The sequence below is a fragment of the Rhamphochromis longiceps genome, linkage group LG11, assembly GCF_057381845.1.
Source record: "Rhamphochromis longiceps isolate RC_006_pf linkage group LG11, R_longiceps_female_GT1.1, whole genome shotgun sequence".
Classification (NCBI taxonomy): Eukaryota; Metazoa; Chordata; class Actinopteri; order Cichliformes; family Cichlidae; genus Rhamphochromis; species Rhamphochromis longiceps.
In genome coordinates this window covers 2,571,030-2,714,878 of record NC_140567.1, presented here as the reverse complement: position 1 = coordinate 2,714,878, position 143,849 = coordinate 2,571,030, and the positions used below count along the sequence as shown (strand labels likewise).

The window sequence follows — 143,849 nt, the reverse complement described above, 5'->3', positions numbered from 1 at the left end:
ACGAGCAAACAGCAGCTACTAGAGCCTGGAAAGGGCAGATTATAAATACATGGATCGCTGTGCGTATATGCAGAGCTCGGCTGAGGATAAAACTACTCTGTGTCTTTCAATCACAGGATAACCAAGTGACATTTACCTCGTTACAATTCGGTAGCAAAAGCTGTTACAAACATACAATCATGTAAAAAAGTCGCACACCCTCTGTCAGCGCTCAGATTGTTCTTATCAGGACGGAGTAAAACAATGACCTGGTCCCTTTTAGGTTTGACCCTCTTCATGTATGTTGGTACACGTCGTTCTGCACAACACGGCAAAAATGTGACCAAGTGTAGAACCTGTTTTATCAGCAATAACTTAAAGTGATACAGAAAATTATGATTTCATCAGTATCTCATATCACTGGACTTTTCTTCAGTCAAGTCTTGAAATTTTTTTAGATGCAACTTTTTAAACGTAAGCCACGTTGCCATGGTAACCCTTCCAAACAGGTGATACTTGCTCCTTCATCTCTTAATCATGCTGTCACTAACTTAGCGTTTCACATGCCCACTGAGGCATTCATTTCATGCCACACTGTATGTACACAGAGGTCACGGGTGACTCTGCAGCCTTCACTCTGCAGGTGTAAAGAGAATATGTGAAGCATCTTTCTACTTCCTTACCGGTATGATCTGTCCACAGACTCCAATGGGTTCATGTCTAGTGTAGCAGAAATAATCTCCATCGATGGGGATGGTCTTTCCCTCCCATTTGTCGGCCCAGCCTGCATAATATCTACACAACAGAAGTGGATTTACACACTGCGGGGTTGGATAAGGAGGCAGCTGAATGCTTCAGCAAGAAATAACAAGGAAATGATTGGACTTTGTAACATCATTTCAGATACACTTTGAAAGGCTCTAAAACTTTGTTGTGTGTTTGTTACCTGAAAACTTTCACTACTGTGGGCAGATCCACTGCATAGGCAACAGCATAGGGCTTCCCATTGTCAAGGGTCTCAAGCTCCTGTGGAAACAACACAACAGTTTCACATGGTATAGAAAACATTGACATAACAAAAGTGCAACATCATGAGGCTCCATGTACTGCAAATGTCATATAAAGGAACAATGCTGTGTTGGTGTCATCTTTACAGGCTGCAGAGAGACGCTGTAGATGACAGCAATGCTACCCGAGCTCCACAGTCGATCATCAAACCCTGATGAATGTGAACAAAACAGGTCACAGTAAACGATAAAACAGTCCTGTGAAAAAGTCCGATGTCCCACGGGAACACGGGCTTCTTAAGGAAGTATTTCAGAAATGAGAGCGCACAGAAAAGATGACACTTGTGCTTTGTACTTTTTCATAATTGAAGTGAAAAATAAAGAACCTTTGCTCTCGTGGCCAGATGGTTGTAGACAAACTGTTGTCACATTGGCTTGTAGAATATTTTCCCAGTAATCCGATCGTTTATTTCAGTTGGTTTGGACAGGGTTGAGTCACAGGCATTCACAAACTTCACTCTGAACCACAGCTCTTTAAATCCTGTCGTTACGATGCTCGACACTAACACAGCATAGGTGGATGTAACCGACGCCAGTGCGCTACATTCTCAGTGACAGAAAAAGCAGTCGCAACATCTGGAAGACGTCTAAAAGTTATTTCTACCAACTCTTCTCACAAGAACACTGAAAGTTTTATGATTGCAAATAGAGGTAATGCATCAACGAGGATTAAATGTCTGCTCGTGCGGTCGCCGGTTTAGCTCAGCGCGCTGAGCGGGCGGCCACATGCCATACGGCTGAGGGCGGCCAGCCCGCGGCCCCTCCTCGCTCTGCCCCACGCTTTCCTGTCATTTCTTCACTGTGTCTATCAAATAAAGCTGAAAAATGCCAAAAGATATATTTACAAAAGTTTGCTCATGCATGACTATCTCAGAAAGAGCCAAATATTTCCATCAGATACTTTTGCACATGACTGTGGTCACGATGAACAGAGAAGTACAAGAAAAGCTGCTGTCAGAGTTTTAGCCTTTAAGGATCACTCACAGCGAGGTAGGCAGCATCTCTCTCTATAGCATCAGCCAATCTGTTCAGCAGCACGCCACGATGAGAGGCATCCGTCCGTCGCCATGGTGATCCCAACCTGAAGGCATTACTTGCTGCTTTCACTGCCTTCTCCACATCTGCCTGGAAAGACAGCAGTGCAGGATTAGCCGAGCAGTTAGTTAGGAGGTGTTTATAAAGTAATACAGCATCAAACACTGGTTAGGGCCAAGGAAAGCCAAATGAAGGAATTCGTGTGCATTCAAATTGTGGTCAGTAGACAAAGTATAATTCACCAGTCCTCTTTTGATCGATCCGTCAATATTCATATGATACTGTAAATATCCATAACGAAAGAAAAAACATTTACAATCAAATAGAAAAGACAAAATTGAGACTAATACAGATTTATATAGTGCCAAATCACAGCAACAAAAGTCTCAGGACACTTTATGTTGTAAAGTAAAGACACACAGAAGCAACAACCATCAAACGACCGCCTTTGAGCAAACACCCGGCAGAACCAGGCTCAGGGAGGGGCAGCTGTGGACGGGAGTGTGGGGAGTAAGGACCAAGACCCACATCAGCTGATTCAGATTGCGTGGCAGAGGACAAAAATAGCGACGCAGTTCAGAGCAGGGATGTGGACATGTGCTTCTGCACACAAGAGGACGAGATAAACAGGTTCCAGGACAGAAACAACCGCACCGTGCTGCTAACACAACTTCAGTTCTTTGCAAGCGTCTGCTAAGACAGCATGCTAACACTAAGCTAGCCAAGAAGCCAGAGTGAATGGCGACCCCAGCACCCTGACCCTCGACCTCAGCAGTAACAGGCAGATGAGCAGTTGGGCTGCAGCCGCCCATTTCTACAGCAGAATCACCGTGGTGATCACTTTCTTGTGCTGGTCTTCATTTTTGCTTTATGCAATCAGTAACGGTTTCATTAAATGAAGGCATGTTGTACAAACCCCATTCATAGAGATATTTAAGCAACATTAATTAACAGTAGCTTCTTTGAAGAAATGGGATCTAATAGACACATTTGGAGGAAGTGATTATTGACGCTATTTAAATATCAATAGTACTGAAAGTAGCTGTGAGTAATGACATGTCTGTGAGATGCTTATGAATATTTTTTTCTCCAACTGTTAAAATTGTATTTGTGAAGAAATCTGTGAAGTTGTTACTAATTAAGATTGAATGAATACTCAGCTGACCACAGCCCGACTCTTACTCTGCCTGGATACAGCGCTGAAGAGAAACCTGGGGTTACTAGTGGGGCGACCGTGGCTCAGGGTTGGGAAGCACATCTGTAACCAGAAGGTCGCCGGTTCGATCCCTGCTCTCTCTGTCCTGGTCGTTGTGTCCTTGGGCAAGACACTTTACCTAACGCCTACTGGTGTTGGCCAGAGGGGCCGGTGGCGCGATATGGCAGCCTCGCTTCTGTCAGTCTGCCCCAGGGCAGCTGTGGCTACAGCTGTAGCTGCCTCCACCAGTGTGTGAATGAATAGTGGCATTGTAAAGCGCTATAAATGCAATCCATTATTATTAGTAAGATGTCCTATATTTACAGAGGGCTTCTTTTTACAACAATAGACTGCTTTCCAGGCTCACTGAGAATCTAAATGAGTGAGATCCCATTTCCTCTCCACCTTACAGGAAAGTTGCTTTAAGGAGTGTGTTTGAGCATTACACCAGGGAGTCAAGTACGTCTGATTTTAGGCTCTCTTTGCTGCGAGGAAGTAACACTGTTAACCAGATAATCAACTTATTTGGAAGTAGATGATCAGACATAAGTTTTCATGTCAAATGTACACATAAATGTAAAGTCATAAGCACTCCCCATGACTCAGCAGCTTGTTTGTTCAGATGCAACTTTGCAAACCTCATCCATGCTGCCACGTTCTTTTTGTTTTATTAGAGAAGAGGGTTTCTGCTGGAAAACCTTCCAGACAAGCCCTTGTTCACTGTCATGAACTTTAATATTTAACATGCTCACTGACATCTGTCGAGTCTGACATGTATTCTTGGGTTTCTTACAATTGGATCTGAGCAGTGGAGCTCTGATAGAGATGTGACCACCTTCAGGGATTTTTATAAAGCTGCTGGGACAAAATATGGACCACAAGCCCCCAAAATTCCTAGTTTCTCTTCATATCTTAATGTTTCCTTCATGAATAGATGATCCACGTCGTACTGGCTGTCATAATGGAGTAATGTTTTATCCACCAGGGTAGCAACTAGGTCACATGACTGAAAACTATGAACACTGTATGATAAAATAAGTTTCCATGGATGGAATGTGTTATTTCATAGGAACAAGAGTAGAATTTTATTTTAAGTCCACCCTGAGTGGCGTCCCAGTCCCCATGCATGTTGAAGAGGCAAATGTGTCAGGGCATCCACGCTGCCACGGACTACAAGGCCCCACCGTGTAAGCGTGTTACCGACACCTCTCTCCCAAATGTACTTAACACATTCCATGCCAGGTTTGAGACCCAAAACAACGAGCCAGCACGGAAAACCATCCCCTCGCCAGACAACCAAGTGCTGTCCCTGACTGCAGCCAGTGTGAGAAGGACTCTCGCTGGGGTCGACCCACACAAAGCTGCTGGACCAGAGGATATACCTGGACGTGTGCTCAGTCTGTGCTGACCAGCTGACTGATGTCCTAGCAGACGTCTTTAACAAGATGTTAGCATTCAGGCCAAAGAGTTCAATCTTTGTTTCATCACAGATTTTTGTTTCTGTTATGTGACTTTTACTGAGGAGCGGCTTCCATGTGGAGTGCTGTAGAAATGGCTCTTTCTAGATGATTCACCTCTCTCCAGTCCAACACTGGCGCTCTGTCAGAGTGACCTTCACCTCACTGACTAAGACCTTTCTATTGTTCAGATTGGCTGGACGGTCAGTGTCCTGTGAACTCCCATCAAGTCACTGTAGAAACATCTGACAGATGCTTGAGTCTCAGGTAAAGGCTGTGAATACTTCTATTATATTTCTGTTTTTCATTTGAAATAGATGTGCAAGTATATTAAGCAGACTTTTTTCACTCAGTGGAACAAGTGAAGCGCTGTGAATACTTCCTGGATTTCTGCCTATCTGTAAGCATGTACTGATTTTAATCACAGAAAGTTTAAAAATACAGACAAGTCAGCAGCTACAAGTCACACAGCCTTCTGACACGAAGCCATACTTGAGTCCTAAAAAATCCTCCACACTATTATAATGTATGTTTTTTACATGGATCTGAGCGTTTGCTCTTCATCTGGTTCATCAGCAATCACTGCTGCTCCCAGTTACAGATAACACTGTGGTTTTTACAAAGCTCCAATACGAACTAAATATGAACACACATAAACATGTACCTACAGTCAGCATATGGTAAATTCATTATGGTCAGTCCATCTGAGCCTGCCTTTCACCAGCACAGCCAGCACTAAGCAGCTGCTCAGTGTCACAGTTAAAGTGCTGAGAACTGGTGATGGCGCAGCCTGAGCCTGTAAGTCTGAGCTCAGGGTTGATGATCCCTGAAAGACACTGTAAGGTTCATCACTTACAAGGTGTAAAAACAGCTGGGCAAAAACTTGTCTGTACTTTTAGTGTCCACTCACATCTGGTTACACACAGACACTTTGCTACAGTAACAGTCCCACAGGTTATGGGTTAGTGGAAGAACGTAGACTTTAGATTAGTGATGCGCGAATCATGAACGAATCGTTCATTACTCGAGAATCACTTTACTGACTCATGAATCATGATTCACAAGCCCAACTGACTCACTGACTCATCCCTGTTGCTGTTAGCAGCAATGTATCTAGCTTATAATTAAAATTGTGGAGAAAAACACAACATCCAGTATCTTAACAAAAAGATTTCTGCTCTGAACTGGAAGAAAAAACCCTGAGTAGAAGCTCACATCAAGAAAATAGCTCCTCGGTTCACAGTAGCATCGCTCTGCTAACATGCTAACAGCACATTTGAGCTACTCACCCCCTCCCTCCTGTGCTGAATCATAGAGCGAGCGAACGAATCACTCACTCACCCCCTCCCTCCTGGCTCACAGCTTCTTCTTCTTCTTGGTTGGCAACCAATGTTAAGGCACATTACCGCCCCCTGGCTCACAGCTCAGTGGACATTTAGATGAGAAAATATATATTTAACACATTTAAGGAAAATACTAATAAAATAAAAAATAAAAATATAATAAAATAAAATAAATGTTTATTAAGCAATTTTGATAGGAAATTGCTTAATTTTAGAAATGTTTTTGCTCTTTTTTGCTCTATAAAATAGTTGTTTTCTTTTAGAATCATTCATCTTAGCAGTAGGATTTACATGAAAAGAGAAACAAATTAAGTTTGAGTGAAAATGTACATTTTTTGCACACTCTGGTCGACTGACTCAGTGAATCAAATGACTGAAAAATCGATTCACTTTGGTGAGTGACTCATTAAAACTCGATTCAGTAAAAAGAATCAAATTTACCATCACTACTTTAGATGGTTAACAACCGACTGCAGGATATCTTTGTGTTTTTACCTTTACAGACTCTTACCTCATCAGCTTCTGCAACCTGACAGATGACTTCACCAGTTGCCGGATTTATCGTAGGAAACGTTTTCCCACTCACTGCATCATGCCACTCATTGTTGATAAAGAGCTGAAACATTAAAAAGGTCAGTACATCATTACGAGTACAGCGACTCTGATAAAGTAAAACACTCAATACTGTTTCCTGTAATGACTGTAAAACACTGATTTCAAGACAGCCAATTGAATGTTTTAATGAAATAAAGACAAAGGTCTCGCAGACTTCTGTCAGACATTTTCCTTTTGTATCTTTAAATGTAGCAGGATAAAGAGGAACTTCCACTTCTGTGATTTTTAAAAATGAATTTTGTTTTCATGCTTGACTTTTTATTGTGTTCTTAAAGAGCTTACACAAAGTCACAACTGTCATTTACTGGTGTCTAATAGAAACAATGACACTGCATGTGATATTGTTACCAATTTACCAACTAGCTTCCTAATATTAAGTGTCTCTGGGCAACTGTTGTTGTAATTTGTTGCTCACTAAATAACGAACTGAACTCTTAGCCACAAAGTCCAAACTTTAACACCAGCTAAATGCAGACAGACGTATACTACAGCCCGCTGCTACACTGGCAGGTAAATGTTTATACCAAGGCTGCAACGATTCATCAAGAAACTCATCGAAGCCAATTCTTTGTGTTGATGCTTCGTTTAACGCACAGCTCTGACGCGCTCAGTGGTGACGATGGAAACATAACCATAGTTGGGTTTATGACTGAACGATCTCAGGAAATGATCTAATTACGATTTTTCTGGCAGATATTGTGATTTCAATTCAATTCACGATTTTCTTCAAATTAACCTTCAGCACAAAATTCACAGGGTACAGTAACACTAACAAACGTGACAGAAAATGACGTCATATCATCAAAAAATAATGCCGTTACTCTAATGTAGCATGAAAAGTAAAGGTAAGAAGTGATTTCAAATGTATTTCTTAATAAGAAACATGCATGTAACTCTCTAAAGTTTTTGACCAATGGCAGTTATTACAAATGAGGAACTGAAAGAGCCATTTTTGACTGTCTTAACTTAAAAAATCCTTAATTGTGTGAAGTTAAACAAGCTTGAGAATCAAGTTAATAATTACTAATTAGAAAAACAAAATTCAACAATTCCAACAAAGGAAAAAGCCTCTGCTTTGACCACATATCAGTAACACTCTGCTTGTTCTTTACACTCTCACAGCTGTGGGATGGTCAGCTGGACAGTAGGTGTGGGGGGGTATCGCATATCTGCTGTCCAGCGTGGGGAGGTTTGTATTTAGTGACCGTGTTAACACACACCACGTCCCTGGCTATATGGGCTCAAAATGTGGTCATAAATATTGTGTACTTGTAAATCAGTTTCGTATGTGTAAAAAGATTTGTGCGTGGACTTTGCCAAAAAACCCTGCAAGTTACAAGTACGAAGTTTGACCCTATTTTTCTTCCTTTCATCTGATTGGTCAATGCCATGTCAATCACAAATGTAACAATCCAATCAGAGAACAGATGGCTTTTATGAAACTGCAGGTAACAGGGACCATGCTGATACAAGAAACACGCGTGACCCGTGGATCTTTAGAGAGTCTCCATGAGCACAAGGACAACATTTAAAGAGGAGTTCTTTTGACTTTCTCAGTCTTGGCCATCTCCTCCTCTGCCCGTGAGCTCAGTCACTGCACACCACGCAGCAGAAGGTCTCCGTTACTGCAGAGCACTGCGTGCAGGATCTGAGGGAGCACAGCTCAGCTGAGTGAGTTTTCACAACAAATACCGGAGAAACAAGAATCATCCCATACTGGCCGTTTCTGTCGTGCATAGATTAAATCTTCATGATCATGTTGTGAAATCCCACGAGCTCAGCGTGGCGCAGCGCTCAGAGTTATATAAGCTCCAAGTGAAAGCTGAGCGTGACCTGTTGCTGCTTCACTGTTAGCTCTGTGAGCAGCTCGTCCCTCCTATCATAGCTCTGCATGCAGAGTGCTGGAAGCACAGCACCGCGCAGTTTATACACTTTATAGCGCTTTAATAGCGCTCCTGTCACGCTGCGCGCACTTGTTGATTACGCAGTTGGCTAACATCCAACATCTCGTCAGCGCAGTAACAACCGCTGGAGCGACTCTACCTTGTTGTAGTGGACCTCCGGCTGGGTGCTGGGTGCTGGGATGGCGGCTGCAGAGTAGTGACAGACCGGCAGTCGTCTTAGTGTTGGAAGGCTCCGAAAAAGCACAGCGCGAAGCATGATTCCTGCTGCTGAACACCGAGACAGCGAGCTGCAAACACGGGAGATGTGGGTGAAGGTCGCGGCGGGGGGGCTGAGCAGCACCATCAGGGCCGCCCACTTTCGTGACGCCTTGTCACGTGGAAACGGATTAAGACAGACGAGGGTGGGAAAAGTGAAGGAATTTGGATCAACAAAGGAGACCCCTGTTTGTCAAACTGGTCTAAAAAGGAATGTGAAATTAAAGAAGAAGTTGCTAAGTGGGAAAATAAAAATACTAACTATAAAGCACGAGTAAATATAGTTAAAACCCATATAGTATCTAAACTTCTCTTCCTTGCCACAGTTTTTCCTCCTCCTCACAAATCACTTTTACTTTTAAACAAACTGTGTGTTAAATTAATATGGGGAACAAACCGTGAGGTTACGAAACGAACTTTAATGTATAAAGGCAAAGAGTGTGGTGGATTGGGTGCGCCAGATCTCCGTATCACTTTGAGGATTCCTTTTATTAAAAATGTGTTTAGCGCTCTTAATAGGAGAACCCCATGGATTAGAGGTAACGAAGCACAATGGGGAAAACTAAAAGGTAGGGTTAGATCCAATATGCCGTATTATAAACTCCTCTTTGGCGACACTACGGAACAGTGGAAAGACCTTAATATTAACTGGACACAAGTATCCACTAAACAAGTATACAATATAATTAACAGTAAAAATAATGAAGGACAGATAAAATATAAGGGCGTGGGCGTAGAAGAATGCCCGCTAGTAGTTAAAAATATCTACGACAAATTAATCTCTGAAAATATGAGAGACACTGTGTGGTTGATATCTGTTGGACGCCTCCCTGTTAGAGCGGTGGTGCAGTGGAGCTGTTATGTTACCACCAAAGAATGTCCAATGCCACGGTGTGTCGAAGATGAAACCCTTGAACATTTACTGTTATCCTGTTATAGAACAGTAGAAATCAGGCAACAGATGACTAAAATGGGTTTTGAAATTGACAACAATATACAAGCTATAAAATATGGTCTGTTTAAAGAAAAAATGTATGACAGTAAAAGACGCCTCTTTTGGCTTATTATGTGTGTCATTAACACCCACATTTGGAAAACCAGAGCCAAGGTGGTCATTGAGCAAAAAATGATAGATAGCGTTGCTGTGTGCAAAAATATCCTTACAGACCTGAGAAGGAGGAAGACTTTAGAACAAAAAAAGAATAGCCCTTTACCTTGGGACCTTTTGAAGATATAATTAATGTTAATATGTTTGATTAATTTAACTTTTGTATTATTTAACTTTTGTATTAATGTATCTATTGTAAATTATTAAGAGATAGCAAGGGTGGTTAGGAAAAGACCTGCCGTGGGAGCTTTTATTATTGTAATATGTAAAATAAGATGTGAATAATTTGTGCATGGTGCTTGTATTATGTGTATTTGTAAAAAAAAAAAAAAGAAAAAAAAGAAAAGTGAAGGTAAAGCAAAAGTGCCTTCAACCTGCGCTCTACCAAAAGAAGACCGCAAAGAGACTTCCGGTCCTGTAGAAGTCTGTGAAAACTGCTTTTTGTATTGAGCCCTACGAACACTTTCCACACTGATCACGTTGAATCAAAAGCCCAGTCTGTTTGTGGATCTCACTCATGCTGGAGGATCACCCGTGGAACCTTTCATACCCACCAGATCTCTGATGGGCTCACGCCATTACACTGGTCTGTGTACTTTCAAACTTACAGTGACTCCTAACGGACCTTCACTTCAGCGAGGTCAAGGTTACAGCCATTTTTGTAGTTTTCAGCGGGTTTTCAGTCATTGTCAACCAGTGACAAGAAGCCCAATCAAGGTCTTTCTGTACTTTTCACACTACAACAGGGTGTGAAGTGCGCTGATGTTTCATTTAAATACCAGTTTAATGCTAATGATATAACTGTCAGTTTAAACGAATTTATTGTATTGATATCCATATAAGCTGCACAGAATCTTGAGGCTACTACAATATACCTCTGCTGTCTGGACAAAAAGTGCATGCATTTCCAAAGCTTGGCTTTAATCACACCAGTACTCAGTCACACTAGTTTTTGGAAAACCTGACTTTGTTCCTTCTGTTTACTCTGCTGCTGCCACAATGTTAACCTGAGATTCAACCGTATGCAGGACTGAGGTCACAAGAGGGTTTTTTTTTATCAAACTTTTATTGTTTTTAGACAAACACAAACATATAATCACTATTAGTTCAGTTCAGTTCAGTTCAGTTCATTTTTATTTCAAACATTTCAAACATGTGCCTTCACAATCATTACAAAATATCATTCCATTATTTGTTTGAAAAGGAGTAGGCTGAAGTATTTACTTATTTGTCCCTACCCCCTCAAGTTTTACCTCTCATTCATTTAATTTTTTTTTTTGTCTTAAATTAAACAAACAACATATGAAACATATAAACATATGAAGTAAAACAAAACATAACATACATAAATCAAAAACAAGAAATTAGCAAGCCCCACCACAGTATAGTTTCTTTCATATGAAAAATACAGAATGTGTATATTTGCAGATACACAAGTTATGGAAAAACAACAAACCAAAACAAAACAAAAAAACAAAAAAACAACCAAAAAAGAACCGCAACACCATTACCAGCAACATTACCATCCTGGGTTAACCCCGTTTTCTTCATTCTTATACTTATTTAATTTAACTTATTTAATTATCAAAAATAAAATAAAAGGTAAGCAATCAACAACAGAAAGAAAGAAAGACAACTTCAAAGACCAGAGAGAAAAGGAAAAAGCTGCTCTGAAAGGAAGCATGAGAAAAAGAAAGAAGGGGGAGGTAAACAGCCCAGAGCAAAAGATGTGGGAGCACTGTTGTCCCCGGCTCGGGCCCAAAGTTTCACTGCGTCTGTTTTAGCTCCATGGGTTTGAGCTGCAGGCAGTTCAAGATAAGCAAAATCAATAAACGCTGCCCACTGCTGCCAGTGAGCAACTGAAGTTTCCAGTGACAGTCAACTTTTTTTTTACAGCTATCAAACCCAGCTTAAAAACAAAAGACAAACATCTCTGAGCCTTATTTTGTTTGACTTGATATAAGTCGTTTATAGTAGAACAGACATGTGTAATAAAGTAGACAGTAGATGCTCCAATACATTAGAATTTTCTAATGTTTTTTTCCAATGGATGGTTCAGCAGTTATTAGATTCAATTCAGTTCAGTTTTATTTATATATCCCATAATTTCTTCACCTGCTTGCATTTAAATCCAGATCTAGGGTTCGTTCCAATAGATTGAAGAAGGTTCCTCACTGACAGACCTGACCCCAAAACAATGAAATGGTGGCAAAAATAACAGTTCTTCCAATTCTCTAAATATTAAGGAAAGGAACTTAAATGCACAACTGAACTCTGCCAGGTGCTCCTAGCACACCCTCACTATACGTTAAGGTGCACCAGGTCTGTCCAGTGTCCTCTCTTGCCATCAACCCACTACCCATCGGATCAGTGATCAGTCCCCACCCAAGGCACTCATCCCTATGAGAACCCATCAGATAACATAGACCCTGGGATCACTGGAACACACACACCCTCCCACCACAGAAAGTTGGGGATTTGTGGAGGGTAGTCTAAGCAACTTAGTTATTTTATTATTGTGCTGTATTAAAAAAATCAAAAGTCTAATTTCGACTTAATTTAACTGGAACAGCTTTGAGAGTAAACTAAAAAAAATGTAATTATATCTCACACAAGATTTCTGTCTGACCTTTGTTTAAAAACTACAGGTTCATATAATAGGATATTATTTTATAGGAAACATGAGACGTAGAAAGGAGAGGACACCAGATTTCCAAATGCCAAAGGAAAACTGGAGAATGAGAAGCACAGGAAGGAACAGGAGAGAGGAGACAGTCATATCACAATTTATATCACACAGTTTTAAACATTATTCATAGCAGCCAAACGTGATTCAGACAAATGTGAGTGCTGTACCGGACAGGAAACCATAGAGCAAGCTGCACTACACTATGAAGCTGAGAGCAGGGTTAGAAGAACGAAAGCTGACCTAAAGTTATTTAAGACTCGTTTGTTTCGGTTTTTGGAGCGACGTCATTCACACGCCCTACCAGTTGGTGGCGCTAATGCACCGTTTTGTTTGTCAATCGCTAACAAACATCAAGAAGACGAAGAAGAAGGTAAAGCAGAAGAACGTTAGGACGGTGGCTCAGTAGCCCGTGAATGTGTATTTGTTAGTGCATAATCCCATTCCTCTTTAGTTAGTTAGTACTGTTAGCGTGGAAGTGGGTTGGTGGGTTAGTGAGTGGGCTGAGAACAGCAGCAGAAACGGGCTCGTTGCTGGTTTAGCTCGAGCCTAACGAGCTAAACATTACTTGTTAGCTTGTAGCCCAGTCGGTGAACGTAGGCAGCGTACAAACTCCAGCTGAAGGTAAGGCTTTCAGCGGCCAGCCGTGTGCAGACGGAGGCGCTTTTCTGAATGCAGCTGTTGTAGCGTTGAGCTCATGTTGGCTGTTTTTCCCACAGCATGGCGCTCAAGTCCGGCGAGGAGCGTCTGAAGGAGATGGAGGCTGAGATGGCGCTGTGAGTACGAAGCATCCTCACTGCACACACCGCAGAGCTGTACCAGCACCTCTCCGATTACGTCGCAGGTTTTTCATGTGACTGTTTGCATGTCGACGCGAGGATGCACGAGTGTGTTCCTCTGGCCTTTCTGTGTTAGCAAGGTGCTTCACTGAGACAGTATTCAGTCAAAACACTTCACTTTAAATGTCACAATAACAACATTAAACTAGTGCTGTGGTGCCCATTTGCCTAACAAGCAACAGATCCCAGTTTGAAGAGACACAGATGCGTGCAGCGTGCAGGTAACCGCTCAGGCAGCTGTGCAGGAAAATCCCAGCTGACATCAGCATCCAGCCACATTCAAACTCGGTGAAATCTTCAGTTTTCCTCATTCCGGTGTTTGCTTTGAACATCAGCAGTCATCTTGATAGTCTCGACAAAACTAAATGTATTGAGTAGATAATTGTATTAAAAAGCAGGTGAACACTTGTACCTAACAAAACGGTACTTGCACTTAGAGCTGCTGCCCTTTCTCTTTACTAGTTTATCTGTGAGCCACAGATTACTCCCTTTGCTCTTCACTGTCACGCAGGATGTTTCCTGACTTCTATTCCAGTTTATTTCCACAGCTTTGTGTAGATGCAGTCAGGGAAACATTATTTGAACCCCAGCTGATTTTGTAAGTTTGCTCACTAACAAAGAAATGATCAGAGTATAATTTTAGTGTCGGTTTATTTGAACAGTGAGAGACAACAATAATCTAAACAATGCATTTCAAAAAAGTTACAAATAAATTAGTATTTTGATGAATAAAATAAATATTTGATCCCCTGTCAATCAGCAAGATTTCTGCCTCCCAGGTGTATTTTATGCAGGTAACGAGCTGACATTAGGAGCCTTCTCGGCTCGTTACCTGCATAAAAGAGAGCCGTCCAGAGACGCAATCAATCTGTCCAGATTCCAAACTCTGCACCATGGCTAAGACCAAAACGTTTCCAAAGATGTCAGGGTGAAGATTGTGGACACTCAAGGAATAGGAGTAGGCTACAGGACCATCACCGAGCAGCTGCGAGCATAGCATCCTGCTCGCAGGGTCTCTCTGCTCAGGAAAGCCGCCGTACAGGCCTGTTTGAAGTTTGGCACTGAGCGTCTCAATCTCAGAGGACGATTGGGCGAAAGTGTTGTGGTCAGATGAGACCGAAATTGAGTGTTTGGAGGAGGAAAAAATGTCAAAAATGAAATCTAATACAAACATCACTCTGCTTCTCTAGCTTTGAGCAGGAGGTTCTCGGTGGGCCAGTACCAGTATCAGGAAGTCCACCTGTCATGGAGGCAGTACCTGTAGCTCTGGCTGTCCCAACAGTTCCAGTGGTGCGACCCATTATAGGAACCAACACCTACAGACAGGTTTGTGTGTTATAAAAGGATTGGTCTCGATGTGATTAATAACAACAGCACCCTCTCTCGCTCACACACTCCGTGGTCTTTCTCAGGTCCAGCAGACATTAGAAGCCAGAGCTGCAACTTTTGTTGGACCTCCACCACAAGCCTTTGTGGGACCAGGTAAAGACAAATGCTCACATGGCAAGAGTGTCACCATCCAGTAAAACTCTTCCTCACCTGGAAGCACGCTGACAGTTAGATCTGCTGCTCGTGGTTCGGTCCGGCTGCTTGCGTTTGTGTTTCAAAATATTTGGATGGAAACCAAAGCTGATGAAAGCTGTAACTGGAATGGATAACGATATCAGCTGTTTCCTCAAAAAAAGTACTGGAGCACTGTAACCAAAATAATTTCCCCGAGGGATCAATAAAGTATTCTGATTGTTTTTGATGCATGTTGTGGTGCTAAGATTCATTTATGACTGACCAAAGTTTAGAGGCTTAAGCAGTATTTCAGATGCCGCCACGCTGCGCTCTCTCTGCGCTCACTCCTGCTCTCTCTGTGTCAGTTCCTCCAGTACGACCTCCTCCTCCCATGATGAGACCGGCTTTTGTTCCACATATTCTGCAAAGACCAGGTAATTTTTGAAGACTTGGTGTTTTTGCCTTGTGGGTGTGTCTGAACATTACATGTAGCATATAGTGTATGAAATCTGCCTTATTTGGAGCAAACAACATGCAGACTTGATGGTCCGTGTTTCAGGACAGGGTGTTGATACAGCACAGGCTGATCACTCAAACTCCAGCTGAAGACGGAGTTTAAAGGAATCTGCTGAAAACACTCTAAGACACAAACCAGTCAGATGGGTTTGCAGAGTGTTGCGAAGCATTGAAATGGTTTCATAAACCAGTGTAGATGAAGTTTGTCCCAGCTGAACATGGATTGTGGGTTGGACTCTGTGTTGTCAGGTGGTCCGAGGCTACAGATGATGCGTGGTCCTCCAGTAGCACCTCCTTTGCCACGACCTCCTCCACCTCCACCCATGATGCTCCCTCCTTCCCTGCAGGGCCCAATGCCTCAGGGACCATCTCAGCCCATGGCTGCTCCACCTCAGGTTCACAAACACGAGTCTGTGTGCAGACTGCTTCATGTCTTACTGAGATCATGTAAAATGGACGAGCGCCACCTCGAACCCTCTCGTCCAAATTTGTCTCTTTCAGGTTGGTGATATGGTTTCGATGGTGTCAGGCCCACCTACGCGACAAGTAGCCCCACTTCCTGTCAAACCAACACCGTCAATCATCCAGGCAGCACCAACTGTGTACGTTGCTCCTCCTGCCCATGTTGGACTAAAAAGAAATGAAGTTCACGCTCAGAGACAGGCCCGAATGGTATTTTGATCCGTGCATGACGCACACATTTGTTTTACGCTGGATTCTTTCAGATGTACAGAACTTGTAGTTTCTGAGGCCTTGTGATCTGGGTGTTGCAGGAAGAACTGGCAGCGCGGGTGGCCGAGCAGCAGGCTGCAGTGATGGCTGCAGGTCTGCTCAGCAAGAAGGAGAGCGAGGACAGCGGCACGGTGATTGGACCTAGTATGCCGGAGCCTGAACCCCCCCAAACTGAGGTGGATTTCTGCAAAACACTTTGCTCTTTACTTTGTAACGAGGAGCGAGAGCCCGTAAATATTTAGACTGTGAAGCCATGTAGCAGGCGACGTGCTGGCAGTAACACTGCACGTGCCGCCGTTTCAGGGGTTATATGCATTTTTAAAATACTGGTGAATGGAAAACTTCTACGTTTAGTGCTGTGGGCGTAGAATTATAAATATTATTCTACAGCTAATTTCCTTCAACATCTAACATCGTGACCCAACCAATATGTGGGGACATTTATGAGTTTGCACATTTACAAATGAGATATTTATTTATATGAAATAATGTGTAAATCAGTATCTGTCACAGATTTGGGAATTTCTTTTGTTTAAGTTTACATTTTAGTGTTTTAGGTGCTGTTACAAATGATAAACAATTAACATAGAATGGTAAACAATATAAAACAATGTTTATAAGGTAAGTATTTAAAATCAAAATGCATACAATCAGAGTACATTTCAATGAAAATATTTTGAATATTACAGAAGTAGAAGTCAAATATTTGCTAATTATCAAAGCAAAACAAATGTTCAAAACACCTGGATACAAGCTGTTCTTTAACAGGACCATGCTTTGCTTTGCTGTTAGCGATAACGCTAGCTACCCACATAGCACAGCATTAGTTTGTTGTTATGGCCCTCTGGAGCTGCCGCTGCATTAACAGTGATGACTGAGTGCTCGTCTCAGACTGGATAGTGTGGAAAAGTAAATGTCTTCTTTTTAATAATTGTATTCAAAATGTAAAGTAAAATATTTAACGATTTTTTTTTATTTTTGTTGACTGTGGTTCATCAGCAGCATATCAGATTATTAGAATATATCATCTTTAATGCTGCTGACTGTCCTGGTTGTCCAGATGATGCTTGACAACAGCAGTTTCTACCCAAAGTTAAACTTTGTGTGTGTGTGTGTGTGTGTCAGCATGTGGAAACTACTACTGAAGACAAAAAAAGGGCAAAATCGGAGAAGGTGAAGAAGTGTATCCGCACAGCTGCAGGGACGACCTGGGAGGACCAGAGTCTGCTGGAATGGGAATCAGGTGCAGCTCCACCAACTTCACTAACAGTAATAACAGAACAGAGACAGCTCAGTGTCATTGTTGGTTTTTTCAGTTGAGTGATGTTCTTCCATCAGTTGAATGCAGCTAAAGTAAATGCATTTAAAAAAAGGTGTGTTTCAGTAGCCATGGTGATTTTAGTTTTTCATGTGTAACATCAGCAGAATTGTCTCCATGTTGCAGATGACTTCCGTATTTTCTGTGGTGATCTTGGTAACGAGGTTAATGATGACATACTGGCCAGAGCCTTCAGCAGATACCCATCTTTCCTCAAAGCTAAGGTCGGGTCATTTGTCTGTTCGTCTTTCTTTTTTCTTCTTCTCCTAACAAAAAGACGATAACTGAGTTAAAAACGAATGACACGCTTTTAAAATAAGATTAAAATGTTATGGATAGATGAGATCAAATTAGAACAATTTAAGTTGTGTAGAACATGACGAATATGGAAATGATTCAGTCAGAAGTAATCCTGTGTGGGCGGTGACCTCTGACATTTAGTTGTATTTTCATGAGAAATAAGCAGCAAAGTGCTTGGAAGGAAGAGACGAGCGGAGACGCCTCAGGTGAAGGAAAACGAGAAGCTCTGTAAACTGTGGAGCTACTCTGACCAGTAAAAACACAAACACCTGAGTAAGCTTCAGATTTCATCAACTACATTTAGTCGACTAAAACTACATAAATGTACGTTTCTAAATTATGATTGAAGCTAAATTAGATTTTAGTCAAGACACTCAAATGAAATCATATGCTGTCAAATTCAGTTGGATAGGATATCAATTCCCTGAACATTTAACACATACGCTGTAGGTAAACAATGTCTTCCATCTGGATTTATTAATATCTGGTAACAGATGAAAGCAGAGTTGGAGACTCCTCAGCTTCAAGCTGTAAACGGTTCATGTCGTCCTCCATGAAAGAGCCTTTATGGCAGCTTATATTAAAGGAACGCTGTTCAAGAGGCAGTAAAAACCTTCATGTTTGTTGTTTGTGCCTCAAATGTAACAAAAACCTGAACTCAAGGTTTTCTCAGGGGAAACCACTGATCTGGCAACCAGTGGATTTTCAGGGCAGGTGCACTGGTTTGACCTCTGACTGGGATTCTGCGAGGAGTTTGCAGAACCCCAAAATATTTTACTGTCATCTGCAACAAACTCCTGCTGTTGGTGCAAGGAGTGGCTGCACCTGCTCGCTCGGAGTATGCTGTTTCCTCCCACAGCCCAAAGGCATGTTATTTAATTAGCAAATATTAGGGTGCGTTGGGTATAAAGTACTGTTAAAAATACAACTTCTCTGTGGAAGTGTCTCGTGTCACCAGTTGGTGGGTAACATGAAGTCATTACTAGGGCTGGGCCATATCATACCGTTCACGGTAACACCGGTATAATGTTGGGCAACGATAAGAACAGGAAATATGGCGATAGAATATGGGTAAAACGCGCATGCGCAGTGCCTTTGTTTTCATACGCACATGGCGGAAAAAGCATGGCGGCGAATGAGAAGGTCGAAAGCGGATCGTTGAGTGAAACCATGAACCAGAACTGGTTTGTAAAAATGCTGCAGCTTCACTGGTGTGGAACTGGTTTAGCTTTCGTCCGTCAGACACACAACAAAGCACTATTTTTGGTAGCGCATGCTAGCGGGCCGTCGTTATTACCGCGTTGTTTGGAAAATACTTAAAATCAATCCTTTGATTTGTCTGACAGTCGACAGAGCCCCTTATAATCCCGTGTGCCTTATGTATGAACTCTGGTTGTGTTTACTGACCTCGAAACCATTTTATGTGCACGGCGCTCGAACATCTGTCAGATGTTTCAGTACGACTTTGCTGAGCTACGAAGCCGCAGCGTTTGATGGATTGTTGGAGCCTTTTGGTTAAACTGTCAGACAGGAACTTGCATTTGCACTGTTACATTTTTATATAACTTTAATGCACATAAACAGCTGCTTGTTTCAGTGAAAATACATTGATGGGTTTTTTTGCACTAATAAAGTTGTGGAGTTGTAAAGTATTTTGTGTCAATTATATCGTCACTTATATCGTCATCACAAATTTTCAAATGTATATCGTGATAAGTATTTTGGGTCACATCGCCCTGCTCTAATCATTACTGTGTGTCAGCAGGTGGTCAGGGACAAACGGACTGGAAAAACCAAAGGCTACGGTTTTGTGAGCTTCAAGGATCCAAATGACTACGTGAGAGCCATGAGAGAGATGAACGGTGAGTCTCACACAGGCTCTCGCTACAGCTGTTGTTACAGGGCATTTGGTACCATCCTGGCACTCTTACACTTCTTTCCCTCTGTTTGTCCAGGGAAGTACGTTGGTAGCCGTCCCATCAAACTGAGGAAGAGCATGTGGAAGGACCGCAACATTGAAGTGGTTCGCAAGAAACACAAAGAGAAGAAGAAACTGGGCCTCAGATAGTTTCCAGTTTGTGTGTGGCCTCAAGGCCAGACTGTGAGATCATGACCCGGTCCATGGACTCATAACTTTTTGTTTTCCTTCTAAAATAAAACCAATATTTTTAAGATGTTTGTTTTACGTGATGTGCTTACATTGTATCTCTACTGACTGCCATTGTGATCAGTTTATTTTGGACGAGGCAGTGGTTCCGTCTCCCTTTGGCTTGGAAAATTATTGGAGGGACTTTACAATAATGATTTGGTGCAATATACAATTGAACTGGAAGCCATGAGAGAAGGCTCTGCAGACAACAACTCAAGAGCTAAAGAGGGAAAGATCCTCATGACAATTCAGGGCTGACGAAATAAAGAAAATCACTTTATAACCGCAGAAACACAGGCCTACGTCTGAATGTTTTTATTAATAACATTGGCTCAATGAAAAGGCCTCAGCATGTGACATGGTTAACTGTCAGCATCTACAGGGAGAAGTAAAAGCTGTTACTTACTGTCATGGCAGGAATTTAAAGGCTGGATGCACACGCTGATTTTTGAGGGAAGAGCTTTATGACGGCGCTGCAGTAACAACTCGACTGGTGTATGTGCAGGTTACATCAGCTTATCTTTATCAGCAATTACATTCAAAATAAATGCAATGAAACAAAAACAAAGATCTTAAACTGCAAATCATGTCAGGTGGCAAGTTGGCCATTTAAAGTGAAACGTTCTCATATCTGTGTCGCCACAGACCAGCCAATAAAAACAATGGGAACAAAGGCTGCACAACCTGAAGCAGCTGCGCGGTGACATTCAGCTGTGTTAACACAATCTTGAGTTACACAGGCAAAAATATAAAGTTTCAGATGCATCTTAGATTCAAACCGCTGCAGCTGACATCAGTGAGCGCACTTTTTCCAAACAACGTCAGATATGTCTGGATGATTCAAGGCATTACAGGTGGTAGAAGATTCAAGCCCACATGAATCCCATGATTCATAGCAACCAGCTTCATCATACTACAGTTCCCAACAACTCCTCCACAGCTGTCCGTCCACTGAAGATGACATCATTCACTGACACACCATCGTAACAGGAACCAGTCAAGGACAGGGCTAGGTTATTGTTCTTTATGAAGCCACGCATGGACTCTGGGAAGTAGACAAAATAGCATTAAACGATTTGTCATCACACTTTGTTGATGTTTAATATTTAAACGGATTCATACTCACCAACTCTCTGAAAGTGTCCTTCATAGTACTGAGGTATGCAGTCCTGTTGAAAAGATGATCAAATATAATTTATCTCTGTTAAAGTAACTCAAAGTGCAGTATTGGTATCTCTCAACCAGAGGCCTGGGAGGGTCCTGTGCAGGATCTCAGCAGTTCCTAAGACTGCGCTCTTATGCACACAGATCTGGGATGTTGTTCCCCGGATCTGCTGGAGCCACTCGCCTAGCTTGGGGGTCACCGCACCGAGTGCTCCGATTACCACTGGGACCACTATTACCTTCACCCTCCACATCTTCTCCAGCTCTTCTCTCAGTCCTTGGTACTTCTTGAGGTTTTTGTGTTCATTTTCCCTGATGTTGCTACCATTCGGTATAGCTACATCTACCACAGCTGACAGAACCTCTATGCTATGAACCCATACGCAAAGGTTCAAAGACTATCCAGCACATATTAGCAGGACATCCCAGTTATGCTGCAAACAGCTGATTGCAGTTCTTGCTGCCAATGGTGGCACAAACAGTCATTAGTTTTCAGGTGGAATGACTTCCTCCAGTCAAAGGCAGGAATGTTTGGATGGCCTTTTTCTATTAATAAATGAAATCGTTATTTCAAAACTGCAGTTTGTATCTGTTCGTCTGAAACATGTTTACATGACGATATGCAAAAAAGTTATTGTCCTTCAGAAATAGGAAGAGATCCCGCCATGATGACATCCGACTGAGAGATCATCTGACTCCTCGTGTGGCACAGAGCTATTTGTGTGTGTGTGTGTGTGTGTGTGTGTGTGTGTGTGTGTGTGTGTGTGTGTGTGTGTGTGTGTGTGTGTTATATAATATGTGGGGTCATACCCTGTGCAGAATCACTCGACTCCAGCTGGGTGCCGCAGTGACTCCGAGGTGGCAGCGCACCGCCTCAGTGGCTCTTGATAAGAGACGCTCCGCTGTTGCAGCTTCTGGAACCCCAAACTCCTCCTCAAACCAAGCCCCGCCCATCATTACCTAGGAAACATGATGAAAAGATATGACAGATAATCACATGTGAAATGAGTGGAAGTGTTGTTGTCATTATAAAAGCTGAGTTCTTCAAATACTATGAAGATATGCTTCAGTGCTTCCTGTAGTACCCCCCCCCCCCCCATTAGCACAGGATACTCCAAAGCAGTACATGAACAGCGACAGTTCATGTAAATTCATATTCTCATTCTAAGTTAACGAATCCAGTCAATCTTCCACGTTCCTTAGATCACCATGAGCTGGATGAGAACCTGCACAGTTATACTTGTAAACAGGTGATCAGGCATCCAGTCCAAGTGTTTCTGGGAAAGATACTGAACACCAGATTATCTCTGATGCATCCATCAGAGCAGTGTTTCCCAACCACTGTGCCATGGAAGACTATCTGGCTCCACCTGATTAGTACTGTAAGCAATCAGTGTGAGTAACAGTTACATTTTATTCCACTAGAGGGCAGCACAACCACCTGCTCTAAATGTGCTGCCAACTGCCAGTAAAACAGAAGAAGACGAAGAAGAAATGACATAATAGTCATGCTGTGAGACGTAATAGCAACAGATAAATGTCTGAAAAGAAAAAGTAGTGTAACAAGAAAAGACGACCATGATCACAAATCAGTATGAGCCACAGTGAAGATGCTGGCAGGCAACAAATCTTCCACAAGGCTGCATCGACCAACTGTTACACACAGAAACACACTGTGAGAGTGACGCAAGGTGTTGTTCGTCTGTACCGTCAGTCTAGTAGTCTGTCCATCTGGTCTGTTGTGCTGAGGGAAGGGAACAGAGTCATAGACCACCCCGAGCAACCCTCGGTCCTCCGATGACGGGACGAGGTGACCAAAACCCTGCCAACACACACACACGGACGCACACAGGTTTGAATAAGCTTGTGTGCAGTCTGTCTGATGCTCTTTTCTCCAGGAATCAGAAAACAAGTCAGTGTTTGCACTGGAGGCTTCAGTGGCTCACAGAATGAAAGCGATGCTTCAATATAGTTTGTTTTTACAACAGTGAAAATCTTCTTGTATCTGGTAATCTCAAAATTCAAAGAAGTGTTTTTTGTGCTCTCCTGTATTCTCACCATTACAGGCAAGATGGAGCCGTCATACTCCAGATTGACCACAGCTACTGTTACTGAGGAGATGTCCTGCAGCTGCTGGGTAAGAGGTTGGCAGGAGCGGGGCAGCACTGAAGAAAGAGCTGTGAACAGAGAAACAAGGGCTCGAAAAAGGAAACTTTTAATGTCATCCTTCAAATGATCCAGAACACTTGGTGTCACACAGGCAGGTTTTCGAAATGGGGTCGCCGTCGTCTTACTGGAGAACTTGAATGCTTACATGTTCATAAAATCGACCAGCAGTTGGAAACCATCCTGCCATTTAGTGCTAACTCAGCGGGTTCAGCCGCGACTGATGGCCTGAGAAACAGTGCGTCATTACCAACGTGTCATGATGTAAAACCAGCGAGCTCAACCATCAAAGCTGAGAGGAAGCATTCTTGTGCGTTTGAATTCAAAGGAGATGATGTTAAAATGGATGTGATGATAAATCTGAGTGAGACTAAGTGAAGTGTATCATATGTGACAGGATTTCTACACTAAGAATGAAACAAGAAGAAAATGTCATGAAGTTACTTTGAAGTTTAAAGCTTAGCTCTGACCCACGCGAACGGTGCGGCTGGATGTTGGGCAACAACAGTGATTGGGTGTCCAGAAAGAGACGCCAACGTTTATAACAAGCACCGCCCAGCACTGTGGACGTGTGAGTGGATTTGTGATTTTTCCATGTTAGCGTAGAAATTCAGGAGGATTTGGATTCCTTCTGTTTGTGTCTACAAAACTACTTCCAAGCGCTCGACTCCTCGCCGACAGACTACATCCACATAGATGTGGCGTGTCCTCTTCTTCTACCTCCCAGAGGTCAGAACAAAGTCCGCATTAGTTCACAGCAAGCTCGTTAAATAAGTATGATTTCAATCATGTCACTGGTTGCTTCTGTGATTCTTACCATTTGATTCAGCTTTTGATCTTTTTAAGATGCTTTAATAAGATATTTGCATTCAAAAGGTCTAAATTGTGGACATTCCCTTTTAACCCTTTGTAAAACAATAAAGCTAACAATGAGTATTGAACTACATTTGTATAAATAGCTCTTACAGGTCACTCCAGTCTCCAGTTAACAGACCCTAGTGGGTCAGCTTCCCGAGCCACTAAACTAAACCTAGTCGTACTGCAAGAGCAGCGATCTACAGCGGCGCTGTCGCTGACGTTTCTGCGAGGCTGCTCGGGACCCCGGTTGTGGTCAAAGCGAGCGGGGTAGACACCTGGAGGAGAGCGGCAGTCTGAACTGGTCGAGTTCCCTCACCCGTCGGCTGCACCTAAGTTTTGCAGCGGCTACTGAGGAAGAACCGAAGAGCAGAAATAGGACTTTTTAAGCTGACGGCCAATCTAGACTTCCTGTGTCGGAGTGCTGGTCCCACAGAGCAAGAATTTCAAGAGCACCTTTAGAAATACACGTAGGAAATGATTTTACCCACTGTACAGTCACAAGCTGTGGGTAGTGAGAGAAAGGATGATGTTACACAAAGCAGTGGAAATCCCTTACAGCTGTTCAGGGAAGCTCAGAGTGAAGCTGCTGTTGCACCATCAGTGCTTTACAATCATACTTGCCTTTAGCAGGCAGTGCAGAGATGATGTGGTCGGCTGATAGGACTCCATCCTCCAAACGGACCTGCAGACACACGCAGACAGACACACGCAGACAGACACACGCAGACAGACACACGCAGACAGACACACGCAGACAGACACACGCAGACAGACACACGCAGACAGACACACGCAGACAGACACACGCAGACAGACACACGCAGACAGACACACGCAGACAGACACACGCAGACAGACACGTAGACACAGTTAACTTGTGTAGACCAAATAACAACATTACTACCCTGATGTTCAACCTGCTGGTGATGCAGAGATAAGAAGAGATTGATCTGAGCTCCCTTACAAAACCTCATGGCAGCACAGTCCAAGTTCACATCCTTCTTTCTTACGGTCGTTACTTCCTCGTGCTAGCAGGCGAGGGAATCAGAACATTACACATTCAGGAAATGTGAAACCTTGCAAGAAGCAAACAAACTGCCATCCCCCGACACTACCATGTCTGATATGATGGTACCAACATAACACACCACTGCAAACCACCTAAGGTTTAGTTAAACGTCTTTAACCTCCGCACTAACCTGCCAACCAGAGGCTGAAGGATCAATCTGCTTAACAACAGCCTCTTTGTGAAGTTGCACTCTCCCACTCTGTTGTAGGTTCTCTGCAATGGCTTCTGGAAACGACTGCATGCCCCTCTTCAACGACCACTGTGCCCACGACTCCTTCTTAGATCTTTTAGCCAGAGGGCCGCGGGTAATCACCTGAGCCTCACCTGCAGGTTTCAAACATACAACCTTAGTCCTGCAATAAAGACAGCACACTTCACTGGTAGCACAGAGGAAAGTGAGACAGCCTGAAAACGCTGAATCCAAACAAATGATGACAGCACACAACAACCATCTGTTAGCATCAATGCAGGCAGAAAAATAGCCACGAAGAGCCAGCGTGTAGAACCAGAGCTCAAATCAATTATTTGATTTTATGAGGCTAAACACAGACGTTTAATCCTGACAAACACGTCAGAAAGTCCTGGGAGTGATTTTAAGATCAACTGGAAGTGCAGTGCAGGTAAATGGTTGCACGTACTGGGAAACTGTCAGAAATGGTCAGAGTGGAAGTGTTGGAGTGTACCTGAGCCCAGCAGCATTCCCAGGACGATGGAACCTCTGTGCTGCTCTGCGTTGTAGAGGACAGGAAAACAAGAGCGCACACTCAACTTCCTGCAGTCCCCAGCAAATACACCCCGACACAAGCTGTCCACAGCTATGTCTGCTAACTACACACACACACACACACACACACACACACACACACACACACACACACGTTACCTGTTTAGTTAAGTGAATCTTATGTAATTACTGTTAGAGACTAGCTTCACGTCTTCCTTACTAAATACACTCGTGTTTCCAAATGATAATCCTCGCTGCATCATGAGTGTGTCACCTCCCTCATAAAGAATGAGATGAACAGCTGTCAGGTATCTACACCTGCTCATTCAGACTTTGGTTCAGTCTGAGTTTTTGCCGGCCTCCTGGTCACGCGTCAGCTCTTTGCTTCAGAACCTTTAGATCTGCCTACAGGGGTCACTGGGTTGAATGTTCAAGCAGCTCTAATCTGAATAACGACTGGGGTGCATGATCAGGCAAGCACACGGGAGTTTCCACTTTAACTGAACGGCTGCTGCGGTTTTGTTTCTTTTAGTAAGGAGTTTTTTTGTGGGCCTTTGCAAAAGCAAAAGTGCAACTGAAAAACATTTGTCTGGGTTTGATAACATGTAAGTATATTGCTGATGAAAGGAGTCTTATTGAAGTTATTAAATCAGCGAAGTTTTTCCAGACTGAACATTTTGAGACTGACATCAGGTCACTTTTGTTTGGGTTTCTTGTTGCTATATTTAATAATAATAATAATAATAATAATAATGGATTGCATTTATATAGCGCTTTTCGAGAACCTCAAAGCGCTTTACAATACCACTATTCATTCACTCTCACATTCACACACTGGTGGAGGCAGCTACAGTTGTAGCCACAGCTGCCCTGGGGCAGACTGACAGAAGCCAGGCTGCCATATCGCGCCATCGGCCCCTCTGGCCAACACCAGTAGGCAAGTCGGGTAAAGTGTCTTGCCCAAGGACACAACGACCAGGACAGAGAGCCCAGGGATCGAACCGGCGACCTTCCGGTTACAGATGCACTTCCCAACCCCCTGAGCCACAGTCGCCCCGTTAGCTGGTGTTAGGTCAGTAACTTGCTTTCAATGATGCCATTTGATTTGTGGCTCCTGTTGCATCTCTGTTTTTGCCATGTTACCACAGGTTTATTGAAGCGACTGTGTGTGGGGCTTGTTTACTGACACAAAGTTCTGCTCACCTCCTTTCCTAGCCTCCTCGAAACGAACGAATGGACTGACTCGTCGTCGTTCTTGGTTTTATTCACCAGGATCTCAGCAGCGACGCTCAGCAGCAGCGGCTGAGAGAACGGTGGGACTGTCCGCACAATCCCACTGAAGGAAAAATGCACAAGGAGACGGAGAGGAAGACGGAAAGTTACAGGTTACGCTTCGTGATTTCATTTGAAATATATGTATATTTAAACAGCCGGTCGACATTCAGCAGCACATAATGCAAAATCAATGTTTGGTTGATTCAAATGTTTGTAAACACTCACCTGATTCCTGACGGCATCTTGTGCAGCTGACCATTAACATACAGGTATCTGTTTCTGGAGGCAACGTGGCTGTAGCTGACCGGCAGGATCTCCTCTCCAAGACCCAAATCATCCACCTGCACACACACACACACACACACACACACACACACACACACACACACACACACACACACACAGACACACACACACACACACACACACACACGCACACACACACACACAGACACACACACACAGACACACACACACACACAGACACACAGACACACACACACACACACACACACACAGACAGACACACACACACACACACACACACACACACACACACAGACACACACACACACACACAGACACACACACACACACGTCCAGGTTTCAGTCTGTCGTGGTCAGTTCAGCTCTTATCAACAGTTGCTGTGATTTGGTCTCAGTGTTGCTGTTATGATATGAACTCACCATATTGAGCGTGTTGGAGCCCACCGCCCCTGCAGGTCGAATCCCTCTGGGTCCATGTTCAAACACTGCTCCATCTGATCTCCGAGTGGACCACAGCCAACCTCCAAAACGACTGCTTGCCTCTAGAAGGATGACCTGTTTGGATATTTAGGTTTAAATCCTCTCAAGATGTGCGCAGCAAAGGCCAAGAAATGAAAGACAAGTGAAACGGAGGTAAGAGGCACAACATTTCATATAAACATCTTAGTGACCTTCCTGAATCTTCATTTGCATATCTCATGTTTTAGATGTTCCTGGAGGACATAAAGCCCTGCACCTGCACAGGAAGTCCTTTAATCACTACATCCTTTCACACTGGACGCAGCCCTGAAACCCACTCGTGTCTACAGGTTTCGCCGCACATTAAGTTTCCTGCTGCGCCGAGGAAAGAGCATCACAAGCACAGATGTGGAGCGTGATATACTCGTGCATCGACCACGGTGCGTGGCGATGCACTTTCCCGCGACCAATAGAAGCAAAGCCTGCAGAACATGAACGTTCTGCACACGTCCAAGTTTGGTCAACTTTTCCACATACAGGGACCTCCAGAGTCCTTTCAACGGCTCCGTGGACCTCGGGGGACTATTGTGGAAACGACACACTCTTCACTAGTCGGGACAGTTTCAGAGCTGTAGTGCTGATGAATGAGTGATACATGTTTTATTAAACATTTGGATATAAAACGACACAGACCCTCGTAGTGGATACAACGAGGGACACAATTTTTTGAAATGAAGGAGCATCTCGTACACGCAGAGCAGCCGCAGAGCAGCGCGCTCAGCGCAACACAAAGTTGGGTCATTCGCTCTAGCTAGCAGTGAGGTCAGCGCACTGATGTGAAACAGCCTTCTTATATAAAGTGTCCTGAGATAAGTGTTAAATAAAAGTGAACAGAACTGAGCACACAGGACTTCCTGCCCGTCTTAGCGGAGGACATTTTACCAATGGAATTCCTAACCACATCTCGAGGTTTCACTTCCTGGTTTGATGAGGGTTAGAAAAATGAGGGGTAGGGTTTCAAATCCAACTCTGGACTAAACAGGGAGCCAGTAAAAGAAGCTAGTGTGGGGGAAACACCACCTGCCTTTGTTCCTGTACTTACACTGCAGCACGTGGGATCCGCTGACTCCCTTTCAAGCGCGCTTTTCAAACAGCGCGACAATAATGAACTTCAACCAGTAACGAGCAGGTTTTCAGCTCACTGTCACAGGGTGTTTCTAACATCTGCCAGATGTAATAAGGGTGCTCGAGAAACTTGCTTCATACATGGAGGGTTTTTGTTCCCAGCTTTTTTCTCCTAATCAAACAAAGCATGTGTTACCTTGGTAACCTGGGGGCTCTTGCACAGGTAGTAGGATGCAGCCAAACCCCCAATCCCTCCTCCAAGGACAGCGACTGTTCTCATTGGCCAACTGCAAACACAAATGAAATCAAGAAGAGTGAATAGAGTGAATATGCTCGTCCGGTTTTTGGACACACGTTTGTTTTGGGGTTTTTACGCCACCATGGTGAACGTGAAATGAAGAACCGAACTTAAAGGTTTAACATTAGAATGACTGGATTAACCATCCATCTCCAGACCTCTTAACTCTGCTCTGTTGTGAGATTCTGAGGGGAAGTGAAACACCTGCTCATGTGAGCTAACAATCCTATATGTTTAATTCAATATTAGAGACTAAAGCTAACAGACTGTAGGATAGACAAGCTGTGAAACATACTGATGGACCTGAGCTGGGGTGGAAATTAGGACCCACCACTGGCCAAATGTGGGTAAATTTATGAAGTGGCGTGTAAATTTAAAACAACGCACAAGCCACCGTGTCAGGTTTAAATTAAGTTACGGTGTTCATACTGTGTTACATCAGTGTGTGCAGGTACACATGTATGATACACTGTAAGAAAAAATGTACTGTACAGAAATGTAACAGAGTTAATTAGTTAGTTGGGCGATCGTGGCTGAAGAGTTAGGAGTTCGCCTTGTAGTCGGAAGGTTGCCGGTTCGAGCCCCGGCTCTGACAGTCTCGGTCGTTGTGTCCTTGGGCGAGACACTTCACCTGTTGCCTGCTGGTGGTGGTCAGAGGGCCCGGTGGCGCCAGTGTCCGGCAGCCTCGCCTCTGTCAGTGCGCCCCAGGGTGGCTGTGGCTACAATGTAGCTCCATCACCAGTGTGTGAATGGGTGGATGTGTAAAGCGCTTTGGGGTCCTTAGGGCGCTATATAAATACAGGCCATTTAAGAATAAATGATACAATTCATAAGGTTTGGTTGTTCTGGCCAAATGTTACACACAGAAACTAGCGGCTGGTAAAATGTTTGGAAGATTTTTATTTCCAGCCCCGACCTGAGTGTAGCTGATAGCCGATAGCTGGTAAAGATATAGCCGACAGTTGGTTTATCAGGCCTCTCACTCTGTCACCCTCCACCCTGTCAGTCTGTCAGCAGTCTGTCCAACCGCCCACCTTCACACAAAGAGCCCTGCAGCCTGGCAGGAGGCTTTTTGTGTAGTTGATACTTAAAAGAGCAGAAATAAAGGAAAGAATTCCAATTTTCTGTCCTTGGTGTGTCGCCTTTATCCTCAGTGGATCAGTGAGCTGTCATTTGTGAGATGTGGTGAAGCCAGCCGCCTCTTATCTGACGCGTAAATGTAAGCTTCGGGCACGCGCCTCTCCTTCAGTGATGATCAGACTCACACACGCGTATGCGCGTGCACACGTTGCAGAGTCTGATTGCATCATATTCATATAAAATCATCCTTAACAGTTGACGTGAAACTTTCAGCACATTTTCTCTCATCAGTTTCATCTCAAACTGCTTTAAAAACTGTAAACAATGTGATGTCATGATGTGACGTCATGTTAACATTTTATTAAAACTCATCTGAATTTTTTTAATCATGTTTCAGCACAGATGTGAGCATAACTGCCCTTTGGTTTTTTTTAATATTGCAGCTGACAGACATGAACCCAGATGTTACCGGACCAGAGGAACGACGTGCAGAAAGTTCCACAGCAGGCGCGTTTCTACACCGTGTTGAGCAATCAAAGCGCTTCACGTAACTTGTGCAGTCACACCAGCACAGGTGGCTTAGCTAACTAACATCTGCACACATCCCGTGGATGCATCGGAGACGAACACGGGTCAGTATCTCGCATGCAGACTAGGCTCGAACCAGTTCTGCCACCTGAGCTACAGCCACCCACGCGCAATGTGTGCGTGCGCGAGTCTACAGACGCTGCCGCACAGCCTAGTGTAGACGCGCAAGAAGGTTTACGCGCCGCATAAACATGTCAGCAGAACTGTGGCACGCTGCTGACATTTCCAAACAACCCGACGACAGGTCACAGTGGAAAGTGTGAACGAGCGTACTTTGGCAGGTGGACGATGCCCAACACCATCCCCGTGAAACAAACACGCGGGCTGTTACAGAGTCTGCGCCAACAGCGGGCAGAGCCGCTTCACGGTCAGCGTCCTGCTGCTGAGCTCGGGCTTACCTGTAGACGAGGCACGGTAACGAGTCCGCGCTCCGCAGCCTCCACTCACGACCACAATAACGCTTCCGACTTGTTCTTGATTTTAGATTTTTATTGGCAGCTGGCAAACAGCTGAATGGTGCATTACCGCCACCAACTGGTGTGGAGTGTGGTCTGGGTCTCAAATCCAAACAGCTTCCCCTCTTTTTTAAACTGAAATAAGGCCTGATGACCTTTGATCACAAAGGTCCTATTTGATGTTTATGTTACTGAGCATGTTTCCTCCTCTCCACAGTAGTCACACTCCCCGTATTATGTTTCCCCATCATGAGTAGTGTAGTGGTCAATCCAGTATGTCCAAATCTCATTCTTGATACGACCACCTCCTCTCTCCTACTCCGTCCTGTGGCTCCCATCCTCCTTTGAATTCTACACAGCCATCGTCTCTTCCTTTCTTCCTCCCACTGTCTTTGCCATCTTTTCCTCACCTCTTGCCTGACCATACTCTTTATCTCTGCCTGGCCAAAGCTAACAGCCATGTCAACCACCCCATGTTTTGTGCCCTTACTTATTTCCTGAGTCCACAGTGCGCCGGAATCCATAAACACACCTGTAAGTTGCATCATGTGTGCTCTGAAACGTGTTTGCTGAATCTCTGCTCCACCGTCTGAGTGACTGTAGACGGACCAACGATGAGCTTGAATCTGAACGAATGACTGCATGTAATGGGCTCATGCCTGCTACCCACTGAAAGCTTACGGTATTGTGAGCTAGAGCAGGGCGATATGGCCAAAAATATTTATCACGATATATATTTGAAAATTTGCGATAACGATATAACCGACGATATAATTGATGCGAGACAAAATACAACTCCACAACATTACTAGCGCAAAAAGACAACCTTCCATTTATATTCACTTAAACAAGAAGCTGGTTTTTATGTACATTAAAGCTTTATAAAAATGTAACAGTGCAAATGCAAATTCCTTGCTGAAAGTTTAACCAAAAGGCATTTCCACTAGAAATGGGCTGACATGTCCTGAGCATAACCATGTATAATATCCACTGAAGTTAAAAAGAGGTGCTTTGCAACATTAAACTGCAGTGTGCAGTACGCATTTTTCGGACCATAAGGTGCACGGGATTATAAGGCACATTAAGCGAAACAAAGCAGTCAGATAAATCAAACTTTATTAAACTCATTCTTCTTGCTTCCTCCACTTCTGTACCATTCATTCATTAATGTTGAATTCTCTGGCAGCTGCTCTATTCCCATGTTGTTGCAGTATATTAATGACTAACCTCGTATAGTGGATGGATTATCTCAGTTGTTCTCCTGACTGAAGTTTGGTCCGTTTACAGCATCCTGCCATGCGATTGCATTTGTCTCTAACCATGAAGAACCTTCACGTTAACTTTTATAAGTGGAAAAGTGTTAGTGTTCGTCCTCCAGCTTCACTGTTTATGTTATGCTAACATAGCTGTGTCGCTAGCGATCACGTAGCACATCATTATATACCAGCTAGCCCAACTTCAGTAACCCTACAAACGTCACTGCTGTTTAGTTTCCTGTCTTCATTTATGTTGGAAGTGATAGCAGAGATGTACGTTAGATTTTTTTCAGAAATCTCTCAGTCAGAACATGCTATATCATGCTTAGGTAACTAGCGAAACTAGCGAGCTAACTTCCGCTAGCTTCCTGCTAACTTCTAACTCCGTTAAATGTAATAACTTTTGTTTTCATGGATGCCTGGAAGTTAAACTTTATAGTTACACCTCGTAAAGCAGCAATGCTGATCGTTTTATTAAAGATCAAAGAATTTAGACAGTTTTCAACTCTAAGTGATGCTGCAGTGTTGTTTGACCTGAAGCATACGGAGTTTAGGACCCAGATTACTCCCAGATTTAAGAGCATCTTAGTCCGACAAATACGACAATAACAACGGCCGCTTGCATGTTCTGCAAAAAAATGTGCTTTGTTGTGTATCTGACGGACAAACACCAAACCAGTTCCACATCACGGAAGTTGCACCATTTTTACAAACCAACAATCGGCCATGTGCGTATGAAAACAAAGGCACTGCGCATGCGCGTTTTACTCCCATTCTATCGCGATATTTCATTTTCCTATCGTTGCCTAACATTATACCGGTATTACCGTGAACGGTATAATATGGCCCAGCCCTATTGTGAGCATTTCTCCGGTGTATACTGAAAGTCCATCATTAATCCTTTTGCCTATTTCAACCGTAAACTCCGGGACCACAGCTACACCAGTTTGACCAGCTGTGTTTGTATATATTTGAACATAATTATAAACTGGTCAATGAAATTCTTCTTTTCCAATAATGTGAAATCTACTGTGGCATCAGGAAGTATCCATGGAGGTGTAGCTGGTAACGGCCCTCTTTGACTGATGTCTAACTAATCCAGTTTAAATTCTGTTGCTCGCCGTCCCACAATCCACCCAAAGCTCTTTGTTTCCCGCCTTTCTTTCTCCCAGCAAGGTTTGATTACTCCTTGTGTTGGAATGCTTCCAACTTTCAGACTCCTTCAGAATAAAAGTACATCCTGACAGGAAAGAGTTTCCCGTTTTGACTTTACTGCTGCCAACTGGTTCAGGTGCGACTCAAATAACAGCAGCGCAGTTTAACAGTGCAGGTGAAAAGGTCAGTATTTGCTTTATTTATGTGGCCCTACTTCTGCTGGGTTTCAGGTTTCATCAGAAATGCTCAGCGGGCACGAGGTGAAGTACTGACAGCTAGGACTCCTCGGTCTTTAAGGCTTTTAGGGTTAGAGCACAGTCAGTGTGCATGCTTCAGCTTTTTAGTGAGGTAGAATCCCCCCAACATGCCCCTACAGGACCACTAAAGTTTAAAAAGCAAAACAACAGCAATCGGACAGTCTGCGCAGTTTAAATTACAATTTAATTCCTGACAGATTTGTTTCTTTGTCGCAGCATCTTTTTCATTGTCATGCAGAAAAACAGTCGTTCTCCTTTTGCTTGTTTTCTTTTTTCCCAGCAGGTGATCCTGCAGATCGTCTTTTCTCACTGTCCTGCTTCCCCTGTTTTTCTTTCCCTCTCCTTTTCTCAAACTTCTCTTGTCTACGTCTTTCCCTTTCCTAACCCCAGTCACGTCTGTTCTGACTGTAATAACTTAAAAGTTAAAAATAAATAAATGAAATTATAAAGCTCAATCGAGTGGACCAGTATAGCAAAGCTGTAATGATCCACTTGGGAACATAAGTCTGTGGGACATTTTTCTTGGCCTTCAGTCAATAATTCTGATGCTACAGTGCTGAACGGGACGGCAACAAAAAACAACAAAATCAGAGTTTTACTTTTCAAAAACTACTAGACATCTGAAGGATCCTAAAGATGGAAAATAATGAAATCTTCCTATGGGGACATGATGAGATGCCAGTCTTTGAAAAATGAGAACTGTGACATATTGAACTGCATGTGAAGCAGCTTAATCAACAGGCGGCTGTGGTGCAGCCAACCAGACTGAATCTGTGGTCCAAGCCTCCACAGGGCTTTGAATCTGTTGGAGCTAAATCAATCTGCAGGACCAGATCAACTTGATCCTCTTCTTAAGTTGGCTGCAGATTTCATAGCTGAACCACCAACTTACATTTTTAATCTTAGCCTCTCAGACAGTAGAAATCTGCCTTTGTTGAAATAACTACAGGTCCATATCTAAATCCTCTGTTTTTGCAAAAGTTCTAGAAAAGCTTATTAATATTAAAAGACCTGTTTGGACAAAAATTCAGTTCTTTCCCAACATCAGTGGAGATTCAGACAACAACACAGCACAATAACCGCTGCATTAAAGTGGTTAATGACATCATTGATGTAATGGGCTGTTTTAGTCAACAGACTAAACAATGTTGGTCTATCTGTAAATGCTGTAAGCTGGTTATCAAATTACTTGTCAGCAAGAACACACTGTGTCCATGCTGGGTCTTCTTCCTCTTTCCCCCCACTATCCAAAGGAGTTCCTCAGGGCTCTGTACCAGGACCGTTGCTTTTTTCTCTTTACATAAACAACCTTTGAGATAACTTATCAAATGCTGCATTCCATCTTTATGCAGATGATAAATTATCTCTTGTTCATCTCCTTCAGTAGCACAAACCCTGCAATTTCTGCAGTCTGCCTCTGATGTCGTTCAGTCCTTGAACTCAACTTAAGTTGGTGTTAAATGCAGAGAAATCCCAGTTCATGTTATTCTCAAATGGCAAAGAGCTGCTAGCTACGTCTCCTAAGATTAAAACCATTCAAGGAACTGAAATTGAAATGTTCTTACGAGTATCCAGGGACCGTTATAGATCAGAATTTATCATGTTAAAACTCACATTCAAAGGCTTGTGTCCAAGTTTAAACTAAGCGACTTTTTTAGAAATCGATCCTGTTTCTCCCTCCAAGTGAGAAAACACTAGATTCATGCAAGTTTTTTCTTTCTTTTTACCTGTATTGGATTACGGTGACGTGCTTTTTATGAATGCACCTGCACCCTATCTAAAGAAATCTGATACCGTCCACCGTTGTGCTTCACGTGTCATTACTGGCTATAGGAATCGTGTACATCTTTGTATGCTGCTGCTAAATGTCCGTCTCTGTATATCCACAGACCTTCCCATTGGTTGGTCTTTATAAATCTCTCCTTGGGCTGGTTCCCTCTTATCTGTGTGTTTATATGTGGAAAACAACCAATACAGGCTTCGTTCTCATAATATCAGACAATTGATTGTCTCAAAACTCAGAACAGAATTAGGAAAAAGGGCTTTTAAATACGCTGCCCCTGCTTCCTGGAACATCTGCAGAAGGAACTGAAATAGTCAGAAATGGTTCCCTGAGGGGAGTTTAGGTCCATCTCAAAGGAACAAGAGAATAATTCTTTTAGTGTGATTGTTTTAATGTTGCTCTTAATGACCTGTTATTGTAAACCTTTCACGTTTGTGCAGGATATTGTATTTGTTTTCATTCTTATGTACTTGTGTGGTACATGTATTTGTGACTTTTGCTGCCATGATGCCAGGTCATTGAAAATGAGATTTTTACCTGGATAAATAAAGGACTAATAAAAAATATATAATAAAATCTTCAGGACCAAACCCGAATGTGCAGGGAAGTAACTCTCTTATCCACTTTGGAAAACCCCAACATACAGGATTCAAACCAGTGGCTATAGGGATGCTCACCACGGCACATATTCACTGAGAGGAACTCCCAAGTCCAGCAGAATTCATTCCCTCTCAGGGAGACTGGTTTCCAGAAACCTCTGCTTTGAGGTGCACATGGATATATCAAGCCAATATCTCTCAACCTCAGATAGCAGTTCAGATACCTTCCAACCAGAAAGCTGACAGTCTGTGTTCCCAAGAACGTTTCAGCAGTTGTTTGTTGGCTCACCAAGTAGCTTTGGACTTCCCTGATCCCGGCCCCACTCCTGTAGGACAGGGCGCTGGTGACTCCACACTAAGTAGCACATTAATAATCGCTTTTGATGTAGAGAGCTATAAAAAATAACCCAGTGAATAACATCAAAATGAAAGCAATCGTCTCCTTAAGCCATGCAGGCAGTTTAACTAGGCTGCTTTCTCAGAGACACTGTTGGATTTCAGCATTCGTCACGTTTTGTTTTTGTAAACAAGCTTTTAAAACTTTCACAAAAAGACAAAACTTACTGTAAACACCTGTTTTAAGATTTAAAACTGTTGTTAACCATAATCTTAAAAGCACAGGTTGACATGTGATTCTTTTAAACCAATCATCTGACAGTCGTAGTATATAAAGGGTACAACCTCCATTTTGTTTGTTTGAATGTTAGCTAAAAAGTGCTGGTATGAGTGTGCAGGTGAGCGCAGCGTGAAAGAAGAAAGCGCTCAAAGCACCACACAAGCATGATTCCCTGTAAAAGCCGACGGGTGAACCAGAGTGGTCATATACACGCTGAAGGCTGAGCTTTATCACTGTACGCCTGTCAATGTGATGATGAACCTCTGAATAAAGTCACATTTTTTAAAGAATATTGTCACTTCTTAAATAAATGAATATGCACGATATTATCAGCCTCCTGTTTGCCTCTTCAAACATCAGCAATCCAATCATGCTAAAGTTTAACTTCTCTTCCACTTAATGCCTTTTGGCCAGCTGTGTCTTTTAACTTCGAGATCTCAAATTTCAACAGCACAAAGTCCTGTCAGTACATCCTTCCATCTTTTCTGCTTATCTGGGGCCAGGTTGCAGGGGCAGCAGCCTAGGCAGAGAAGCCCAGACCCCCAGCCACATCCCCAGCTTCTCCAGGGGATCACCAAGAAGTTCCCAGGCCAGCTGAGATATATAATCCCTCCAGCGTGTCCTGGGTCTGCCCCGGGGCCTCCTCCCGGTGGGACATGCCCGGAACAATCTCGTTCTTTTGGTTACTACCCAAAGCTCGTGACAACAGGTGAGGGACGAATTAGATCCACAGGTAAATTGAGAGCTTTGCTTTTACACTCAGCTCTCTCGTCACCACAACAACAGCATCCGCAGCACCAATCCGACTGTCGATCTCTCGCTCCCTTCTCCCATCACTCATGAGCTAGACCCCGAGATACTTAACCTCCTGAGACCCGAACTCTTCCACAGCAGCATTTTTAATTCCTCTTTGATATTCGGGCACATTGGGGCCTGATGAATGTATTTTTTTTTACCTTACCTTTGTTTAAAGTTTTGATACAACAGTAGCAGCACGTCCTTGTAAGTGGATATCAGGCCCTTGTAGAGCAAAACTGAGTATTTTGCTCTTTAATCGACAGTACTCTTGAAGAACTGTCAATTTAAAAAAAGCTTCCAGCAGATTCCTAAATATCAGACTTGGAAAAGCGTCTGCTTTGATGATGAACCTTTTCTGCAGAGTGTTTGCTCTCTTTCACTCACAGCTGAAAATCTCCATTCAGGGAAGGAGGCACGTCTGTAAGATTTAAAGTCAGTTGAGGAAATCGCTCAGCCCAGCAGCGCGATCTACAGAATCTTTGTTCCCAAGTCCTAACCTACGAATGAGTCGGGCGAGCTTCTTACTCAGAAGTGCGGCTGCTTCTTTCCATCAGGTCATCACAACAGATCCATTACTTGCAGGGCCAACATACTGTACATCCAGTTTCTTTGGCAATGACCTTCATAAGTGCAGGGTGCTGCAGACATCAGAGCCAGCGCGTAGCTACAACTCAACAAGTTCAAAGAACAACACACAACTCACCTTTGTAAGGTCAGTGATCAGGCAGTGGTTGACATTCAGCAGGAAGTCTCCTGATGCCCAGTTCCTTTCTCCTATTTAGTTTGTGGTGGTATTAGCACCGAGCTAACAACTACAAGTGTACCACAGCTCATTTTCACGCCTTTAATTAAGACAAAAACCTTATTGTAGCCTGTTTCATGTGTAACAGCTGTTATGATGACATGTTTCATTAATTCAGTGGATATCCACACAGAAAGTGTGGTGGCTGTACGAGGAGCAAGGACGGAAAATGAGAAGTGCAGCATTCAACCTGACAGGGCGCGACGATCAGATCAGGAGGAAGAAAAGCAGAAAGCTGATGTTTGTTTGACTTTGGTGTGCAAAAGTATACTCTTTATTCTTATTATATATCCAACTTTATTTTGCCCCAACCCTTACCCTCCACCCAGCCCCACAACCAGTGGCATTCCCATGTCACCAGTTACTGTCACTGTTACAATAGCCAATCAGAGCTCACCTGCAGAAAGAAGGCAACCAAACAAAGAAGAGCAGAAAAAAGGGTTACTTTCAGTTTGTTTTTTTCTTGTTAAATAGTAATAAATACATTGAGATGCAGTGGTTCTTACTTTATCCTTTTCTCTTAAGCAGAAGGGTTAAAAAGTTTCTTTTAAATTTCTGTTTCTATTTCTTTTTATTTTTTTATTGATCTGTGTTGGATCTTTAGCAGCAATCCGGACCAGTTGTCATGGTGATTAGCAGCACAGAGAGGAGGAGCTGTCTGGAGGAGAAACACAACAGGAGAAGGAGAGGAAGAGGAAAGCAGGGAGAGCGTGAGGCGGAGAAGGAGGAGGAGGAGATCCCTGTGAGTGTCAGCAAGGCATCAGTGTCCCGTGACCACCTCCTCCCTCCGTCTCCCTCTCGCTGTCCGTGCTGCTGCGACCAAAGAACATCAGAGGAAGAACAAACGCAAAGAAAAACGAGAGAGAATCCGCCAGTCCTCAACCACAACCTTTCAAATCGCCCCGTCTTCTTCGTGTAGCAGTACATATATATACACATACATATGCATATTATATATATATGTATGTATGTATAGCCTCCTGCCTGCATTTACACCTACTTTCAAAATGGGTCCTTTTCACTTCAACTGTGACCTGACTTCGACGTGTCAGACTGATCAATAGACACCGTCCGTCCAGACCAGCGAGGGGGGGCCTGCTACAAATCTGATCTCATATCTTACAAACACACATGCACGTGTGCAAACATGAACAGACCAATGCGAGCACGAGCCCTCCTTCAGCTTACAGCTACTTTATGGAATAAAATGCAAAAACTTCTCTCTCTTTCCCCTTCATCCTCCTCCTCCTCCTCTCCAGACTCAAACAACAACCACACAGAACACACAACTCCTCAAACCCGAGAAAAATCAAATGATATTAATCAACACTAAAATTAATAAAAACAAACTGGTCACAATCATTCCTTTCCAGTTACAGGCGCGACAAAGACAAACTAAAACAGGAAAAAGGAGTTTCCCAGCATCCTCCTCCTTCTTCCTCCTCCTCTCATGCAGTACAAAGTCTCCTTCAGCACAAAGTTCACCTCTTTGTCTCTGAACTCTGGCTGTATGTGTGTAGTTGTAGTAGTTGTAGTTAAAATTGTATGGCTTTAGGGCATGGTTCAGGTTTTATCAAGAGTTGGCTGGCCCCTCGTCTGAGTCCGGCCTCCCTCTGCCTCCCCCAGTGGGGTTATTGTTGTTGGAGGCAGGGTAGTAGTCTTCAGGGGGCTGGGCTTGTGGCCCTGGGGCGGTGGGAGCCGTCCGAGTCCGGAAGGCAGACAGTCCGATTGGCAGAGCGAGGGGCAGAGATGCAGAGCCAAACTGAGAGGCCTCCATGGAAGACACCGCCCCCAGGTGGTGCAGCCCCAGGGATACACTCACATCCATGCTGTCACTCATCTGGGGCGAGGATCCCTGTGGGCCCCCCCCTCCGCCGATGCCTGTCTGTCCACCCTGCCTCAGGCCACGGCCACCATTCCCATGGTGGGAGTAAGTTGGGTGTGGGTGGTGGGGCGGGTCCAAGAAGTGGCGCTGGTGTTGTTGGGAGGCAGCTGGCTTATGGAGCAGCAACTGGGTGTATCCTGGATCCTGACCCCCACCTCCGCCATCACTGCCTGGCCACATTCTCATCTGCTGCTGTGAGGGAGCCTAGATGGAAAAGAAGAGAGACACGGTCAGTGGGTTGGGATTATAATGGGACCAGTGACAGCACCATCTCTTTTCCACAAGCACCGACTCAACTCAGACACTTGTTTAAGCTACTCGGCCAGGGTTCCCATCGGGCCGTGTAGAGATGACTAAATGCCACTGATTGGCCAGGAAGCGACCAATCAGTGGACTGGTCGGCTACATGCAACCACAAAGACGGCGCGCTCCGACGTTTTTGTGCCCGGCGGCTGACGACAGCATCCAGACAGAGCGAGTCGACTGTTTTACACACAGATGACATCACGGCACTTTCAGGCTGCTTTGCTATAACAACCCCACCCACACTCAGGTGGTGCTTAACAATTGAAACCAAGAGCAGAGTTGAGTCAGATGGTGCCCAGCAGGTGCTACTGGAAAAGAGGCTTATTTGATGAATATTATGGGAACTCCAGTAAGATTTGGATGGTTCAGTTCCAGGTTACAGAGAAGTCCTTTACAAACAGGCTGGAGGACGAGCGTTTAAGGACAAATATATCATGATGAATACTGGTTTTCATGGATGGAAGTGAAGAGTTTGCTATGCTTATACTGTTGTCTTTCACAATTTTTAAAGTCAATATGCAGATTTTCAAAATAAAACTACTCAAAAAGGATTAGGGTCAGAAAAAACTAGTGTGGCCAAAATATTTCATCACTGCCAACAGGAATGAAGCTGCTAAAGTAATCTGACCCGGGATAAACATTCCTGCAGCAGCGAGTGACTGATGCAAAGGTCCTCATACCGTCTCAATAATTCTCTGTTATTGTGTATGCAAACAGTGACAGTGGTACCTGAGGGCTGGTCATCTCATAGTCTGAATGTGTAACAGCAGAGTTGTAGTAACGATTACTGTAGCGGTAGTTGCGGTTGTCATTGGAAGAACCACTGGAGCCACCTGGAAATAATTGACACCAACATTAAATTCACACTTGAGCACAGCTTTACTTCATGGATATACTTTTAGCTAAAACAAGCCATAATGCATTCATTCTGTGTGAACTAAAAGAAAGACATTTACAAAAAAGAAGAAGAGGAGGGGCGTGGCTTCAGTAGGGTGGTTAGAAGGTCCCGCGCCTCTGTCGGGTATGTACCCCGCCACGAACGCTGGGCGTTCAGCTCTGACTCGTAGCGTGTTTGCGCGACGCTGAAGAAGACTAAAGAGTGGATCTGCTTTTCCTGTCACCGAGAACGAACTCGCCCGTCTCCTCACTTTCATGTTCATCAAGAAAACTATGAAAACCTGACTGAGAAATAAAGTAATGTGCTGACAGGGAGGGTGACCGTGCTGCAGTGTTTAAGTACATAGACCCTCCACTGAATATCACTGGGTCACATCAAATCTGTATTATGAAGCACTAATAAGCATCTCACACACGCCCAGCAAACAGCATCCTCTCAGCTGTTTCACTACACTCCTGCCCCGGTCTACTTGACCCTAACAAAATCCTGCTTGAGACATTTTAGGGATGAAATCTAAACTGCTACCATTTCTTTGGACCTGTGACAAGGATGACATATTCCTCATTCTAACAGATACGGGAAAAAGTTCAAGGAAAGCTGGTGCAGAAAGAGAAGAGTCTACATTACCAGAGCTAGAAACAGAGCTAGTAGTGGAGGCAGAATGAGAGTGGTCCATGGCAGGAGAGGTGGATGTAGATGAACTAGTATTGGTTCCTTCATCTGTTGTTTTCTTGAAGAAATTGTGCTGCAGGGCGTAGAATGGCGTGATGCGGCTTTTAGGGTCGTAGTCCAGCATGCGCAGGATCAGGTCTGGAAGAGGACAAACACTGACATAATGATGGTGGCCAGCTACAATTGTAGTGTCAACCCCGTGATGTTTCTTGTGTCCCTCGCCCTCACTTGATATCTGCTCCTCATGCTAACTCCACATAGAGGTTCAGCGCTTTAATCCACGACCACATCCTTTCAGTCAACTCCCACAGGCCAAAGACAAGGGTAGGAACATAAACCAAACACTAAACTGACAGCTTTGCTTTCACACTTAACAGAGAATGATAGCCAGGACCCACTCCATGAGCCAAAGGTGTGGGGAAGCAACCCTTTTGTCCACTGGGGAAACCCCAGTGCAGCGAACTGGGAGGACACAAGTATACCGACCCCTGACTCTTACCGATGAGCAGAATCCAGCCCCATCTCCGGGACAGTGCTTCCAGAATGCAGGCTGTGCCCTGAGGTGAGCCCAGCTATAGCTTTCTGGTACCTCACTCAACAGCTCAGGCTCCTTCCCCTCCACAAGGAGGCTTTTATATTTCCACAGCCATTTTGACCAACCAGGGACAAAGTGCCGAGTCCTCCACCTTTGACGGCTGCGCACTGGCCTACATGCTGCTACTATTTACGCTATGCTTACAAATGAATATGGATTTCATCTATACACATCACATTAGAAGAGACACCTCAGGAGGACATTTACTGCGAGAATAATTTACACAACTTTAATCACTCATTTATATTTCACCCTCTCTGTGTTTGTTGTTTCCACCTCCATGAACTTGTTTACATGAATATTAATGCTCAGTCCTGCAGTAATCATGCAAATGCCTACCTTTAAACTTTAGGTAGTCACAAGGGGCGTGTCCTGGCTCTCCTGCTCGCCGGCCCCCTGGACCCCCGGTCTCAACACCCAAAATCTCATGTAGACGCCGTGTGGCTGGGGGCTTATACTCCTGGAAAACACAAAAACACACACACGCTATGACTATTAAGGAAAGTCTGTGAAGTTCCAATAACAACATGAAGGCACGCTGTTCTTCAACACTTTGCTCAGGACACAATACTGAGGTTAACACTGAGACTCGTATTCTAATTAAAGAAAACTTCATTCATTTAGCTCCGTTTCCCAAACTCTGTCGTCTTGGAGACACAATAGTCCAGGCTTAAAGCTGAAACTGCAGGAAACAAAGGTCCTCCATGGTCGATAAAATCTATGAATCCTTCTTCACAGAAAGCCTGTGAGGAGTCCTCAGCTTGTTCGGTGCTTTGCACTTTGTACTGGGTTGGGCCTGTTTTTGTCTTAATTTTTAATGGCACAGATTCAACGAGGTGCTGGAAACATGCCTCAGTGATTCTGATCCATAGCAGTGTCTCATCGATGGCTGTGTATTCATGAAGCAATCCTCCAGTTACACCACCTCCCAGAAGTGCTGTATTAGTTTGTGATCTGGACCATGTGGAGGCCCTTTGAGTACCGTGAACTGACGGTGGCATTCAAGAACCCAGCCTGAGAGGCTGTGAGCTTTGTGACAGGCATCAGGCGATGGCTATAATGTGATGATAAAGGGATGGACATAGTCAGCACCAATCTCAGGTACCGTGTGGTGTCGTTGTGGTACTGAGTCGATACAAAGTGCACCAAGAAAATATTCTGCACCCATTAAACCACCACCAGCCTCAATTGTTGATACAAGGAAGGGTGATGTTATGTTTACACCCGACCATCCACGTGTCACAGCAAAAACCGAGGTGATGAAACATTTTCCATTTTCTCTTGTCAGTGTGGTTCTGCTGCTGCAGCTCGTCTGCTTCATGATTCCAAGTGTGAGCACTCAGAAACACTCTCCTGCCCCTGTTATAGCTTCGTCGTAACAGGTGTTGTGTTATTTATAGTCACTGTCGCCTTCCTCATTATCCTCTCATATCTGGCATTAAGAAAGCATTTTCAGAGCTGCTGCTCACTGCACATTTTCTCTTTTTCAGGTAAACCTGATGGTTAGAGAAGAACACCCCGTGGATCCTCAGGTAGAAACAGAACACACCAGAAGCCATGGCGTGTTTAGAGTCACATGTCTTCCCCAGTCTGATGCTCAGCTTGAACTTCAGCAGGTTATCTTCACCATAGCTCAGCAGGTAGAGCAGGTCATCTATGAATCATCTACCAACTGGAAGGTTGGTGGTTTGATTCCTGGCTGCTCCGCTCTGTATGCCAAATAACCTTGGGCTAGATACTAACCCACTGCAGTATGAACGTGTGTGTGACAGCAGGACGACAGAAAGGACTTGAACGGAAAAACGGGTGAATGAGGCAAGTTGCTTAAGTGCTTCGAGCGCTCAGGTAGAGTAGAAGGGTGAGTCCACCTGGATATCCTGTGTTAGTCAACACTTGGAAAGTGAACTGAACTAAACACACAAGTTAAAAATTTTCCACATGTGAAGTCAAAACAGAAGCAAACTCTACCTTCTTGACATCCTTGTTCTTCTTCACCGTCCACAGACCATCTGACAGCTTGTCAAAATACTTCCTGGCTTTAGGAGCTGCATCCAGCATGTGGCTGGGTGGAACTCCCAGAACCTCCACAATTTTATTCATCTGGTCAACCTACACACACACACACACACACACACACTCTTAATGTGGACCAAAGTAAGAGCATACCACAGACATGCTGTTGCAAACACATGCGGTCTTCAAATTCATGCTTCTCAGTACAATCTCAAAGGAACTAAGAGTAGACTGGAAGAGACAGACTTTCTGTCATCGTAACAACCGTGTCTACAACGTGGCCTCTCTACGCTAGCTTCTTAACACATCTAAATGGATGTAGCATAAAACACTGAGCACGGATGAAGGACATCCCCGATTCAAGCCCGACACTACCCGACACGTGTGTTCACGCTGGTGTTGCTGTTACCTCATTGGAGCCGCTGAAGAGAGGCTCCCCTGTGTGCATCTCCACTAGGATGCATCCCAGAGACCACATGTCGATAGCCAGGTCATACGGCATTCCCAACAGAACCTCGGGAGAGCGGTAAAACCTGCTCTGGATGTACTGATAGATCTAAGAAGGAAGTGGAGTTTAGCAATCTGACACCAAGACTTGACAGTGTAGCTATTTAACTGAACACATGCAATCACATTTGACCACACATTCATACCTTGCTTTATTCTATACACTTTAAGCACATTATCAAGGGTTGTGGTCAGAGCAGGCATGAATGTCATGGTAACTTTTTCCCACAACACAGAGAGAAGCTAACTGCTGTTCATGATTAGCAAGAAGACAGTGTAGAGTAGCACTTCTTAAAGATTTAAATGGATCTGTTTATTTTTGTCCCTGCATGTAAACTTTTGAGCCTTGTGTGGATCAAACGTGTGCGCTCAGTTTTGTTGTCCAAGCTGCAGTATTGTACAATTATTCCATCACGGAAAAAGGACAGTAAAATTTTTAAAAAGCCCAAAGTTCCCATGACATTCATGCCGATGAGATGATGACAGCTGTGTCTCTTCTCCATTCCCACTAAAGCTAACCTAACCTGTCTTTGGGCAGTGGGAGGAAACCCACACAAAAACTAGGAAACCTCTTATCATGAGCCAACAGTCCTAATTATTCTGCCATCGTGCAAGCCACGCTACTTGGTATATTTTCCAAATGTGAACGTTGTGAGTAACGGGGAGTGATCCTAGTAGGTGAGCAGCGTTTATAAAGAATCATATCTGGAGTAAGTGTGCTCACTCTCTGTCCAAGCTGGCAGGAGGATCCAAAATCAACTATTTTGATGGCTGATCTCTTGGGGTTACACAGCAGTATGTTCTCTGGTTTCAGGTCGCAGTGGATGATTGACAGCTCCGGAGTGGCCAGGAATAATAGTGCTGTAGACAAAACACCAACATGTGTCAACAATATTATGCAAACTGAAGACACGTATAGTCTAAATAAGTGCACATCATCAGCATTAAACCTGCATTTACTGCACATTTCTAGAATTATTACCAGTGTTTACATATCGATCAGTAAATGTATTCAGACACCTGCCTCACTACACATGAATAACTGAACTGTTTAACATCTTTTTATTCCCTGATAAACATGTAAACAGTAGCAGGGATTGCTGTTTCCATCCTTAAGAGCTGAAGGTGTGAACCTTGGATGAGAGAGGCTGCAGGGTTAGGCCACTAACCCAACCCCACTAACTGCTTTGGACTGTGGGGGGAAGCCGGAGCACCGGAGAGAACACGCCAGAACGGGAGAACGTGCAAACTCCACACAGTGGAATCGAACTGAGGACCGTCTCCTTGTGAGGCTAGTCACCGCCGTGCTGCCCAACCACACCACATTTACAACCATTTATTCAAATGTGTTATTGTTACTTTGTGGTGCCAGCTGTGTGCTCAGTTTTAAAACGCTCGCCGTGATTGGCTCAGTCGTTCACGGTCAGCGCTTTGTTTAAGCGTAACTACAGACCACGACTATCACACATGCTTCCAGCACCTTTTGTGGAATCACAAGTACAAACGCTCAGCCTCAGTGTTGCAGCTGCATGTCGTCTCTATGCACCCACCTGTACAGAGCTGCTGTGCAAATTTCCTGGTGAGGTTGAGGGAAACTCCTCTGAAATTGGTGTTCCTCAGCAGATCGTACAGGTTGTAGCTCAACAACTCAAACACCAAACAGAGATGGTTCCTAAACATAAAGTGACGCTTCAGGTGGACTGCACAGAGACAGATTGACAGACAGACACAAAGAGACAAATGGGAGACATGGGGAAAAGTTAATCCACTGAATCGTTTAAAAATACCACAGTTTTGAGACGTTTCAGTTTCAGGTGTCAAAGGTGAGGTGAAATATTTAATATGTTTTTTGATTATTCGTCATTCCCATCTATGTCAACATTAACGGGACAGATTTGTTATTTGTCATTTCAAATGCAGGTAGTAAGTGCTTGCATAGACAGATCTTTGTACTTAAACAGCCTCAGCATGATAGGAGAGCGCACACTCTAAATACCTCGCATGTTTGATTTCTGCTGTTCAGCAGCCAGTGTTAGCAACAGTGCGTGTGCACACTAACAGATGTGTGTGCACAGAGAATAAATGTAGTAAAGGGCCCCCTGTGCGTCTGTAATGAACCAAGAGAAGCTGTGTTGTACAGCAGTGTACAGAGTGTGTATCTTACCTATGTAATATTTCATCTCAGTGTCGTGCTTGTTCATGAGCTCCAGCAGGCGTAGTTCTATCTGTGCCTGGTTCAAAAAAGCCTTTTTGTTCTTAATGATCTTAATGGCAACCCACTCCTGCTCATGGTGGTCGTAGGCCTTCACCACCTGTGGACACATGAACACATGTTACATCACAGGTAGTGAATCACTCAGTTCAAGGACAGCCAAACACTTCCTGTCTGACTTTGTCCTGTCATGTACACAATACATGTAGCCTGTGTCATAACAACAATGGCTTTGCCTTTGATTTCTTAATGTAACGCAATCTACTGATTACAATTACTGAGTGCAGCTCCCTGTAAGAGCACGTTGGTTTGTTTGCTGTAATCAGTGACCTTCAGATGTGCTGCTGGCTGTCGCTGGGTTAGCCATACCGACGCTTTAGCTCTGTACATGACAGCTTTTACTAATCCTTCACACAGAGTTTACTTTCAACTTTTCACAGAGACACGGCCAAATTTCACTAACGGCAGAAGCCGTCAAATAACTTTAGTTCAGACATTTTGGACTTTGCGTCCGCAGTAGTAACAGAAGTGGAGAATGTTTCTTGTGGAGACCTCACCTGTCCGAAAGAGCCTTTCCCAATCAGTGAGTCTATCTCATAGCGGTCCAGCCACTTTTCTCCATTTTTCACAATGTAGTCATAATTGTCATCGTCATAGCCATCGTTATAGATTTTTCTCTCCTTCTTCGTGCTGCTGTCCTCAGGAGGGACCTGCTGGGCCCGCCGCTTCTTCTTAGTATAGTACACCTGTGGACACAAACACAGCTCAGGCTCTGCTTCACAGTACATCTGAAAGCAACAAACCCAAATAACCTGTGCACCAGCAACCAGCTGTTACTGCTCTGTTCTTCTCGGGGTGTAACAGCAGAACTGCCTAGATTAGCCGTCTCTTAAGTGGATGCTGGATTTTAGTGCAAAAAATGACGTTCACATCAATGACCTGTGGCGCACAAGTATAATAATAATAATAATGGATTGCATTGCTTTTCGAGACCCTCAAAGCGCTTTACAATGCCACTATTCATTCACTCTCACATTCACACACTGGTGGAGGCAGCTACAGGTGTAGCCACAGCTGCCCTGGGGCAGACTGACAGAAGTGAGGCTGCCATATCGCGCCATCGGCCCCTCTGGCCAGCACCAGTAGGCGGTAGGTGAAGTGTCTTGCCCAAGGACACCACGACCGAGACTGTCCAAGCTGGGGCTCGAACCGGCAACCTTCCGGTTACAAGACGAACACCCAACTCTTGAGCCACGATCGGCCCATTTCATGGATGAAAAACTATAGATCAGCGCTGCTGAGGGTTTCCTTGCTTCAGAGAATATTTTGTTTCCTTGCTATAAAAGCTTGTTCTGTTTCGAGGTCTGCACTCTTCTGGACAGAGATCTCAGATGTCGTTTCTTGGAATCTGGTGACGCCACTGGCCCAGTTTGGGGGTCAGTGGTCCAGTTACCACAGGCACCACTGTTGCCATCATCTTCCACGTCTTCCTGCGATCCTCACCCAGCTGTTGGCATTTCTCAACCTTCTTGTGATGCTGCTATCACTTGGTATAGCTGCATCTATCCCTCCGGTTGGTTAGCCAAGATAGCAATCTCTTTACAGTCAGTCTCCAGGAAATTTAAGGTGATGTCCTCTGAACTTTTGGACTGTGACTGTGTGTGTGGTCCAGCTTTTACAAATGCAGTGGGACCAGAGTCTGTTTAGACAGTTACATTTTCCATTTTTAGGTAAATCACATGTAAGGTTTACAGTAAGTCTCCAGGAAATCATGGCGACACAATTTAAAGTACAAAATAAAAGGGTGTGTGTGTAATGTTACTGTTTCATACCTCATTGATGTGCTTATAAGTTTTGATGAGGTCAACAGAGAGTTTTCTCAATGGAGCGCTGGCAGGGTCTCTGAAACTAGGGGGAATTCTCCGCTGGAGTATGGTCATATCAGACAGCACCTACAGAGAACAACAACGTTTCACAAACTCGTCTCAGGTTTGATGCAGGAGATGTTCCTCATGTGTGTATCAGGACAGCTTCACACTAAAAACAAATGTGTTCATTCTGTGTGAGTGCACATCAATAACCTTTGCAGTTTGTACCAACTGTATTAGTTTGCTATTACAACTAATACATGATAAGTTGTTCCACTGCACCAACTTTTAACAAAAAACAACTCAATACAAACTAAGTTGCTGGTAGTCTGAGGGGAGCACAGACCATCAGGCAAAGCACACACTCGTTTTTTATTCACATACAGGCCAGTTTCTTAAAAGGTCAGGTAACAGAATCTGACTGACTGAGGATTTTTAAATTAAGATTTTAATACTTGGTCCTTTTTTTGACAGATTCCTCACCTCAGAAACAGAAAGAGGAGGATTACTGACTGATGTTCTGCTTGGATCAAGTGTTGTTGCAGGGAAACTGCAAAGTGCCCTCTGGTGGACAAACTATGCAACAGCAACACTCATAACACAGTTGAAGGGAGTTAGTCTCATCTTTTCTTGCTTTTTAGTTTTTATCTGTCTTCTGCTGCTCGTCTGGGTTTGGGAAGCAATGACTGAATCACCTCACATAGGAGGCAGAGAGAAGGTCACACAGCTGAACCACCTAAACCTGCTCCTTTACTAATTAGAGGTGTAACAACTCATATTTTGAGCCCCTCTGAGGTGTCTGAGCTCTCTAAGCAAGTGTCCAGCCAGTACCTGTAGAAATGAGACTAGTTCTGGTTAGTGACCCAGAGGTCAGGACTATATCGAGGCTTGGAACACAGCTCAGCTGGTAAACCCAGCCTGTTGGTGTTCGTTAGTCAAAAAAGGAATCTATTACACATTATTTGTTACTTTTCTTAAATGTAATGCAAGTGATCGCCACAGAGCTTCTACTTTCGAAACATGCACAGGTAGCCTGACTGCTCATTTGTTTGTCACCTGTTGAAGATCAGAAGTTTGCAAACACTCAGCTTTAACGTCACTCTGGGTTCTTGCCTAGCCTAGCGTTAGCATGAGGTCTGTGCAGATGTTTGCAGAGAGCTGAAGTTGTGTTAGCAGCACAGTGCAGCTTGCACTTTACCATAGCGCTGGCGTCCTTTAGTGTAATAAAAGCAATCTGCTGTAGACTGCTCCACCATTTTCCTCCCACTGTACATGAACTGAAATCAGCTGACCTTTAACAGGAGCGTGCAGGAAGAAAAAAAGCATCTTTGATGTTTCTTCTATCCACCCGAGTGCAGATCACCCAAGAACCTTTGTTACTTTGTAACGCATTAGAACCAACACTGCTCATCCTAGCCTTAGTACCTGCTGAAAGTCACACTGAGGCCAGAAGAGCCACATTAGGGTAGCCACGTCGCTTGATTGCTTCTTTATAAATTCCAATGCTGGTACACTTACAAAAAGATAACGTCAGGCTCTAATATGTGGAAGAGCTTGGGACTGTGACATCACCATTTGAGTGGAATGGAAGTTCTTTACAGACTGGAGCACAATTTGTTGCTCTTTCCAGTTTGGAAGCAGCAGCAAAGAGCTAAGGTCGCAGACCAACAACAGCTTGGGCAACAGCTGGAAAAACATTACCTACAACAACATTTGGGAAAATCACAGTATTGTTACCTCTTGTAGTTTTCATGTGGTTACACAGCTGAGATGTGGCTGTTAGCTTGGTGGTTGCTACATGGCAGCATCAAAGAAACTCTATATGCTTTTGTTTTTAAAATACCGGGTACCATCAATACCTTGGACAAGTTGTTGTGGCAACCTCTGACCAGAGAACTACAAGCTGCTGCAGGTTTGTTGCACACATTACAGAGCTACGGCTCGGTCGACTGAGCCCCACACTCATGAATGTGTGCTGAAAGACATTTCTGCACTTTAACTTGTTTGATGCGTAGGTGCTCATCACAAACAGGTTCTGTGTTTGGGATCGTGAGCATCTGTAGCTGGTTCAGATGGATCTAGGGCTGTTCGATATAACCATATATATCGGATGACGATATAAAAACGTCTGTCGTTTCATTTTACGCTGTCGTTTGTTTCGTGGTGTCGCAAAATAAACCGTTTACGGCAATATTTGTTCATGGTTCGGATGGTCACTGTAGTTATTATTAATTTCTTAAAGTTCTCTCTTTCTCTTATATTTAATATAACCACACCACGGACGGACAAGCGCCTGTTTGTATGTGTTGTGGTTAGCAACAATGACGGTAACACCATTGCGTGTCCGCATGTTTATTTTCCACATACACTTTTCAGAATAAAGCTCAAGATCCTGCTGAGACTTTTCAAAATAAACCGAATCACGTGAAAGATGCAGATTATTTATGGATGAGAAGTAAAAAAGAGCCGCCAGGTGCTAAAAAATAAAGCTTAGACTCAGACGTTAGAACAGGCTTCTCCCCGCAGCACGCCGTGTAATAAATACTCACAAAGAAACGGCGCCGTTACAACTTATGTCTAAAAATGTATCGTTTCATGCATCGGTTAAAACTCGACTCAGCTACACGACGCACAGCTGGAAACACTTCACGCAGGTCGAGCTGCCCGAGATTCACAGAGTTTACAGAAAATGTTACATTTCTGTGATTTATATCGTTATCGGGCGATAGATGTCTCATATCGGGATATGAGATTTTGGACATATCGCACAGCCCTAGATGAACCCATCATTTTCTCCTAGATGAGGTATAACATTATTCGTTTCTGACCCATGGCATTAGCTTTCCTGAGGAATCCACGAGCAGTTAGTAACCACTATTGGATCAACTGCAGACTCCAACTTTGCTCATACTAGTTAGCGATATTTATTCATATCATTACCACTGTTCACTAATGTAAACTACAGTCTGTTCTATTTAGCTGTGTGAGGAGAGCAGCAGTGCCCTTTGGCATACAGGCCGGTAGGACCTGAGATCAGGATCAGAAGCAAATTGTGTATGAGACAGCCGGGAGATGATTATGATGTGCCCTGCTGCTGCTGTCGCTTCAGTTTACAGAAGACCCACAATGCCCGGTAGCTGTTTGCTATGAAAACACCTTAAGTGTTCACATTTTGAGGGATAAGATGTGGGTGGAGACCTGGCATACAAATGTCAGTATCGATTACAGTGACCGCGAAGCAAACGTCTATCTTCTAACTTTAGCTGTACTGGGTGAATCTGTAACACATAAAGTGGAGACATCTCAAAACTGAGACCCACTGAGCCAGGAAACATATTTTAATCATCAACTTCAAAATGCCTCTGAAATCGTTCTCGTCAGCTTAGAAAAATCCTGGTTACATTTAGAGATATTTAGAGTAGTCGTGTTATCTTAAAGGTTATCCTACTTTCAGTTTGAATGGTTCTGGTTCTTATATAGCAGTAGGGTAAGTGTTAGGCATGAATAGGTTTACGTGCTTTCCTCTTTACTTTGCTGAAACCTGGTTGGAGATGTATTTCTGAACATGTTAAAATAGTATAACGACAATAACAACTGAGACAAAGAAAACAAAATAAGAATCATTATAAATAATTTACATGTTAAAAAGGCGGAGGAAGCATAAGCTTATTTAATCCCACCCTCTTTCCACTATTAAGTAACTCATAGTCTACACGTTCTCTTCCTTTTATGCATCCATCAGAAATTCTTCATTACAATTTGCTACATGATTTTTTTAATAACCCCAGTAACACCCGCATATATACACATCCCCACTGTGAACATCGTGGGTGAGAACGCCCTGCCTCCTCCCTGCAGTTCGCAGTATGTGCAAAGAAGGAACAGATCCAGATGTTTAAAGTTACAGAATACAACGCTGACCCCAGAGTGACTGTAAATCTTCACAGAGTACCCGCATCACAGCTGATGGTAACAGTAGCTACCGCAGACTTTGGCTGTGGGGGCAGTGCCTCAGGAAGTGTCCAGCTTAGGGACGGATCCTTTTGAATAGCACGTGTCATTAAACCTTCATGACCTCGCAGACATTTCATGTTCAGTAGCTCTGCAAAGCAACAACGTTTGAACATCTAAAATGAATACAAAATGTTGATGCATCCCTCTGGCACTGGCCCACAGGCATGCGTGGTGGGACTGCTGCTGCGTGTGGTACCTGCTGCTGCTCGGCCATGGAGTGGATGGAGCTGAAGGAGGGGTGTGTATGTGAGTGCTGGCTGGTCATGGCTGGCTCAGCGAGGGAGAAGCCCTGGGCAGTGGAGGAGGAGGAGGAGGAGGAGGAGGAGGAGGAGGAGGTGGGCGGACATCCTGAGCTGCTTACACCTAAGAAGACAGAGAGAAATGATTAGACAGGGGAACCCCGACACCTTTGTTTGCATTATGGGAACATCAGAACTACTATTGTTTTGTTCCTGCACGCCCATGCACCACGCTCATCACCATCAACACTGCATCCTTCATCCCACACGTCTACTATGACGTGTGGACTTGATATTGTTTTCTTATCATATTAATATAACACAATGTTCAGTTACCTTTGCAGAAAAATAACTTTCAAGCAGCTAGTTTTTACTAAGCTAATATTTGTGTTCCCTTTTGGTTGAGTAAAGAAGACGAATCAGCAGTTTCACAGAGAACAGCTCACAACAGAGATTTTAAACTCTGAAGCTTCTAACTGGACCAAGTCCAAATATTATGTGTGAAACTTTTTACACCATCAGACAAGGACGTGTATCTGAACCAGTGGAAAAAACCTCACAAGACTATGTCTACAGTAGGCTGCTACGATTCGTCACCATAATCTATGATGTCATACTTAAAACCAGGTGAATGTGTTTTTGTGACTGCAGTTACACTACAGGAAGCCGTGGGGCAGTATCGCCTGTATCGTCTGCGAACCGCCAAACAGGAGGAAGAAAAAGGATTTCCCAAAAACTACGTGACTGTGCACGCTGCTGCAGCGCACGAGCATTTAAACACGGCACGCTGGAGCATCAGCTCTGAACGCTCACGCTGACACCTTCATGTTTGTGTACGGTCATTTCATCTGAGGTTTTGTTCTTCTCTGCTTGATTCTGAATAGCAAACCTCTTCCACCTCACGTTAGCTTGTTAATCTGTGGGTCGGCCTATATCATTAATTAATTATATATATAATCAGTTAAGCAATTTAATTGGTGTTGAACACTACACCTTCTGGAGGCGTACAGATGGGTTTGTCCTGTAAAGAGGCTCATGCACCAAGTCATCTCACACATGGTTACCAGCAGCTGGGAACGCTGCAGTTGTGAATTCACGACCGGAATCATCTGTGAACTTTGGAAACTGGACAAAAAATTATATTTAAATTTTTAAGTTGAAGTTTGAACTTAAGAACAGAACATCCATAGTTTCCTATCTGCACATTACTTTTGTTTAAGTACTACTCGCGCTTTGATTTGTATTACCTAATAATTAATTTGCTGTGGGATGAGACAACAGGGCGATATTTACAGGGGGGCAGCCTACAACAGGAGGTTACAGTTGACTAATCGACCGATCCAAGAACAATTAGGCAGATTAGCTGACTATCAACATAATCGTTAGTTGCAACCCTCGTTTACAGCTGCTGCATAGCTAAAGCAACCACCTAACTGGATAATCTGCCACACCCCTAGATTGGTCTTTTCCACACGTAATCAGCCTTTTCTCCTGATTGCATGTGTTACTTCATGGTCAGAGTCCATATTTGGCTGAGACTGTCATTTCTATATATCGACGTTCTTGTTGTTTTAAAGTAGCCTTGAGAAATAGTTCTCCAGCTTTTCTGAAGGTCTTTCTCTGGACACGGTCTCATCTTAGTCCAGTCCTTATACCTGACCATTCCCAGAGTGTTTTGTTTGATACTTAACAGACCTGCATGTAAAAAACCCGAAGCTGGACAGTGTGTGCACATAAAGACAGCTGAGGAAAGAACCATTTCAAATGGTCTCTTCAGCTGTGTGAGCAAAACCGTGATCCCAGGTAAAACACAGTTACAGTGCTGTTTTACATTTTTCAGCAACACAGTAATGTAATGTTTTACTGTATTAAATTTAGTAATCAGATTACAGTTACAATTATGTTGTTACTTGCATTACAGGGTTCTTTGATTATCTGCATGACAAACTCAACTCCAGCTCGTTGCAGGCGTCCACGACTAATGAAGTGCTCAGACTTCTTCCATGTAACAAAGCTGGAGCCCTCCGTGCTCACTGGGAGCTCCAGCGTTGCTGTCTCCACCCTCAGACCTGTGCCTCCACACCATCCTGTCTCGGAGGCCTACAGACGATTCCTCGGACTCGATGGCTTAGTTTGTTCTCTGGCATGCACCAAAAATATTTCTTACCCAATTACTCAGTTAAACATGGGAATACTCGATTGCTGAAACAGTCAATAGCTACAAGCCTAATGTTGTCACTTAAGCCATGTTCGAGGGAAGATCCTCCCTTGCGTGCACATCATGAAACGCTGCACACGTTCTAATGAGCTCTTGAAATGGAGCACAAACGAACATTATCTTCAACATCCTTTGTCCAGTATACCCACTGCACAAACCATCAGTCCATCCAGTCCATGACCACTGCAAACTAGAAGAGGCTTAGAGGAGATCTCTGATGTAATTCCACCCCCACCTCGAACCCATATGTCACTCGTTTTGCACACCTCACCACTGTCCTCATACATGTCCTGCACCACCCTCACAATCTTCTCTGCCACTCCTCATGCAGTACAACAGTTCCTCACACAGACACAGTGAAGCTCCTTCAGACCTCTTCTATAGCTCTGCATTAATATTCCCAATGCAAACATCACATCTGTAGTTCTCAGCATCAAGCCATGCTGCTGCTCACTGATCATCGCCTCTTTTCTTAAAAGCTCCGGACATCATGGTTGTTCATGAAGACTGCCACCTTTTATTTAAATATCTCGCTCTCCAGGATTGTGTTAAGCAATATTTATCCCAAACACCTCCACAGGTATGCAATTTGGACCAATCGCCTTTCCACATTTCATAGCTGCCCTGGCTTCCCCATTTTCTACATTCATCAGCTCCTCTGTCCACTCTGTCCATCTTCTCAGCCCACTTCTGAACTTTTTTGGACTTTTCCATTTCTGTCCTTGGTCACCTGCTACACATCTTTCCCCCTCAATCTCTCTCCCTAATAATAATAAATAATTTCTGCACACCTTTTGCATGTTGCATCAGTCCTTTTGAACAGTTATTGTAGGTGTTGCCAACAGTATGCAAAGTACGTCTGCTTCTCTGGCCAAGCAACAAACAGGTGTTTGGAAGTGCAAACCAAGTGCACTGGTGCCATTTTCATATTCATTTCATTTCTGTTCATCCTTCTAGTTATGCATTTAAGGCTCAGACCCAGAGCAACAATTCAATTCATACAAACACCCGATCAGAACAATAGATCTATCAGGACGTTGTGTCTTGTGTCTGACTCCGTGAGCCTCATAGAAAGGTCAGGTAAAAATACATTTGCTGAGCGACCCTTTTATTTAAATATCACAGTTTAAGTGTCTTCAGCTCGGCCATGAACCTACTCAACATAGCACAGTAAGTCAACTAGCTACCAAAACAGGACGTGTGACTTATAATACTCCCGGTCCTTTTACATAATTAATGACGGTTTTAGAATAAACAGGGAGTGGCCCAGCTGCTGACCATGTTTCTTCCTCCAGTTAAGTCACAAGAATGAGATGAGTGATAAAGGTTGCTCTTCTTACTATTCTCAGGATGAGAGACGCAATAAGAAGCGCTCCAACATGTCTCCCTTCTGCCAGCTGGCAAATACCAAAACCAAAATAGAAAAGTGTTATTTAGATATGTGGTTAAAAATAAGGCCGCTCACTACGCAGAGTCACTAAAAATGGGATCAAATTAGAAATTCTCGGGTCTTTGCCTCCTTCAGGTGACACGCAACTCCACACGGTGCTCTGTAGATAATCAGGTCGAAACCATTCAAGAATGTTCACATCAGGTCAACGAGAGGCCAAACCAACAGAGATGTAGCTGCTGCCATCCTCTTCAGCACAGGCACGTCTTTTAAATGATACACCTACACCTAAACTAAACTAGAAAAAATCCGTTACATACAGTAGGCATTTTGACCGCGTTGTCAAGCTCTGCCCTGCACTGTCTTCATTATTCAGACAGCACAGCTAACACTGGTCTACTGGCCAGAATCTGACGTAGAGTATAAAACATCTGATTTTTACTTAAGAGAATATAATAATACTGATGGTCAAAATCATCCTTTGCTGTGTTTATTTTATTTACTTAAATATAATAATTCGATATTGTTACTTAAGATACAAATGAAAAAAGTACTCGGTACACAAAATGGGATGAAACTAAAATGGAGCAGAAAACTTCAGTGATGTAATCACACCAGCGACAAAAACAGAGGAGCTACCATGAACTCAAACGTTTACAAGTAGGGATGGCACCGGTTCTGACATAAACGGTAGTAACCAGACGTTCTTCTCTGCGTGAGTAGCTTAATGTTGTTCGTGTGTAATTTACGTTGAGTAGGCTAACCACGTTATTACATTAATGCATGTAAGGTGAACTAGCAAACATCATCATAGCTACATGCGGCTGTCTTCTTGTTTGATGGCAGATACTCCCTTCACCCTGGTCAAAAAGGCTAAAATGACCAAAGAAAAAGTGGAAAACAGTTAAACATGAGAGGTTTTTGGACAAAGTTTGTGTTTTTTCCATTGTTTAAGCACTGCTTCCTCTAGTAAGCGTGCAGTGATAGGAAGCTACCGCAAGAAAGAAATGGAAATACTGTTTGGGAATGCAACTGGAATTACTTATCTCAATATGGAGCCTGGATCTGTATCCCTCTTTACAAAGTGTAAACTGTGATGCATTAGACACAGTAGGCAGTGCACCAGAAATGATGATAGGTGGCTAGCATATTAGAAGACGATTAAGACTCAACTGAACCTGGTGAAAGCAAAGTTTTAACTCCAAATCACAGGAAGTACTGAGAGCTGACTAGTTTAAGTTTAAGAAACAACATGTTGTTAGTGGAGGTGCCCAGTGTTGATTGGCCCATCCTCTGATGAGAATACAGGTCAGAAAAGCTAAAGCTGCTGATCGTGGGCCTCATGGAAAAGGCCAAACATCAGTTTAGATCATCATGGTAATGGCAAGTGGTTCTTATTTAGTGCTTTTCTACTCTATGTGAGCACTCAAAGCGCTTTACAACAACAATTTGGAAAGCAGCAGTCATGCTTAAAGTCCAGCGTTCACTACATCAAAGTAAAAGAGATTTCATGGCTTCATGGTTCAAGTATATCCACCATATCTATTTCTAATCAGGGCAAGCATGTCAACATGGAAAAACAACTTGCAATTCTAGGCTTGCCCCCACTATCACCTTCCATCCACAATATGAAGAGCTCTTCTGTTCATCGTTTTCTAAATGGCTCAATGAGAACGTAAACGGAGGTGTGCGGCTGGATGAAGGGCCTAGAAAGCTGTGAGTAGCTTCGAAGCTCTGTGCTGAACTGCGTGTGCTTGCTTGTGTGATGAGGTAGAAACAGTGATTCAGTGTGGGACTGTTGTGGTCCAGGTCCTGGCCTGCTTACAAACATGACACTCCTGGAGGGAGAGAGAGAGAATATCTGCCTAGTACTGAGAAACCTGCACAGTCTCTTTAAGAGACTGAGAGGCAGTCACAGCACTTCCTCACTCGGCCCCCCCCTCGCGCCTGTTCTGCCATTGGTTGAAGCGCGTTCTTTCTCTCTCAGCTGATTCGCTGTTGGTATCTAAGGGCTGGCTGGCCAGCACTCTATAAATAAACCCAGTGCTGTCTCAGCAGCCAGGCTACAATACTCATTAGCTACTTCTCTCTCCTCTTCTCCTTCTCCCCTGCTAAGCAAGTAGCTTCCAATAGCAGTCCTGGCTCTCAGCAACACTCTGACATACTCTCCCCTAGCAACTCAACCCACCCTACCAGCCGCTTTCTCCTCCCCCTCTTCTCCTCGTCATCTTTCCTACTTTCTCAAATCTCACTCCCTTCTGTCCTACTTATCCATCCATCATTCATTCATCCCTCACTTTCTCGCTTCACGACTTCAGTGCATCTCAAACAGCCATCTTTTCTATTCCTTTCCTGACTGCTGTTTCAATAATGAGAGAAACAAAGAGGAGTTACCTCAGGCAGCACAGCAACACACACCACAGTCAGAACAAGTTGGTCGTGTAAAGCAAACACTGTTCCCACTACAGCCCAGTGAAGAAAGGCCTCCTCATTATGGCAAACACAAAGACACCACCTTTCACCTTCTAAGGTTTGATACAATAATAGAAAATAACCTGGTCCTCAGCAGGGCTTGTGTTTGTGTGTCTGCACACCTGGCTGCAGTGAACAAAGGCGAGCACATGTGAATCCTGAGGTTTACTCTGAGCTTTGATGCTAAATTTTGTGCTGCTGAAAACAATAAGTTCTTAAGGTGTACATGTTAATAATTCATAATAATTAAATGTTCACCGCCCCAGGTCAGCGGCTCAGTTTCACTGGCCTTAAAAAAACTGTTATTTTTGTATTCAAAAAAAGTTGTATTCATATAATATTTTATTTTATTTCACTTTAAATCTGAAAAGATAACAACACAATGTTTTGAAAAAAGCATCGAAGCAAAACGTTTTGCCTCAAAGATTTTTATAATGAATGTGTTACTCGATGAATTGTGGCGCCTTAAGTCAACGCACAGTTTAACGGTCTAGGTGATGTTAAATGGGCTGGGATTGGCATCATCTGACCAGTTACACTGGTAACTGTATCAGCAGCTGAGTGATTTTACAGTAAACTTCACTCATAGAAACATAATACAGAACGCAGCTAACACAGCTGTGTATGAGGAATGGCACGTACAGGAGTGTAGTGTTCAAAGCGCTGTATGAATGTGTGTTTGAATCGCTTTGGTCAGTAAGACTGGAAAAATAAATAAATAAATAAAGTGTGGCCTATTTAAAGGCAGCAAGAAAGCCTGCAAAAAGGTCACTTGTGTGAATTAACAGACTTCTTAATATTATTACAACTTTATCATTAATCTATGGGAGAATCTGATGGTCCCATTAAATGCATGTTCTAACTTGCACAGCTTAGTTTTTACTCTCTCGGCTGCAGCCCGATGGTGCTGAATGGTTTAAAATGTTCAAATGTTTACAAAAAAACAAATAAAATCAAGGATCCCAGCCTATGATTCAGTAGGTTGTATGATTTCAGTCTCTCACATTATTGTGGAGGAGTTCTGGTCCACTCTTCATACAGCTTTGCTTCAGTTCATTGAAACTGGTGAGCTTTGAATGAGCCATTGCATCACCTTCAGACTGATGGGCAGCAACAGCCGCTTCTCTGAGATCACTGCTGATGTTGATCAGCAAGGACCAGATTATTTTTATGATGTCTTGATGTAAAACCTTTAACATTTTACCATTAATGTGTATACACACATGCCAGCGATCAGAGTAGAGTCAGATCTATTCAACTCTACTGTACGCTGACATGACATCCAACAATAAAACACTACATGTGTTGTACCTGTACACGGAGGACTGACATGCAACTCATGGAACTAGCAGCTCATGTTCTCTTGGTATCCATCATACCACACACAGCTTCATCCTACAGAAACTGGACTTCTGTTTCTCTCTCCACAGACAGGAAGGTGGGCGAGTTAGGGGAATGACATGGAGAAAAGTGACCAGGTGTACTCAAACCTGGGACCCCTTCTCTTGGTTCACACAACACTGGCTGTCAGAGAAGTAACATACCACATGTACTGTTGCTGTATTTAAAGTGTGTTGAGCAAACGGCTCCTTTTTTGTTTGCACTATGACAACCACAAATTTCTTGCTTGTGTAAAAATCTGGTAAATGAACTGCAAATAACGCTTTTCTACTCTGAGCATTTGCTTTAGTCAACTTGCCTCAGACATTCCCACAAAATCCTTTTTCTATGCGAGTGCCTTCCATCTACCATTCACAGACATTCATACTCTGATGGATGCATCAGACAGCAACTTGGATTTAGTATCCTTCCCAAGGATATTTGGGATGCAGACTGGAGCAGCCAGGGATCGAACCACCAACCTTCTGATTAGCAGATGATGTGCTTTACCTCCTGAGCTACAGCCCCCCCCCAAAAACCCCTCTAAAACGTGGCAATAATTATGATGAAAGCAAATGATAAATAAACCCAGGAAATGTCCTCTACCTGCCACACACATCTGAACAAAGATGATAAAGTCTGAGGTGGATGGCCATACATCAATATCGCTGGGCTTCTTTTCTAACCACCAATGTTCACTCTAATAATGCTAATGCATTACTCTGGTACAAGAGCCTCTCACCGTCTGTACAGACTTATTTTGCACTTGAAAATGGGGCTAATTCTTGAGTCTGTTATCCACTCTGTCCCAAGCTTTTAACACAGACATTAGAGTTTATTAGGAATGCCATATTTGTAGGTTGATGCTGTGTGACTGTAACTGTAACATGCCAGCAGATGGCAGACTGTTACACCTACTGTGTGTGCCACTAGCACAACAAGAGTTATGGATTTCAATTCTGTGAATGCTTTACATAAGTGACACAGCTGGTTCCTGAAGTAGTCCTACAGGCACTCCATACACAACAGATAATTACAAAGAAACACAGCTACTGCTCTGAGCAAACAGGTCCATGAAATCCTTGGAATGTTCCACACAGTCGCTCTGCACCTGTTGTTTGGGACAACAGCGCACTGTAGTCAAGAAGCACCAGCATGTAGTGAGTTTGAAAAGGTAGCTGATGACCCGAGATGCATCAGCTGGAACATGAGTGTGTTTGTGAACATTAGACAGAAAAGTGCATGTATGAATGTGACTGGGTCAGTGAGGCTTTCATGAAAGCACCAGTCCAATGATCATTTTTCAATCAAAAGATATTGACAAGAAACTATTTTTCAACAATTTCAAACAAGGAATTTTACACAGAAACCAAAACTATGACGACATCAGTTACCGTATTTTCACGACCATAAGGCGCACTTAAAAGTCTTAGATTTTCTTCAAAAAGTGCGGCGCGCCCTATAGCGCAGTGCGCCCTATGTGTTGTAAGGAGGACGTAGTAGAGAACACCATGAGAACGTTAAAGGGTGAAGTGTGGGCGTTGATCGTATATACCGGGACAATCGCACATACCTGTATAAAAGAACAGGTATGTGCATTATGCAGGACATTGTTGTTTTAACAACCATGAAAATGGCAAAGAGACACGCTTACGAAGCACAGTTTAAACTGAAGGCCATCAGCTACGCGGAGGAACATGGAAATCGAGCAGCGGCGAGAGAATTTAAGATTAACGAATCGATGGTTCGCAAATGGAGGAAGCTGGAAAACAAGCTCCGGCAGGTCAAGAAGACGCAGCTGAGTTTCCGCGGACATAAGGCGAGGTGGCTCGAGTTGGAGGAAAGACTCGAGCGGTGGATCATCGAGCAAAGAACGAGCGGGAGAAGCGTTTCGACGGTCACCATTCGGCTAAAAGCAGTTTCACTTTCACTTTTTATGAAACTGTGCCATTTTTCCATCCGGACCAGGACTACGGTAGCGCAGCAACTTCCAGCGGATTATAAGGAAAAGCTGGCCATCTTCCGCTCCTACTGCAGCAAACACATCGGCGACAAAAACATCCAGCCCAGCCACATCACTAACATGGACGAGGTCCCGCTCACTTTTGACATCCCGGTGAGTCACACTGTGGAGAAGAAGGGGACCAGCACGGTAGCGATACGCACAACGGGGTATGAAAAGTCTTCTTTTACTGTTGTGCTTGGCTGCCATGCTAATGGACAGAAACTGCCGCCTATGGTGATTTTTAAGAGAAAGACTTTGCCTAAAGAGAAGTTTCCAGCAGAAATCATCATTAAGGCAAATGAAAAGGGCTGGATGGATGAGGAAATGATGAAAGAGTGGCTGAGGGAGGTGTATGTAAGGAGACCAGGTGGTTTTTTCCACGCAGTTTCACTAAGAGTGGAAGGCAGCGCCGGGCGAGTTACACCACAATTTGCCAATGGATTGTAGATGCTTGGGCTAACATGTCTGCTGGCACTGTTGTTCGAGCTTTCGCAAAAGCCGGCATCATTTCCGAGGAGCCGCACGGCACGGAAAGTGACTCTGACGGTGAAGACAGTGAACCTGGCATGTTTGATGGAGATTTAGCACAGCTGTTCAATTCAGACACAGAGGATGAGGACTTCGATGGGTTTGATTGATGATAAAAATGTGAGTACCAAACTTTGTTTTGCTCCTGCTTTATTTTTAAATACGCACACTTGTATGCTTGTGTGTTGTTGATGATGACGATTACCGGCAATAGAAATGTGAGTAAGGTACCGAACTCAGGTTTGCTCCCGCTTTATTTTTAAATACTCATACGGTACTTGTATGCGCCCTATGATCCAGTGCGCCTTATGTGTGTGTTAAATACAGTAATGGCACACATAACTGAGACTGCGCCTTTTAGTACAGTGCGCCTTATGGTCGTGAAAATACGGTAAATGAGGATTCAATCTAAAAGGCAGAGCACCCTAGTCTTTCATTTTGGATCCATGTGTTGGATGATGCTTTTTAGCTCCATCTGCAAAAAACATGCAAAACAAAGGAAAACAAATGAAAGAGTATGTTTAGAAAGGATAGTGTTGCACTCCTCTGGTAGTTTTCAGAGACTCTATGAATCAATGTGAACATTAACTGCTGACGGCCCAGCAGTTTAGTAAAGGCACCTGCATGGTTGTCAGTCCTGTGGAGAAAGGACAGACAGCAGGTTGTTTTCTGTCACAAACACACTCTGTGGGCTCCTCTTGCTTTTGCTCTTGTTGGTCCTTCAGCTGGCTGGAGAAGACTGAAGTTCTAACACGCACACAAAGCTGCGTCTACTGCAGCCACACTCTGTCCTTTCCCCACGTCAACTATGCTGTCAATCCCCTGGAATGGCACACTGCACACTCAGAATCTTTCACTCTGTGCAGCCGAATAGCAACACAAAGACACTAACGAGCAACCTTGAACCCTGATTAAGACACTGGACATTAGGTGTGAGCCATATGGCCTCAAAATAAAACCACGAGTTTTCAGGAAAAGTTTGCAACAACTTGTTTTATTGATGCGTGCAGCTTGCATTTACAAGTGCACATTAATATAACTCATTTTGTAATGAGTTACTGTCACTGATGACACACTGCCAGGTTTGAATCGTGAACCTACTGAAATAAGCAGCAGCAGCATGATAGTGATACAGTCTTAGCTGAATGTAAGCACAAAAGCAGGTTAGATGGATTTCGCCCTGGAAATTTCCAGCAAACGTATTAAATTACTAATTAAGACTTTAATTTAACAATAAAGTAACTTCATCCTTGTAATGCTTCAGTATTGTTACAAAATACACAATCATACATGATACAATAAAAGTGAAAAATCATTTCTAGCTAGGATGTTGTCGTTTTTTTGCTCATGGATTTCCATTTCAGACATGGACATGTTTTAATGGTTTAATGCACATCTGTCAAAAACCCACCAAACCCTTTGATGATAGCATTGTATCTTCTAGATGAGGTAGGTTTCATGTGTGTGTCTGCACCTTGAAGTGTATTAGTGAATGAGTAATTTTAAAAGAGTACGTTAGGCTACAACAAAGAAAAGTGAGCGTATTAGCTAGAGCTTACACTGTGATGCTAAATGTTGTGCTGCTGCAAACAAGATGTTAGATGCTCAGGATGAATGGGAATTGTAATTCAGTGTCCAACATAAGAGCACCAGGTGCTCCAGAGTTCTACTGACCTGCCAAAAGACTTTTCTATTTATATTGGAAAACACAGTTTTATTAATATTTGATTTCATTTAGCTTTAAAACTGAAAAACAATGTTACAAATGCTTTGAAATGTGGTCTAGTACACCCCCATCAGACTCCCCTCTACTACTGCTCTCTTAGCAACGTAGAACTTTAGGTTTTTTGATTTGACCTATTCAGAATACGTTTGGTTAGTTTCTGGTGTGACTTTGCTTGTTGCACTGTCATTTTAATTTGTTTCAATATGGGCTGAATTTCTTTTATTGTTGTAAAGTGGGTGATATTTGCACAGGAAGATTTCAGAGAACTTCCAACACAAACAACAGTTGAGCAGACATCCCAGCCTCAGTAAACATCATGGCCGTGCTGATCGGTTTGACACAGACTAAAGGAAGACGCTTCCACTCCAAGTTTTTAGCTCATTTTGGCTGTTTTACGTTGTGCCAGTTTTGTAAGCACACATTGTTATTTCATTTATGTCCGTTTGTAGTCTGACCATTCAAACTAACTGCATGCCACATTTAGCTCATTACTCATGTTAATAATCTCACGCACATCAGTGCTTTATGCACGTTGCATTCACGAGTACAGTTGATTAGAATCACCAATGAAGCTAACAGATGTCTGCACTGTGGGAGGAAGCTAAAACACTGTCCTAAACACTAATCACATCTTTTCCAAAAGTCTGCTTATTATTTTGACTTGAGTTCAATTTGTTAACTTTGATCCTCGTCTATGGGCAGTCGTGCCCTCACTTCCAAATGGCCTCTCCAAGTGTTGAGCTTTTCTCTGTAGGACACTGGCCTGTTTGTACCTCTGTATTGTGTGTCAGATATCGCCTGTCATAATACCAGGACACATTTTAGGTGATATAAACATGTCAAAACACAATATAATAGCAAGCAACGGCATCCAGTTACATTTCGTAGCGCACACAACGGCACAAGCTAAGATATTACTGAGAGACAGAAACGTGTCCGTCTCCAGTGAGCATTTAGTCAATCAAAACTGAGCTTCTTGAACAATCTCACAATACTTGGAAAAATATGCAAAAAAGTAACAAACCATGTGACTCAAACACACACTATCGAGTACAGCCTGGCTATGACAGCGTGCAAGGAAGAGATCCTGGCAGCTGCTGATGTGCAAACACAACTCCACCAAGCATCGCTGCAACATTTCAGCTAGCTGCCCTCCATATGACAGGAGGAGCAAACAGCGTGATGATGTAGTTACATGGTGCAAAAGCAGCTCGTTAAATAACTTGACCCAAAATACAGAATCAAAGCCTGAAGATATGTTTTAATTGTAATCTTATTGTGCAGATTCTTGAAGAGTTACAGAGTGAAGTTAGTTATTGTTAAACTAAAATGGCGGGATATACTTTTCCTTTAAAATTTCCTTTGTTGTCAATGTCAGTAGCTGCTGGAAAAGAAGGATGGAAAATGCAGTTTTGTTTGCACTTAAAAATACAGCTGCGCCAAGCTGCAGTTAATAACAAAACATCAGTATTTGTTTTCTATACTGTCAAACATATCACAGCTTTCCTTTAAATGCTGTAATATATATATATATATATATATATATATATATATATATATATATATATGTCAGAGATCTCTGTCCAGAAGAGCGCAGACCTAGGAACAGCTAAGATACTGTGCAGGACCCTCAAGCTCCCAGGCTGTGGTAGAGGACCCGAGCTTGAAGGATTGACTGCCCGCAGGGGCGAGTGGGGAATTTTATATATATGTATATAACAACTAAAAGCAGAAATCCAACTACAGGCCAACGTCAGGCAGCTAGCATACATATAACTGCTAGCAGTAGACAGAGATACTTGTGTAGGCTACATTAAAGGCTATACATAGGTTCACTGCACCAGCATAGATCAAGTAGAAGCATTTGCTTTTGTGTGTGTGTGTGTGTGTGTGTGTGTGTGTGTGTGTGTGTGTGTGTGTGTGTGTGTGTGTGTGTGTGTGTGTAATTACACAGTCGCATTTGAACCAGGTAACCTTTCATTGTCATTTGGTTTAACAAAGTCCTAAAGGCACACTAGGTCCAGACTGTCTCACGTGGTGTTGCTCATTACTATTAAAGGTCTGACTAACCAATCTTTGCTAAACATCAGGTATACATGGACTACTGAGCCTAAGAACATCAAGGCCAAACTTTGGTATGTTTAATCTCAACCCAGAGGTAATCCACTGCAAGGACTCTAGATTTACCATCAAACACGTGTGATATAGATGTTGTTCTTACAACAACAACAACAACAACCCACTGAGAGAAACACTGACCTGTGTGAACACATAACTCAAGTCCACTCAGGTGCAGAGTATTTGGCAGGAGTGGAACGGTGGATCAAACACAGGAAACAACAACATGAAACAACTTGAACTTTCTGGTGAATAAAATGTTATAAACTCACTAACTGGAGAAACAGCAATGAGAAGTATTAAGATGCTTTAGCGCTGACCCATCTGAAATCTTCATGCAAGTAGAAGTATTCACTACATCAGCCGGCCCTCTGGTCTAGTCCTCACAGTTGTGTTGCAAGAAGCACAGACAGACCTCAGAGCAATTATAATTCATGCTGACCATGTGCTAGAAAACAAAAGCCATTTGTTGCACTTTCTGAACACTACTAAATAAAAACTGAAAAGTTACGGCCCATCAAAACCATTCTTTTTGTTTATTTGCTTTTTTAAGCCCATCGAAACGCTAACGGTCCGACTGTAGACAGACATGTGGCCACTTTTAGAACGCCGGGGTCACACGCCAGGACCCTGACACAGTCAACGCACAATTTAAAGTCAACACATGCTCCTAACATTGTGTATATATAAATGATCACAAATGACCACACACACAGGTTACTATACTGTGAGTAAAGAAGAGTTTCCACTGTTTTGAAATCAGTGGGATTGTGTATATTCTGGTGTGTACTAACTCTTGTTCTTGCGGAGCAGGGCTGAGGCGATCCAAGGTTCTGACTGGACCATCCTGCAAGTGGGCACAGTCTGGTCTTCCACAGATGATGACGTGACAACCATGGAAATGCTTGAAAATGTCCAACGCAGCAGGGAAACAGTGTCAATCAAAACGCTGTGACAGACGAGCAGAACTCGTGCGGGTCAGGTAACTGTCATCAATCCCAGAGTTTGCTTCAAAAGTTTACATCCAACTAAAAAAGGAATCTTGACGTGGTGGGAAACCAACCAACCAACCAATCAAAAGGCACCGTCTTCTCTGGCTTGTTTTAAAAAAAATGTTTTTTTAAATCTTTTGTGACTGTGGTTTCTAAGGCAACCAAATGGTGTACAGGCAGCTTGTCTCTCGGAAGTAAAAATATAAAGGATGTAATTTCTGTCTTTTGTGGTGTTACACTATATATAGATCTCTCATGGTACATATAGATATATATTCTGTCTCTCTGCAGACATGGGAGTGGAAGGGAAAGAATATTTGGTTAGTCAGGTCAGTTTTTCGTTAGGTTGGTTTTGGCAGTTTCATGCATTCTTTCTGTGCGCTGGAGGCGTATATCACTCCAGGTCGCTGGTGACTGATCTTTCAGGTAGTCAAAAGCAAGTGTTTTATCGAATCTAGTGTCTACTGCGATCCCGCGTTGAGGCCAAACGTCCCAGGGATAAAGGCATAGAGTCTCTTTGATACGTTCAGTAAGTCCTGGCCAGAATAAACCAAAAGTAAGTAGCTAGTTCTTCAGCCATTTCAGGAGCAATCCAGAACGGGCTTTGTGTCCGCTGAAGATTTGACTAGTGGAGCACAGGACTGCTAGTTTTGCCAGGTTCCTTAGACTACATGGTCAGTATGGTTCAAGCACATCTTTTATTATTTATTATTATGCAGCAGAGTATGTCCAGTTGTTGCTGTTTTTCCAGACTACTTATAAGCCACCTCAACTAGCTGTAAGTGGAACCTGTGCTAACCAGGCTCGCCAAGCATACTGCCAGGTGGACGAGCGAGGTAGGATGATAGATGGGATGGAAGAGAAGGAGATGGAGGGGAGTTGGGTTTCCAGCTGCCTGCTTTTACCCCATCCCTGACACTAAAAATAGCCCCAATTACTGGTGCTTTCTGGGGGACTCGTTGCCAGACAGAGTAGGACAGCACAGAGTGATGTGATCACTCAGACTAATCCAGTGACACAAACAGCCTGCACCGAGAAAGTCACACAGTATATTCAGCCTGAGCCCCACGGAGTCCTGTGCCGTTTCCCTTCAAAGCCTACAGCAAGAGGTGGCTGCCCTGTCAGGCTAAAAAGGCGCCCTTTTATTAGCCAAACAATATTAGTATACACTCAGCCTTAACAAGAAGCACTTTTTTGCGCAATCCAGTGCGCCTTGTTGCTTCAGAGGTGTGTAGCTCCACACAAAGTTACTCTAACTGTACTTGAGCATTCGCGAGTCAACGGGACCGCCGGCTGGCGCAAAGTGACGAACCACCAGCACGGGAACACTTCACCTCAGCCGAGGAACTCTTTCAGCTCCGATTCAGAAGCGGAGGAAATATCGAGAGGCAGTATAGCTCCAGCGTCTGTGCGCTGGGGCCGAATGTTCCCCGCGTTAGACAAAAGCCGACGACGGGCCGCGTTACACTCCGAAACACCGGCACAATAACACGGTCCAGGAAGAGGTCGAGTCTCTGAGGTAATTACTCGCTAGTAATATCGCAAACAACGACTGAACTGCAACAAGCCAAAACTTCAGAGTCGCCTCGGAGTAAACAAAAGAAACCAATTCCAGAGTTCCTGAGCTTGCTGCCTTTCGCTTCTTGACGGGCCCACTCGTCAGTCTGCTTCCGCTTTCTTCTCTCGCGCTTACTGTCCTCGTATACTCGTCCTTCTCAGAACGGGAAAAATAGTTTTATTCCTTCAAGGTGGAAACCTTCTCCGGGGCGATTGTGAGTCATATTTTTCGCCCGTTTCCTTCTCCGTTAGACAGAATCTGTGCGCCTCTCCCACACGCTCCCCCACCCTGCGATAGGGACTGTACCATGTGCCGGTGGCAGGGGTCGGGGCTGGTGTGTCTGGCACAGATACACCGAGTACTATTAATACCAGCAGAGCTGCGAACACAGGTTAAACACGTGGCATTGTGGACGTTCCACACAGACTGTCATATCAACTACCAAAAGTATTTCAAATAACTATACGAAACAGCATCAACAAATCAAGTGAGTTAGCGGTACAGCTGCCTTCCCTCTGACAGCAGTAGTCTGCTCCAAGCAAACCTCTCCCGTCCTGTCCATTTATAGTAACAGCGGGATATATATACTGGAAGTTTATACACAGGCATACATGGACAACGTTCACTGAAAATCGAAAAACGATTGAACATTGTATACACGGGACAGCTTTGACGGACGACTGTTTTACATAACATTAGTCCGTGTTAACAGTGTTAAAATGAGTGAAACAGATAATCTCTGTTTTACTTCAAACTACATCAACCTTAGTTTGTTCTCGGTGGACAGCAGCCTGTGAGACCGTAAAAACGAGTAGTTAAATGACAGTTTAATTAATGCGTTATTCGGTTGTCAGAAATGAACCAAATGCCACGTTTATGTTGCTACCGTGTAACACACAAAGGCTCTTTTTGTTCTGGCTTTCAAAATGTTCTAACTTCTCTGTACTCTGGCAGTCGTAGCCTCTACCCTCACTCTGCACGCACACTCTCTGTTGCTACCCGACGCCATGGCAGCTGCAACGCAATTGGCTACATAAAGTCCCATCCCCTGCTGTAATTGGGTAGCAACGGCTCTGTGGGCGGGGCGGTCGGCTTAGTTTCCCTGGGTCTCTTCTGACGGCGCGGTGCGAGGCAGTGGTGACGCGGAAATAGTTTGAAGATGTCAGGTAGAAATGGAAAGAAGGACAGGCAGACCGAAATGGTGGGGGTGGAAATACAGCGGGGGAGAGAAAGGGGCAAAAGGTTCCAATAAGCACATGGTCACTGAGTGACTTTACAGCTGAGAGGTTTGACTTGTCTTTACAAACCAGCCAAAGCTAAAAGTTGTTCCTGTTGCTATCCGAGCATTCTGGCTAAATCAAGCACAATGCTGCCTGGGAACAGCACAGTGTTAGAAACCAGCTGATAGCTCCTTGCTTTAAAATCACCCTCAAACTCAGCTGCCTCAACAAATGTGTCAGTGCTCATCAGTTTTTAGGATTTGTTTTAAATACAGGCTGACTCTCGAACTGGTGTTGAATGAAGTCATATATGGTTTTTAAAACAGTAACAGCCTAACTAGTCCACAATAGCTTTGTGTAATCACCTCCCAGTGCTTCATCATTCTAAATGTAGTGCCCTTTCAAAAGGGCAGAATCTTCTGTCACGTCTACTGGTTACTGTTGGACTTCACATCCTGATTGTTGTATTGGTGTTATATTTCTGTTATTTTGAGATGACTCCGCTTATTAGCTCCAGTATGTAATTCATTTATGGGCAAATGCTGTTGATATAGTCCTATGAAGGGCATGCTACAACAACAGACAGATACTCTAGTTCTGAACACCAAGCTAAATTTCACACCAAATGTATCAGAAAGTCCCCAATTTATGCCTTTGCAATGTTCCTCTGACTGCAGCCATCTCCAAAACACTTGGGGTCCAATTTCCCTCACAATCACATGATGAAAAACAGCAGACCAATCACAGTTAAATTAAGACAGCCTGGCTAAATAATCAAATTTGCATTTTTAAAAAAAATCAATGAAAATAAAAGGCATAACAGACAAATGCAAGACAGTGGCAACAGGGTATTACATGAAGATTTATTGCTACAGGTGCTCTACTTCAAAAATGACTCATGCCCAGCTAAGGTTGACTAGGCCTGTGTAGGAACCAGTGCAATGTAAAGCATGCTACAAAGGGGAAAGTGCAGGCCCCCAAAGTTCTACAGGAAGACAGTGGTTTGGCGGGTATGATGGTTTTAGTAAATATGACCTAACCTAAAGCAAATTTCTCCTGAACAATGATTAAGCTGATATTTGGGTGCAAATGCCAGAAATCTCACTGGATCTAAAGCTGGAAATAAAAATAAGAAAAGCCCCAAACTAAGCTGTAAAACCAACAGTGAATAAAAGAGGCAGATCAGGATTTATAATAAAGACCGATGAGTAAGGAAGGTTTATACCTTACAGCCAGATGTATCCATAACAATTAAAAAGACAGCTTTTCACTGTCCTACCACAGTGCAGACCTGGACAGCTTATATGTGACCTTCAAAATAAAAGCAACAAAGGTGTATTATAATTTCCATAAAAGTAAAAAGAAACAAACAAACAAAAAAAAACCTCCTGATGAGGAGTTTATCAAAGACTGTGTGACTCAAAGACTGCTAAATAAACCCTGAGCATTAGACAACGTGCCCCTCTTCAGCTGAACCATAACAAAGTGGACAGAGAAGGTGGGAAATCTTCAGTTTTGACTTTCTCCTTGACACTGGACGAGAACTTTCAGATTTGAGACACAGCCCAGTTTCTCATTTTTGTATGTGGGATTACAAAAGTGTTTGATATTACGGATAGGCTGGGGCTGAAATGGATCAAACTGGCAGGTGTTACAACGATGGCTGTCCAAATCTGATAGAAACAAAACACGTTTGAAGCAGGTGCAAGAAAATGAAGCCAGAACTGAAAACAGGTATTTTTGCATTTATCATACACCAGCAGATGTTGTATAGCATAGTGTTGATGTTAAAATCAAAATAGTTAACTTCATTAGGCAAGAGCAATGATCATAGACAGTTTATTGTGCATCTGGTGACATAGGCTACCACACATCTGGTGGCTCAGCCAAAGTGATACAAGAGTTTTGTGAGAAGTAAGGCAAGGACATCCCAGATCTCCCAGATGCAGAGTGGAAGGGCGATGGTGCATTTGCTCAGACCCTGAACCTGACTTTAATGAACTAGTTCAAGCCCAAATCAGAGACGTCTCTCAGGGGATAAGGAGAAAGAACTGAACAAAATGAGAGATGAAGCAACCGAATTACAATTAAAATAGCAGTAACACTTTATATAAAGTTAAAAGTCACATGCACATTTTGTTCATAATTGATTTTAGGAAAACTGATTATATGTTGGTTTTTGCTGTGCTGATTTCACATTTTCATTGGCCAAGGACAAACAGCACTATGACAAAGTTGACGTCAAACTGATGTTACATCTGCTGTCACTAGCAGCACTGCAGGTCATGCACCTCTTAATGCTTGTAACCTGTCATGTTGTGCTGCTACCACTGATTTGAACACGCAACTGTATAATCAGTGCAAAGATCAGAGATTCACAGATTATACAGAAAGATATGCTGCAAGAGTTTGAAAATCGGAGATTTTTTGGAAAAAAACAAAACAAGCTGTAAACAGTTTCCTTGCTTCCAGTTTTAGGTGTTTCTCCTGCTGTAGCACTGCTGATGGGAGTTACTGTCTGAGAGGCGACGCCCATTATTCAGTGATGATGTTAACGGCGATGTGCGAAGCAACTAATGACAATTTAATTGTAGCATCTACTCTTACCAGTAGGTGATAAAAATTAATACTGATTATAAACAAGTTTATCTTATTGGTACTCCACAACAGACCTGGGTTTTTATGTGGCCCTTTGGGGGAATGAATTGCACAACCCAGAGCTTATAACAGTTCTACTCTCACGATGCAGTCCGCCACCCTTCAAAACTATCAAAACAAAAACATTTAATACAAATATCTAAACTATGACATTTATATACAACAAGTCTTGACTCACATTTCTTTATATTTATCGTCCAAGGAGCCAGAGTTACTTGTCATTTTTTTTCACAGTGGTCTTAAGCAAAACTTCTTCTACTTTCTGAAGGTCTTTCAGAGTTTTTATTTGGACATTGGCTTCTTTTTCACTTGTTTTTAGTCCAACACTTGTACCTGACCACTTTCAACACTGCATCTTGATATCTGGCCCACGAAACATAAAAAAGTACTTAACAGACAGTTCAGCAAATAACCAGTTTTAATTGTTCTCTTTAGGCAATTTTATAATAGCAGCCTTTTGCAAAAAACTCATCATTTGTTCTCATTCTTTTAGTTGACTCAATTTTAAAAATGCAAATATAGGCATTAAATGGTATTTTTGAAGTAGCAATGTGATTCCCAAAAAGCTATTAGCTGAAAACTATCATATCTTAAGAGAGTGTTTGCAGTGTCCTTAAAAAACTGAAGGTGGACAAGGGAAGGAGTCCAGTACAGACATGAACCTTGACTGCGAGATGCATCTACTATCCACTGAAGCCTCATCAGGAATGGTCTCAGTAGAAGGGCTGCTGTCAAGAAACCATTTTTAAGGAAGAAAAATGGGAAGAAAAGACTGAGGTATGCCAAATTACACAAGAACTGGACTGAAAAATCAGGGGAACAGGTCTGACGGAGTGGTGAATCCAAATGTAATAATCAGTTCAACTTGAGATCAGTATGTATGAGGAGGTCAAGGGAAAGGTCCAAATGTGAGCTCTGTCATGGTTTAGGGTGCATGTCACTCAGTGGTTTTAGAGATCCTGTCAAAATTGATGGAAGTATAAATGTAGAAAAGCATTCGGATTCAGTCGGGAAAAGGTTTGGTTTTTCAGCAATGATCCAAAACACACTGCCATTGCAGTAAAAGCATAGTTGGATAGAAAACATCACAATGATACACTATCAGTCGTGGATTGGGTTCCCTCAGACCTCATCATTAAAACAGGATAAGATAAGATACGCTAAGATGAGCTTTACTGCCATTGTAAGCATGAGCATACAATGAAATTGGAAACATACAATGAAATACTGAAGCAGTGTGGGCTCTTCTTGACAAACAACAGAGCAAATACAGAAACACCCAAAGAGATTTGAATGTCCTTCAAGACGCCCGGGAACTATTCCCGAAAACTATTTAAAGAAGTTACGGGAAGCTGCTGAAGAGAGCAGTGAGAGGAAGAGAGGTTGTGTTGAAGAGTGAAACTGGTCATACCAAATATTGACGCTCAAGCTAGTTAGAACTGTATGTACATACTATATCTCCATGTAAGTGCAGCATTATTTCCCGTTTTCCTAAGAAAATATAAAGAAACGTGGAGTGGCTCATGACTTTTGCACAGTACTGTACACTCAGGACTTCATTACTACGTGGATACTGGTGTATATTAAGCACTAGTTTCATTTAAGTTCCTTTGTACAAGGAGTTTTGATCATAGATGGTATTTTCTCAGAGTCTTGCTTTTTCACATTTTTTTGTGCTTGATTTTAATCGGTACTTGATGAATAACAGTTTAAAATGTATCCTGACCTGTAGTAACCCGGTACAATTGGCTTTAATATAGATTTTCTCTCGTAGTATTTTTGATTTTGACTTTGATGTAAAATAATTCATTCTAAAACTAACATCCAGCTCAAGTACACTATAATTATGTGCGTCCATTTCCTGCTGAACTGTTCTTTTTGTGTGTGTGTTTTATTTCTCTACTGCTGTCTATATTTCCAAATATGTGAATAAACTTTAGTATTTCCCTTCATGGACTTACTGTCTTCCACTAAATCACGTTCAGCTGTACTAACGACCAGACAGCGGAGATTACAGCAGCAGTGCATGGAGGCAAGCAGACTTTGAGTCTCACGTGCCTTGCAGCAAAATTCCACCCGGCAACTATACACTGTACCATGGCAACAGCCTTGCTATTGGTCCCCGGTGCGTTTTCAAATGACCAATGGGATGGCCAGCCGCGGGTGATGCTTGTTGCTAGGTAAACATGATGCAGAGGAAAGATAGAGGAGCAGAATTACCATGCTGCTACTGCAGGGTGCTTTAAGCAAGGAATGGAAGAGCACTTTACAGTCGGAGATACCCTTCTCTTTCTCAGCACTTGGCGGTGCCATAGAGACAAAGAGAAGACGAAGCAGGAATGACACAGTCAAAAAAAGAGATAAATATTAGACTGGTGAGGATGGCACTGCCATAGGGAGAGCTTCCTTAGAAAAATTTAAAACAGTAACGTTTTCCAGGTTTTTGTGTGTGTGTGTGTGTGTGTCACCGAATATTACTGATTTAATGAACATGTCCATTTCCATAGGAGAAAAAAAAGCTGCCTCAGTACACACCCTAACAGATTAATGTTAATGAATACGATAACACAGTAAAATACATAGTGCTTTAGCATGATAGTTAAAACAATCATGTAGTGACATTACTATAAGCCTACAGTACTTACTAGCAGATCAGGACACAGGGCATATTGCATAGATGACAGTGATGCACATATGAACAGCTGTGATCTACTTCAAACACTGGTTTTCAGTTAAATGATACCTGGAATAAAGGAATTACAGACAGGCTCTTAGCCAGACCAAAAGATACTGAACTTTCTGTTTCAACTGTACAACCTGAACTGCACATGACCTCATTATTCTTCTACCAAACAGTCACCCGTGTACATATCCAGTCATCTCACATCATCAGCATCAGAATACTTTATTATTATGTGGTCACGTAGGGTTCCACCTAGCTCAGGGTTACAAAGTTTCTGTATGACATGCCCTCTAACAGCATCTTGATTTCATTTATTTAGAAATGTTAGGAAAAAAGAAACGTACCAGTTGGCTATTGTTTTAGTAATAATAACTATTTGTTATTAATAATAATAACAACTAATAAATAAGCCACACACTAAAGATAAGTATACATGTGTGAACCAACAACTGTAGAAAAGGTGGACGACTTGTTTGTGGGGGCTGCCATGTTCCACTTTAGGAGCCAGAGTCTGCGCAGTATTGACTTTAGGTGGAGTTGCGTCAAACCCCGCCCACACGCCCGCTGGACTTGCACGCGAATACGCCCCCTCTACACTTTTTGCGTAGCTTGGCTGCTCCAGTTTTGAGGACATCTGCTGAGTGGGGTTTCCACGACTGACAGATCGCTAAATTAGGATAAGTACAAGAACATCACCATAATTAAAGAGACACACATCTTAATTTGTTATAGTTCTACAACGTCTAATATCACTCTGTAGTTCCTGTTGTTAATTCTTTAGCTAGATCAGCCATTAGCATGTCTATATTCAGTCCTGTACAAAGTTATATACATATAAAATATGCACATTACTCTCTCTGATGACTCTGATATGAATGACACTGAAGTATTTTATGCTCCCGTATACTGACACCAGTTACACGGATGATAAATCCCTTTGACTTTTTGTCAAAGCTGGACCTCCTCTCAGTGTCCCTGCTTTATCTGCTGCTCCCAACAAATATACGCAAGTTTCTCTGCGACTGCAGCTGCCAGTCAAAGTCTTGATATCATGATGATGTTGCACCTAAATTTTACAGCAACAAATTAAATCAAATTTATGAGAAAGGAGACCCCCCTCAACACAAATCAGTTTGATATGAACTACTAATAATGGCAGGAAACATCTTTGGGAAAATTCCAACTTGGAGTTAGTATTTTGCCCAAGCAGACTAGAACAGAGTTCGAACCACTCACCTTCTGATTAGTAGATGGCCGGCTCGACCTCTGAGCTACAGCCACCATCACCATCAGTGGTTCAAACATACAGACGCATAATAGACCATGCAGTCAGACATTCATTCCAACACACATGCAAACAGTCAAAAACTATGGCTGAAAATAGGAGAGAAAGATTACATGAACGTTAACCTAGAAAAAGTCATTTTCAGCAGCTGTTTCAAACAAATCTCAAAATCTGCAGACCTGATTGGCTGAGGAAGGCTGCTCCACAGTTTGGGCACCACAACCTCAAAAGCATGATCACCTCTGTTTGTAAAATCAGAGTGAGGGAGTGAGGAGACTGGTTAGAAGATCGGCTGCAGTGATAAGGTCTCAGAAACTCTGCTACATATGCAGGAGCTCATATTGGAGTCCTATTTATTAATAACAGGATTTTAACCTCCTAGGACCTGGCATCCACATATGTGTGGACGTCACATTTTGGGTTATTTAGACCAAAATACTCTATTTTGCTCTACAAGGGCCTGATATCCACTTACAAGGACATTATCCTGCTACTGTTCTATCAACATTTTAAACGAATATCCTCATATGTGGATCTCATTTTTCTTAGAAACAAAAATTAGGTAAAAATAAAATCTTTGTTTTTACATTCATCAGGTCCCAATCAGCCCAAATATCAAAGAGAAATTAAAAATGCTGCTGTGGAAGAGTTCAGGTCTTAGGAGGTTAAAGTAGATTCTAAACGTCGCCAGTGAAGGGATGCAAGAATGGGTGACTAGCTGAAGAGGTTACTTGGATGAGTGATGAAATGTTTCTCCCACTGAAAACGCTACAACCAGATGAACAGAATCGACTTTTTGGGTTACCCTTACCTGGATGATTGAGCACGCATCAAGACAAAAACTTATTATAGTACTTCACTCGTGATATGTGTTGCAAATGTAAACACTTTGCTATTGCTAAGTACTGCAGTAACATATATTGGGGTGGCTGTAGCTCAGGAGGTAGAGCAGGTGCTAATTGGTTAGTGGTTCAATCCTTGGCTAATCCAAGTCGGCATGCTAAATACTAACCCCGAGTTGGTCTCTGATGCATCCATGGGAGTATTAATGTGTGTGAATGGTAGATAGAAGGCACTTCTATCGATGAAGTGCTTGTATGAATGGGTGAATGAGAGAGTATCAGAATCAGAATAGTTTAATAATCCCAAGAAAAAGTAAAAGAGTAAAAAAGCGCTATAAAAGAATCAGTTCATTTAAACACTTTTCTTCAATGGCTGTAGCTGTACTATAACTTAACTTTACCATTATTTACCAGGATTATGACAGCTGTGAGAAAAACATTTAAACAGTGTCAGTACCCGGGTCCCAGTGTCATGAGGAAGAAACCAGAAAAAAGCCTTCATTTTGTAACAACGTCAAACACAGGTGTTTGCACATAAAGTAGATGATGGATTGTGTAGCTCACAAATCTTAGTGCTTCTGATTGCTTTCCCTGATGCCACCACTTTTTTTAACTGTGCAGCACTAATGTTAAATATGATATGAAAAAATGTTACGACAAAAGATTAAACTATTACAAATATATTCGTTTTTTGGATATTAAAAATATCCAAAAACTAATAAATTGAAACTGATCAATTTTCTTGCGCTTATCTGAAGTCAGGTTGCAGGGACACCAGCCTACGCAGGGAAGCCTCCCTCTTGCCCGCTACCTCCACTAGCTTGTCCAAGGAAACCTTGAGGTGTTCCCAGGCAATCCGATATAATCTTTCCAGCATGTTTTGGATGTACCCCAGTGCCTTCTCCCAATAGGAGAGAACACCTTATCCCCTACACACACAGATTTTCTTTAATATTCCTACGTAACAGAGCGTGTGCCTGCGCTGCCTCTGTGCTGTCTTTCAGTCCAGCCACTGGTAGGATTTCTGGAGGTCAGCTGCCTCCTCTATCTGCTGGTGGTACGTATCGTGCAGGGGCCTGTCCTTCCAGGATGGTTCCTCCTCTTGCTCCTCTTTCTTGGGTTTCTGCTGCCTGAGGTATTCACTGAGCAGATGTTTGTCTCATCCTGGACTGTGGTGCTGACACTCACCAGCCCCCAGCCTCCTTCCTTTTGCTTAGTGTACAGCCTGCATGGTCAGGAGCCTCCTTGTGTTGATGTCAGTGGCTTCTATCTCCTCCTTTGGCCAGCTTATTATCCCAGCAGGGGACCTGATCATGGACAGGGCGTAGGTGTTGATAGCCCAGATATTGTTCTTACGGTTCAGCTGACTTCTCAGGACCTGCCTGACCCTCTGCAGGTACTTAGTGGTTGCAGCTTTCCTAACAGGGTCTTCGTGGTTTCCATTTGCCTGTGGGATTGCCAGGTACTTGTAGCTGTCCTCAGTGTCTGCAATGTTGCCTTCTGGTAGTTTGATCCTCTCAGCTCTGACTACCTCCCCTCTCTTCATTACCATCCAACTACACTTCTCCAATGCGAACGACATGCCAATGTTGTTGCTGTGTATCCTGGTGGTGTGAATCAGTGAATCCATGTCTCGTTCACTCTTGGCATACAGCTTGATGTCATCCATGTACAGGAGGTGGCTGACAACTGCTCCGTTCCGTAGTCGGTATCCGTAGCCAGTCTTGTTAATCATCTCACTGAAGGGGTTCAGGCCTATGCAGAACAGCAGTGGGGACAGAGCATCTCCTAGATAACGCCCACACTTGATGGTGACTTGTGCTATGGGCTTGAAGTTGTCCGCCACATCCCCATTGAGTTCCTGATGAAGGCTCTTAGGGTCCCATTGATCTTGTATAGTTCTGGGCATTCCAGTATCCAGCTGTGGGGCATTGCATCATAGGCCTTCTTGTAATCAATCCAGGCAGTGCACAGGTTGGTCAGCCTGGTCTTGCAGTCTCGGCTGACTGCTCTGTCTACCAGTAGCTGGTGTTTTGCTCCACAGGTATTCTTGCTAATTCCCTTCTGTGCCCCACTCATGTATTGAGTCATGTGCCTGATCTTAGCCGCTATGATGCCTGAAAGGAGCTTCCACGTGGTACTGACGCAGGTTACTCGCCGATAGTTGGATGGGAATGGTCCCTTCTGGGGGTTCTTGGAGATCAGGGCTGTCCGGCCAAAATTCCTTGTGAATTCCCTTAGTGAATTCTCATTACCGATATGCGCCCGGATCCACCTTTCTAACATTTTTGTTAATGTCATAAAAATTCCTTATCGTCTAAAATAAATAAAATTTTGCCGACATATATAAAAATATCTATAATTATGTTTAATATTAAAATATATTGTGTTTAACAAAATAAAACATTTGAATTTATTAAAAATGACTAAATGTTTCTTATTAGCATGATGCGACTTCACCTGCTCTGACCAGGCCAACAGCAAGTTTTCATAGAAGATTCAAACTGTTCTCTCTTCTCTCGCTTTGATATTCTTGTTACTGCATCTCCCGTCTGTGACTCTGCCCATTATCATTACCCATATGGGATTATACTCCATACTTTTCTAAATATAACAAACATTTTTTATAATCACAAAGAAAATGTAAGGCTCCAGCATGAAGCAGTGTTCAAGGCTGTGCAGTATGCTAGCATTTCAGCTTATTTGTGAACTTAGCCGAGAGCGTCTCATTAGCGTTGCTCATGATTGTCATTAACACGCACTCAGAAGGATCTTAAAGGTGACGAGAACCTTTAATGCGGAGATGCGACCCGCATATAAGCTTCATTTTAAAAGCAGTTAAGAGATTTTGTGTTTAAAACTTTTCAAACGTACTAATATTGTATTTTTAGATTAGCTTCAGAAACAAAGGGAAAGACTGTATATGGATCGTGAGCTGCTCGAGGAGTACAGGACACATTTGGGCAAAGTACTTCAAAAACACGAATGATCACTTTGAACAGTAATAGCAGTAACATCAGTCTTTCAGTTGTTTTTACTTTCTTTGTTGCTTGCATCTTTTCTCAGTCAATTGGGTAAACTCAATTATTTTCATTACCATAATTCTTATCTCCACAAGAGACTTTTCATTACTGCTATGCATGAAAATGTTTCTAAAATGTTTTATCTTCCAGAGACAAGAATTTGTCATATTTATCAAAACATTTTCTTTAATCGTCGCCCTGCTGGTGTTTTTGTGAGCAATAACATTAATTAAAAAATGAGCTCTACATTTACATGTTTGTGTGTCGGTCATGAGAAATATATAAATCATTAATTTTCATTAATTTTCATTTATTTAGGTAAATCAGAAAAGATCTTTTAAAAATCTTTTCCTAATTAATGGTCTCAGTTTGTCGGTAATGAGATTCATTTTTGGATCATGCTGCCATTAAATGAGAATAAAAAGTCCATGAAACTGTTTTATAATAATACTTTTATCAAACTGTATGGCAGGTTTACAGAATCGCTTAAATAAGAGAGAGAATATTTATATTTTGATCTTCGTGAGAACCACCCGTGAACGGAGAGGTCAACAGCGTGGTACGGCGGTATGTGGATTACAGGTCAGGGTTTGGGTTGATCTGTCAGTGATGTTGGGACTCTTGTGAAAATTGATGAAATTATGAATGCAGATCCACCGTGCAATACCACCTGGAGAGGATCTGGCTGGAAACAGCTTCATTTTTTTCAGCATGACAATGATCTCAAACACACTGCCAATGCAAGAAAAGCATACCTAGACAGACAAACTTACAAAGGAACGATCAGTCATGGATTTGTCTCCCCAGAGCCTGGATCTAAACATCATTGAAGTGGGGATCATCTTGCCAGAGAACAGAGCAAAAGGCAGAAACATCCAAATTAGAGCTTTGAATGTCCTTTAAAAAGCCTAAAGTATCATTTGTATAGACTAAAAGAAATTATATTAAGCTCCTGAAGAGAGCTCAGGCTGTGTTCAAGCATAAAGATACTCACACCAAATACTTTTCAATCTTATTACAAATTTATGAACTATGTTTGTACTCTGTTCTGTACTATGACAAATTTACATCCAAAAAATAAACTGAGTGTGGCGTATTGTGCTGTACATTATGAACGACGCACGCTGTTCCAAAGTTCACGAGAACAAGTTCAATAAAAGTTACAATCTAAAAAACAAGAAAAATTAATTATCCATCCACTACAGCCAAAAATATTTATCACGATATACATTTGAAACTTAGCGATAACGATATAACTGACGATATAAGTGACGCAAAATACTTTACAACTCCACAACTTTATTAGTGCAAAAATCCATCACTGTATTTTCACTGAAACAAGCAGCTGTTTTTTATGTGCATTAAAGTTATAAAAAAATGTAACAGTGCAAACTCCTGTCTGACAGTTTGACCAAAAGGCATTTCCAGTGGAGCCGACATAACCATGTATAACATCCACAGAACTTAAAGAGGTTAAACACACACAGTAGGTAACATGTTGAAGCACAGTACGTATCACTGCGCGAGGCTCCGCCTACGATAGCCGTAATGCTCCGACAATCCATCAAGCGCTGCGGCTTCGTAGCTTAGCAAAGTCGTACTGAAACATTTGACAGATTTTCGAGCGCCGTGCACATAAAATCGTTTCGGTAATAACGACGGCCCGCCTGCATGCACTACCAAAAACTGCTTTGTTGTGTATCTGACAGTAAAGCTAAACCAGTTCCACACCACTGAAGTTTTCGCATTTTTACAAACCAGTTCTGGTTCATCGTTTCATTCAACGATGCGTTTTCGCCCTTCTCATTCTCATTCGCTGCCATGCTTTTCGGCCATGTGCGTATGTAAACAAAGGCACTGCGCGTGCGCGTTTTACCCATATTCTATCGCCATATTTCATTTTCTTATCATTGCCTAACATTACACCTGTATTACCGTGAACGGTATGATATGGCCCAGCCCTACCATCCACTTTATTCTGCTTATCTGAAATTGGGTCGCGGTGGCAGCAGCCTAGCAGGGAAGCCCAGACCTCCCTCTCGCCAGCTTTCCTTGCTTATCCGGGGAAACGTTCCCAGACAAGCAAATAGATAGGCTCTCTCCAGCGGACACTGGGTCTACGCCGCGCCTCCTCCTGGTAGGACATGCTTGGAACATCTTACACATGAGCTGACTGCCTCAGCTGTTTCCTTCCAATGGCGGCGCCACTCTGAGCCCCTCCCGAATGACTCTTCCTCACCTCAACGCTAAGGGAAAGCCCTCATCAACCCCCCAGGAAAAGCTTCTTTCTGCCCCTTGTATCTAATGTTTTGTCTACTAGCAATAATAGTCATTTATGGCGTTTCTCACCTGTCCACTTGGTGACAGATGGTTGCATATAAGGACTTATCAGTAAATGACTAGTACCTCTGGTACCGACTAGCAATGGCGGAGGGTCAGGGTGGCTGGGGTGGACGCAGAATCCTGACCACCCTATGCCTGCACTGGTGCCGCACTTCCAGACACGTTTGGAGCGGTCAGGAGGTGTGTCCCAATTTAGGGACTACATCCTTTAAAGGACCCGGCCAATCCAAGCAGGCCAGGTCTTTTGAAGGAGGCAGCTGAGGCTGTTAACTGCAACCATGACACTAGCGGGTAGAAACATTTTATACAGCATTGCTCGACAGAAATGAAGGTGAACATCTTAATTTTTTACGCTGGTATGTATGTGAGGCTGAGAGACCACGGCAGCAGGAACTTTAACATTAGCTGATTAACAACAGTTAACTAATGTAGTTCATGAGACTAGTGTTGGTAATATAATGTAAAAATGGTCAACATTAAATTTAATGTATTAATATATGAAAATTAATTAAAAGATTCAATTCAAATATTGAGCATCAGTAAAAAAATAATTCAAGGTGCATTTATTTCTTTTTCATTTCACTTTATCTCTTCATCTCAAGTGAGATGGAGAAGATATGAAAGTCTTAAATGGGGCAGAGATTTTATTAAAACTTTTAAGGAAAAAATAGAAAAGTAAAACATCAAAATAAAACAAATAACACAGAAAAGAAGCAACTACCATTCTGAGGTGGTTTTCTGACCATCCATCCACAAATCTGTCTGTTTCTAACGGTAGTCTTGCTGTCATTTTTTCTTCTCAATCGTTTTCTGCAATCAGCAGCATAATTCTTAATAGATATATCAGTTTCTCATTTATTATATTGTCCAGGGGTTTGCCAAATATATAAAGTTACAGATCTAACATAGCATCAATTTACAACATGTTTCATCTCTTTTTGAAAAAATAGGGTACCAGAAAGGACAGGTGGAAGGACCACGCGCAACAACAACATGCTTGCCCAAATTACCAGCACGTATACTGACAGGAAGCTCAGAGCTGAGCAGACTGCAGGTGTCTAACACACCTGTTAAGGAACTTGGCTGATTGTTAAGAATTTTGCGTGGCTGCAGATTACTGGGCAAAATCACACATGAAGCATGAAGACATGATGGTAAACTGATAGGAATTCATACAAACATTCACACAGCTCTTTTTATTCTGTGCCTTTAACCACTTTCAACACACACACAGGAGTAGCTGGGGATCAAACCACAAACCTTTTCCTAGTGGATGACCCCTCTATGTCCTGAACTACTACTTTTGAGAGTGTGAGAGCCTGTATGTGTGCACCATAGACCTACAGAGACAGCAGCAGCTTAGTACATGCATCATATTTCTGAGCGGAGATTCATGGTGGATATTATAATGATGAACACGCCTCGTAAAAGAGAGCCTCCAGTACCTGTCATTTAAACTTAGGCTGACCCAGTTTACTGGAAACGTTTCATCACTTCACCTCCAGATGGTTAAGTCAGAGTTCACTTTCCAAGATTTTCACCTTGTGATTGTGAAACTCAACTGCATTCAATGTCCATCCTTAAAGTGACATTTCAACTGCCTTTTATTAAACTGACACATTCTGTGATTTCAGTGCTTAAATGCTAACTGCAGTTTTAGCTGCTTCCATCTACGACTCGACTGTATCCAAGGTGTTTGACTCAGCTGCCCACAGCGTGCAGCCATGACGCAAAGCAGGGCTGCGTTAAAGCAGCACAGCAGGTGCCGTTGCTGGGAGTTGCAACTTGAGACGTTAAGCGCAATTTGATTGCTAAAAGTAAAAGTGCACAGTGCTGAAAAGCTAAAGCTCTAAAAGACAGTCAGGGCAGCTCCATCGTTCATTGTGACAATTTTTCTGGAAACTGTTTCACTTTAAAATCATCAACTTGTATTGATTACACTTTACTAAATAGTTATTTCTAATTAAACAATTATTTCCAATCAGCAGTGTTTGGTTTGTTAATCAACAAAAGGAATGTACTGCACATTACTCATTACTCTTTTTAAAAGTAATGCAATAAGTTACGTAGTTACTCGCTGGAGAAAGTAATTTGTTACACTACTTGTTACTCCATAAAATGACCTGAAACGCCAAACTTTATACATCCCAGATATATCGCTGTAAAATAGTCACTTGGAAAATGAATTTAATAATAATAATGATGATAATTAAATAACTGTGTGAGAATTACAGGTAATTAAAACTTTACACTGAAACACTACCAGGACTCCTGGTACTGTACATATCGTAATCAATAATTCAGCATTCGAAAAGCTTGTGGGAGGGAGCTGTTGATCAGTGCTGCCTTTTATACTGCAGAACGTTTGCCTAATAGCAGCAGTTCAAAGAATATGTGGAGAGGGCGTAAGAGGTCCTTCATGACGATCAGTGCCCTAATCCTGCAGAGGCTCTGAAAGAGGTCCTGGAAGGAGGGGAGGAAAACTCGGATGACGTTCTCAGCGGCTCCAGCTATCCTCTGAAGTGCTTTTTTGTCTGACCTACTGCAGCTGGAACATCACGCTGATGTGCAGTAAGTGAGAACACTCTCCACCACGCCTCGGTATAAAGTCCTGAGGATGCTGGAGGAGAGACGCCTGTTTCAGGAAGTGCGGTCTCTGATGGACCCGTTTTGTGATCACGGAGATGTTCTTGCACCAGCTCAGGTCCTTCGAGATCTTCCACTCTTTCCACTGGGCAGCTGCTGATACCCAGAGGAGTTTGCTCGATCTGCGTCTTCTGGAAGCTGTGATCATCTCTTTTGCTTTGGCTACATTTAGCACCAGATTGTTTTCTCTACACCAGCCTACAAGCTGTTCAACTTCTTTACTGTACACTGAATCATCGTTTCCGCTAATCAGTCCTGCCTCTGTGGTATCATCCACAGATGTGAGGTTCCCCTCATATCTAGATACACAGTTGTGTATAAACAGCGTAAACAACAGTGTTGTTTAAACAGCCTTGAGAAGATCCAGTGCTCAGCCTGATGGCTTTGTAGAGTTTCCTAATATGGGATGTAAGGATGCATCTTCTATGGAGCGGTTGGGACAACAAGCAAATTGGTCAAATGATGCAGGAAGGCTGGCTGTGATGTGTGGTTTGATAAGCAGTTCAAAATACTTCATTACAATTGGTGTCAATGCGACGGGACGGTAGCCACTTAGACAGGATACAACTGGTTTCTTAGCTACTGTGGCCTGGCTGAGAGAGGTTAAAGATACCAGCGCGGACATCAGCACGCACGCCAGCGCAGTCCCTGAGCACATGTCCTGGGATTTTATCTGGACCTGCTGCTTTCCGTGGGCTGACCCTGACCAGGGTCCTCTGGGTATCTGCTTGCTTACGATAACAGCTTTGTAACGGGTCAGTGCCTGCACTCCCTGCCACATTGGTCTGATATTTCTTGTCTTGCGGATTCTCTCTGCATAGGTGCCAGTCTGGCAGTTTCTTCGCCCGCTCCAAAGCTGCATCAGGCTGTCAGCAGTGAGCGCAGTTCTGTGGTCATCCAGGGTTTCTGGTTGCCATGTGCATGACGGTCTTAGCTACAGTGATATTGTCTGTGCACTTGGCAGTGTAGCAGGTTACTGCTCCGCATACTCCTTGATGTTTATCTGGTCTCCCAGTGAGGCTGCCGTCTTGAACAGCACTCAGAGTGCCTAAAGCAGTCTCGAGGTCCACCCTCTGGCCAGAGGCTGGTCTGTGTTATCGCTGGTCTGCTGCACTTCAGGAGTGGTTTGCAAGCGGGCACCAGCATGTTCACACCATGCACTGCTTCAGCTTGGGAAGCACAGTCGTTAAACTGGTATGGTTAAAATCCCCCACCATCACTCCACAGCTGTCTGCCATAGCTGTCCCTCTTCTGTTTGCATTCACAGCACTTTCACTCTATCTCTCCGACAGGATGCCGTATTGACTTCGTACGACCAAGTCAGAGCTGAGCTTTGCAGTTCCAACCACATACTTTGCCCTGAGTATTACTGAGGTCTCTCGTTCTTAAGTTTCACAGCCACAACGTTGAAACACTCTCACTTGTCCCTAGAAGAGCCGCTGCATCCATGCGCTACGCCATCTCTGAAAAATGTAATGTGATTACAGCAACACATTACCCCCAGCACAGCCAGTTAAATTATAATTCATTATCATTCGTTATCTATGAATAATATACATTGTATCGTAGCTGATAAAACATGAGCTACATAAGCTTTTATATATCATGTACTCATAAAAGACAAATGTTTTTATTTATTTTTAAATAATAAAGGTTTCACCACTGATCAGTAATCCTGTCCTCATTCCCAGCATCACGATGGTTCGTTTCATGGCTGGCACTAGCTGCTAGCTATGCTCTCAGTTTCTACACTACGGATGCTTGAACAGTGCCATAACCACTGACATCAGTTAGTATGGCATGAGCTACTGCAAGACAGTCACCTATCTTTTGGAAATGCATCCTACAGATACCACTACCATGTCTCAGCACGGTGTGCAGTCTGGCCTTAAAGAATTTGAGGAAGCTGGACTCTCTACAGGCCTACAAATCTCTCAACTGCATCTGAAATCATGTCCTTAACAATAACAAACAAACCAACAAAAACGATGATAAGTAGTACCCCTGACACTAATATTATCAATAAAGTCTTACAGATATCCATTCCTGCTCAGCAGCACTCGTGTCCACACACGACCAGAGGCAAATGTCACACTACTACACCCGCGCTTAGCACCAAACTTCCTCTATTGTTGAATAATTGAAATGAAGGTGCTGAACGCAGATGAAGCATAAGCTTTGAAATTGCTCTTTTTGACAAAACCTATAAAATTATAAAATTATATTCACATAATTTCTTTGAAAAGACAAAAGTCTAAATTTATGGGGCGACCGTGGCTCAGCGGGTTGGGACGCTCATCAGTAACCGGAAGGTCGCCGGTTCGAGCCCCGGCTCCGACAGTCTCGGTCGTTGTGTCCTTGGGCAAGACACTTCATCTACCGCCTACTGGTGCTGGCCAGAGGGGCCGATGGCGCGATATGGCAGCCTGGCTTCTGTCAGTCTGCCCCAGGGCAGCTGTGGCTACAACTGTAGCTGCCTCCACCAGTGTGTGAATGTGAGAGTGAATGAATAGTGGCATTGTAAAGCGCTATATAAATGCAATCCATTATTATTAATTTCAGTTGCATCATGTAAGTGCTTTAGCCGTTACTGTAAGAATTATGGCCAATGACATGCTAATATGAACTTCAACATTTGTCCAAACTGCCCCAAACATTTGTTTTAACAGAGGGACAACATGGCATCTATAAACAAAACACTTTTCTTTATAAAGTATACATTATTTCTATTTGCACACAATAACAGAATTATATCAGAAAAACTGAAGTTGTCTGTGTAGCTAGTTAAAGCCTACACAAGCCTTTAGGATGGCAATAATTAACCAGTTACTAAAAACAAGAAACAAAACTGTCTTAACCCATCGTAGACCAATCTCTTACATCCTTTGTCTCTATGTTTTGAAAGAGTAGTTGTCAAACAGCTAACAGATCATCTGCAGAGGCTTATTTGAAGAGTTTCAGTCAGGTTTCAGAGCTCATCACAGCACAGAAACAGCTTTAGTGAAGGTTACAAATGATCTTCTTATGGCTTCTGACAGTGGACTCATCTCTGTGCTTGTCCTGCTAGACCTCAGTGCAGCGTTCGATACTGTCGACCATAATATTTGATAATCGATTAGAGAATGATGAAGGTGGGTGATTCTCACAAAGACTGCGAGATCTTTCATATTCTGATAAAAGTATTATTATAACACAGTTTTAAGGAACTGTAATCTTATTTAATGGCAGATGATCCTAAACGATTCTCATTACCAATATAATAAACGACAAACTGAAATAATTCATCAAAAACTATTTTTAAAGAGTTCTTAGACTGACCCAAATAAGCATATAAATGAACAACACACTCCATGAAAATTGATGATTTATATATATTTATATATTTCAAATCAAGTCTCATGACCGACACACAAACATGTAAATGTAGAGCTCATTTTTTAATTAATGTTATTGCTCACAAAAACACCAGCAGGGCGACGATTAAAGAAAATGTTTTGATAAATATGACAAATTCTTGTCTCTGGAAGATAAAACATTTTAGAAACATTTTCATGCATAGCAGTAATGAAAAGTCTCTTGTGGAGATAAGAATTATGGTAATGAAAATAATTGAGTTTACCCAATTGACTGAGAAAAGATGCAAGCAACAAAGAAAGTAAAAACAACTGAAAGACTGATGTTACTGCTATTACTGTTCAAAGTGATCATTCGTGTTTTTGAAGTACTTTGCCCAAATGTGTCCTGTACTCCTCGAGCAGCTCACGATCCATATACAGTCTTTCCCTTTGTTTCTGAAGCTAATCTAAAAATACAATATTAGTACGTTTGAAAAGTTTTAAACACAAAATCTCTTAACTGCTTTTAAAATGAAGCTTATATGCGGGTCGCATCTCCGCATTAAAGGTTCTCGTCACCTTTAAGATCCTTCTGAGTGCGTGTTAATGACAATCATGAGCAACGCTAATGAGACGCTCTCGGCTAAGTTCACAAATAAGCTGAAATGCTAGCATACTGCACAGCCTTGAACACTGCTTCATGCTGGAGCCTTACATTTTCTTTGTGATTATAAAAAATGTTTGTTATATTTAGAAAAGTATGGAGTATAATCCCATATGGGTAATGATAATGGGCAGAGTCACAGACGGGAGATGCAGTAACAAGAATATCAAAGCGAGAGAAGAGAGAACAGTTTGAATCTTCTATGAAAACTTGCTGTTGGCCTGGTCAGAGCAGGTGAAGTCGCATCATGCTAATAAGAAACATTTAGTCATTTTTAATAAATTCATTAATTTCATTTTTTTTAATTTAAATACCATATAAGTTAATGTTAGGCACAATTAGACATTCTTACATATCTTGGCAGAATTGTATTTCTTTTATATGATAAGGAATTTTTTATGACATTAACAAAAACACAGAAAATGGATTCAGACTCACATCGGTAATAAGAATTTACTGGGAGAATTCCCCGGGTTTCTTGGTTAAATTATTGTGAAACTGGGGTTAAATCTTTCTTTACATCAAATATCATAGTTTATATTAATAAGAACGGAGCCTGTTGAGGTGGTTCCAGCATCTGACTAGGATGCCTGCGGGCATGTCCCACCAAGAGGAGGCCCCGGGCAGACCCAGGACCACAGTGGAGAAGGTAGATCTCTTGATGGGTTTGGGAAAGCCTCGGTGTTCCACCGGCAAAGCTAGAGCAGGTGACCGGGGAGGTGGAGGTCTGGGCTTCTTAGGCTGCAGCTCTTATGGTTCTGCTGGTCCTGTACAGTCGTAGGTGAAGCATTGAGTTACAGTCAATGCAGGTGGTCCAAAGGTCGATCAGCCTGGTCTTACAGTCACGAGTGACTCCTTTCACAGTGCTTCACTTGTTCTACATTTTCTCATGTTATTAGAGTTATTATTGCAAAATGGATTCAATTCATTTTTCACCTGAAAATTCGATAAACAACGCCCCATAGTGAGAAAGTGAAAAAAACAGCTTCAAATGTTTGCAAATCTATTAAAAATAAGTTCTATTTCTCCTGACTTGCATGGTACAGTTTCCTCTTCTCTTTTTTTCATAGCATTATTCCAGTTTGTATCTGTTCTTTCCACTCATCTGCTGCAACACTGAATTTCCCAAATCTGGGACAAATTAAGGCCGTCTTGTCTTGTCTGAAGTCTTTTTGAGTATGATACTACAGCCTTGCCACACCCATTGTTGTTGTCCTTTTAGACGATGAACCTTGCCCCAGTCCCAGATCCGGAGCATCTTCAAGCTGAATGCTTAGATTGGCCTAGTGACCAGCTCCTGGTGATTCCAAACTTTCATATTTGTGGGTGATGGAGAACATTGTTCTCCATTTTCAATTCAGTGTTATGTGTATAGCATCAAATCCCAACAACAATCACCTTAAGGCAGTAGGATAAATAAAATACAGAGAAAATCCAAACAATGAGATGATGCCCTATGAGGAAGCGCGTGGTAATAGTGGGGAGGAAAAACTCCCCCATTTACGAGGAAGAAAAGTCCAGCAGAACCAGGCTCAGGGTCAAGAAGAGAGAAACTGCTCCACAGCAGGAGCTCACACACTAGAGAAGCACAGGGATTAATAATAACTGATAATTCATTTCAAAGTGGTGTATAGACACACAGTGAGTGAAGGAGAAACACTCATCATGGGAGCCAACAGCAGTGTAACTAATCACCTGATCCAGCCCTAGCTAGGTTTTATGGCTAATGTTTAGAGTATAGAGGGTGTCCATCTCCTGGATCCAAACTGGGAGCTGGTTCCACAGAAGAGCAGACTGAATCTGAAGGCTCTGCCTACTTTAAAATAGCCTTGGGATCACAAGTACACCATTAGTCTGAGAGCAAAGTTCTCTATTGTGCTGATACCATACTACGAAATCTATAAGAAAACATGGGTGCTGATTATCAGGCTCTACAATGCTGCAGACGTCTATACCTTTGCCCAGATCTGTGCCTGGCTCAGCACTCTACAATCTCAAATTCTCCAGACGTCATGGATTGGTTTGTGCTCTGACATACACCCTCAGCTCTGGGAAAAGCTATGGACTTTATATAGACAGGCTTTACAAATCAGCTCAAATCAACTGAATTTACCACAGAATGGCCTAAACTGATCATTTTCCTACTGAAGTCAGCTAACTGTTGAACAACATGATGTCTCAATACTAGTGTGGTGTTCAGTAGCTCCACTGATACTTGCATGTTCAACAGCAAGTTGAAAAGTTTAACATTTTAAGACAAAAGCCCCACACTGGTCACAATATTATAGTGGAAAAAATAAAGGTTTTGTCTCACCAGCATAATTCAATTATTTGAACTGATGGAGTTTGATGCAGCACATAAGACTTGATGTGGAGTTCAGGTCATCTTTAAAATTAATGGGCATTTATTTAAATTTACCTATCATAAAAAACCCTATAACAGTTATACTGTGGTTACTTTTGGAACGGTCTACAAGACTTTTAAATGCAAGGCAGCCAGCTATACATGTGTTTTAGAGGTAAATAGCCTTAAGTTCCTATGGGCCCGTGATGTTCAGTTATTTTGAAAAGAAGCGCATCCAATGGAAATCAACTTTTAACGAGCAGACCCAAACTCTTTAACTAGGATTAGTGGTGATATTTAAAGAAAAGAAAAGAAAATACACCTAATACCTACAAAAACACGGCTCCTCCTTTGGCAATCGTAGGAAAACCCTTAACAGAGGGCAAAAAGAAACGCTGCAGAGGATACACATCCATCCTTCCCCTGGTCCAAATATATGACCAGTGTAAAGAAAAGGAAACAGGTCTATCTAGGAAGCAACAGACAACGTAACTGCACAACATGGACTGATTGGGATTCTTGTACAGCGCTTTTCTGCTCTCCCAGAACACTCAAAGCGCTCTATACAACATGCCACATTCACCCAGTCACACGAGCATCATCTTTCTATGCATTTAAGTGCTTTCTAACTACCAGTCACACACATTCATACTCCAGTGGATGCAGCGGGATTACTATCTTGCCCAAGGATATTTGGCATGCAGATTAGGGGGAGCCAGGGATCAAACCACCGACCGTCCAATCAGCAGATGACCTGCTCTACCTCCTGACCTACAGCCACTCCTAAAAGTGGGGAAAAAATTCAGCTTGAGTAACAGTACCAGCACTCCGTATGTAAAGAGACTCGGTCATCACTGAATGTGGAGGTGTGTTCAAAAAGACCCCATCAATTTTTGGAATGAACCTGTGACGAGTCGACACTAATTTTAAACTGGTTTGCAAGAGCTGTCACACAAACAGACTTAGCTTGTTGTCACAGCTGTGCTATCAGCTGGGAACAAGTCTATTGACCATTTGTGGCCAAAAGACACAGGCTGCACACCACTCCAGTGGTCAAAGTAAACCAGAACATTTACTTGACATTTTATCAGTGAGATGAGGCGTTATCTTGGGAGTAAGACAGAACACTAATAAAAGTGACTCGTGCGCTCCCACAGAGCGCCCTGCCAGGAATCCAGATGACTCTTATTGTATTGTAGTTAATCTTAGGATTTGTTTGATCACAAAGTATTGGTTCATGATAGTTTGAAAGATATCAGTATCACAGCATCTTTAAACATACTGACTTTACTCTGGGTAGGACAGTGCATCCCATACACACAGCCACTACATGGTAAGTGCTGATGACCCAGGGAAAAGATATTCAGTGAAACTGAGCTGAATGAATGTGAATGCTTTCCTTTATTTCACTAAAAGTCAGCTTGGATTCTTCTTTTACTTGCCGCCTTGCATCTCATTGTTAATGCAAAATGACGTGACGTTTGAATGAGAACAGGTCAGAGAAGTTTGCAAATCACAGGTCCATCTTCTGTGATGTGCAACTGAAGCACAGACCATCAAACATTCAGCCTAATTCCTGATCACACAGGATAACGAAACGAGACTAACATTTTCTCTTGGAGCCATGGAGCGCACTGTGGCTGCAGCTGCCCAGACGCCAGGTTCAATTCCACAGGAAGCTCACACACTGAGTAAGCACACCTTCACTGAGACATCAACATGATGTCACAAAGAATGAATGGAAACAATTAAGCAAATTGTCTTTCACCCATTTTATGACCGACCCACCAGCACCCAAAAAACCTACAGAGCGCTAAATTGGGTGTGTATGTAGTGAGGGCATTCTGTGACATTTAAATAGTGATAAATATCTGCCTACTGTTAACCAAGAACAGGAAAGGAGCACGGAAATAGATTAAAAAGGTGTCAAGTTATGACTGTTCCAGATGTGCTTCGGCACCGTCCATTTGTCGTTCTGTTCTTGGCTACGAATAGCTATCTCCAGGCAACTGGATGCCAGTGTGCCTCTATTTGAGGGTAGGGTAGGGTAGGGGCTGGGGCTGGGGCTGATGCGGTAGCTAAGCTAGCGGCTATGTTAGCTGCCACAGCAGATGAAATGCTGCAGGTCCACTGAGGACAGCCCGGGGTTGCTGATCGGCTGCTATGTCACCTAAACTCATCCGAGTCCTCGCGGTACAGCAGAATATTCGCACATATGCTAGAGGACAATCAACACGTCTCTAATGCAATCGTGTAATAGCACACTCATTCAGCTCCCATCGCTTTTCCCGTTTTGCTCCGCCGGCATCCCATCCCAGTCTACTGGATGTCGCGCGTTAACGCGAGGCAGGTCACAATATCACAGTATGACACTTGTGTTCGAATTAACCAGTAGTCCCTTAATGACCAGCACAACTATGTCAACTCGCCAGATGGTTACTTGTCAGTCACAGGCTAAAGTGGAGGAGCAGGGGTTGGCAACGCTGCACACTATTAAAAGCCAGAGTAACGACTAGTTATCGTAAGGCACGTCTCAGCCACCGAGACGCATCACCCCAGCTTAAGCTGTTCAACATCAACCACTGTGCACCAGCAATGGTGACCAACCTGTTTCAGTCGAAGCCTGCCTCTTTGCCTCATCAGCTATCTGAGGCGCCGCGCCGGAGAAGCGGTAACACGAGGCCGGTAACAGGGGCGAAAAGAGGGTAACGTTCTTCTACCAAGCACTGTTACCACTAACCCAGTGTCAGCCTCCACCATAACCAGCAACTCCTCCATAAATAAGACCAACGCCGGCCGGCTAGTTCTTACCTCAGGCGGTGTGTCGAACCAAGTTCCGACTAGCAGCCATGTTCGGAACCCCTATTTCCCTTCGTCCACACGAACCGAGCCCCCTCCCCCAGGTCAGTTGTCCTTCGTTCAAAGCAGAAATCCAAAATAATGTCGAGTTGCCTTATTTGCCAGGAACTGGTTTCCCGTTTCCAGTACAATATGATAGTCTATGTTCTTCGGAGCTCGAGGAGCGGAGCTGTCGATGGGGACTGATTGCCGGCGCAGCACAGCTAGCCGTGCCTAAGGGGTGGTGGGCAGCCCGCCGCTTCAAACACGGACACCTCGAACTCAGTCTTCTTTCTGTTAAGCAAGCTTAATGTACTGGATCGATATTTATTCTCAGGTGCACAACAAAGTCCCTTGCAACCACAGCGTGGGGCAACTGAATAGGCGATCTCGTCCTCTTCTCAATTAATTTAAAGGCAAGATGCTAACATTAGCTAGCTAGCTAGTAGCTAGCATGCTAGCTGTCTTGATTAAAACACTGCCATTGGAATTTGAAGGAAGACAGTCCGCAAAGTGCAGGCTGTTTGATAGTAACGGCCAGCCGACGGACCGAACCTGCAGACGCTATGAGAAAGACCGTATTTTAGCAGACACGGCTAAAGCTAACTCTATGCTGGCCAGCCCCTCTGTGATGTTAATATCGGTCAAAGGAGAGGGGCTGCATTGAGAGCGCACTCCCGACACTAGGCAAGTACGGCCCAGCGCGTTCCAGAGAAATTTCCCACAAAATGGCTGCCAAAACAAACCGCACCGCATACTATCATACAAACTTCCCAAAGTTCAGTCTGTAATGGTGCTAAAGCAATCATTTTAGAGGTCTGCCCGATGCAGACCGTGTAACGCTTCGAAAAGATGATGGTAGCGTTGTCACAAACTAGCACGAGTCACCACTTTAGAGAGCACTTCCTTTCCTCTGCAGGTACGAGTAGTTCGTTTCTCCTGTAACTACACAAAGCGATTAATGTGAGTTTCACTGACAGCACGGGCACAGGCAGCAACGAGCTAAACGGCCAAACACCCGCCGCACACAGCGCTCGTGCTACCTGTCCACACATGAGCTCCGCGTCACACCTGAGAACAGGTGGACACACTCATGTTCGTCGGGGGGAGGACTGAGCGGCTACAGCGCGAAACCTGAGCTGTGGTCGTTAGTGTTGTACCCCAGCACCTGTGCGTTCCACGGTCACGTCTTTGAGTGACGCGCAAAGTCAGCGTGGAGCTGCACCCACGGACACTTGTTGGTTCAAAGCTGCCTGAATTCTTCAAGAAGGCGCTGGAAACGCTTCAGATTCTGACAGCATGACACACCTGCTGCACAGCTGACCGGTTGAAGTGACACGGTGAGTCATCGTCACACAGCTACAGCGTGGATACGACACGGTAACAATGCTCCAGTAAGCTGTGGCGTTTAAATGATGCTGCGTTGGTACTCAGGGGCTCTTGACACCACACGTATGGAGCCGTGCTGCCATGTTTGCCAGCAGGACTCAGGACTGACGTCCGGTTGGAGCCGGTGCGGATTGCGGTCCGTTTCCCGTTCTCAGCGGCAGGACTGGCCTGCGTGGGCTCCTGCTCCAGCTTTTGACACGTTGAGTAGAGCTGCTGCTCTGCATGCCTTTGTTGTAACAAGTAGATGAGTGACTGTTGCATTTGTATGACCGGTCTCTTACCTGTGGCAGGTATCACAGAACTGCTGCTCACTGCATTGTTTAGTGGGGGGACCAGTTTCTGCAACCCTGTGGGACAGCTGTGCCGTACAATCCAGGGCCCAGCAACCTTCCACGTTCAAAGTCATTAAAGTTACCTTTCTTCTCAGCTTGAACTTCAGCGAGTTGTCTAAATGCATCAGGCTACTGCCACGTGACCGCATGATTAGACCGTTGACCATGTGTACCTAACAGAGTGAGTAATGGCATTTTTAAAACCACCTCAGTGCTGTGAATCTGGACCAAAGAAACCAAGAGAGCAGTCAGATTAATGTTCGTCAGTGTGATGGTGCATTTAGCTAAAGAGTTCAATTATAACCAACCAAAAACATTTATTAAAACAAATATGGCAGCTATGTGGAAAACAGAAAAATACTTAAACTGGTTCAAACAAACAGCTACAAAACAGGAAGTGTGTATAATGGACGCTGTTTGTCACCCGAAGAAGCAAAAACAACATATTCACTTTGAATAAATGGTCCACTGTTAACCATTTAAAGATACCAGCAGTGTGGGTGCAAGTTCAGAATATGGAGCCAGTCACAGACTAAAAGAATCATTAAGAAAATAATCAGGAGCACAGAAGCCAACAAACAAAACAGCAGAGCACACAAGCAACCTCGCTGCAGTCAGACTGATCAGGGTCCTCAGCACAAACAGCTGGATCCAAAATCCCAGGACAAGGCAGGTTCACAGCACGCAACAGTGTGTGTTACTTTGTAACCTCATCTACTGTATACATGTACATTATAAACAACGGGACCTTTTCACAGCGCAAACAAGGTACTGCACTGATGGACCCAGGTATCACATAATGTTCTCCACCTGATCTGTGAGAACTGGAAGCACCAGAGGAGATGGATGGTTGATTAAAGGACTGGATGAGAAACCCCAGCTGAAGGTCTGCTTCAATGTGCTTGGAGGAAGCTGCAGACCGGTGCCTGAAGCCGAAGAGGAGGGTGACAGACGGCAGACGTGCCAGAAGGAGGTTGCAAATCCATTCTCCTCCTCCGGCCCAGCTTACACGCACACATCATTTCTTCTGTTTTGGTGGAGGTCTGAGAACAAAAAAGAAAATGCACGGTTACCACAGATACACACAGCAGGTACTATGTTTACAGACACATGCAGTGTTTTTGGTGCAGGTCTGTGTCTGACAAATTCAATGAAAATCAATATGGGAGGGGAGGGGGGTCCTTAGTAAGATGGCTGAGGTGTTTAAGTGGTTCATGATCTGGTGACTGTAGTCATGTGGTTCTCATGTTGCCTTCAGCGAGCCTCTGCACTTACAGTAAAAGCCAGAAAAGGTCAGAAACGATTCTTTGAGCAGTTCGGCTGCAGCTTGATCTGGTTCCAAACACAGACACATATCTGTAAATACATTTATGCATCCATGTGGCTCATTACCTGAACTCAATGGTAAGTTAGCAAGTTCTTAATGGAAGCAGTGAGAGGTTTTCCTTCCATCTCCTCCAATGAACCTTAAATAAAACTACAGACTGGAGCTGACAGCAGGCTGTTTCTTCAAAGCCACTGTGCTGCTGCCAGCTGGGTTTTGTTTTTAAGGAGTCCACCAGATGGCGCTGCCGCAGCGCAGGAGCTGAGAGCTCTGTCCTCAGGAACCACAGAGGCTGAGGAGCTAAAAAGCCTCGTGTGCAAGTCCTTAGTCTGAGCCCTGATGCAGAGGCAGGAAACTGAACTGATTAACTGAGTTTCAACTGAGCAGAATAAGCTCCGCCTTTCTGATAACAATGGTAATGTTAGGCTGCGTGTTCTTTAAAAACTAAAGCAACATTACATGGTTACTCTGATAAACAGTTACAGGTTACTCAGCAACTGTTCCAGTCCAACTATGTTGGATCCACTTCAAAGAAAGCTTTCAGAAAATGTAACCTTTGACCCGGAGGTTCAGCAGCTGCAGCCATGGCTGCCCGACCGACAGGCTGGTCGCCCGCCCGCTGTCATCAACCGGGGTTTTTGTTTTTCCTTTAAGAGGCTGGTATTCAAAGGCAGCCAGCCTCCCCTCATCCACACCAGTTCCCCTACAGGCAGGAGCACCATCAGTGTGGTTCCTCACCCCGCCCTGCAACATCTGGGCGGGGCAGCGGAAACTACCTGCCAATGCTGCCCATCGACATCAGCTCTGCCTTTAACAGTGACCCCAGACATACTGCCTTAACCACACCTGCACGTGGATTAAAATCATCCTCACCGATCGGGCCAAGCTTTACAAACAGTGAAGCTCGGCCCACATCTCTCCTCCACTCACACTTTGTAACGGCTCTACAAACTCGTCCCCCTCTAACTCTTTGAGTTGTTCAGTCTGACGTCACTAGCCGTGTCTGGGCCTAAACTCCGCTGCAGGTCCATATATCAAACGATCACTGTGGCATTACTGAGAGTTGAAAAACTGTCTAAAGTCTTTCATCTTTAATAAAATGATCAGCGTTCTGCTCTACCAGGTGTAACAACTGAGTTTAACATCCAGGCATCCATGAAAACGGAATTTATGACATTTAACGGAGTTAGAAGTTAGCAGGAAGTTAGCTCGCTAGCTTCTATCTAAATACAATATAGCATGTCCTGACTGCGGGGTTTTGGAAACAAATTAAAACGTACAGCTCTGTTATCACTTCCAACATAAATGAAGACAGAAAACTAAACAGCAGTGACGTTTGTAGGGTTACTGAAGTTTGGCTAGCTGGTATATAATGATGTGCTACGTGACCGCTAGCGACACAGCTATGTTAGCATAATATAAACAAGCTAACTTTTTTTCCACTCGATAAAAGTTAACGTGAGTGTTCTCGGTGGTCAGGAACAAATGTAATCACATGGCAGGATGCTGTAAAAGGACCAAACTTCAGCCAGGAGAACAACTGAGATAATCCATCCACAATACGAGGTTAGTCATTCATATACTGCTGCGTGGGCTGGGCTGTAGCTACATCCTAAGGTTTTAAAAACTGAGCTTAAATAAATGATTAGCGGTAATAAAAGCCGAGGGAGGTCAACAGTGATCACTGACTGTTTTAGGAGCTTTTTGAGATCAAATAGAAGAAAATACATAACATTAAACATGTTAACAACACAAAAGCCATATTAAACGCAGACTACTTTAGGCCCGGAAGTAGGATTCGTCACGTCATCACTGAACAACCGGATAGAAATAATCATGTCACAGTGGGCATAGCTGGACTCATCTCAGACAAGGTTCACCTGGTGCCCTGAACAGCAAGAAAACAAAAGAGGTCATCATGGGTTTTAGGATGTGCAGAGCAGACTGTGTGGACACGTTCCAGCATTTCCCACAGAGAACATTTGGTGGACTGCCCACAGCACCGCCGCCGTGAACAAAGGTCAGGAGCACCTACGCTTCCTGAGAGATCTGAGGGGTTGTAGACGCAGCTGCTGGTGTCTCGCCACTCCTCCCTGCTGTAACGTCAGTGTGTTTTACAAACTCCTTGTCCACAGTAAAAAAAAATAAAAAAAAAATCTAAGAGAAATAGCATCTCAGCAGGAGGATGAAAATGGCGAGGGAGCCTTCACATACTTTACCTGGTGCCCTCAGGGCAGCGTGTCAGGTCTGGTAACCCATACAGGGACCCTTCATGTGAACATGCAAAGGAAACACTGGTTTCCAACTTGGTGAGTTGCTAAGCAGCTTCCTGTGACCGTTTCTCCTGATCACCAATGTTAGTGGACGTGAATCTGGGTGCAGAGCCTCATTAAGGGCGCTTTACCTGTAGATGCCCACCACCACAGCGTGGTCTCTCTCATAGGGCTCCAGCGTGAGCTGTTCCTGTGGTTTCATGTTCTCTGCACTCATCTTCTTCACTTCTGAGGCAAACACTGCCTCTGGAGCTGCTGTCGAGTCTATACAGTTAGCCTTAAGGAAGAAGAGCACAGCTGGAATCAGACTCACGAACAACAACAAGTCCTGAACAGGTAGACATTCCTCACCATCACACGAGTATCCTAGCACACGACTAAAACTAGTTTGAGTCCAAATCAAGGATTCAGTCACACATAAGCTGATTTAGCAGCCGTCTACAGTCATTCTGTAGTGAAGCAGGAGACGCCCTTTTATTCTCTTTAGCTTTAGCAACATTTGCTATTAGAAATCACGCCATGTGAGAAACTTACTCATGTTTGTGGGTCAGTAACTCGAGATAACTGACTCGGAAAATGTCTTCATTCGTTTTTTGAGATTGAACAAAGCCTAAGCTAAAACGTGTGAAAATGGTCAGCAGCCACTGGCCGAAGAGGAACCGTGAAAGACCTTTAGAAAGCCTGGAGAACTTCTGCATAAGACAACGTTAAAACCTTCAAAGTTTAGCGTTCAGGGAGCCGTTACCTGTTACGGCAGTTATCAGCGTACCTTGATTGAGATAACAAAGTGGCCGCCGTTCTTCAAAAAGTTGTGAGCGTTCAAAGCAACGATCCTCGTCTGGTCAGGCTGGGCAACATCAGCAAAGATCACATCCACCATGCCTGCAGAGGGACAGACGGCACGTGAATGCTCTGCATGTGTTCACCGTGCAGGTTCCTGATGGGACGATGGCCGCCCCTCGCCTTCGTGTCAAGGATTACAAACAAACCTGCATCACACTACTCACCAACAAGCATTCTGTATTTGTGCGGGTGCCGAGCGTCTTCGATGATTGGAATGATGTTGGTGCGTTTTTTCGCCACGTTGAGAAGGTCGCGACCCGACCGGTGGGAAAACTCTACTGCATAGACCAGCCCTTCCTGTCACACAACACACTCATGTCAATGCAAGCTGCTTTTGTTTCCTGTGTTAAATCTACACCACCCTAGAAATCTTGATGATGCAGCCCATTGGCCCACTCATGACTTTATTTCCACCCAATTCTGTCCCCATTTTTAATCCACTGGGAGAGAAACTCCAGTGAGCCGTGTTTGTCTCTTTCATTTTAGGAACATCCCATGACACAGGGATTTCCCACCGTCCGGTTCCCCAGTTTTTGATGGAGGAATGAGGATCGTAGTTTTAATTATTGTGCGTTTGATCCCTTTGCCCCTCCTGTCACGTCCCCTGTGGTCAAACACTACTGCCAGCAGTGGTCTGCCCGTTCGGCAGCTACAAAGAGAAAGTGTGCGGTACTCACGGGTCCAACGATGTCGGAAACGTGGGACACTGTGGTGCCAGAGGCAGCTCCCAGGTACATGACCTTGGCTCCAGGCTTGATGTGGATCTGGTCGACTCCTCCCAAGATGGCCGCAGCCAGCTTGGAGCGGAACGGATTCCAGGCTCTGTATTCAATCTTAGTCTCTCCTTCCTACCAAGACCGAAGCGAACATCGACTCAAAGTGTGGTCACAACAGTAGGAAGAGCACACGTTTTCATATTTGGCATAGCAGCAACAGCTGAACTGGACTCACTTCCACACTGATCCTCTTCTCTCCATACACAGACTCTCCTACCACCATGTTTTTTGTCACCAGGGCATCCTCCTTTCCCCTGCAGATGAACACTCCTGAGAGAGAGAGAGACAGACACACACACACACACACACACACACACACACACACACACACACACACACACACACACACAGGAATAAGCTTCCAAATGAAGGCAAATGCTGAAAGGTGAATAAAATGTGACAAACTGTAGCCGAGGCTCAAAACACTCCAGCCTTCAGTGCAGAAAATGCCTCAGTCCTCTAAAATATGAACAATCACCTTCATGTCTGTGAGGCTCGATCAGGACCTTCTTCCCTCCTCCGAAACCACCTCGGCCACCCCTCCCTCCTCTACCCCCTCTGCCTCTTGGGGTTCCTCTGCCACCACCACGGCCCCGAAATCCTCCACCGTCTGGGGACTGGAAGCCTCCACCTGAAAAACAGCCGCGCACAAGAGAAAGTTCCAGAACCTGGATCAGCAGGTCGCAGAGTGATGCATTTCTGTCCTTCACTGGGACGTTGGCTGGACACCTTTTGCTGATCATTAAATACACAAGTAACTGTTTTGTTTAAAGAACAAACCAGTAGTTAGACTTTTTGGGTCTCGCTCCGTTTTTTCCATCCTCAGGTGTGTGTTTACAACAGCATGACCCTCGGAGGGCGATGTAAAAACATAATGGCCCATCATATGAAAAAGGCTCCCACCCCTGCTTTACACTGAAACAATTCATGCAGAATGACGACAAGCACCAGTCACCTACCACAGAAATAACTGTTTATTAAAGACAGAATCATTGAAAAGGCAAAGCAGCTGCTCACCAACCAAGTCCTTCCACGGCTGCGCTGCTAACAGCAGCAGATGGTCCCAGCTTGGTACACATTACTGCCATGATGGCTTTAACAACGTGCCCAGTGGCCACAGTGAAACGAGTCATGTGGCTCATATTTACGTGGAAACTGATGTTTTCTTCCCAGAATAAGAACAGACGAGCTGAGGTCTGACTGTCAGTTCACTGTTTGTATACTTCGTGGCAACTTTTATCTTGATTTAATCATCCAGGTAGGTAAAACCTAGAAGGTTGATTCTGTTCTTCTGGATGTTTTCAGTGGGAGAAACGTCATCATCATCATCAAGTGTCAGCTGACTGCAGGTCTACAACCTTACAAACAGGACATTTACATAATGACTGAAACCAGCACCACTGAAGGAACAACGGGCTGGAGGTCAGCTCCTCGATCACTGACCAATGGTCATGAGTGCCATTCACAGAGAGTGGGGGGATGGCTGCAATCACATCATTGTAAGACTTAACCTCCAGTGTTTGCTGAAGGTGGGACCTCTTCATCACCATCTGATGGTCTCGTTTTTCTTTTCCACTGTTTGAATCCATGTGAGCTGCACAGCTGTCTGTAAGACTGCGGGGCATCAGTGAGCCAACACACACCTCTGTGGACAAGCGTTGCAACTCTGTGGGCCTTGTATCTGAAATCCACTTTGTGTTTGTTACAAACAGTTATGAATGCTGAGAGTTCAGGAGCTTCTTTTGCCATCGTGTTCGTTTAGTCGAGGACCCCCTCCGAAACGTTTCACTGCTGCTTAAGTCTTTCACTAAGCAAACGTCAGCCTCACAGTTACTGAAATAAAGCCACAGTGCTGTGGGTTAGCAGGCATTATCACCTATAAATGAAGGTGGAACTGCTCTGACGCCGAGACCAGAACTTTAGCTGTAATGTTAACCTTTCAAAGCCGGTCGGAGCGGCACGCTCTGTTTGGCGTAACTATTTTTAAATTCCCGTAGAACTGGAACCACGTAAGCTTGTGCAATCATTTTTGCACATGAAACCGGAGGAGTTGTACTTACATCTCATCCTCGGTCAGTTTCCTTCCACATGTGGCTTTATAGCAACAAAAACATAATATTCCAGAAACACGCTTTGCCGATCCGATCAGCTGTTCGTAACACTTCCCACATTGGAATAGACGTCAGCGTGAACTATGGCATGTTCGCCATGACCTGCCCGAAACCAGAAGTGACGTCATTTTTGCAGAAAATGTAGTTTTTCTTACCTTCGGGGGCTCATAAGCCTACACTGGTGTTTTTAAAAGTCATGTTTGACTCTGTGCTTTTCTCAATAGTTTCCGGGATCCTCAAACTGCACTGCTGGAAATAGTTTATTTTGATGCACATGCTGGTTTTTATGCAAATTTGCATTTCATTATGTTTTTGTTTTTCCTGCAGTGTATAAAAATTGGTGTATTTCAAAAATAAAACTATGAAGACCATCAAAATAAATTTCCTGTGGTTGGAAACTATTTTGTACAACTTTTTTTGTATTTGCAGTTTTGAGGGATAAGCCTCTTAAATTTCTCTGAATAGAAGTATATGTAAAAAAACAAATGATTTTTTTTTGTAGTTTATTGCACTTTTTTGCAATTTATGCAGTTACTATGGACTCGATGCCTACGTATCATTAAAATGTGGGCTATAACGGTTGTATTGATATATAACAACTTGAAATGCTCCCAAAAAATGGCGCTATATAAATGCAATACATTATTATCATTATTATTATTACTATTACAGCATGTGCAAATATAAAGATAAGCCCTGGCGGGCTTGGTTCTTAAAGGTCTTAAAGGGTTAAGAAAGAGTGGAGCGCTCAATGCGTGGTTAAAACGCGGTGGTTGAAGATTGCTCGGTAACTGGAGAAACAAATACAAAGCAACACTTCATCTGCTGTTTGTGATCAAGTGGAGCACAGAGTGTTTTGTGAGCTGCTTTAACTCTGAGACTGTCACTATTTGAACTTAACAGCCTATAATATTATATTATTAGCAGATACCTGAATAAAAATACTTTTAATTGCTTCAAGTCGTCATCCTGGCATTTGAGGATCACATCCACGATGTGATGATACGAACGGCACGTTTCCAGTCTCACCTCTTCCTCCCCGGAATCCTCCCCGGAATCCTCCTCGTCCTCCGCGGTCACCAAACCCTCCTCTGCCTCCACCTCTGCCTCCACCTCTTCCTCCTCTGTCCATGCGAGGACTGAAACCTGAAACCATGAATCGTTATTATATGTGTAAACAGACACATCTAGCAACCAGTGCGCGGCTGCTTACGCCAGTGCCGCCATCTTGGATCGTTAACCCGGGTCGCTCCACATTTAAACACCGACTCCGACCACTTGGGGGACCCAGCACAACACGCACACAACGCGGCTGTTCAAACACACACTCGGAAACACGCTTAATAAAAGTAACGGGGCTGAGACTCGACTCACCGCCTCCTGTGTGGGCTTTGAACGACAGGCGTGCTCGCGGCGTGCTCCGCGTGGCCGTGATGTTTGGACACTTTCACGGAACCGCAAACACACAGACCGGGCTAACGTTAGCGCGAGCTACGTCTCGTGGAGCAGAAAACAGCTGTAAACGGCTGGAACGGGTTTCAGCCGGCGTGACCCGACTTTGGCTTTTCCTCGCGGAATAAAACCGTAACTCTGGTTGTAACGGAGCTCGCTGTGTGGGCCCCACGGAGTCCCAGACACGTGCGAGGAGACACAGCGCGTGTTCAACTCAGAGCACTTATTCCGCCAGCGCGGACACACCAACGGCTCACCGTGAACAAACCACGCGCTCAGACAGCCAAGTCTGCGGTAGTTTTCACAATAACGTGGCCGTGTAGGCCGTCCACGCAGTGTACCTGACTGCACAGACTCACCGAATACACGATCAGACATCAGCCCGCGTTAGCGAGCGTAAGCACGTGTGTCTTACTGTACCTGGCCTCATCGTTTCTGGCGTAAACTACTGAAATGGACGCAGCCCGCGGAGTTGAATCGCTTCTCTCCTGTGTTGATCCTCAGTGAACAGACACGGCGTGATCACGTGCAACTGTGCGACCCAGAGCAAACTTTCTTCTTCTATCTAATCTATTGTTGCTTAGCAAGCAAAACGGCGCATTAGCGCCACCAACTGGACACAGACCTTGTTTTCAAACAGAGGACAGCTGCTGTCAGCTGCCGGATGTTGTGCCGAGACAACCTTCCTGTCACAAGGTAGAAGCTGGAATCCGTCTGTGATTGCTGATTGATATCTGCATCTAAACGATAACGGTCAGGCTTAATGTTCACATCTCACATGGTTTGAAAGAGGCACTTATCTGCACAATCTCATGCACACATATGCACACATATGCACACCTGCATACACCAAGTTACTTTTTGCACAACCCACTGTCGTTGTTGCACTTTTGCGATGTCTGTATTATTCGGTTCTGCCTGGCGTTGCACTCTCTTTGCTTTGGTTTGTTGTAATCCTGTTTGATTGTCTGTAGCAGCGTGGTCTCAGAGGAACGTTGCTCCTTTCACTGTGTACTGTACCACTGCACATGGTTGCAATGACAATAAAGCCACTTGACTTGAGAACCACCGATGTCCACTGTGAGCAGCCATCTTTGACGCCATCTGTCTGCCATACAAAGCCGTTTCAGATTCCTTCCCAGACGCTTAACAGACGCTGACCCTCACATCTTGTGTCAGGTGATCTCAATGGGTCGCATAAGGTCTCACAATAACTTCACCCAAAACCTCTGCTAATAAGGACCCCACGCCCTTTTTCACACCTCGGTACATGTGATAAGGCGGATGATCAATATAGTTGGTCCTCTTAAGGCTCCCACATGGGATTACATACCCAGGACTCAGCACCCTCTGCTTTTAGAAGTGAAGAAGCTCGATGAGAGGTGAAACGTCTTCAAGGAACTTAAAGAAGTCCAGTTGTTTTTTTCCAAGCCCCATAGACGAGACAACTATTAAATGACCACTTCAAACTGACAAGAAAGTCTTTGTACTGATGTTAGCTAAATGATCAGAACACACAGACCAAGCACATCACTACTGCTCAGAGGAGCAGAGTGTAACTGTTTTTGAAAGGAAATCAGATTCATTTCTATTGAGCAGAAATGTTGGAAATCACAGTGAATAATTGCTGAGTCATTTGTTATTCTGATATAGGCTCAGAGCATCAGGTGAATCCCCCACTCCTCTTTTCACTCCCACTGCTGCATGTCATCAACATCTTCGTTCCTCTTTTCTTCACCATTATCTGAACGATGGCTGAATCAGAATCTTTATTGTCATTGTGCTTTAAGAACAACCGAAACTGTATGCAAACCTGCTCTAAGTGAAAAGAGCACGCTGTTAAGAGAAGAAAAGAAGAATATATGGTAAATGGCCTGTATTTGTATAGCGCTTTTCTAGTCCCTAAGGACCCCAAAGCGCTTTACATATCCATTCACACACATTCACACATTGGTGATGGCAGCTACATTGTAGCCACAGCCACCCTGGGGCGCACTGACAGAGGCGAGGCTGCCGGACACTGGCGCCACCGGGCCCTCTGACCACCACCAGTAGGCAGCGGGTGAAGTGTCTTGCCCAAGGACACAACGACTGAGACTGTCCAAGCCGGGGCTCGAACCGGCAACCTTCCGATTACAAGGCGAACTCCCAACTCTTGAGCCACGATCGCCCCATGTATAATAAATAACAATACAACAATAAAAAGAAATGAAACAAATAAAAAATATATATTACATAGTATATCCAAGACTGTATATAAGAGTGAACAATGGAAAATACGTTGACACAGTGATTTTTCACAGGCTGCCCTTTCATGACCCTGGTTTCTCCTTGTTACTCTTACAAAGTGCTGCTCAGAGTGGAGCACCTTGATTAAACTATAAAAAATATATAAATAAAACTGAACAAGTCAAATTTTAGGCCCATTTTCAACAACAGTGAGTTCCAGTGTCACATTAATGCAAGTTTAAAATATTAAATGAACAAACTCATTGGATATAGGTTTACAGTTTTTACACACACAAAAACGGATGAATTAACACAATTAATCAATTATCAATTTTATGTAAATCTGTGTTGCTGCTGAGGCGGAGACCATCCAGAGATGCTGGCAGCATTGATGTAAATGAAAAACAAACACAAGGTGAAATTAGCTATCATTAGCGGTTAGGTGTACATAGAAGTGCGATCAGTGCAAAAAACACAACTTAACACTTAATTTGAATTTTGAATTTATTTATTTTAAAGGGACAGTGCAGTTTAACATAGTTCAAGTACAAAACATGAAACTGATGTAACGCACATACGTTTATAGCTCATTTTCAACAATTGTCCCTTGTTGGGCTTCAATCAAAATAGATACATTTTACAATAAAACATACATTTTCATAAAACCAACTTACATCATAAATACAATTAATAGACAATAAATTAAAATAAAATTAAAACCATCAGTCAAAATGACTACATCTCTGATTTCCCTTTAACCAAACTTTAACCTTCATGTAAAGGATCTGATGTCTGTAATCAATCTGATTTCGGTTGGAAGTGTGCTCCTCGGTCAGTCAGGCCTGTATGGAAAAAGCTGACTGACCGGATGTAGATCTGCGATATATCTTGCGGTTGCCGTTCACCTTGCTCCTGGTAATACGATTACTATCTTGTCTCTGGATGTATCTATTGAGACACTCTGGGGCCATCCTATTTATACATTTAACGACTAATTTAAGAAAACACAGATGATTAAAACTCTTAAAACTAAGTAGATTATATTTCTTTAAAATGTCCACACTCCAGTCCAGCAGGCGGCGGTAATGCGCATCTAAGCTGGTTGACCAACCGCCATTAAACTGAAAAGAAGAAGAAGGTTACAGTCTCATGGCCATCAGTCGCAGCCCGCGCACTGTTTAGCAGCTCTCAGTGTTTATGGTTTTAACTGTCACAGGGACATTAAACTATATTTTGATAGGTTGGAGGAGCGCCTACTGCGCTGCTTATCTAAATATCCCAATTCTTTTATCATTTTTGGTGGAGACTTTAATACAGTGTTTAACAGGCATTTGGACCGATGGCCTTCAGACTCTTAACTCATTCATAAGACTGTTGGCACAAAGATTCAACTCAGTCGATTCTTGGAGGGATTCTCATTCATCTCAAATAGCTTACACGTGGTGTAGTAAGACTCAAACCAGGCACTCGCGTATCGATTATTGGCTTATCTCAAAAGGTTTAGAGAAAATTTAAACGGATATTTATCCTACTCCACTCTCAGACCATAAAATGGTTAGCTTATCAATCCCATCCTCCCTCATCACTAAAACCTCATAATGGAAGCTAAATAGAACCATTCTTCAGCATAAAGAAGTGATTTGTGAAGTTCAGAGATTCATTAAACTTTATTGGAGTAAAGCTCTCACAGATAACACATTTTGTAGCAAGGTTCAAGGTTCTTTATTTGTCACATGCATAGTTATACAAGTATAACACACAGTGAAATGTAGTCTGACACGCTCCTCGACATGTGCAAAAATTGGGGGGGGTAGATGAAGAACATTATATATATATATATATATATATATATATATATATATATATATATATATACATACATATAGTATATGCACTGGGTGAATGTGCAGTAGTAGCAGCAAGCAGGTGAATTCTGTACATTAATATGAATAGACATCTGACTATTTTACAGGATAGACAATATAAACATATTTAAAGTTAAAGGAATTGAAATGTACATTGTGCCTTGGTTTAGAGTGTTTGGAAGAGTCCTGTCTCAGTCAGTTATAGATGATGTGAGAGGGCGGGTGTGTGTGTTTAGGGCCCGGATGGCTTGGGGATAGAAGCTCCTCTTGAGTCTCTCTGTCCTTGCCCGGAAGATGCGGAACCTTCTACCAGATTGCAGAAGTTGGAACAGTTTGTTGCCAGGATGGGACGGGTCCTTCAGTATCTGCTCTAGTCCGGCATCTCCTGGTGTAGGTGTCCTGAAGCGGGGGGAGAGCAATCCTGCAGCAGCGTTCTGCTGTACGGATCACTCTCTGGAGAGCTTTTTGGTCCTTCACACAGCTGTTCCCAAACCACGATGTCATGTTCTGTGTGAGGATGCTCTCCACAGCGCCTGTATAGAAAATCCTGAGGACCTTTGGAGAGACCCTGAACTTCCTCAGTTGTCGTAGGTGATACAGGCGCTGCCTAGCCTTTTTGGTCTGGACCTGAATGTGGGCAGCCCATGTCAGGTCTGAGGAGATGTGGACACCAAGATACTTGAAGGACTGCACCCTCTCCACTGGAGCTCCATTGATGATAATGGGCTTGTAGTCTCTGTGCTGACCCCTTCTGAAGTCCACCACCAGCTCCTTGGTCTTGCTGACGTTCAGCTGGAGGTGGTTGTCCTGGCACCACGATGCCAGATTCTTCACTTCATCCATGTAGGCCGCCTCATCGTTGTTGGAGATGGCACCCAACACCACTGTGTCGTCAGCAAACTTCACAATGGTGTTGGAGCCATGGGTGGCCACACAGTCTGAAGTGTAGAGGGAGTAGAGCAGTGGCGAGAGGACACATCCCTGAGGTGCTCCTGTGTTGATGGTGATGCTGTTGGAGAAGCACCTGCCCACCCTCACCACCTGAGTTCTGCCAGTGAGGAAGTCCAACACCCATGCACACAGACGGCTGTTAAGTCCCAGATCCCTCAGCTTTGTGAACAGTCTGCAGGGCACTATTGTGTTAAACGCTGAACTGTAATCAACAAACAGCATTCGCACATAGTTACCCTGTTTCTTGTCCACGTGGCTGAGAGTGGTGTGTAGGACGTGGGCGATGGCATCCTCTGTGGATCTGTTGGATTGGTAGGCGAACTGGAGCAGATCTGTGGTGTCTGGGATGGAGGAGGAGATGATGTTCTTCAGCGGCCTCTCAAACACCTTCATTACTACCGAGGTCAGTGGGAACTTTTGAAATATAAAATTGGAAAACTCTTTAGAAAATACAGCAGTGATTTGGCAAAAAAAGAAGATCTGATGAGACACAGGTGATACAAACGATCACATGCCTGACTTCCAAACCAATAGACACCCTCAGTGAATCTGATAAGATAGAACTGGTTGACCTGCAGCACAGGTTGGATGAGATTTACAAACATAAAGCTGACGGAGCATTTATTCAGAAAATGGTTCGAAGAAGGAGAGCAGAATTCAGCCTATTTTTTCAGACTTGAAAAGCATCAATCTTTTTTTTTTCCCCCGCCTGTCCCATTTGGTTCTTTAGCCATCAGAATTGTTGTCCGAAGACCAACAAGGAGACCCAATGGATTTACTTTGCCAAATGGATCATCGTGGCATTGCCGTATTGGTCCATTTGATCGACCTCTGTTTTTATTATTTATTATATTTTATTTTCAGATTTTACAGACGGGACAGACATGAGTGAGGGATAGGAAAGGGAGAAAGAAAGAGGAAGGAAAAGAAAAACAGAAGGGGAGAGGGACAGCGAGAAAGGGGGGGAGAAAAAAAAATCTCCTGGATCACCTGTTGAGAGAAGAAGAGAAAACAAGCAAAAAAAACAGAGCAACATACTAAACACAACACCATCGCATTAAGTGTAAACAGCAGTAAATACTAAATATTCAATGTTGTTGTGCAGCACGCAGGACAGACAGCGCACAATGTGCTTTGAAGTAGCAGCCAAGAAAGGTGTAATTTAAGTCTACGAGCAGTGAACACGCGTGTGCACACCTGTGTGGATCAGCGCGCTTGTATTCAAATGGTTTCCACATGTAATGGTCTGCTAGAGGATGTAGCGAGCCATAGCCCCGCCCCCCACGGCATGAAGGAGATCCAGGCCCCAGACATCCAGAGGCCCCAGAGTGCGAGAGCCCAAGGAGGACCACCGGAGGGGCATCAATCTAACACCAACTCCATCCTACAACTAAATATTAATGGGACAATTTCTAATGATAAGGATACCATAGCAAAATATTGTTCAAACTTTTATTGCAAACTTTATTCTTCTAGTTATTGCCCTGAAGCTTGTCTGACTTTTTTAAATTCTTTAGACAAAATCACTCAGCTGAATGAGGAGGAAAGTCAGCTTTGCGACAGATCAATTTCTTTGATCGAGGTTGCAGATGCTATAAAACATCTAAAGATTAACAGATCCTCTGGAACTGACGGCCTTACTGCCGAGCTTTACAAACAGTTCGCTGACAGTTTAGCCCCGTTTCTTTTAGACGTTTTTAAGTAAAGTATGGATAGAGGTGCACTCCCTAGACAACTGGCGACCAATCTCTTTACTGAATAATGATTATAAGATATTGGCTAATAGAATAAAACACGTATTAGGTAAAGTTATTGATGAGAGTCAATCTGGATGCATGCAGAATCGTCATATCTCAAACAACATAAGATTCATTCTAGACATAATAGATTACCCAGAACTTGTACAGGATGAGTCTTATTCTTTTTTTAGATTTCTACGAGGCGTTCGACTCCTTAGAGCATGAGTTTATTTTTACAGCTTTAAATAAATTTGGGTTCGGTCAGTCCTTCTGTAATGCCGCTCGGACACTGTACTGTAACAGCTCCATAGAGCTTGCCACTGGTACTTCCCCGAGAGTCTCTCTAAAGCGTGGAGTGAGGCAGGGTTGCCTCCTGTCCGTATATTTATTCCTTCTTTCTGTGCGACTCTGTAATTCGCACATTAAACTCAGTTCTTTAAAAGGCCTGGTCATTGCTAACAGAGAAATACTCATAAGTCAGCTGGCAGACGATACAGCTCTCTTCCTCAGAGACGCCTCGCAAGTTTCAGTGGCCATTAACAATATACAGCCATTCTCTAAAGCCTCCGGACTTTCACTCAACCTGCATAAATGTGAACTTTTACCAGTTAAAAGTTGTTTAGCAACTTCAATTCATGGAATACCTGTAAGAAACTCTGTAAGATACCTTGGAATTCAAATAATAAAAAATGAGCTCCACAAACTTCATTCCTATTATAGATAAATCCCAAAAAATCACAGTGAGACCTGTCGTTGAAGGGAAGAGTTCTGCTGTCGGAGGCTGAAGGTATCTCCCGTCTAACCTGCTGCTCAGTCACTACATGTTGATAATACAACCTGTAAGTCAATTAACAAGTTATTATAAAGAATTTTTTATGGAAAAATAAAACTCACTGCTTGCGTAAATCAGTAGCTTTAAATTCATATGATAAAGGAGGCATACATTTTATTGATTGTGGTGCTCTTAACAATGCTTTTAAAATAAAGTGGATTAAAAAGTATTTAAAGAATCCCACTTCTATCTGGAACTTTATCTCACATCATGTGTTCTCTAATGTAGGCGCCTTAACTTAACAGTTATAGTATTCCACAAATACCACTGAAACTTTCTCACTTTCATCAACAGATTCTTTTGGCATGGGCGCTGATTTACAAACACAATTTCTCTCCACAAAACGGTTTTATTTGGAATAACTGCAATATTATTTATAAAAATAAAACTCTTTTTTTTAAATAACTGGTTTAATAATCTTGATTAGTCAGTTAAATAGAGAAGATGGACTCTTATATAATTACTCTGAGTTCCTCAGGAGATACAATGTACCAGTAATGTACATGTACATGTAAATTCTGGAAGGACCTCCACAAGTTTATTACTGTTCTCCCTAATTTTCAGTTATACTACAAGGACTTTATCTTTGGCTGTTATCATTTTAAACACAAGGACAGTGATGCTTTCTTCTTTATAAATATGTTTGTTAGTTTTGGCAAAACTTCACATGCACAAAAGCAAAGTCCTCGGCAGAAAGCCTGAACTTCTTGTATTAAAAATAGAACTCGCACAATATATAAGGACAATCTCCTCATCAAAGAACACCGAGGCTCTCAAGTTAACATCTGGAACTGTTTGAAACTTGATTTTGGCTCTCGCAAACTTTTGTTTATTTATGTTCCCCTTAATTGATTTTATTTTGTACTCACTGTAGTCTCACTGTCCCTTCACTCTCATTGTTCCTCATTGTAACACCACAATGTCATCTTTTATGTGATTCCTGTTCTACCTAACTGTATGTCTAAAATGTGATAAATAAAGTTTAACAAAAAAACCAAAACTTTTTAGCAACTCAAACAGTTAAATAAGCCAAAGACACTGTCAGGGAGTTACATTTATTAACAGTTAGACACAGGCTAAGGGTTGAATCACACGATATCACAGGAGCATAGGTTTAGAGTTTTAATTGCTTTTACATTATGGAAGTCTGTGAATTTTAGCCAGTAAAATGAGTAAATTAATCAAATAAAATGTGTTTGCCCTATTTGCAGATTAATCAAAAAAATATTTCCCACAACAGAGAGAGAAGTCAGAATAAATAAAAGAAACAACAAAAGTACAAAAATCTGTCCACAAAAGATTAGTGCAGTGAGACAGTAACAAAATGAACCGTTAACATCAGCGTCTTTTTTATACAAGAAAAGTTCTGGTGGGGTATAAACGATGAATGATTTCAAAAGACATTTTCTTTACTTTGTTGGTTAACAGGAATTTCGATGGAAAGGTCAAATTCTCTTCCACTCCAGGTCCCAGTATAAATTATTCCCATAAGGAACGGCCATTGGGACACAAATTGTGTCTTTCTGCACTGGAGTCCTCCCTGCATGCCAGATGGTGAGGAGAAACCCACTGTGTCTGTATCATGTACACTGAGTGTAGGAGAAAAGAACTACTCAGAGCTGGATAAAGAAGGATTAGCTGTAATATTTGGTGTACAGTATCTCCATCAGTACTTGTATGGCAGGATGTTTATGATTATCATGGATCATAAGGCATTGATACGTTTGTTTCATGAGATGAAGGTGGTGATACCAGAACGGCGTTCTTGCCCCATGCTGGAACAGCTACATCACAGTCGGGAATGAGCCGCGTGAAGGGCCTGGCCAGAAGTTACCTGTGGTGGCCACATATGGAGACTGACATTGAGCATGAGGCAAAGTCCCGCATTACTTGTCAAGAACACAGACACAGGCCTGCTGCACCCCTGAGAGTGGTGAGCGGTGCAAACTTTCAAGGAAAAAAGGAAAGAAAAGAAGCAGGAGACCTCTGGAGCATATGAGAGACTGATAATAACAGGAAGGGGCACTGACAGGATTTTACTGTTATAGTGAAGTCTGTCGGATGGCTGGTTAATTAGTAGTGAGTGAAATTTGAGTTAATTTTGTGGGGTTTGTTTTATATTTATATATATAAGGTTAAGTTTTTATATGGGTATTTTATTTACTAATTAAACTACAGAGTAGTTTCAGTTAAAGGGGGAGGAACATTATGAAGTAACAGTTGGTTCACACGGGTTTGACCACCAGGGGGCAGCAGTGTTTTGAGTGCTGTGCCGGTGTCTTTATGTCCAGTTCCGGAAATTAAGCGATGGCTGAGGTCGAAGCCGTCTCTGTTATTCCTTAACGCTCAAAATATTACAAAGAAATTAAAATTTGCTTCTGCTTTGCTCTGATGTGCAGAAGGACAAAACGTTTTTTCTTTCTATCCGCCTGAAGAACTTTTGTAACGCAACTACACAACTAAATGTAGTCCAGTAACGCGTTACATAAGTAAGGCGTTACATTAACGCCTTACTGGAAATGTAAAGATGGCATTTTAACCAATGCTGCTTATTGTTCTACAGAACCGTGTTGTTCCGGTGTCCGGCCGCACGTGGAGCTCGCTCACGCTGCAGGTGGAACAAACGCTCGCGCGCTCACAGCTGACGGCGGAAGTAGCCTGACGTCACTGAGATTTCGGGAGCAAAGATGGCGAACACCTTCCAGAGTTTCAGCTTGTAAGTGCTGCAGAACGAAACAGTAACATCACACAGCCTGGTTTACGGTCCACGCTGCGTGGAGAGGCGTGCCCGTCTTTAGTAGGAGTGTAACTACAACGACACGTTTGAGTTACGTTCCGTCAGCTTCTCGTTAATTGTCGAGGAGCTGACGCTAACGTCCGTTTTATCCCAACTTGTTTTGTTTTTTTAAACAATTTCAGTTGTTTCTAATCACATTTAAATAACACATTTAAATATGGACGCGAGCAAACGCAACTTAGTAACTGAGCTTCTAAGCGAGGTTAGAAGATGTGATGGAGCCATGTTCCAGAGCAGTAACCGGCTCCTTCAGCGCTGCTAATGTGAGCTGCCCACGGGCTCATGGTGGCTTTTAAACCGGGTCTTGTCTTTCGCATCAGGCGCACCACACCAGAGAAGTTTTACATAGAAGCTTGTGATGATGGCTCCGTGGATGTCCTGGCTATTGACAGGGTGTCAACTGAGATGACTCTAACAGGTAAGCAAATGGACACGCCCCCTGCCAAAGGTCGGGATGCTGTCTAAAAATGTAGAAGAAAACAAACGACTGAGACCATTTAAACCTTTAATGAAAAGCCCAAAGAAAACCTCTGCTCGTTATGGTGAATGGACAGCTCTGCTCTGCCTGAGCAGCCAAAGCACTTTACACAACCTGCGTCATTCACCCCGCAGCTGTTTCTGTGTAAGCGCTTTCCATCTAACAGTCACACTGCAGCCCGGGTCGCTACCTTGCCGAAGGATATTTGGCATGTAGACTGAAGCACAGGTAGCAGATGATCGGCTCCACATGCTGAGCTGCAGCTCAAAATGGCATTTAAGTTTATTGTTATTTAAATATGGAATTAAAGAAAGTTTATAAAATTCAAAAGATTTTTTTGCCAGTCTTGATAGACACTTTTTATTGTGCTATTTCTTACTTCCTGTATTGTCTGTTTTTGTTACTGTTTGGACTGGAGCACTGTTAATTTCCCCTAGAGATCAATAAAGTATTCTGATTCTGATTTGAGCCATAGTTTATTTATAAAGCAATTTATTAAACAACACATGGCCGACCAAAGTGCTGTACAACAGGAATATAAAAAGTACAATAAAAACATATAAAAATACAATAAGAAAGACACTTTAAGTAACACTTCAGTATATCTAGCTAAACTGTATTTTGTGTGAACATTAAAATAGGAAATGTTTTCTAGATCTTATAAAAAACGAAACAAAAACATCTCCCATTAAATTTAGTTGATTTGGCAGATAGTGATTTAGATTTCCCGTCTGCATGCTAAACATCCTTGAGCACGATAGTAACCCCAAGTTGCTCTCTGATCCATCAGAGTGTGAATGTTTGATTTAAAGCATAGTTAAAAGCGCTTGTATAAATGGGCTGCACATAAGTGGTGCGCGTTCGCTGTCAAAATAAAAGACGTGCACCAGATAAGAAGTTGGACCGCGCGTTTGCATACATAAGATATTTGACCACATAACATCCACAGAGTATTTTGATTCTGAAGACAATGTGTGGCTAAGTGTTAAACACGTTTGAGGATACTTTCCTTCTTAGTTGTTATTGTTTTGTTATTTCTTTTTTGGCGTGGGCTGAAATTGTGGGAGCGCCAAGATTTTCTCTGATCTTCAGTTGATTTCTTTTCTCTGTTGGGCTGCAGTAAGTCTGGAGAGTAGATCATGAAACGATAATAGATGGCCTCCTTAGTTATAATCCCAGCTTCGATGATGTTACAGATATATTTCCTGTGTCCATAAAAACCATTGTTGTGTCCCTGTCGCCCTTCTCAGTGAGACAGGATGTCCCTGCATCAGCTGAGACCAGGCCAATATGTGGACTGATGGGAACTATACGCTTAGTGGCAGGTAAGATCAGCATGCACACAGTATGGAGATACATTATTCTACTGTGAAATATTGGAAGTTGGATAATCCAGTGCATTTTTGCTCTGCTTTCTCCTTTTTCTGGAAGGCATGTACCTGGTTGTCATCACAAAGAAGAGGAAGGTGGGAGATCTGCTGGGCCATGCTGTGTGGAAGGCTCTGGACTTTGACGTAATCTCCTATAAAAAGACAATACTGCACCTCACAGACAACCAGGTAGTGTCTTCTGATTCTGCGCCTTAGTAGAATTTAGCAGAACAACCTTTAACAGCAGTAACACAAAGGAAACACATCATTGTGGAGGACTTTTGTCTTCTTTACAGAGTTCCTTCAGTTCACTGAGGTTTGCAGCCACGTGTTTATACACAGAAATCTAAAAGTCCAGAGAGTTTTGAACTTTAAATGCAGCAACTGCATCACCGTCTTGTCTTTTTTCAGCCATTGTGTTACAGATTTGCTGCTGAGCTTGAGATGGATGTGCTGTTGACCCAGTTTTAGCTAGGCTTTGCTGTGGAGCACACGTGTTGGCCTCACATTTGATGGTAGATACTTTGGTATGCTCATGACTTCATGGTCCACTCGGTGCCTGTCAGGTCCCCGTGTCCTGTGGATAGAAAACAAATCCAAATGACCCCTGAAGTATTTTTGCTAATGTGTTTGGTTTGTGCTGTGTACTACGGCCCAACATCTCCTCTATTGCACAATCTGACAGGAAGTTAAATTTACTGGGACGTCCAATCGACAAGATTGACCCGTAATGATTATGGTTTGTGAAAGAATCGAGAACGAGCGTGTGGATAATCTTTCTCACTGATGGACACCAGTGATCTCCACGGGCGTGTCTTTGGAGAGTTAGTGCACTCCCAGAACAGTGTTCCTGAAGTTAAAATTCAATTAATTGAATTAATTTTTTAAGCAAATTTGTCAGATGGTTCAATAAACTCTCCATTAAAAAAAAAATTGTTTTATTGTTCAGAGTTAAAACGATGTCACGTTAGAATATTAAGCTTCAAAGTAGTTAAACTTGTTCCAGTGAACAAAGATTTGCACTGGCTGCTGCGCTCTGCTTTGTGTTGTATTATGTTTAAATGTTTAAGTAAAAAAACGTATTGCTCATTTCCTTTGTAACAATCCCAACTGGTAGTCTGAGCATAGAGTTAACCCCGAACACAGCCCGGTTACGATGCGACCCTTCAAGTTTAGCTTGAATAGAATTGTCTGTCCATATGCTAATCAAGTCCAAAACCTCAGTTTCTGTCCATTGACTCGCTCCGTCTCCAGTTACCGCCGTGCTGTCTCGCTTGTCTTCTCCGGAGCTGATAATTGGCATCTGTCTTGTGTCAGCGTAAAAGACAGATTTCATGCAACATGACCATCAAACAGCAGTCGCTTTCTAAAACATCGGATATGTATCGGATTCAGCACCACATACGAAAGTGACCCAGGTCCGATTTGAAAATATGGGATTCGTGCCGTTCACACTGTCACAGCACGGTCGTATACGGGTCACATAGGGTGATGTGCTTTGGCCTGCAGTGTGAACGTAGCCTTTGTACGCATGTTCAGATGTTCCTTACGTGAAACATTATTGCTCAAGCAGAGATCACAGCTGCTTCACCCAGGTTGTATTGTCGGCTCGTGTGTATCTCTTGCTTTGTTGCTGGATTTATTTCTTGTTGCAGATGCAAGACAACAAGACCTTCCTGTCCATGATTAACAGCATGCTTCATGCAGACGGTTTCTACTTTGCAACCGACTATGATCTGACACACACTCTGCAGCGCCTGGCAAACACCAGCCCAGAGTTTCAGGAGATGAGCCTTCTGGAGAGGGTAAGATGTTTCTGATGTAAAGTCTTTGAACTGTTTGTGTATTTGGACGACTGTGTGGCTGCAGTTCAGGGCTTAGCTGGAAGCACTTCTTTTTTCAATAATGGTTTAGAGCAGGGGTGTCCAACTCCAGGCCTCGAGGGCCGGCGTCTTAGATCTCACCCTGGGTCAACACACCTGAGTCACATGATTAGTTCATTGCCAGGCCTCTGGAGGTCATTTAGCCATTTAGATCAGCTGTGGATCAAGGACACATCTAAGACCTGCAGGACACCGGCCCTCGAGGCCTGGGGGCCCCTGGTTTAGAGGTTGGTTTTTTGTTAAAATATGGACGTGTCTCAGTCACTAATTCCACATGTACCAGTTATCACTAACAGGGTGTTGACCAGCAAAGTTAAGCTTTTTAACGCTGCACTTGTTTAATTCATTCAAGTGTGAGCGAGGAAGATTCAATTCAATTTTATTTATATAGCGCCAAATCACAACAACAGTCGCCTCAAGGCGCTTCATAGATACAGAGAAAAACCCAACAATCATATGACCCCCTATGAGCAGCACTTTGGCGACAGTGGGAAGGAAAAACTCCCTTTTAACAGGAAGAAACCTCCGGCAGAACCAGGCTCAGGGAGGGGCGGGGCCATCTGCTGTGATTGGTTGGGGTGAGAGAAGGAAGACAGGATAAAGACATGCTGTGGAAGAGAGACAGAGGTTAATAACAGATATGATTCAGTGCAGAGAGGTCTGTTAATACATAGTGAGTGAGAAAGGTGACTGGAAAGGAAAAACTCAATGCATCATGGGAATTCCCGGCAGCCTGCACCTATTGCAGCATAACTAAGGGAGGATTCAGGGTCACCTGGTCCAGCCCTAACTATATGCTTTAGCAGAAAGGAAAGTTTGAAGCCTAATCTTGAAAGTAGAGATAGTGTCTGTCTCCTGAATCCAAACTGGAAGCTGGTTCCACAGAAGAGGGGCCTGAAAACTGAAGGCTCTGCCTCCCATTCCTGAAGCTGCTGAAGAGGCTTGAAACTGTGTTGATAACTCAAGCTGGTCATACCAAATATTGACTTTCAAGTTTGTTAGGACTGTAAGAACTCAGTATGAGCTGTGTTATCATTTATGCTAGAATATGTTTCAATAAATTGCTGCACCTATTTCCTGTTTTCTTAACAAAATATAAAGAACGGGGTGGTTTAGGACAGAGGACTGTACGTTATCTCAGTTAATAGTAGCTTCGGCTTGATTTGCAATTCTGTATCTGTTCTTGTTTCAGGCAGATCAGCGATTTGTGTGGAACGGACACTTGTTGAGAGAATTCATAGCACAGCCAGAGGTAAGATCCAATTATTTAGTGAGTAAGGAAGATTATAAAAAGCACAAGAAAACATTTAGCATGGTGAAGGAAATCCCTTCAGTCCATAAGGCTCTAGAGTTTGTTTCATTGTGAGCAATTAAGAAAAGAAGAGAGGCAAGGCTGCAGTAATCCAAAACACACTAGAAGCATTTCTATGACTTGATGAGGAAAACATCAACCATCAAAGTGATGGAGTGAGGAAAAGTGTGGCACAAAACAAGGTAGGATGATGAGCTCCAGCACCCTCTCATCTGATGAAAATTCCTAATGTACTGATCATTTACCTGCTGCCAGAGGCACCAGGGTGAATTCACTCCAGCAACATTTTACGATTTAGCAGGAAAACGATGGTACATGTAGCCAACGTAACCAAGGAGCTTGTGTCATGGAAACTTTGAAATGTTCAAGTCAGTCAGCGAGACGACTTAAGGAGTTGATGCTGTTTTCAGTGAATCGTGTCATCGGGAAAAATAAAAACAGCAGATGTGTAGCTGCAAAACGGCTTCAGCTAATAAGTTTGTCTCCTGCAGTTCTATACAGAAGCAAAGCTGCTGAGCTCACCGTCCATTTTTCATTTTCCAAAATATGTGTAACTGTGGAGAAGGTCCGCCTGTAGCAGACAGTTTCATTTCAACATGTTTAAATATTCTGCTGCTGTACATAGAAACATTTACCGCTGCTCTCCTTTCACAGCTGCACATGTTTGTGTTTCCTGTTGTCCACGGCTGTATCCTTTCCTGTTTCCTTAGTGAATGGCAGCTTTCATGTTACCTGTGTAAAGTGGAACTGGACGGTGTCATTTAATGACCACTGAAGCAGACTGGTCTGTGCGCTCTAAATGCTTTGTTGTGATTGCTGGAGCACTTTTTTCTTCTTCTTGACAGAAAACTATCAGATGAGTAATAACATAACAATAAAAACATCCAGAGGACGTTGTTTAAAAATGTACCGCAGTGTAGATGTTTCGTACCACTAGACTAAACTTGAGTAAACCTTACAAATGTTTCATACTCAATTTTTTTTGGCAATGAGTCTTTAATATCATATCCCTACATGTGGTGATGTTTCCTGTCAGCACTGTTGTGTCCTTAACACGTGCTAATCAGTCATCACTGTGAAGTCGAGCTGCATCAGTGGAAAGGTGTTTGAGTGGAGCGTTATCTCCAGGAGGAGCTGTTTCAGAGCAGGGGTCCGCTACTATGTCCGAGGTAATTTATGTCCTTTGAGCTAGGGCTGGGTTTTGATGATCGATTCATCGATTAAAATCGATTCTCGCTTGGATAACGTGATATCGAGTCATTAAAATCCAGATTTTTTTAATATGAATTTATTTTGCCCAAAACGCCAGAATCTCAGGTGAAACCTCACAAAATATCAACACACACAGCGCGGCCCCGCCGACGGATCAGAATCAGTGAGCTGTGACTTTCTCACCGACGCCACGGACACGGTCGGGGCTGAAAGCTCGCTGACTCTGATGTGTCGGCGGGTCGAGCTTTATGTTCACGCCCTTTTTGCGCTGATTCTGAAGCTGTTAGTTTATCTCTCTCCAAACAACATTGATCCAAACTAAGCTTCACATAAACATCGTCATGGACTCACTCTGACTTTTGCTGTTTTGCACGTCATGCACAGCTCTCTCCCTCTCTCTGTGTACTTCAACAACAGTTTCCCGTCTACAAATCTGTTTTCTTCATTATTCGCTTGCTTGTTACGCACCAATCTGTCGTTGTTTACAGGCTGTCGGCCGCTGTTTTTCCCTTTTACTTACTTCAGAAAAGAAAACCTAATTTCTGCCGTTCAACAGGCTTCTGAACAAATTTAAACTTTTAAAAATTATACAAAATGCAAAACGCCGTGTCTCTAATCAAACCGCTGTAACGTCAGAGGTGATGTTCATTGTTGATTAATGGTTTTCTTTCGTTTTTGATCGACTGCAGAATACTTTTATAAAATCCCAGAACAGGAAAATCTCCTTCGTGTGTTTCTGTTTTATCTTCAGCTGCTTTGACACAAAGGCCTCTGCTGTGACGCTCACACCTTTGATAAAGTCTGGAAAGTGTCAGCTTCCTTTTTATAGATACAAAAAGATGTAAATGTACTGATCTGAGTTATAATATTTCTGACTGTCTGAGGCAAAATTTCCCAGATTCAAATCGAATCGATTCTAGAAACCAGCCCTACTTTGAGCCCTGACCGAATGTTCTGGCTGCTTTATGTCTCTGAAGAAATGTTCTCAGTAAATGCATTTTGTGGTATTTTCTTCTGTTTTTATAACAACACTAAAAAGATTAGAAGAATTTACAGAAAGGATATTGTTGTTCTGGGAGGATCCTGCTGTGTTTGACACATACTATCCACCTGAGCAGTGTAGCAGACACAGCCTGGCTCCACCTGTTCAAGTGGCCCAGCGCACACGTTGCTTAACTGCAGGTGGGTACATGCAGCGAGCGCACGAGTCATTTGAACATAGTGGAGTCAGTGCGTTTGCACCTCAAGTCAGTGACAAGCTAATCAGCTCCTCATGACTTTGAAGGATTCAGATAACCGAGTTTGTCAACAGTTTTTGTGTGTGTTTGTGTGTTTTTGTTGTAGGCATTGATTCAGAAGGACACGCTGCTAACTATGTGGAAACAGAGCAGATAGTGCAGTACAACGGTGCAAAGGCTTCTTTTGTTCAGGTGAGCCAAACACTTAGTGCTCCAGCAGAGATTACATGAAATCTGCCGTTCAGACCAACGATAGCAAATAGGAAAATGTTCAGTAAGTGAAGGAACATGGGTCCAAAAGCTTCCTTCAGTCTGTTGGCTTCCCAGGGTGCAAAAAGGTTTACTCTAAAAACAATGTAAAAAGATGAAGAAACAGAAAAATTCCAAAAAGTTGATTCTGTTCATCTGGACGAAGCGTTTCATCAGGTGACCTGTGAGCGAGTGTGGCATTTACTTACCTGGATGATTGAAGACAAATCGTGTTCAGAAATTCAACAGATTAACATCTAAATCACTGCAAAGGCACCTGGGACCAAGTCTGGGAGAATGCTAAATATCTGAGTGCAATGAAGTAAAAGCAGTCCAAATGCAAGTCTCACACCGAGCCCACGTATATAACTCAGGCCTTACTCTGCCCTAAGTGTAAAATAGAGGTGGACAACCTCACTCACTGTCTGTGCTCATGCAGAAAAATACAGCAGTATTGTTCATAAAGTGTGACCTGGATCAGATCTCTGCTGCCGCTGAACCCGTCGTGTTTGCTGCTCCGAATGACAAAATCGGGGAGATTAGAAAAGCAGCTTTACAGGCTGTTAACATCTGTGCAAGCTAGTGCGTCCTTTTGAACTGGATCACGGACAAGGCCCCATCTAAACCTCGGAGACAGTGGACTGTACTGGAATGTGTGTCATTGGGTTACCTAACATGCGAGTTACATAGTAGGGACAATGTGTTTGATCAAATATGGGACCCTTCATGTTGTTTGGATATTTCAGCTATTTTCACACAGGCGCTGGTTTAATGTAACGTATGGATGTATAGCTTAATCTATTAAAGTTAATATCTCAAGCCATACATGTCTCCACAGTTGGGTCTTTTTGAGCGACCAAGAGCTTCATGGGCTCATCCTGTAGACACGCTTCAGAAACTCTGCCTTCTCTGGGTCTCTCCTCTGATTTCAAATTCTCGTTGTTAATGGTGTGTTTGCAGACCAGAGGCTCCATCCCCTTCTACTGGTCCCAAAGGCCTAATCTCAGGTACAAACCAAAACCACAGATCAGCAAAACAGTCAACCATGTAAGTTCTTTACATGCAGATTCAAGTGAAAAAACAAATACCTGTTGTTTATCTTCATTTCTGAAATCTTCCTGTTTTTGTCGTAGCTGGACGGATTCCAGAGACACTTTGACTCCCAGATCATCCTCTATGGAAGACAAGTCACTTTGAACTTGGTGAGAACAATCCGTTAGCTACTGATTTTTGCATTTACAAGACCATGATATAACCTCACAGTCAAATGAAATAACAGCAAACCCACACATACCCATATGCAATCGTTTGCAAAGGCTCTTTGTTTTATTTGTTCTGTTCTTTCACAGATAAACCAAAAAGGCTCAGAAAAGCCGTTGGAGCTGGCATTCGACAACATGGTCACAAACTTGGGTAATGGCTTGATCAAGTAAGATTACCACTAATTCAGCCTCAGGCTTCATCTGTCTGGCATTTACTCGACATCCTGCCTTCCTCAGGTAATTAAAGCCTCGCTTTTGTCTAGGTACATAGCTTTTGACTTTCATAAGGAGTGCAGCCACATGAGGTGGCACCGCCTTCAGATCTTACTGGACATGGTTGCTGAAATGCAGGATGACTTTGGGTCAGTGAGCTAGTAGAGCAGCTTGTGTCTGTCCAATAGTAATACACTCTTCATGAGAAGTAATGTTGTGCATATGGATGCAGATATTTCCTAGTGGATGCAGATGGAAAGGTGCTGTTAAATCAGGAGGGAACTTTTCGGAGCAACTGCATGGACTGTTTGGATCGTACAAATGTCATCCAGAGCCTGCTGGCCCGACGCTCTCTTCAGTCACAGCTGCAGGTATTAAATGCATAGTCACATATAATAATGCGTAATGGTTCTCACATGCAAGAACTTGCTTATCCTTCAGCACCATCAGGAAACCTTGAAGTACTTTACTGTACAAGCACATTTACACACATTTAGACGTATGAGTCATGTTTTCTGTTTCTGTTCACCACCACAAGGATTTTAAACCCAACAGTCAGTATGTGACTAAAGTGATTCAAGGGTTTAACAAAAACAGGAATCCAGCCTGTTTTAGGAAGTTTTTCCAGTCAGTGGAAAGGACCCCGACATTTTGAGGTAGAGCAACGCACAACCATGTTTTTCATATACTGCTCTTGAGCTGTGCTGGTCTGCTTTTCCCCTGCAAGCTAAATTCTGAATTCTACTGATGGCTGAGCTGGTTACCCTAAAGGTTTGGTGAGCTCTGTGGTTTATTTGGGCTCTCGACCCGTCCTCGAGCTCCCTCGCTTCCATTGGACCGTATTTCCTTTTAGATTGCTGGAATTCATTTTTCATTAACTGCAAATCAGTTAATGTAATAATTTTGCTAAACTCCTTAAATCTGAGCTGAAGGTCATTATTTGGTTTAAAATCTAACACAGTACGTGTGCAGAGGCCAAATTACAGAAGTGCTTTCATGTGTAAACAGAAAGAATGCACAAATAAATAAACAGCATGTGATACTGATACGAACATGATACTGCTTTATTTAACTGGTGATGATTAATTGTACACATTACACCTTGATACAAAGCCTGTATAAAGGTAAAGGCTCAAATCTGTGTAACCTGTTTGCACTGTGCTCAGTCTGAGCAGCCTTGAAGTGGCCACTTTCTGCTTTAATGCTTCCTTCAGGTTGTTGGTCTGTTTGGGGTTTCACTGATCCCTAACAATGTGGTCAGAGACGATAAGAACAGTAACAGACTGAACTAGCTCGAGTCTAAATATCCACAATATTACAGAGATTAAATATATATCGTGTACATTTTACTCTAATCTATAAAACGTCGTTACTTTCACTGCAGAGGATGTGCGCTATTGTACTATTGTATCAGTGGAGGAGTTGTACAGGGAGATGGCCACAGACAGGAATGATTTCCTGTGGCGTTCAGTGGTGCATTATGGGTAATCTCAGCCTCTCAGTGAACGTGCTCCTGTGACTGGCCAGCATGTCATGGAGGTATTGTCCAGCCTCATCTTGGACAACATCCGCCTCTCCGACACCACCTTAAGGAGTCCAGCTCCGTCCCCACAGCATTACTGGCCTTACGGATCAGTTTGAGTGTTTGGCATCTGTGACCCTCAGCCTGCTCCCCCAGCGTGCAGCAGCATAGAGGATGGCACTGCCACAACAGACAGCATCGTCTGACAGATGTTAAAAGACCTTAACCACTTGTGCAGTGTTGTTTTTAATCCAGTCCAGGTTATTATCTATGTACTCCAACGGACTTGTAGTCTTCCACGATGTCCACTTCAACCCACTTCCCCCAGTGCTCTGCCTCTTCACTGTCACTGATGCATTCATGATCAGAAAACCTCTGATGGCAGGTTTCTGTGCAGTGGCTGAAGTCTGTGGTGTACACGGTGAAGAGGAAAGAAGAGAGGACGGTCCCTGTGTTGCTGATCACCTGACACACAATGTTGCATCAGCAATCCAGGACACCAGAGAGGCATCCACCTGCATCGCTGTCAGCGTATCACCCAGGAGGGTCGGCCTGATAGTGTTGAACGCCTGGAAAAGTCAAAAAACATGACCCTCACAGTGCTCGCCGGCTGGTCCAGATGTGCATAGACACCATTGAGCAGGTAGATGATGGCGTCCTCCAGGCCTGCCTGGGAAGTCAGTGACACAGGTCTGCAATCCTGGGGTCACTGGAATGTGTCGACTTTGGTACAGGACCAGGGCAGGACGTCTTCAGCACTGGGAGCCTCTGCAGACTCAGACTCATGAACAGAGGGAGAGAGTGGCTGAGCGTTTACTGCAGTGTCAAATCTGTTGAAAAACACATTGAGCACATTAGCCCCTTTTTAATCGGACCTACTTTGATCAGCTTGCTATGGCTCACCACAGTTGGTTTTTCCTTACACTTGAGTAGCACCTAATGTGCCTGGTTGTTGTCATTGCTGCCTAGCATCCTGTAACGTAGTTAGTATGCAACATGAATGGTACAAAAAAGGTGGAAGTGGAGGCGTCGATATACCCGCTGCTCGGTCTCTGGCTTTTCGTCAAACTCAGGGACCGTGGCTTTGTTTCGTATTTCCCTCATTGCCGGGTTACAAGAACGGCAGGTTTGACTTTCATGAACGAGACGCTCTCATGACTCATCGAGTGACGCTACTGACCAGCCAATCGCTGGGATGCAGTCTCACGACGTCACCTGCTTAGATCGCTTGGAACGTACCGGCCCCAGCTTTTAAGGAGCCCCTGTCTTTATGCCACTCCACACCTCGCTCATGCTGTTCTGCTCCAGCTTTCTCCGGTAATTATTGTCTGATGTTACCTTTCAGTAACTGAACCATGCTCACCTCCTCTCTATTGTCCAGTCTGAAGGCCTTCTTCTTGTCGTTGAGGAGGGCTTTGATGTCCTCGTCACCCACAGCTTGTTATTTGGATAACAATGTCTGAGCTGGGACAGTGGAGTCGGTGTGGAAGGTGTAGTCGGTGAAACACTCACAGTCTCCCAGTCTGTCACAAAACAGCCCTGTAGCTCCACTGAGGCCTCCTCCGACCCCCTCCTAATACTACTGGTGGTCACAGGCTCCCTCTTCACAACAGGCGCATAGTGGAGGGTGAACTGAATCAGCTTTTGTCTGACCCAGCCAGTGGGGGTACAGAGGAGACTGACATTAGCATACAGTAGGTCTAAAAGTCTCTCCCCCCTGGCGGGACCGACCACATATTGTGTGAAGTTGGCAGTGACGTGTTTGAAGTCACCAGAGAGGCTGTAAGCTGAGTCTGTAACCGGCCAATGGGAGAGTGAATAATGTCCCATGCAGCTGTGAGCTGTGGGGTAGCAGTGGGAGGAACATAAACAGCCACATGGGTCCTGGGTCCAACAGCGCACAGTTCAGTGTCCGGGCAACAAATCCACAACTTGATTGTTATATGAGCAGAGTTACACAACCGTTTGTTGCAAGAACAACAAGCCCTCCTTTCTGCTCACAGCTGGCGCTCTCGTCTCCTTCCTCTCTCCCCCAACATGCCCCCCCCCCCCCCGGTTCTGTTGCAGGTTTCTTCCTGTAAAAAGGGAGTTTTTCCTTCCCACTGTTGCCAAGTAATTGCTCATGGGGGTTGTGTGATTGTAGGGTTGTTTCCTTGCTTTGCAAAGCACCTTGAGGTGATTGTTGTTGTCTGTTGGTGCTATATAAATAAATGAAATGGAACTGAATCAGTCCCAGGCCTTTATGTTGGTGTTTTTCTTTACACTTTCACCATCATGTCAACATCTGCTTCTGTCCAAATTATAAATATGACATCAAAGAGCAAATAAAAGTATCTGAGCACACAGTTCATCAGTGAGTTCATCTAGCTGAAGGACTGTTGAGCAGCAATCTGTTGATGTCAATAAACTGGTCATTGATCATGATCAGGAGTACGTCTCCTCTCCTGAAACGTGATTAATTTGCCCTAGATGTAACTGTCTGCAATTCTTCTTGGCCTTAGTTGGTGCATTAAAGCTAACCAATGACAACAAAACGTTCTGTTTGTACTGCTTTGCACTGTAGTATCTGCAGCTGTGTCCGTAGGGACAGAGGCCACATCACTCCAAGGTCACCTGTTCCTCTGAGAATAGCAGACTTGTTGCTGAGCGGGTTTTTGAAACCCTGCTGTGTCTATGATTGTTCTTCAGATCTGGGTGCTCCTCCTGGCACCTTACAGTCAAAGTAGTCCCACTGCTGTCTGCAAATGCACTGAAATTAACTCCATACCATTTTGCAGTGGGATTATATTTGCTTTGATTCTTCTAAATGAAGGCAGCAGGTAAACAAGGAAAATGTTTGCATAACCTCTTAAGCCCCAAGCCCAACTGATCCCCTGCCTTTTGCCCCCGTATCAGGGGGCGTTGGGGCTTAAGAGGTTAAACGAGTTAAAACAGGGCTGTATTAGAAAACAGTGGCATTCAGACTCGAGAGCATTTGACAAAAGGTGTGTGTGTGTGTGTCTTTAGAGGATGGGAGTTCTCCACATAGGCCAGTGGATTGAAGAGCAGACAGACTTTGAGAAGATGTACAAGAATGGTGGGTGTTCCCTCACACAGCTGTAGCCTGAGTAGTAACAACTAATCAGAGTTTGTTGTTTTCATATCTAAACCCTGCCTAATATGCAGCTGGTCCTTTGCATGCTCGCAAAACCTTTTGGATCCACTGATTTTTACAGGACATCTAAAGGGCATTGTGTGGTAAACACTGCTTCAGTTTGATATGCTCTGTCCCAGCTACTATCTGGCCAGCATGATTTAGTCTTTGTCACAGTTTTACACACACACTGAGCAGAAGACTGGTCTCTTATTGCACTCTTTGACATTTTTGCTTCATGGTTAGACTATAACTTTATAAAACATTTAGTCATTGAACATTCCCACACATTCATACTCCAGTGAATGCATCAGAGAGCGTCTCAGGGTTCAGTGTCTCGTTCAAGAATACTTTGACATGCAGACTGGAGTAGCCAGGGCTTGAACGACGAACTCTCTGATTAGTAAATGACCTGCTCTGCCTCCCCTTCTGTGTTTCACACACAGCCTGGGCAGACAATGCTGACGCTTGTGCCAAGCAGTATGCTGGAACTGGTGCCTTAAAGACTGACTTCACTAGGTGAGTGTTCACAGCAAACACATGCTAACAGGTTTTTGTTTTAGCCCTACCTGTCTTCAAGTTGTGCCATCAGAACTGACAGTCGTCTCTTCCATAATGAGGTGAAAGCAACCACCCACTCTTTCTTTGGAGTAGCTATTTCCTTTTAGCGTTTTGTTTCTGACTTGTGCTACAGTCGATTGTACTCAGTTAAAATATAAGGAGTCTTTAGAGTTGCAATAAAAAAAAAGGGAACGGTGATGCTTTTCATGTGTTCATTGAACACACAGTAAAAGCTCCCAGAAAAGCCAAAATAAATGATGTCTTCAAAAGTGTGGATTGTAGATCGGGATGCACCGATCAAACTTTTCCAGTTTCAATACGAAACCAACATCTTGGCTTTGAGTATTATCGAGAACAGTACCAGTAATTAATGAACATGTTATGTCTCACTGTGAGGAAGACACTAGCAGCATCAGACCCAACGGAAAAACTGTTTTCCTACTTAAAAATACAAATTGGGGGCAGCAAGAATGGCAGCACCTCCCTCTTCCCAGCCACCTCCTCCAGGTGGCCTCTTTGCAAGGAGAAGCAACAGTACTCTGAGACCCTCTGAACTCCTCACTAGGGATGGGTATCGTTTAGGTTTTATCCGATACCAGTACCAAACCGGTACTTTTGAAACGGTGCCGGTGCTTAAACGGTGCTCAAACCGGTGCTTAAAGAATGGAGAACACACACAAAGTCCAAAAACCTCTCATGTTCAGCTGTTTTCCTCTTTTTCTTTGGTCATTTTAGCCTTTTTGGCCAGGGTGAAAGGAGTACCTGCCATCAAACAAGAAGACAGCCGCATGTAGCTATGATGATGTTTGCTAGTTCACCTTACATGCATTAATGTAATAGCGTGGTTAGCCTACTCAACGTAAATTACACACGAACAACATTAAGCTACTCACGCAGAGAAGAACGGCTGCTGCTGCATCATCCTCATCATTTCTGCTACACTGGCAGGGCTAGGGGCCAGGACTCTCCTCTTCGGGTTCTTGGGGGATGTTGCTAACTCCGGGTCCGAAAACAGGCACCACCAGGGTAGGGTTATCGGGGTCCCAACCTGGGAGCAAGGCCTGGAGAGGGAGCTTGACGGAGAACGCCTGGTGGCCAGGCCACTGTTCTCTGCCAACTTGAAGAAGGAAATGACCCGCCTTCTTGTAGGTTTGACACCCACAGGAGATGCTGTAGGGGTTGGGTCCATTGTGTGTTGGGCAGTGGGCAAGAGCAGGAGCCCTGGTGAACTGATCCGCAGCTTTCGAGGCTGGCTACTGGGACATGGCGAGGTTCTCAAGGGTGTTCATTCTGCTGTCCTGCTGGGAGACTTCAGTGCTGATGAGGGCAGTGACAGCGAGACCTAGACGGATGTGATTGGGAAGAGCGTCCTGCCTGGTCTTTGCAGCTGTTGCTGGTTAGTGTTGTTGGTTAATACCTGGTTCTAGCCTGCAGAGAAGTCTAATATTTAAAGATCACTACAGCCGCACATCATCAGAATATTACAGTTTGTTTTGTTTGCGAGGGCAAAACCAAAAACCCAAATTGGATCTTGCTCTTAAAGAAAGTTTCTAACTGGCGATAGGTTCTCCTCTGCGGACCGTCCTTGAGCTCCTTCATTTTCCTGTGAGTTCTGTACTTTAACACTTATTAAAATGATAAAGTAGCTGTAAATGCTGCTGCTTTTCTTAATGGTGCTGAATTTCATGTTCATATTTCAGGACAGGGAAGAGAACACACTGGGGACTGCTGATGGACGGCTGGAACTCGATGATCCGATATTACAAAAACAACTTCTCTGATGGCTTTAGACAGGTGGGTACCAGAGACGAGCTTCATGGCTGATCCACCAGAGTCAGAGTTACAAATATATGAACCCAACAGAGTAAATTATTCACCATTTGGCTCCAGCCAGCTAGTAGAGGCACTTCCTGCCTTCGTGCTGCCGGTGAAGCAGCTGCTGCTGTTCTGGACATTTGATATTGCTTTTTAGTAGCATTTCATTACCTGATTTCTGCATTCATTTAGTGGGAAGTCAGTGGTAGCTGCCTCAGTGCACAGCGGCAGCGGTTGAGACAGATGTTGAGAGATTAATTATGAATGGAAATGCTCCGTGGAGTCTAACGCAGCAATGACGACTGCCTTATCAAATAGAAACACATGATCACAGCAGCAGGAGTTGCTGCAGACCAGAAGCACCACTGCTACCTGCTGCTGCCCTGAGCCGGTCCTTCCTCCCATTTGATTGGCAGCAGTTAACAGGTCATGTTTCATATCAGCGTTCTTTACACGTACAAACTGTTTAAATTAACCTTATTATGGTCTCACCTTTACTTATGAAGTCCACACACCGACCCTTTGTTCCTTTTTTGCACCATGGACTCACGAGCGCCCCCTATCAGTGCCTCGTTGCATGGCAGGGCACAGTTTGTGTGAGTGTGTGCAATCAGATTGTTTCATAAAAAATAGTTCATAGATCAAACCATTCGATAAAGAAACGATTTCATTTATTTGATTATCATTATTTTTTTTTATGATGACCTCTGCTGACCACACGTCACTGGTGGGTTCAGGTCGTCCTTTATGTGCTACTTCATCAGTGTGGAATAGTGTGAATGCCATATTGCAAAGTGAAATGAATCTGTTCCATCAGATACTACAGCAATATCACAATAATACAAGCTGCTAATGACTCTCACATAATCATCATGTTATGAGTAATCAGACCGCTGCAGGTAGAGTTCGCTTTACAGGCACGTATTCTTTTAAAATCAGGCCGTGAGCAGCAGGGCTCAGCACTGATGCTGTGGAGATTTGGACAACACTGTGAAATGTAAATAAAAACAGAATGCAGTGATTTGCAGATCTCATTAAGCCATATTTCTTAGTCCGAATCAAACATGGAAACATGTTTAACATGACAAAAATATGAGCTCAGAAAAGCTCAGAGACGGGGCCATGTTCCCCACTTCTTTTAACAACAGTCCAGAATGAAGGAGCCTCTGATGAGAGGTGAAAAGTCTTCAAACACGTCCAGTCTCACTCTTTTAAAGCCATGACCTCGACGAGCTACACACCCTTCAGTGAAATAACTGCTGATCCCCTTAAAGACATCTTTGGTTGCTCTTTTGTAAGCAGAGACAAAAACTGTTAAGCTGTGTTCAGTGTGGTCCTCGTTGCTTTGTTGCATTCTACAGATCAGTAATGACATCGGTAAAATCTTAAACCTGCATACAAAAAGACTTCAAAGTCACTGCAAAATCTTTTGCAACAAAACACAGTTAAAACTGTAATTCATATAGAAGAGCGTACCTGTGATGATGCCGCTGCAAAGCAGAGTTCAGGTGGGCTGTTTTTCCTGCAGGATTCCATCGATTTATTTCTGGGGAACTATGCTGTCGATGAAGCTGACTGGACCACTCCACTGCGAGACCCCAAGGACTGGAAGTTTCTGACAGTAAGAAGAGCTCAAGAAGCTCGACTCACAACATTTTCTTTTTCTGACGTCTTTAATGTGATGCCGCTTTTCTTTCTTCTAGTTGCCCATCATCATGGTTGTTGCCTTTTCCATGTGTATAATCTGCCTTCTAATGGCCGGTAAGACTAACTGCAATAAACTGAATGCAAATAAATTTCCTCCACTGACGCAGTTCGACCTGTTGTCTCCTGTCAGGTGACACGTGGGCTGAGACGCTGGCTTACGTCCTGTTCTGGGGAACAGCCAGTGCAGTAACCGGTGGGCTTATCCTCTTTTATGGACGGGACTTTGTAGACGCTCCTAAGCTGGTCCAGAAGGAGAAGCTGGACTGAATGTGTGCGTGTGGAAAGCAGCTGGGCCCTCGCAAACTCACCACCTCGTCCTCTTCCTCGTCATCACTTTATCTGCATCAGCAGGCCTGGAGCCTTTACTAACGCTGGAGCGAGGAGGTTGGTGGGCAGCGAGGGTGGCTTTGTGCACCACAGCAGGAGACTGAAGAGTGCACAGGCCTGCTGCTCTCCACACTGTAGCGGACTGACGGTCTGTCTGAACTCGACACTGAACTCAGGAGCTGTTCTGACCCGATGTCTTTGTTCCTCATTTAACTGGAATGCTGTGGACCTGTTTAAATGTGTTTCTTGTTGTTCTCCACCTCATTCCTTTTATGAAAACATGGGGATCAGACTTCAAACAGCATAGCTGTGAAGATATTCCTCATTTGCAAATTCTCATGTAGAACTGGTGTGTCCTAGGTTAGACACTGCCTGTGGTTCATAGTCTGCGTTTTAAGATCAGTTTTAGCTTGAATGGTTTTAGCTTCTTTTCTGGAGTGTTTGCAGGGATCCAAGTGTGCTCGTCCTTCAGAATCCAGTCAGCTAGAACACGATTTATGGTTGTGGAGTTAAAAACGGTCCCTTGATGAAGAAAGGGGATTCATCCTGGAAACCCTGGACCTTGAGAAAGAAAGTTGTCATTAACTCGTTTTCTTGTATTACATTGAACTATTTTGCATGTCACTTCACCAGAAGAAAAACACTCCATCTGTGTCACTGTGGTACTAAAGGATAAATCAAATCGAAACAGTATTCTCTTCACAGAGACACCATCGTGGCTGACAGTGTGCTGATGTTAGGGCGATGTCATTTCTTTGGCTCCAAATTAAAAATGACATTTATAAAAATGTTCGTCCTCTAGGTCTGTGCATGTTCATGTATTTTGAAAACACGCCTGGAGTCTTCAATATCACTTCAATTCAAATGCTTTATGTGTGCTTTATATTATCATTATTATTATTAATAAGACAAATATCTACAATATAAAAGATAAAAAGCCCAACAATCAGCGCTGTTGTGACAGTGAACAAACCCGAGCTCAGCGGGCTGTGAGGGGCAGCAGAGGGACCCGTGTGGAGCTGCGTCGGGGTTTTGCTATTTAAAATAAAAAAATGTGTTGAATAAATTTGTTTTTTCAGCTTCAAATTTATTTGTTTGGTGTCAGATTCCTTTTTCCCGTTTTTAAACACTTGAAGTTGTTGAAGTTTGTTTTTGTGAAGTCCAGTCTGTAAAACCAAATGAATGGTGAAGCACTACAGAGCTCATGCTCCCTGTGTACTTAGTACACACTCATTTAATTCCAATCTTTGGATAATAATACATTATATTTGGAGGCGCCTTTAAAGACCCTCGAGGTCACCTTACAGTAGTATGAAAACATGAGTAAAACATTTTTTAAAAAGCAAGCATGAAAGTAGAAAAGGTAAAAATAGAGATTTATTTATAGAAAGCTGAATCTGACGGCACCGCTGTGACGGCTGCAGGAAGGAACTGTGTGTGTGCAAACTGCCTCTTCAGCTTTGATTTTACCCTTTATCATTAAGTCACACCTTACTGTTTAATGGTGGCCTACTTGTCTAACTGCACATAATCATTAACTGTTATCTCTTTATTGTCAAGATGAACTCTACTGAACTGAGACTGCATGAAGCAGTTATGTAATTACAGGTGTGCCCGTCATTTGTTGTAGAGTCGCAGTATCAACCAGTGCAGATGAGCCTTTTTGTACTTTGTTCTCAAAATCAGCTCAGGGATGAACAAGAACGCTGAGTTTTCAACATGTAGTTTGTACCTCAGGAACGTCCAACACAGCACCAACGAATTACCGTTATCATCTTTGGATCTCAGAGGGGAATTTGGTCTGTGGTTATGTTAATAAGAAGTACAAATCATTTGTTGGTTTAATGTAAAGGTTTATAGAGAACAGCTGAGAAGTGGAACCCCATAAAACTCTGTGACTAATGTGTTTGCAGGCAGATTAATTCATATGGTTTGATGCTTCAGGGTGATATTTATAGATAGATTCAATTCAATTCAATTTTATTTATATAGCGCCAAATCACAACAAAAGTCGCCTCAAGGTGCTTCATAGATACAGAGAAAAACCCAACAATCATATGACCCCCTATGAGCAGCACTTTGGCGACAGTGGGAAGGAAAAACTCCCTTTTAACAGGAAGAAACCTCCAGCAGAACCAGGCTCAGGGAGGGGCGGGGCCATCTGCTGCGACCGGTTGGGGTGAGAGAAGGAAGACAGGATAAAGGACATGCAAAACCCGTGCACCTGCTGGGGGAAATCTACTCTGAAGACACCTGTGCCTTAATTCAGCTTACACTACCATCAGTTACTGTCAGCTCCAGTCCAGACAGTCTGAGCTGAAGGCTTTTGTCTCTGTGATGAGTCTGGCTGACTAAGAATGTGTGTGAGAGCATAATAATATTTTTATATATTTCTTCACCTCCTTGAATGCTGCAAAATATCTGTTTCCTCCTCGCAGCGACTCGTGTTTACTGCTGAGGACTATTTCAGGATGTGATTAGATGTGATCTTAACTACAGTCATATATCAGCGTAATGACTGAAGTACTTTGAACTTTGATTTTATAGCATTTGATGCACAAAGATGTTTCTAAATAAAGGTGTTTATTATAGGAACTGTTTAATAAACTCAGCCGTCTGCTCCTTGCTATCTAAAATATAACAGGACACCGGAGTAAATTCTGAGCATCTCACACTTCTGATAATCAGCTGTCTGCTTGACGTTTATTCAGCTGTGTAAAAACTATAACTTTAATCTCAGCCAAACCGATTTACTCAGGAACAAATAAAATACTAAAAAAAAAGCCAAACAATAACATTTTAAGTTATCTAAGTGACTCATATATATTTAACCTGAGTAGCGAAAGACGGCGGTGGGTTTGAAAACGATTTGCCGGGAGTCCGGTGTTCTCACGGCTCTAGCTAGCCTAGCCCCCGGCTAGCTATCGAGCTAGTGGGTAACAGACGTCTCCGAAAACGTCGGAGCGCTTTTGAAAATATGTGGTGTCCTGATAAACAGAGCAGATATTTGAGGTTTCCACAGCTACATTCTCGCCTGAAAATATGTTAAACGTTTATTTTGTGACCCAGAAAGAATAATAAGAGTAATATTAAAACTTACTAACTTGTTGTAAACTGAGCTGGGATGCGCGGTTCCTGAATTTGGACACAGCTACGACACCGGACACAGCTGCTTCTTCTTCGGGGTTTAACGGCAGCTGGCATCCTTGTACATGCAGTGCTTCTGTCTCGGTCCGTTATTACACTCTTAAATCCTACTACTGCGTCTTTTGGGGTCTTACAAAGCTTCAAACAACACGTCGACTATTAAATTAGTCATCGACTAATCGTGGCAGTAATTAATCAAAGATTTCACTCTTGTTCAACAAAAGGATTTTAGGAGTAACAGTAATACTATACTGTTTACATTGAATTAGATTTAGGTTTCTGTATACAGTGTCATTTCATAACAACAATTACCTCGGTGTACTCAAGGACTAATTTGCTGTGACGAGGATCAGTTGATGACGAAACAGGGAAGCTTAAAATACCAAATCAGATTAACCTGAATGTTCAAGAAGAGAAACATGCTGGGCGACCCCCCACAGGTCAAACCTGCAAAACACCAAAAATAAAATACAGCTTCCCACTGTCTTTGTATGGGTATGGACATTTTATTTTTTCACTTTAGAGAAACAGGCTTTCAGGTATCGTGTGTATAAAGTATGGTAGCTGCTAAATAGTTTCAGTACACCAAAAACAGTACATTAATAAATAAATGTGTCCATCAATGTGTAATCGGTTTTCAGGTATTGGGATTCAGTGAGCCAGATCACACTTTTACAGCTGACATTTTTTACATCCCCACGCAGTGTGACTCTGCACAATGATACTATCATGGTGCATCATGATCATCAGAAGAAAGGAAAATACAAAAATCCTTTGACAAACAACATCACGAGGACTCATGTAAAACTGACCGGTTGGATTGTAGCTGGCGATGCTTTTTCTATAAGAGTCATTCAAAGTGCTTTTTTCTGTATATGCACCTTGTTTCACATTCACACAATTCACTGTGCGTCAGCTCAGGCTTTAGTATCTTGCCCATGGATAGCTATTCCAGTCTGCACGTTCAAGCGAGGAGCAAACCACCAACTTTCCAACCCACCTTATGAGCCACGGCTACCCCATGTTTAGAATGTCAGCATCGTGTCATAGACCTGCTGATATTTAGTTTTCAGCATATTTCTAAACCCTTGCAGTTTTATTTATATCGAGCAAAATCAGTACAACAGTTGTCTGAAGGCACTTTACATTATAAGTGAAAGATCCTACAAAGAACACTCCAACAATCAGACGACCGCACAAGAGCAAACACTTATAGTGAGAAGGAAAAACTCCCTTTTAACTGTGACAGGTTAGCGCCTCCCTGACCGATGAAACCACCTGTCCTGTAACTGAAGTTCATAAAAATGTATTCCATAACAAGGATGGAACAGTCTCTCACAGTCTGTTTCTAAAACCTAAAGAGAATTATGGATTTGATCAACTGGTCTCTGAATGCTATTGACTCCCTTTTCTCAACGAGAAGTCTGGAGGGACTTTCCCTGCCGGATACACGATGGACGGGTGGCAGACATGGAGGATCGTGTGCCTGGCGGGACTGTCAATCGAGGACGCTGAAGATATCTACCTATTCGGAACCGTGATAACAGGGTTCTTGCTGATCGGAGCTGGCTTGGCTCTGGCTTATGGGAGGATTAAGATAGCTGAACCGGCTGTTCAAACCCCCACAAAGTTGCCCGCTGGGATTGAAACGGTGGGACGAGGCGCGACTTCTCAGAACAGGCTCATTGAGAGCAGCATGGTTAAGAGCTTGGAGACGCAGCTGCCGTGAATACTCAGAATAACACCTCTGAGCGTATATTGGGATACATCAAGGAAAAGTCCACTCAGAACAACATCTCTGAGCGGACGTTGGATCACATCGTGGAGCAGCTCACTGCAGTCGTGAGTAATCAGCTCTCTGAGCACAAGAATGAAAACACCAGCAAGTTTGATACCATCATGGGGAAGCTCGCGGCTCTCCAACGGGAGATTGAGAGACCAGTGTCGGAGTGTTAAAGAACAGCTTTGAAATTCTCACGAGTTGTCGCAAAAGAAAAATCACCATCATAATCCAGCTACCCCTTCGGAGCCAGCTGTGGGCTCAAGGCTGGAGCCGAACAAAAGCTCCCTGATAACGACTGTGTTTAGTCTGTTCTTCCCATTCCCTACAAGGTTGGCTGGGTTGGCTGGAAGACTGTTTACTTAGCCTGGCAGGGCGAAGGACACTGTCTCAGCTGAACTATGGACACACACACACATACATATACTGATACTGATAAGCACTCACTGACGCATCACCCTCCCTACGCCGGATCCAACGCCACCTCCAACGCTTACCTCCCCTCTGATGTGGACATCGGGTTGGCTGGAGGTGCAGTCGAAGATTGCAGCGGTCCCAGATCAGGTGTACACACTGGAACTCTTCCCCATGTTGCTGTCTGTGTTTATTGTGCTGTGGTGTGTTGATATCTGTGCATTCCTGTATTATCCTTTTGTGTTACACATTTCGAGGGTTTTTTTCCTGCTACCTGGCCTGACCTGTCTCCCCAATGTGATGTTTGTGTATTGTATGTACGGTCGGCAAGGTCTGTCATCTCGGTTGTGGGTAAAAGACCTGCAACTGACACATAAAGGCTATCTCATCATCATCTCATATGAAATATGCATGAACATTTAGATGCAACAAGGTTCATAAAAACAAGACACAGGAACAGACAAGACATTTTCATGTAAGGTCAGGAGCTTATTGTGGAGTTTACATTTGACTCCTACAGTCAGTTATGAATACCTGCAGGTGGCAGTATGCAACATCTGAGTCCAAATGATTACAAACATCACTCCATTGATGTTTGTAATGGTTAAAGGTCAACTGGCTTTATATAAGAAGCAGTTTCAAACTCGGTATTAACAGATGTACTGGGACAGAATCCATCAAGAAAAAAAGAGACGTCTGTCTTCTAAAAGACACACACGCACATAAATGTCTTACTTCTTTAATCAAAACCCCCCAAATAAATTTCAGATGAAGCTGAAAGACAACATAGTGACTTACAAGACGCTTTATGTCCAAGAAAACTAACAGTTCATCATTTATTTACTCACTGGCACAAAAAGCAAAAATCACACTTTTGATTAGTCCAATTATTCGGTCATTCGATGACACATATCCAACAGTATATACACATTTGACATATTTGGGAATGTACAAAGAAATTTTTTTTTTATTACAATTGTGTTTTGGCACAGCACTGTTGGCTCATACAGGTATTTTGGTTCACAATGAGCTGCCAGCCCTTTTAAAATGAATAAAAAACTAGTTATCAAAAATCCTGTAGAAAGCAGATAATTCGTACACACATAATTCAGTGCCAGCTCTAATTCGACGACAGGAAAACCCAATGACTGATATGTCCATCATATTTACCTTAAAGAAAGAAAGAAAGGAAATCAGCCGATGTGGTTTGATACGTCTCGGCTTTCTGTTGTGCAGTCCAACAGGTCCAGCTCGAGTCTTGAATCAAGTGTCATTTTTGGTAGTGATGCAAAAACACCACTTTGCTCAAAGATACTTCAAAACAGAAAGTAGGACCTCTGTAATGAGATTGTTGTCACAGGCTCTAATCTAGCATGTGTGTGAGAATTTAACCAATCACTATTCTTATTAGACAGAAACAGGCGAGTCCAAATAATTTAAAAAGTCCACTATAGTGCGATGTTATAGTGTGATAGGACAGGACTTCCTTTTTTGATGCCTACGATATTTTAGTGCTCACTTCTGTGCACTACTGCTTTAAAACATGTTTACAGTGTGTAAGATGGGAAAAAATGATTAAAACAATACATTTAAAACTCACAGTAGCTTATGTACATACATTCATAATACTGTACTACTATTTAGAAAAATAACAACAGGCAAATGACCAAATTACAACTATATTTAAACATCTGACAGTCAGACAAACTACATCTGTGAGCAATAATGTTCCACAGCTGAGATTTAGAGGATATTCTTCTGAATGTACTGACAGACGTCTGACTTTAATACTGAGACAAATAATACAACAGATTCAAAGGAAATATGGACCGTATTCTGAACAAAGAAGGCCTGTGTCTGATGTCGCCTAAGCTGTTACTACGGCAACACTGGAACGACGTCGTTTTTGCAGACAAACAGTCCAAAAGGGCCGTCGCTAAGGTGAAACTCAAATCAAACACCACACACTCTGGATTAGGTAGGAAATACTGTACTCCTGCTGCTCAGCTGAAGTGCAGATATGGAGAGGTCCAGGAAGCAGGACAGGTTTGGTCCCTACACTGACACTGTGCTCACAGCAGATGGACGCTTTTCATAGGCTCGATCTTTCCTCTTCCTGCAGAAGGCATACAGAGCTGTGAGGGGCACACAGCTGACTGACGACACCAGCAGCAGCACGATGAAGACCTGACCAAAGACGGGGTACTCCGTCACTGCTGATTCACCCTGGGAAGCCACACATACAGTTCACCATTAGCAGAAACTTTTGCTATCAACGCTACAGTCTGTAGAGTGGTACAGCTGCAAACATCCAGATCCTAATCTTGGTAAGGACTCATAACTATGTGAAAGGTATGGCTGAATAAAAAGGTCATCACTGATGTTCAGTTTGACGAGTGTGGATTCTGCTTGTACAATAATATCACGTGTCCATCCAAATCACAACACGTTATAAATAAAATTGTAGAATAAAATAAGATAACATGACAGTGCAGTTTAAAAATAAATTTGCTGTTACACTGGATTACTCATTTACACTCCAGCCAACTCTGCCAAAGTAGTATCCAATGTCATCACTAACATTGTGTCAGAAGGGTGTTCTTCCTGTTTCTGATTCATTTAATTATACTTTTTTGACTGCTAATTTTCAGTTTGATCTCTGTGTACATGGATGGCATCAAACTTCCTTCCCTATATCAAAATATCCCTGTGCTTCCAAGAATGGTTGATTAGGATTTTGGTGGAATTCAAACTCTTGAATGATAGATTTGCTTCAGTCTGTTATTGTTAATAACATTTTATTAATCACCGACTCAGGTGGCTCAGCTGTGCTCCTGCTTCTAGATTTAACTGCAGCCTTTGATACCGTTGACCACAGTAATCTGATCTTGCGATTGGAGCAATGTGATATCAAAGGTATCCCTTTGGAATGGTTTCGGTCCTACCTCTCCGAGAGGACTTTGATGATTTTACGTCCTCCACAGCTCCATTTACTTGTGGTGTCCCGCAGGGTTCCATATTAGGCCCAATTCCCTTTTCAA

General features: G+C 43.3%; 7 protein-coding genes across 12 annotated transcripts in view; 2 read left to right on the top strand and 5 right to left on the bottom strand.

The window, feature by feature from the left end:
* LOC146658410 (aldehyde dehydrogenase, mitochondrial-like) overlaps positions 1–8,953 on the bottom strand; it is a 32,190-nt gene extending 23,237 nt beyond the window's left edge. The window contains exons 1-5 of the mRNA XM_085422030.1: positions 8,735–8,953; positions 6,588–6,692; positions 2,031–2,171; positions 926–1,005; positions 663–774 (exon numbers count right to left, since the gene is read on the bottom strand). Of these exons, the coding sequence (XP_085278156.1) occupies positions 663–774; positions 926–1,005; positions 2,031–2,171; positions 6,588–6,692; positions 8,735–8,938 (642 nt within the window). The 5' untranslated portion in view covers positions 8,939–8,953. The remainder of the gene's footprint in view (positions 1–662; positions 775–925; positions 1,006–2,030; positions 2,172–6,587; positions 6,693–8,734) is intronic.
* Positions 8,954–12,990: 4,037 nt separating this feature from the next.
* On the top strand, positions 12,991–20,024 carry rbm42 (RNA binding motif protein 42). The gene is made up of 12 exons (XM_085422033.1): positions 12,991–13,268; positions 13,364–13,420; positions 14,674–14,809; positions 14,896–14,965; positions 15,352–15,420; positions 15,752–15,897; positions 16,004–16,174; positions 16,276–16,410; positions 17,360–17,477; positions 17,679–17,776; positions 19,618–19,714; positions 19,808–20,024. The coding sequence occupies exons 2-12, from the start codon at positions 13,365–13,367 to the stop codon at positions 19,918–19,920; spliced, it is 1,209 nt and encodes a 402-aa protein (XP_085278159.1). The 5' UTR covers positions 12,991–13,268; position 13,364; the 3' UTR covers positions 19,921–20,024.
* Positions 20,025–20,301: 277 nt separating this feature from the next.
* ppox (protoporphyrinogen oxidase) lies at positions 20,302–31,580 on the bottom strand. The gene is made up of 13 exons (XM_085422031.1): positions 31,473–31,580; positions 29,305–29,395; positions 27,945–28,079; positions 27,483–27,598; positions 27,186–27,318; positions 25,942–26,086; positions 25,389–25,582; positions 24,811–24,871; positions 23,224–23,342; positions 22,874–22,987; positions 21,976–22,125; positions 21,128–21,170; positions 20,302–21,046 (listed from the first exon to the last, which is right to left on the bottom strand). The coding sequence occupies exons 2-13, from the start codon at positions 29,386–29,388 to the stop codon at positions 20,910–20,912; spliced, it is 1,431 nt and encodes a 476-aa protein (XP_085278157.1). The 5' UTR covers positions 29,389–29,395; positions 31,473–31,580; the 3' UTR covers positions 20,302–20,909.
* Positions 31,581–39,023: 7,443 nt separating this feature from the next.
* Positions 39,024–97,203, bottom strand: dyrk1b (dual-specificity tyrosine-(Y)-phosphorylation regulated kinase 1B). Of its 2 annotated transcripts, none has more exons than XM_085422025.1 (13): positions 68,636–68,819; positions 53,962–54,128; positions 49,716–49,835; positions 48,441–48,629; positions 47,836–47,983; positions 47,222–47,371; positions 46,396–46,532; positions 45,574–45,720; positions 45,120–45,260; positions 43,491–43,611; positions 42,512–42,694; positions 41,716–41,819; positions 39,024–40,884 (listed from the first exon to the last, which is right to left on the bottom strand). In XM_085422025.1, the coding sequence occupies exons 1-13, from the start codon at positions 68,736–68,738 to the stop codon at positions 40,369–40,371; spliced, it is 2,226 nt and encodes a 741-aa protein (XP_085278151.1). In that variant the 5' UTR covers positions 68,739–68,819; the 3' UTR covers positions 39,024–40,368. The 2 variants fall into 2 exon arrangements, with proteins under 2 accessions (XP_085278151.1, XP_085278149.1); XM_085422023.1 differs by lacking the exon at positions 68,636–68,819 and adding an exon at positions 96,246–97,203 and having other exon boundaries at positions 39,027–40,884.
* A 1,087-nt stretch (positions 97,204–98,290) lies between these two features.
* Positions 98,291–107,324, bottom strand: fbl (fibrillarin rRNA 2'-O-methyltransferase). The gene is made up of 9 exons (XM_085422029.1): positions 107,193–107,324; positions 106,350–106,466; positions 103,688–103,840; positions 103,385–103,479; positions 103,111–103,281; positions 102,598–102,730; positions 102,360–102,472; positions 101,722–101,867; positions 98,291–99,036 (listed from the first exon to the last, which is right to left on the bottom strand). The coding sequence occupies exons 1-9, from the start codon at positions 107,200–107,202 to the stop codon at positions 99,012–99,014; spliced, it is 963 nt and encodes a 320-aa protein (XP_085278155.1). The 5' UTR covers positions 107,203–107,324; the 3' UTR covers positions 98,291–99,011.
* A 16-nt stretch (positions 107,325–107,340) lies between these two features.
* sacm1lb (SAC1 like phosphatidylinositide phosphatase b) lies at positions 107,341–136,553 on the top strand. 5 transcript variants are annotated; one of them, XM_085422027.1, is made up of 20 exons: positions 107,341–107,468; positions 116,952–117,603; positions 118,914–118,988; positions 119,095–119,222; positions 120,689–120,838; positions 122,109–122,168; positions 122,883–122,916; positions 123,296–123,397; positions 124,785–124,870; positions 125,888–125,974; positions 126,061–126,129; positions 126,277–126,356; positions 126,453–126,551; positions 126,635–126,773; positions 130,931–131,000; positions 131,504–131,576; positions 133,319–133,412; positions 134,962–135,054; positions 135,137–135,194; positions 135,271–136,553. In XM_085422027.1, the coding sequence occupies exons 2-20, from the start codon at positions 117,468–117,470 to the stop codon at positions 135,405–135,407; spliced, it is 1,770 nt and encodes a 589-aa protein (XP_085278153.1). In that variant the 5' UTR covers positions 107,341–107,468; positions 116,952–117,467; the 3' UTR covers positions 135,408–136,553. The 5 variants fall into 5 exon arrangements, 3 of the variants coding, with proteins under 3 accessions (XP_085278153.1, XP_085278154.1, XP_085278152.1); XM_085422028.1 differs by lacking the exon at positions 107,341–107,468 and having other exon boundaries at positions 116,693–117,104; positions 117,506–117,603; XM_085422026.1 differs by lacking the exon at positions 107,341–107,468 and having other exon boundaries at positions 116,693–117,603.
* A 4,989-nt stretch (positions 136,554–141,542) lies between these two features.
* The window catches only part of slc6a20 (solute carrier family 6 member 20), a 17,839-nt gene continuing 15,532 nt past the window's right edge, over positions 141,543–143,849 (bottom strand). The window contains exon 11 of the mRNA XM_085422022.1: positions 141,543–143,034. Coding sequence (XP_085278148.1) covers positions 142,864–143,034 — 171 coding nt within the window. The 3' untranslated portion in view covers positions 141,543–142,863. The remainder of the gene's footprint in view (positions 143,035–143,849) is intronic.

Coding starts and splice junctions, on each gene's coding strand:
- sacm1lb (XM_085422027.1), top strand. CDS start 117,468: ATGGTGGCTTTTAAACCGGGTCTTGTCTTTCGCATCAGGCGCACCACA. Junction 118,989..119,094: donor AACTATACGCTTAGTGGCAG/GTAAGATCAGCA, acceptor TTTTTCTGGAAG/GCATGTACCTGGTTGTCATC. Junction 125,975..126,060: donor TCAGCAAAACAGTCAACCAT/GTAAGTTCTTTA, acceptor TTTTTGTCGTAG/CTGGACGGATTCCAGAGACA.
- ppox (XM_085422031.1), bottom strand. CDS start 29,388: ATGAGAACAGTCGCTGTCCTTGGAGGAGGGATTGGGGGTTTGGCTGCA. Junction 25,583..25,941: donor GGGAATGCTGCTGGGCTCAG/GTACACTCCAAC, acceptor TGAAACCTGCAG/GTGAGGCTCAGGTGATTACC. Junction 24,872..25,388: donor CTTCAGCCTCTGGTTGGCAG/GTTAGTGCGGAG, acceptor GTGTGTCTGCAG/GTCCGTTTGGAGGATGGAGT.
- rbm42 (XM_085422033.1), top strand. CDS start 13,365: ATGGCGCTCAAGTCCGGCGAGGAGCGTCTGAAGGAGATGGAGGCTGAG. Junction 14,810..14,895: donor GAACCAACACCTACAGACAG/GTTTGTGTGTTA, acceptor GGTCTTTCTCAG/GTCCAGCAGACATTAGAAGC. Junction 19,715..19,807: donor AGCCATGAGAGAGATGAACG/GTGAGTCTCACA, acceptor CTGTTTGTCCAG/GGAAGTACGTTGGTAGCCGT.
- dyrk1b (XM_085422025.1), bottom strand. CDS start 68,738: ATGGTTGTCACGTCATCATCTGTGGAAGACCAGACTGTGCCCACTTGC. Junction 46,533..47,221: donor TGCACAGCAGCTCTGTACAG/GTGGGTGCATAG, acceptor TTTTGTCTACAG/CACTATTATTCCTGGCCACT. Junction 41,820..42,511: donor TAGCTCTGTTTCTAGCTCTG/GTAATGTAGACT, acceptor AATTATTTCCAG/GTGGCTCCAGTGGTTCTTCC.
- fbl (XM_085422029.1), bottom strand. Junction 103,282..103,384: donor AGAAGAGGATCAGTGTGGAA/GTGAGTCCAGTT, acceptor CGGTCTTGGTAG/GAAGGAGAGACTAAGATTGA. Junction 101,868..102,359: donor ACTTTGTTATCTCAATCAAG/GTACGCTGATAA, acceptor TTCTTCCTTAAG/GCTAACTGTATAGACTCGAC.